The sequence below is a fragment of the Molothrus aeneus genome, chromosome 31 (genome assembly GCF_037042795.1).
Source record: "Molothrus aeneus isolate 106 chromosome 31, BPBGC_Maene_1.0, whole genome shotgun sequence".
NCBI lineage: Eukaryota > Metazoa > Chordata > Aves > Passeriformes > Icteridae > Molothrus > Molothrus aeneus.
This window is the reverse complement of record NC_089676.1, coordinates 575-138,075: the sequence shown is the minus strand read 5'-3', so window position 1 is coordinate 138,075 and position 137,501 is coordinate 575. Positions and strand designations below refer to the sequence as shown.

The 137,501-nt window shown below is 55.4% G+C and overlaps 8 protein-coding genes and 1 non-coding gene across 15 annotated transcripts; 7 read left to right on the top strand and 2 right to left on the bottom strand.

Moving 5' to 3' along the window:
- Nucleotides 1–2,463: 2,463 nt before the first annotated feature.
- Nucleotides 2,464–9,377, bottom strand: GLMP (glycosylated lysosomal membrane protein). The gene is made up of 6 exons (XM_066568143.1): nt 9,286–9,377; nt 7,577–7,834; nt 7,181–7,363; nt 6,023–6,241; nt 4,612–4,889; nt 2,464–3,455 (listed from the first exon to the last, which is right to left on the bottom strand). The coding sequence occupies exons 1-6, from the start codon at nt 9,352–9,354 to the stop codon at nt 3,287–3,289; spliced, it is 1,176 nt and encodes a 391-aa protein (XP_066424240.1). The 5' UTR covers nt 9,355–9,377; the 3' UTR covers nt 2,464–3,286.
- A 7,828-nt stretch (nt 9,378–17,205) lies between these two features.
- TRNAR-UCU (transfer RNA arginine (anticodon UCU)) lies at nt 17,206–17,279 on the bottom strand. The gene has a single exon. It is a non-coding gene; the product is annotated as a tRNA-Arg (tRNA).
- Nucleotides 17,280–64,902: 47,623 nt separating this feature from the next.
- On the top strand, nt 64,903–102,140 carry CADM3 (cell adhesion molecule 3). 2 transcript variants are annotated; one of them, XR_010785198.1, is made up of 10 exons: nt 64,903–65,065; nt 80,545–80,685; nt 85,315–85,467; nt 86,656–86,793; nt 87,679–87,849; nt 90,202–90,292; nt 93,785–93,954; nt 97,318–97,443; nt 98,603–101,161; nt 101,193–102,140. XR_010785198.1 is itself a non-coding variant. In XM_066568291.1 (9 exons), exons 1-9 carry the CDS (start codon nt 64,990–64,992, stop codon nt 98,719–98,721), a joined length of 1,185 nt encoding a protein of 394 aa, XP_066424388.1. In that variant the 5' UTR covers nt 64,903–64,989; the 3' UTR covers nt 98,722–102,140. The 2 variants fall into 2 exon arrangements, 1 of the variants encoding a protein (XP_066424388.1); XM_066568291.1 differs by having other exon boundaries at nt 98,603–102,140.
- Nucleotides 102,141–103,386: 1,246 nt separating this feature from the next.
- Nucleotides 103,387–106,087, top strand: ACKR1 (atypical chemokine receptor 1 (Duffy blood group)). Its single transcript, XM_066568292.1, has 2 exons — nt 103,387–103,407; nt 105,164–106,087. The coding sequence occupies exons 1-2, from the start codon at nt 103,387–103,389 to the stop codon at nt 106,085–106,087; spliced, it is 945 nt and encodes a 314-aa protein (XP_066424389.1).
- Nucleotides 106,088–108,261: 2,174 nt separating this feature from the next.
- LOC136568337 (serum amyloid P-component-like) lies at nt 108,262–109,176 on the top strand. Its single transcript, XM_066568293.1, has 2 exons — nt 108,262–108,325; nt 108,557–109,176. Exons 1-2 carry the CDS (start codon nt 108,262–108,264, stop codon nt 109,174–109,176), a joined length of 684 nt encoding a protein of 227 aa, XP_066424390.1.
- A 796-nt stretch (nt 109,177–109,972) lies between these two features.
- On the top strand, nt 109,973–110,748 carry LOC136568095 (serum amyloid P-component-like). Its single transcript, XM_066567951.1, has one exon. It carries the CDS (start codon nt 109,973–109,975, stop codon nt 110,708–110,710), a length of 738 nt encoding a protein of 245 aa, XP_066424048.1. The 3' UTR covers nt 110,711–110,748.
- Nucleotides 110,749–111,191: 443 nt separating this feature from the next.
- LOC136568094 (basic proline-rich protein-like) lies at nt 111,192–112,594 on the top strand. The gene is made up of 2 exons (XM_066567950.1): nt 111,192–111,199; nt 111,694–112,594. Exons 1-2 carry the CDS (start codon nt 111,192–111,194, stop codon nt 112,592–112,594), a joined length of 909 nt encoding a protein of 302 aa, XP_066424047.1.
- On the top strand, nt 112,242–115,064 carry DUSP23 (dual specificity phosphatase 23). Of its 4 annotated transcripts, none has more exons than XM_066568202.1 (4): nt 112,242–112,365; nt 113,667–113,939; nt 114,666–114,847; nt 114,953–115,064. In XM_066568202.1, exons 2-4 carry the CDS (start codon nt 113,670–113,672, stop codon nt 114,969–114,971), a joined length of 471 nt encoding a protein of 156 aa, XP_066424299.1. In that variant the 5' UTR covers nt 112,242–112,365; nt 113,667–113,669; the 3' UTR covers nt 114,972–115,064. The 4 variants fall into 4 exon arrangements, with proteins under 4 accessions (XP_066424299.1, XP_066424297.1, XP_066424298.1 ...); XM_066568200.1 differs by having other exon boundaries at nt 112,355–112,454; XM_066568199.1 differs by lacking the exon at nt 112,242–112,365 and having other exon boundaries at nt 113,536–113,939.
- Nucleotides 115,065–117,872: 2,808 nt separating this feature from the next.
- LOC136568313 (transgelin-2-like) lies at nt 117,873–135,906 on the top strand. 3 transcript variants are annotated; one of them, XM_066568256.1, is made up of 23 exons: nt 117,873–117,960; nt 118,340–118,531; nt 121,860–122,012; nt 122,140–122,291; nt 122,446–122,563; nt 122,697–122,838; nt 122,977–123,122; nt 123,228–123,370; nt 123,859–123,999; nt 124,077–124,193; nt 124,560–124,710; nt 124,802–124,925; nt 124,997–125,172; nt 125,246–125,496; nt 125,568–125,652; nt 126,096–126,266; nt 126,404–126,449; nt 127,142–128,368; nt 128,852–128,997; nt 134,773–134,981; nt 135,064–135,238; nt 135,321–135,423; nt 135,503–135,906. In XM_066568256.1, exons 1-23 carry the CDS (start codon nt 117,909–117,911, stop codon nt 135,642–135,644), a joined length of 4,362 nt encoding a protein of 1,453 aa, XP_066424353.1. In that variant the 5' UTR covers nt 117,873–117,908; the 3' UTR covers nt 135,645–135,906. The 3 variants fall into 3 exon arrangements, with proteins under 3 accessions (XP_066424353.1, XP_066424354.1, XP_066424355.1); XM_066568257.1 differs by lacking the exons at nt 134,773–134,981; nt 135,064–135,238; nt 135,321–135,423; nt 135,503–135,906 and adding an exon at nt 129,099–129,589; XM_066568258.1 differs by lacking the exons at nt 117,873–117,960; nt 118,340–118,531; nt 121,860–122,012; ... (14 more) ...; nt 127,142–128,368; nt 128,852–128,997 and adding an exon at nt 132,904–132,973.
- Nucleotides 135,907–137,501: the final 1,595 nt, after the last annotated feature.

The window sequence follows — 137,501 nt, the reverse complement described above, 5'->3', positions numbered from 1 at the left end:
GGGTTATGGGGGACATAGGGGGTGTTTGGGGGGGGATTTAGGTTTCTGGGGGTACAGAGGGTATTGAGTAATGCGGTTTGGGGAGATTTAGGGGTTATGGGGGACATAGGGGGTGTTTGGGGGGGATTTAGGTTTCTGGGGGTACGGAGGGTATTGAGTGATGCGGTTTGGGGGGATTTAGGGTTCTGGGGGCAAAGGGGGAGTTGAGTGGATGCGGTTTGGGGGTGTTTGGGGGGGTTTAGGGGCTGTGGGGGGCACAGGGGTGTGGGGCAGGGCCCGGGGCAGTGGGTGCGGGGCAGGGCCCGGGCAGTACCGGGCAGTACCGGGCAGTGGGTGCGGGGCAGTGCCGGGCAGAGGCAGCGGTGACTCAGGCAGGAATGTGCTGGCAGCACACGGCGTTCCTGTGCCGGTGCCACCGCCCGGGCACGGCCCCGCAGTCACTGACCCCGCACCCGCTGACCCGGTTCTGACCCGGTACTGCCGGGCCCTGCCCCGCACCCACTGCTCCGGTACTGACTCGGTACTGCCCCGCACCCACTGCTCCCAGGGAGCTCCCAGTGCACCAGAGGCGGTACTGGGGTCCCGGACCAGAGGCGGTACCAGAGGCGGTACCGGGGGGTCTCGGACCAAAGGCGGTACCAGAGGCGGTACCGGGGGGTCTCGGACCAAAGGCGGTACCGGGGGGTCCCGGGCCAAAGGCGGTACCGGGGTCCCGGACCAGAGGCGGTACCAGAGGCGGTACCGGGGGGTCTCGGACCAAAGGCGGTACCAGAGGCGGTACCGGGGGGTCCCGGAGCAGAGGCGGTACCAGAGGCGGTATCGGGGTCTTGGACCAGAGGCGGTACCAGAGGCGGTACCGGGGGGTCCCGGACCAAAGGCGGTACCAGAGGCGGTACCAGAGGTGGTATCGGGGTCTCGAACCAAAGGCGGTACCAGAGGCGGTACCGGGGGGTCCCGGACCAAAGGCGGTACCAGAGGCGGTACCGGGGGGTCCCGGACCAAAGGCGGTACCAGAGGCGGTTCCGGGGGGGGGTCTCGGACCGGGCCGGCCCCGCCCCGCACACGGACCGCCCGGAAGGCGCTGCCGCCGCCCGGTGGCCAAAGGCCGATACTGCACCTCGGGCTCCGCACATGCGCAGTGGCGCTGTCACCACTCGCCGGTACCGGCACCGTGGGGCTGAGGGGCCCCGGTACAGGCCCCGCGGGGTTGAGGGGCTCCGGGGGCTGCCGCCGGTACCGCCGGTGCCTCCCGGTGAGGAACGGCCGCAGGTGCTGCCCCGCCCGGGCCGCCCAGAGCCCAAAGCGCGGAGCGGCAGCACCGGTGCCGCCCTCGGGCCAGCGCCGCTGCTGCCGCCTCGTGGTGAGAGCGCGGTACTGCAGGGGCCGCACGGGGTGTGAGGAACGCGGCGGGGACCCCCGGGATGGGGAGGGGGCGCCCGCAGACCCCTCATCCTGCCCCAGACCCCTCACCCTGCCCCAAACCGCTCACCCTGTCCCAGACCCCTCATCCTGCCCCAGACCCCTCACCCTGCCCCAAACCGCTCATCCTGCCCCAGACCCCTCATCCTGCCCCAGACCGCTCATCCTGCTCCCGGGATGGGGAGAGCAGCTGCCCCAGACCCCTCATCCTGCCCCCGGGATGGGGAGAACCGCACCCCCAGACCGCTCATCCTGCCCCAGACCCCTCACCCTGCCCCAAACCGCTCACCCTGTCCCAAACCGCTCACCCTGCCCCCCGGGATGGGGAGAGCCGCACCCCCAGACCCCTCATTCTGCCCCCCCAGGGACAGCAGCGCCCCCAGACGCCTCAGTTCCCTGCTCAAAAACCACAACGAGGTTTCCCATGGAACCTCCCCCGCTTTCCCTTCCTGCCCTCCTGTGGCTTTGGCTGCAGTGGACCAGGGGGTTCCTGCTCTGGAGGGCTGAAAAGGAAGTTTGGAACTTTCTGCTGGGTTTTTGTTTTTGCTTGTTCCTCTTTCAGGATACAGACCTCAAACAGTTCCCTCAGCAGGGGCAGCTCCCTGTGAGCAGGGACAGCACCCCAGAGATCCTGGAGCTGTGTCAGGGAGGTTTAGGATGGATTATCAGGAAAAGGTTCTTCCCCCTGAGGCTCCCCAGGGAATGGGCAGAGCCCCAGGGCCGCCAGAGCTCCAGGAGGGTTTGGGAAATGCTCCCAGGGTGGGATTTTGGGGTGTCAGTGCAGGGCCAGGGGTTGGACTGGGTGATCCCTGTGGGTCCCTTCCAGCTGAGATTCCAGGATTCTGGGACTCTCCCAACTGACAGCCCAGCCCCTGGACCCTCAGTGACCCCACAGCTCAAGGGAACCCCCTCCCCAAATTCCACACCTCAGTTCTGGGCCAGAGGCTCCCTTGGCTCCTGCTGAGCTCCAGCACCCTGCTCACCCTGCCAGGAGCTGCCCTCCTCCTCCTCACTCCCAGGACAGCATTCCCACAGGAACCTGTGTCTAGAAATCCACTTTATTTGGTTGAAGACAAAGTCAGTGATGGAGAACTCGGAGCCAGCAGGGCCCCAGATCCCTGTGAGAGCCCCGAGGAGCCCCAGGCCATGGGCAGCAGCTGGGATCCAGCACCTGGGCTGCACCTGCCCTCCAGGGCCCCACAGGACACACCTGAGCTTGAGCAGTGCTGGGACTGGCACTGGGTGTCCCTTGCATCCCAGCAGGAAGGGGGAGCGGGGAGGAGCTGGGATGTGCTGGGAGCAGGAGAGGGGCTGGAGCCAGCCCTGGGTGTGGCACTGGAGCCAGGCCTTGGCCAGCAGTGGTTGTATCCCTTGGGAGAGGAGGAGGAAGAGGAGGAGAAGGAGAAAAGGAGGAGGAGGAAGGTAAGAAGAGGAGGAGGAAGAGAAGGAGAAAAGAAGGAGGAGGAGGAGAATAAGAAGAGGAAGAGAAGGAGAAAAGGAGGGGAGAAGAAGAGGAGAAAAGGAGGAGAAGAAGAAGAAGAGGAGGAGGAAGAGAAGGAGAAAAGGAGGAGGAAGAGGAAGAGGAGGAGAAGGATTTTCCTGACCAAACTCCCCCCCTCCATCGTTTCCCTTTGCTGCGTGGATCAGGAAAAATCCGGGCAGGGAGTGCAGGAGTGGCAGTGGGGAGGGGGACACAGGGGTGAGGTGGGCACCTGCAAGTGTCCCCTGGTCCCCTCGAGGGGCAGAGGGGACGCAGAGAGGGCGGCAGCAGCCACGGCCACTCCCGGGAAGGGAATCGGGGAATCCCGGGAATGGGAGGAGCCCGGAATGGGAGGGGAGGATCCCGGGGGTCTCTCGGCCCGGCCCCTCAGTTGATGGGCTCGTACTCCGAGTAGCGCCTCCTCTGTGCCAGCAGCACCAGGCAGCTGCCCAGCAGCAGCACGGCCAGCGGGGTGCCCAGCGCCACGGCCGCGATGGAGATCACCAGCGGCGAGAAGGTGTCCCTGGGGGGCTCCCCAAAGCCCAGCAGCACCGACCTGCGCGGGGGTGGCACGGATCAGGACAGGGGTGGGCTCTGTCCCATGGCTGGGAGCCCCAAAGCTTCCCCACCCCAGAGGGTCAGGCCAGGGAGAGGCTCCTCAAGGAACTGTGGAGCCTTTGCTGCAGGATTAGAGGGGAACTCTGACTTTGGAATGGAGATTGCTACTGAATAGAGAAACCCTGTGACCTGCCAGTCCCCAAACTGCACATCCTTAGTGACCAGCAGCATCCTTGCAGACCCCTCTGCACAAGCAGCATCCCCTCAGACCCCTCAGCACATCATTATTGACCAGCAGCATCCCCTCAGACCCCTCTGCCCATTGTTAGTGACCAGGAACATCCCCTCAGACCCCTCTGCACATCATTAGTGACCAGCAGCATCCTTTCAGACCCTTCAGACCCCTCTGCCCATCATTATTGACCAGGAACATCCTTTCTGACTCCTCTGCCCATCATTAGTGACCAGGAACATCCTTTCTGACTCCTCTGCACATTGTTAGTGACCAGGAACATCCTTTCTGACTCCTCTGCACATCATTAGTGACCAGGAGCACCTCCTCAGACCCCTCTGCACATTGTTAGTGATCAGGAACATCCCCTCAGAGCCCTCTGCACCAGCAGCACCTCCTCAGACCCCCCTCACTCACCAGCTGAGGCACCCCAGACCCCCCTCACTCACCAGCTGGGGTACCCAGACCCCCTCACTCACCAGCTGAGGTATCCAGACCCCCGAGACCCCCTCACTCACCAGCTGGGATACCCAGACCCCCTCACTCACCAGCTGGCGTACCCCAGACCCCTCAGACCCCCTGACTCACCAGCTGAGGCACCCCAGACCCCCCTCACTCACCAGCTGAGGTACCCAGACCCCCTCACTCACCAGCTGAGGTACCCAGATCCCCTCACTCACCAGCTGGGGTACCCCAGACCCCTCAGATCCCCCTCACTCACCAGCTGAGGTACCCAGACCCCCTCACTCACCAGCTGGGGTACCCCAGACCCCTCAGACCCCCCTCACTCACCAGCTGGGGTACCCAGATCCCCTCACTCACCAGCTGGGGTACCCCAGACCCCTCAGACCCCCTGACTCACCAGCTGAGGTACCCAGACCCCCTGACTCACCAGCTGAGGCACCCAGACCCCCTGACTCACCAGCTGAGGTACCTCCTCTCCTGGTACACGTGTCCCTCCTCTCCCCCAAAGGACACGTTGAGGACGCTGACGGTGCAGGTGCTGCCCAGGCTGTCCCCAAAGAAGGCCTGGAGCAGGCTGGCCCCGGGCAGGCTCCCGTTGGCCACCTGCAGCCCCCCTGCCCTGCACTGGATGCCGTCCTCGCGCCGAGGGCTGGGCGAGCCGTAGGCGGCCGCCTTCCACTGCAGGAAGGACAGGGGGCAGCTGCTGTTCGGGGCCTCGGCCACCAGCGACAGCTCCTGCGGGACAGACACACGGACAGGGGGTCACCCCGGGGCAGGAGCACAGGATTCCCGTCCATCCTGTTAATGGGTATTGAGCTAGCTAATGGACTGATAGTAGATTAATATCAATTCTATTAATGGATATTGATCTATCTAATAGATTGATAGTAGATAAATATAAATTCTATTGATGGATATTAATCCAATAGATTGATATTAGATTACTATAAATTCTATTAATTGATCTAATAGATTGATATTAGATTGATTAATATCCATTAATAGAATTGATATTAATCTATCTAATAGATTGATATTAGAACTATTAATATAAATTCTATTAATTGATATTAATAAAACTAATAGATTGATATTAGATATCAATTAATAGAATTTATATTAATCGATCTAATAGATTGATATTAGATTAATATAAATTCTATTAATGGATATTAATCTAACATATTAGATTAGACAGATTAATATATATATATTAATATTATATTAGACAGATTAATATAAATTCTATTAATGCATAATAATCTAATAGATTGGTATTAGATTAATATCCATTAATAGAATTTATAATCTATCTAATAGATTGATATTAGCTAGATTAATGTTAATTAATAGAATTTATATTAATCTATCTAATAGGTTGATAATAGATTAATATAAATTCTATTAATTTATATTCATCTACCTAATAGATTGATATTATATAGACGGATATTATATAGAGTAATATAAATTCGATTAATTGATATTAATCTATCTAATAGATTGATATTAGCTAGATTAATGTTAATTAATAGAATTTATAGTAATCTATCTAATAGGTTGATAATAGATTAATATAAATTCTATTAATGGATATTAATTTATCTAATAGATTGATATTATATAGACGGATATTATATAGAGTAATATAAATTCTATTAATTGATATTAATCTAATAGATTGATATTAGATTAATATCAATTAATAGGATTGATATTAACCTATCTAATAGATTGATATTAGCTAGATTCATATCAATTCTATTAATTTCTATCAATCTATCTAATATCAATCTATTGGATAGATGATATCAATGAACATATTGATGAATTGATCCGTCAGCTGCCCCAGGGCCCTCCCGGCTCACCTGGAAGACGCTGGGCGTGTACTCATCGTCGATGGAGCTCCGGGCCCGCAGGCGCCGCGCCGCCCCCGCGGGCTCCACCGCGGCCAGCTGGAGCAGGAACCGGGAGCCGTTCCCGCGGGGCAGCACCCCGGCCAGGATGAACTCCAGCTGCGAGCTGTCTGCCGTGTGCAGCAGGCTGGGCAGCGGCCTGGCACGGCCACCGGCCTCGTAGGCTGTCACCTGAGGGGACACGGGGACAGCCAGGGACAGGGGGCGACAGCCAGGGACGTGGGGCAAAGGGACAGCGAGGGACAGAGGGCAAAGGGACAGCGAGGGACAGAGAGACAGCGAAGGACAGAGGGACAGAGGGACAGCAAGGGACATGGGGCAAAGGGACAGCGAGGGACAGTGAGGGACAGAGAAACAGTGAGGGACAGGGGGACAGGGACAGCGAGGGACATGGGGCAGAGGGACAGTGAGGGACACAGAGCAGGAGGACAGGCAAGGGACAGAGGGACAGTGAGGGTCAGGGGGACAGCGAGGGACGGCAAGGGACAAAAGGACAGTGAGGGACACGGGGCATAGGGACAGTGAAGGACAGTGAGGGGCAGCAAGGGACAGTGAGGGACCAGGGGACAGTGAGGGACAGGGAGACAGTGAGGGACAGTGAGGGACAGCAGGGGTCAGAGGGACAGCAAGGGACACGGCGCAGAGGGACAGCGCCTGCCACCTGGGCAAGCTCTCTGCCCCCTGGACATGTCCTCTGCCCCCTGAACAAGTTCTCTGCCCCCTGGACCAATTCTCTTCCTCCTGGATGTGCCCTCTGCCTCCTGGACATGTCCCCTGCCTCCTGAACTGCCCTCTGCACAAGTTCTCTTCCCCTGGACGTGTCCCCTGCACCCTGAATGTGCCCCCTGCACCCTGGATGTGCCCCCTGCCCCCTGGAACTGTCCCCTGCCCCCTGCCCCCTGGATGTGTTCCCTGTCCCCTGGATGTGCCCCCTGGACGTGTCCCCGACCATGGACATGCCCCCTGCCCCCGGATGTGCCCCCTGTCCCCTGGATGTGTCCCCTGTCCCCTGGATGTGCCCCCTGCCCCTGGATGTGCCCCCTGTCCCCTGGATGTGCCCCCTGGATGTGTCCCCTGCCCCCTGCCCGTGTCCCCAGCCCCCGGCCATACCCGGAATGCCAGGCTGCCATTGGCGAAGGCGCCGCCGGGGTCGGTGGCCGGGACCCCCCTGAGCTCAGCCGTCAGGGCCGTGTGGTTCAGGGTGTGGTTGAGGCTGTCCCAGGAGAACTCGGACAGGTCGTAGGTGGGGTAGAAGAGCTCTCCCAAAGGTTTGGCCTCGCTGAACTCGAAGAGCTGCAGGGAAGGGAGGGGAGAGGGGCTGGGAGCACCGGCAGGATGGGAGATTGTGCTGTGATCCAGGGAACGGGGCACAGCTGCCTCAGCCAAGCAGCTCAGACACTTCCCTGGATGGGAATGGGAATGGAGGGGATTTCCCTGGAGCTGGGAAGCTGCCCAGGGACCCTCTGCACCCCCAGCTGTCCCAGAGCAGCCCCTTGCCAGCAGTACCTTGGTGAAGACCACAGCCGAGGAATAGACCACGCTGTCGGGAGGGTCGATCCAGACGGCCCCAGCAGGACTGGGTGACAGCAGCTGGGTCCAGTTGACCCTCAGGGCACTGCTGGGGCTCCGCGTGGCCACCAGGAGCACAGAAGGGGCCCCGATGCTGCTCCACACGTAGTGCAGGCTGTCCTCAGGCCCCACCGCCCGCACGTGCAGCAGGTTCACAGAGGAGCTGTTCCAGCCAGGGTTGTACTCCATGGACACCTGTGGGGCAGGGACAGGGCTGGAGGTGGCTCCTCCCAGCATGGAGGACAACCCCAGCATGCCGGGAGGTTGGGACATTGCAGCTGCCTCTGCTCCCGTGACTCTGCAGCCCTGGTGTTGCTCAACACGCTCGGTCAGCATTTCACAGCTTTGAGCTGCTTCCCATCCTAATGGCCCTTCCCTTCCACAGCCCCTTCCCATCCTAATGGCCCTTCAGTTCCACAGCCCCTTCCCATCCTAATGGCCCTTCAGTTCCACAGCCCCTTCCCTTCCACAGCCCCTTCCCATCCTAATGGCCCTTCTGTTCCACAGCCCCTTCCCATCCTAATGGCCCTTCAGTTCCACAGCCCCTTCCCTTCCACAGCCCCTTCCCTTCCACAGCCCCTTCCCATCCTAATGGCCCTTCCCTTCCACAGCCCCTTCCCATCCTAATGGCCCTTCCCTTCCACAGCCCCTTCCCATCCTAATGGCCCTTCCCTTCCACAGCCCCTTCCCATCCTAATGGCCCTTCTGTTCCACAGCCCCTTCCCATCCTAATGGCCCTTCCCTTCCACCGCCCCTTCCCATCCTAATGGCCCTTCTGTTCCAAAGCCCCTTCCCTTCCACGGCCCCTTCCCTTCCCACAGCCCCTCCCTTTCCCATCCCACAGCCCCTTCCCTGCCACAGCCCCTTCCTTTCCCACCCCATAGCCCCTTCCTATCCCACAGCCCCTTCCTTTCCCACCCCATAGCCCCTTCCTATCCCACAGCCCCTTCCCTTCCACAGCCCCTTCCCATCCCGTCCCACAGCCCCTTCCTTTCCCATCCCACAGCCCCATCCCTTCCCATCCCACAGCCCCTTCTTTTCCCATCCCAATCGCCTTTCCCACCCCACGGCCATGCTGGTCCCACTGGATTAGGACAAAGGGACAGAGATGGGTGGCCCTGGGACCTGTCGCTGCAGGACAGGGGTGGCAGGGCGGGGTCACCCAGGACAGAGGGAGGGCTGGGTCAGCTCCAGCCCCACGTGGGAGCCCCTTTTCCCCCCAACCCCCTCAAGGCTGGGGCCCAGAGGGTCCAGCCCAGCCCCTGCTCCGGACAGGATCCCCCGAGAACACAAACTATCCCAGAAGTTTCTATCCCACAAACTATCCCAAAACTTTCTATCCCACAAACTATCCCAGAAGGTTCCCTTCAGCACGAGCAAGAACTTCTTAACGCTGAGGGTGCCAGAGCTGCCCTGGGCGAGCACAGTGTCCCACCCGCAGCCACCTGGATGTCCCTGGGTGTGTGACCCCGGTGTCCCGGCACTCCGAGATCCCAGGAGGGGACACGGGGGGGGGTCTCATCCACCGCCGCAACGCGGGACGAGCTCTGCGCCCGGCCCCCCCAGCCCCGGTACCCCCGGTCCCTCCGGTACCCTCAGCCCCGGTCCCGGTAGCCTCGGTCCCGGTAGCCCCGAGCCCCGCTCACCTTCCGGCCCCGCTCGGCCCCGGCCGCCGCCAGCAGCGCCAGCAGCGCCAGCCCCGCAGCGGCGGCCATGGCGCCACCGGCCCCGGCCACGGCTCCGCCCCGGAACCGCCTCGGAACGGCCCGGGAACCGCCCAGGGACCGCCTGGGGAACGCTGGGAACCGCCCCGGTACCGCCCCAGGACCGCCCCGGTACCGCCCCAGGACCGCCCCGGTACTGCCCCAGGACCGCCCGGGAACCGCCCCAGGACCGCCCGGGAACCGCCCCGGTACCGCCTCAGGGCCGCCCCGGTACCGCCCCAGGACCCCCCGGTACCGCCTCAGGGCCGCCCCGGTACCGCCCCGCGCGGTAAAGGAGCCCTTGTGAGCGCCGCTGGGTGCGGGATGCGGATGGAGACAGGAACCGCTCGGGGTTTGCTGCTCTGCCTCTGCCCCGTGTGCGCTGAGCCCCTTCCGAGCCCGGGGCGGCAGAGACCCGCCATGTGCATCATGCTGGGGAATGGAGACCCCCCCTCCTCCGTCACCCCATCCAGCAGAGACCCCCCATGTCCACCATCCCGTAGAGACCCCCCCTTCAATGTCAGGGCAGTGGAGACCTCCCCTCCTTCATCATCCCATCCAGCAGAGACCCCCAGATCAATCCCGCAGGATAAGGCAGACCCCACTTCATTCACCTCGTGGAGCTTCTGGACCCTTGGGGTCTCTGAAGCCTCTGGAGCACCCCACACTCCCCTCACTGTCACCGTCCCATACTCTGGAGACCCTCAGAGACCCCCACCCTCAGCAGAGACCCCCATTTCCATCCCCCAGGAGGGCAGTGGAGACCCCGCGTCCTTCACAGTCCCATACAGGGGAAACTCCCTCCCTCCCATTCCCCAGGGCTCCAGGGACCCCCCATGACCACCCCAACATCCAGAGACCCCCAGCCTTCACTGCCCCATACTATGGAGACCCCCAAATTCCAGAGAGACCCCACCTCCATCCCCCAGGACACCAAAGACCCCCACCCTGCCCATGTTTTTGTTGCCCCCTGAAGTGCAGCCCCCGTCCTTGGGCTCCCCAAAGCTCCTGGTGTTGGCACAGACCCCTCAGAGCCCCCAAACCCGGGAGGTTTTGTACCCCCCACCATGAACAATCAGCCAGAAATGATAAATTTATTTAGGAATAAACCTGAACCCCAAACCCTTTAAAGATAAACCTGAACCCCAAACCCTGGGAGCTCCTGAGGGAACCCAACACCTCTTCCACCTTGATCCCTGCTGATCTGGGGTGCTCAGAGCCCCCAGCCCGGGGAGTTTTGTACCCCCCACCATGAACAATCAGCCAGAAATGATGAATTTATTTAGGGATAAACCTGAACCCCAAACCCTGGGAGCTCCTGGAGGAGCCTGACACCTTCTCCACCTGATCCCTGCTGGATCTGGGGTGTTCAGAACCCCCAAACCCGGGAGGTTTTGTCACCCCCACCATGAACAATCAGCCAGAAATGATGAATTTATTTAGGGATAAACCTGAACCCCAAACCCTGGGAGCTCCTGGAGGAGCCCAACACCTCCCTCCAACCTCATCCCTGCTGGATCTGGGGTGTTCAGAACCCCCAAACCTGGGAGGTTTTGTCACCCCCACCATGAACAATCAGCCAGAAATGATGAATTTATTTAGGGATAAACCTGAACCCCAAACCCTGGGAGCTCCTGCAGGAGCCCAACACCTCCCTCCAACCTCATCCCTGCTGGATCTGGGGTGCTCAGAACCCCCAGCCCGGGGGGTTTTGTACCCCCCACCATGAACAATCAGCCAGAAATCCCTAAATAAATTTATCATTTATTTAGGGCTAAACCTGAACCCCAAACCCTTTAGAGATAAAAATGAACCCCAAACCCTGGGAGCTCCTGAGGGAATCCAACACCTCCTCCATCCTGATCCCTGCTGGATCTGGGGTGCTCAGAGCCCCAAACCCAGGAGGTTTTGTCACCCCCACCATGAACAATCAGCCAGAAATCCCTAAATAAATTTATCATTTATTTAGGGATAAACCTGAACCCCAAACCCTGGGTGCTCCTGGAGGAGCCCAACACCTCCCTCCACCCTGATCCCTGCTGGATCTGGGGTGACTCTGGGAAGCCACAAGGGTGAAAAATTCGAGGATCAGGGGCACAAAGTGTCCCCTCATGTCACAGCCCCTGTTTGGGGTGGGTGGTGAACGAGGGGGGAGCAGAGGTGTCCAACCTGCAATAAATAAATAAAATAAACCCCAGGTTTTACTGCCTGTGGGGCAGGAGGAGCAGAGCTCCTGGGAAAGGAGGTTCCATGGGAGAATTCCACCATTTTGTCTTCATTTTAGGGATGGCAGGGGAACATTCCAGAGTTTTTCTTGGTTCTAGGGTGGTCAAACGAGCATCCCATTATTTTTGTTGGGTTTAGGATTGCCAGGGGAACGTTCCACCATTTTTGTCAATTCTAGGGTTGCCATGGGATCACTCCACTGTTTCTGTTGGCTCTGGGGGTCCCAGGGGAGCATTTCACCATTAAAAAAAAAAAAAAATCTAGGGTTGCTAAGGGGAGCATTTCATAATTTTTGTCAGTTCTAGGATTTCCAGAAGAGCATTCCACCATTTCTGTGGGTTCTAGGGTCACCACAGGATCATTCCACCATTTCTGTAGGTTCTAGAGTCACCACAGGATCATTCCACCATTTCTGTTGGCTCTATGGTTGCCTGAGGAACATTCCACCATTTTTGCCATTTCTAGGGTTGCCATGGGATCATTCCATTGTTCCTATTGGTTCTAGGGTTGCCAGGGGAACATTTCACCATTTTTGTCCATTCCAGGATTTCCAGAAGAGCATTCCACCATTTCTGTGGGTTCTAGGGTCACCACAGGATCATTCCACCATTTCTGTAGGTTCTAGGGTTACCTGAGGAACATTCCACCCTTTTTCCATTTCTAGGGTTGCCATGGGATCATTCCACTGTTTCTGTTGGTTCCAGGGTTCCCAGGGGAACATTTAATATATTTTTTTTTTAATTCTAGGGTTGCCAGGGGAGAATTCCACTGTTTCTCTTGGTTTTAGGGTTGCCATGGGATCATCCCACTGGTTTTATTTGTTTCTAGGGTTGCCATGGTAGAATTCCACCATTTTTTCCCAGTTCTGGAGTTGCCAAAGGGACATTCCACCATTTTGTTGGTTCTAGGATTTCCAGTGGAGCATTCCACTTTTTCTGTTGGTTCTAGAGATACCAGAAGAGAATTCACAATTTTTTGTCAGTTCTAGGATTTCCAGAAGAGCATTCCACCATTTCTGTGGGTTCTAGGGTCACCACAGGATCATTCCACCATTTCTGTGGGTTCTAGGGTTACCTGAGGAACATTCCACCATTTTTGCCATTTCTAGGGTTGCCATGGGATCATTCCATTGTTCCTATTGGTTCTAGGGTTGCCAGGGGAACATTTCACCATTTTTGTCCATTCTAGGATTTCCAGAAGAGCATTCCACCATTTCTGTGGGTTCTAGGGTCACCACAGGATCATTCCACCATTTCTGTTGGCTCTAGGGTTGCCTGAGGAACATTCCACCCTTTTTGCCAGTTCTGGAGTTGCCAGAGGGGCATTCCACTGTTTCTGTTGATTCTAGGGTTCCCAGGGGAACATTTAATATATATTTTTTTAATACTAGGGTTGCCATGGGATCATCCCACTGGTTTTATTTGTTTCTAGGGTTGCCATGGTAGAATCCCACCCTTTTTTCCCAGTTCTGGAGTTGCCAAAGGGACATTCCACCATTTTGTTGGTTCTAGGATTTCCAGTGGAGGATTCCACTTTTTTTGTTGGCTCTAGAGATATCAGAGAGAATTCCACCTTTTTTTACTCAGTTCTTTGGTTCCAGAGTAGCATTCCACCATTTCTGTTGGCTCTAGGGTTACCTGAGGAACATTCCACCATTTTGCCAGTTCTGGAGTTGCCAGAGGGGCATTCCACCCTTTTTGTTGGTTCCAGGATTTCCAGAGGAACATTCCACCATTTCTGTCAGTTCTAGGGTTGCCATGGGATCATTCCAGAGTTTTGGTTGGCCCCACAGGGTCGGGTTTGGGGATTTCAGAGACAAATTCCCTGCCCCTCCAGATGGGGATTCATTCCTGGAACATGATGCTACCTGAGGCCTGGAGGGATAAAGATGAGATTCCATGCAAGCTCCCTCTTCAGTGTAGGGCATCCCAAACATCTTTTTTGTTGGGAATCTGGAATGTTCTGGGGTGGAAAGCAAAATCTTCCTGATTCTGAGTGGGCATAATTAGCATGGAACTGCTTTTGAACTGTGTTTGCACACGTGGCCATTGCCAAAACCCCACGAGGAGCTCCCTCACTGGGAACAGCATCCTGCAGCAGTGACAGCACAGGTGGAACTCAGGTGTAGCTCAGAGTCTGTGTCCTAATTCCTCAATTTTCCTCATCTTCCTCAGCAGGTTTGGCTGATTCTTTTTCCTGTCCAAATGAGAATTTCTGTTCTTGCAGCGAGGACAGGAATCCTCACACCTCCTCACCTTGTGGGCAGCACACCTGAGGGGTGACCTGGTGAGACAAAAGGGGAGCTGAAGGTTTGGGAAGATTAAGGAACCCATGGAAGTTCTGGAAAAGCCAAAAAGGAGCTGCAAAAGAAGCCAAGGGAGACCAAAAGTGCAGCTGAGAGAGATTGGGAGCTCTGTGTCCTCCTCACACAGGTGAGGTGACGAATGGAACACAAGCAGCGTTCTGACCATCAGAACTGGTGAACATCACTTGGTGCCTGAATTTGGGGGGGTCACAGGGGTCTCCTGCCCTGGCACAAGGTGTCCCTGAACCCAAAGGGACACTCTGGGGTTCCCAGACACAGCAGGAGAACACAGCTGGTAACACCAAGGATCTGCTCCTGAGCTCTCCCACACTCATCCTCAGGGAAGAGGAGCCCCAGTCCCTCCCCAGGGGAACCACAGCTGAGCTGGAATCAGAGTTTTATTGCTGCCCCTGTCCCAAAATGCAAATGAAGAGATTTCATTCTCCATTTGCTGATGGCAGGAGTGATCTCTGCAGAATCTGCCCTTTCTCCCCCCATTCCTACCAAATTTTCCTTTGGGTGTGTCCCACTCACTGCCCACATATTTTTTTCTTTTTCAGGATAATCTGGCCTTTTCCCCCTGGATGTGTTGGAAATGACAATTTTGCCACGATGAACATGAGGGCAGAACTTCCAGCACCACCAGGACCTGGTTTTCCAATCAGGCTGAGCTCCAGCATTTGCACAGATACCACAAGGAGAAAAACAAACAAGCCAAGCCCAGAGATGGGGATGGACTGGTTTTCCACTGGAGACCAGAAATCCAGTCAATGGGAGAGCATCCTGGGATTGCAGAGAGCATGGAGTCATGGAATGCTTTGGGTTGGGAGGGACCTTAAAACTTGTCCAGTCCCACCCCTACCATGGCAGGGTCACCCTCCACCATCCCAGGGTGCTCCCAGCCCCATCCAGCCTGGCTGTGGACACTTCCAAGGATGGGGCATCCATGGAATCATCTGTGCCAGGGCCTCCTCACCCTCACAAGGAACAATTTCTTCCCAATATCCCATCTGACCCTGCCCTCTGGCAGTTTAAAACCATTTCAGAGTACAAAGGTCCAGGTGGGGAGCATTGAGTTACCCAAATTTACCAAGGTGGACCTTCAGATCAGAGACCTACATTTCTTTGGCCACACATGTGAAAAAATGACCCCATTTATCACAGGAAATGCCACCAGAAGGTTCTGACCTGCTTCCTTCCAGCTGGGCCCTACTGGAAAGCACAGAACAATCCCTTAGGAAGAGGTTATCAAAAAATGGGACATTACTGGGGGGACATGTGGGGTTAAAACACCTGCTTGGAGGAGAACCAAAGGGAATGGGGGAATGGGGAGATGATGGAGGAGAAATGCCTGGAGAAAGGAGCACAGGGATGTTACATCCATCAACTATCCCAGGAAAAGTGATTCCCTCCCCATGCAAACCCTCAGGGGTGTTATAAACGTGAGGGATCAGGACCTGGGAGGGAAATGGCCCTAAAAGAAAAGAGACACCTGCCTGGAGATCCTGGAGATCATCTCAGAGGGACATGGCACTAAAAGAAAAGAGACACATGCCTGGAGATCCTGGACGTCATGTCTGAGGGAAATGGCATCAAAAGAAAAGAGACACCTGCCTGGAGATCATGTCTGAGGGGAAATGGCCCTAAAAGAAAAGAGACACCTGCCTGGAGATGATCTCTGAGGGGAAATGGCCCTAAAATAAAGAGACACCTGCCTGGAGATCATGTCTGAGGGCAATGGCACTAAAAGAAAAGAGACACCTGCCTGGAGATGATCTCTGAGGGGAAATGGCCCTAAAATAAAGAGACACCTGCCTGGAGATCATCTGTGAGGGGAAATGGCACTAAAAAAGAAGACACACCTGCCTGGAGATCATGTCTGAGGGGAAATGGCCCTAAAATAAAGAGACACCTGCCTGGAGATCACGTCTGAGGGCAATGGCCCTAAAAGAAAAGAGACACCTGCCTGGAGATCATGTCTGAGGGGAAATGGCCCTAAAAGAAAAGAGACACCTGCCTGGAGATGATCTCTGAGGGGAAATGGCCCTAAAATAAAGAGACACCTGCCTGGAGATCATGTCTGAGGGCAATGGCCCTAAAAGAAAAGAGACACCTGCCTGGAGATCATCTGTGAGGGGAAATGGCACTAAAAAAGAAGACACACCTGCCTGGAGATCATGTCTGAGGGGAAATGGCCCTAAAATAAAGAGACACCTGCCTGGAGATCACGTCTGAGGGCAATGGCCCTAAAAGAAAAGAGACACCTGCCTGGAGATCATGTCTGAGGGGAAATGGCCCTAAAAGAAAAGAGACACCTGCCTGGAGATGATCTCTGAGGGGAAATGGCCCTAAAATAAAGAGACACCTGCCTGGAGATCATGTCTGAGGGCAATGGCACTAAAAGAAAAGAGACACCTGCCTGGAGATGATCTCTGAGGGGAAATGGCCCTAAAATAAAGAGACACCTGCCTGGAGATCATCTGTGAGGGGAAATGGCACTAAAAAAGAAGACACACCTGCCTGGAGATCATGTCTGAGGGGAAATGGCCCTAAAATAAAGAGACACCTGCCTGGAGATCACGTCTGAGGGCAATGGCCCTAAAAGAAAAGAGACACCTGCCTGGAGATCATGTCTGAGGGGAAATGGCCCTAAAAGAAAAGAGACACCTGCCTGGAGATGATCTCTGAGGGGAAATGGCCCTAAAATAAAGAGACACCTGCCTGGAGATCATGTCTGAGGGCAAAGGCCCTAAAAGAAAAGAGACACCTGCCTGGAGATCATCTGTGAGGGGAAATGGCACTAAAAAAGAAGACACACCTGCCTGGAGATCATGTCTGAGGGGAAATGGCCCTAAAATAAAGAGACACCTGCCTGGAGATCACGTCTGAGGGCAATGGCCCTAAAAGAAAAGAGACACCTGCCTGGAGATCATGTCTGAGGGGAAATGGCCCTAAAAGAAAAGAGACACCTGCCTGGAGATGATCTCTGAGGGGAAATGGCCCTAAAATAAAGAGACACCTGCCTGGAGATCATGTCTGAGGGCAATGGCACTAAAAGAAAAGAGACACCTGCCTGGAGATGATCTCTGAGGGGAAATGGCCCTAAAATAAAGAGACACCTGCCTGGAGATCATCTGTGAGGGGAAATGGCACTAAAAAAGAAGACACACCTGCCTGGAGATCATGTCTGAGGGGAAATGGCCCTAAAATAAAGAGACACCTGCCTGGAGATCACGTCTGAGGGCAATGGCCCTAAAAGAAAAGAGACACCTGCCTGGAGATCATGTCTGAGGGAAATGGCCCTAAAAGAAAAGGGACACCTGCCTGGAGATCATCTCTGCCGGGACTCGAACCCGGAACCTCTGGATTAGAAGTCCAGCGCGCTCGTCCATTGCGCCACAGAGACCTCACCGTGAGGGGAGCGTCGGCTCCAGAACTGAAAAATCCACAGCGCCCGCAGGGTCCAGTGCCCATCGACACCTCCCTGGCACAGCAGCACCTCCAGAGTGCCCTCCCTGCACAGGGACAGGCAGGAATAATCCCAGGAATGCTCCATATCTCGCTCGGCAGCAGGGATGCAGCAAAAAGCTGGATGCAGGCTGGTATCCGCCTCTCTGGCAACCTTTCCGCAGCATCCCCGGCACTCTGGGCAGAGCTAAATCCTGGAGCAGAGTTCCTCGCTGCATCTCAGCGGCATCACGGCATCCTCCTCGCTGCAGAAGCCGAGGGATAAAGATGAAAGAGGATTTAGCTCAATGGTGAGGGGAGCTCGGCTTGTCGGGGTGAAAAACCGGTGAGAACCTGAGGTTTGAGCAGAGGAATGAAAGGGAAAGCAGCCACCGTGGGTTTCCTTTCAGCAAGCTGTCAATCAGGGCTTTAATGAAGAAACATTTGTGCTTCTTCTGTAGGGGAAAAAATGAAGACAGATGTCAAAACAACAGGAAAGGTCCATTTACAGCCACTGACCTATTAACAATGGATCAAACTCTGGCACGGAGTCATCGCTGGGAATTCGGAATCCCCGAAAGGAACAAATTCCAGGCTGGGAACGGCACATTTGGAATGCTTGAATGGAACAAATTGCAGGCTGTTTTTCTCTCCCAAACACGCCCTGGATTCCTGTGAAAGGGGAGATTGTTAAGTGCAATCCCAGAAGAGGAATTCCCTGACACAAGGCACTTTTGCCTTGAGGTCAGTGTGGTCAGGCAGCTCTTCCTGGGGCAGAACAGCCCAGAGCAGGAATAAAGAGGAGATTCCCACCACACAGAATTGAGGATAAACCTTGGAACCTCAAAATTGAGGATAAATCCCCCCAATTCCTGTGAAAGGGGAGATGTTAAGTGCAATCCCAGAGGAGGAATTCCCTGACTCAGGGAACTTTTGCCTCGAGGTCAGTGTGGTCTGAACCTCAGGCAGCTGTTCCTGGTGAAGAACAGCCCAGAGCAGGAATAAAAAGGAGATTCAGCCCCCAGTGGAACCAGAACCTCAAACTGAGGATAAACCCCCCCAATTACCATTAAAAGGGGAGATGTTAAGTGCAATCCCAGAGGAGGAATTCCCTGACACAAGGCACTTTTGCCTTGAGGTCAGTGTGGTCAGGCAGCTCTTCCTGGGGCAGAACAGCCCAGAGCAGGAATAAAGAGGAGATTCCCACCACACAGAATTGAGGATAAACCTTGGAACCTCAAAATTGAGGATAAATCCCCCCAATTCCTGTGAAAGGGGAGATGTTAAGTGCAATCCCAGAGGAGGAATTCCCTGACTCAGGGAACTTTTGCCTCGAGGTCAGTGTGGTCTGAACCTCAGGCAGCTGTTCCTGGTGAAGAACAGCCCAGAGCAGGAATAAAAAGGAGATTCAGCCCCCAGTGGAACCAGAACCTCAAACTGAGGATAAACCCCTCCAATTCCCATTAAAAGGGGAGATGTTAAGTGCAATCCCAGAGGAGGAATTCCCTGACACAAGGCACTTTTGCCTTGAGGTCAGTGTGGTCAGGCAGCTCTTCTGGGGGAGAACAGCCCAGAGCAGGAATAAAGAGGAGATTCCCACCCCTCAGAACTAAGGATAAACCTTGGAACCTCAAAATTGAGGATAAATCCCCCCAATTCCCATGAAAGGGGAGATGTTAAGTGCAATCCCAGAAGAGGAATTCCCTGATACAGGGAGCTTTTGCCTGGAGGTCAGTGTGGTCTGAAGCTCAGGCAGCTGTTCCTGGTGAAGAACAGCCCAGAGCAGGAATAAAGAGGAGATTCACCCCCTCAGAACTGAGGATAAACCTTGGAACCTCAAAATTGAGGATAAATCCCCCCAATTCCTGTGAAAGGGGAGATGTTAAGTGCAATAAAAGAAGTGGAATTCCCTGACACAGGGAACTTTTGCCTCGAGGTCAGTGTGACCTGAAGCTCAGGCAGCTGTTCCTGGGGGAGAACAGCCCAGAGCAGGAATAAAAAGGAGATTCACCCCCTCAGAACTGAGGATAAACCCCTCCAATTCTCATGAAAGGGGAGATGTTAAGTGCAATTCAAGAAGAGGAATTCCCTGATACAGGGAGCTTTTGCCTGGAGGTCAGTGTGACCTGAACCTCAGGCAGCTGTTCCTGGGGGAGAACAGCCCAGAGCAGGAATAAAGAGGAGATTCACCCCCTCAGAACTGAGGATAAACCTTGGAACCTCAAAATTGAGGATAAATCCCCCCAATTCCCATGAAAGGGGAGATGTTAAGTGCAATCCCAGAAGAGGAATTCCCTGATACAGGGAGCTTTTGCCTGGAGGTCAGTGTGACCTGAACCTCAGGCAGCTGTTCCTGGGGGAGAACAGCCCAGAGCAGGAATAAAGAGGAGATTCCCACCCCTCAGAATTGAGGATAAATCTCGGAACCTCAAAATTGAGGATAAATCCCCCCAATTCCTGTGAAAGGGGAGATGTTAAGTGCAATCCAAGAAGTGGAATTCCCTGACACGGAGAGCTTTTGCCTTGAGGTCAGTGTGGTCTGAAGCTCAGGCAGCTGTTCCTGGTGAAGAACAGCCCAGAGCAGGAATAAAAAGGAGATTCAGCCCCCAGTGGAACCAGAACCTCAAACTGAGGATAAACCCCCCCAATTCCCATTAAAAGGGGAGATGTTAAGTGCAATCCCAGAGGAGGAATTCCCTGACATGGGCACTTTTGCCTCGAGGTCAGTGTGGTCAGGCAGCTCTTCCTGGGGGAGAACAGCCCAGAGCAGGAATAAAAAGGAGATTCAGCCCCCAGTGGAACCAGAACCTCAAACTGAGGATAAACCCCCCCCAATTTCCAAGAAAGGGGAGATGTTAAGTGCAATCCCAGAAGAGGAATTCCCTGACACAGGGAGCTTTTGCCTGGAGGTCAGTGTGGTCTGAAGCTCAGGCAGCTGTTCCTGGTGAAGAACAGCCCAGAGCAGGAATAAAGAGGAGATTCACCCCCTCAGAACTGAGGATAAACCTTGGAACCTCAAAATTGAGGATAAATCCTCCCAATTCCTGTGAAAGGGGAGATGTTAAGTGCAATAAAAGAAGTGGAATTCCCTGACACAGGGAGCTTTTGCCTCGAGGTCAGTGTGACCTGAACCTCAGGCAGCTCTTCCTGGGGGAGAACAGCCCAGAGCAGGAATAAAAAGGAGATTCACCCCCTCAGAACTGAGGATAAACCCCCACCAATTCTCATGAAAGGGGAGATGTTAAGTGCAATCCCAGAGGAGAATTCCCTGACACAGGGAGCTTTTGCCTCGAGGTCAGTGTGGTCTGAAGCTCAGGCAGCTGTTCCTGGTGAAGAACATCCCAGAGCAGGAATAAAGAGGAGATTCCCTCCCAGTGGAACCAGGACCTCAAAATTGAGGATAGCCCCCCCAAACACCCATGTTTAGATGGTGAAGATCACAGCAGGTGTGTTCCACCTGCACAGGACAAGCTCCTGCTGCATCCCTGCTTTCCTCAGTGCCTGTCCTTCCTGCCTCAGGCTGGGGCACCTCTGTGCTCATGGCTAAAATCCCATTCCGTGCCAAATCCCTGCCTCCCTCAAGAGCTGGAAAGGACCTGACTTCTGCCCAAAGTGAGCTGTGAATTTGTGTGGTGCTGAAGAGAAGAGGCACAGCACTGAAAACCTCAGCACACCTAATGCAAACCCAAAGGATTTGGTGATCCTTCTACTCATGGAAAGCTTTATGGTGGTCTTGACAAGTAAAATCCACCTTGGAGTGGTGGGAAAGAAGGCAGGGGTTGAACTTCTATCAGAAAAACCCTTCCTGCTGCAAAAGATAACCCAGTGAATTGATAATCCTTGAAATAAATCCCTCTGTGAACCAATTGTGATCACACTGGGACCTGGAGAAAACTCAAAGTCTAGAAAACACTCATCTGCAGGGTGACCAAAGACTGTGTTTAAAAACGTTATAGAAAAAAAAAATCTTAAAGGTAAAAAGCTCTAAAGGATGAGCAAAATCTCCCACAGCCTGTGACTGTCTGCTCCTCCTGGGGGATGAAGACAGCAGCTTTCAATATCATTTTGGGAGGCTGCACCTCAAGAGTGCACCTGCTTTGAAGTCAGCAGCAAGCAGAAAATCTGGAGATGGTGAATGAAATAGCAGAAACTCTCAGAAGAATGGCTGTGGCTCTCTGGGCAGCCACATCCCTGCAATCAGAGCTTTGAAGGAATTCCTCCTGCCTGGAGCTCCCCTCAGCCCTAAGTGCACCAAACTCAGGAAAGAAGCAGAGTTTGAGCTGATGAAAATGCCACATTTCTGTCAGGGGAAGAGTGGGGAGAGGCAGGGGCTGCAGAGGAGCAGCACCAGAGCCTCATCCTCATCTTCATCCCAACAGGCAGCCCTGGGGGCACCTGCCAGGTGTTTCAGTACCTTCAGCATCCCTTCAGTCTTCCCCGAGCTCCCAAGTGTCCCTCTGCTCCTGAAGATGTGACAAATTTGGGAAGCAGAGACTGGAGGGAGCAGCACAGGTGCCACCAGGTTGGTTTTGGTGCATCCCAGTCTGTGGGAAGAGCACGTCCTGAGGCAGGAGAACATCTCTGTGAAATGTGTCAGGAGTTAAAAAATGTGTCAGGACTTCAAAAGCTGTGAAATGTCCCCCAGCTGATGCTCCCAGCCTCAAATCATCTCCCACAGACAGCAGGAACATGAGCCACGAGCAAGGATGCAGCGGCCCAGGGTGAACCCAGAGAATTTAGCACCTCATAAACAGCTGGGAAAGGCCTTTGGCAAGACAAAACTCTGAGCAATTTGGTGACTGATGGAGCTTTCAGATCCACCACACCTAAAGCTGCTCCAGGGTAGCATCACCAGTGCTGGGAGATCCAGAAATTCTGTGTACACTGAAAGAAACAGCAACAGAAAATACCAACAGAAAGTCCCTCCAGAAATCCCAACAGAAAAACCCTACAAAAAGTCCCTACAGAAAGTCCTGACAGAAATTCCTACAGAAAACCCTACAGGAAGTCCCTACAGAAAAACCCTACATAGCTGGCACTGCTTTGTGCTTTCCAAAGAAAGGTTTTACAGTAAATATAAATATATAAATATAAGTATAGACAGTAAATATATATTTCTATATGATAAATATAATATATAATTATATATATTATATAATATATATAAAATATGATATAAACAATAAATGCAACCACCCAATTCCTCAATAAAACCTTCCCCAAGAGCCACCAAGCTGTGTGGCTTGAGGCCAAAAATCCACTTACACCTGTGTGATGGTGCAGGCTCTTTCAAAAATCCTTACAATAGTTATATTCTTTTTTTTTCCTAAATTTCTAATGCCTTTTTCTTCCTTTGCAAGCTATTTCAGCAGCTCCCAAAAGGCAGCCAGGTGTCTTGTTCTGGGTTTTATCACATTTATTTTCAAACCCTCCAGTGCCTGAGCCTTGCTTGGTCTGTGGGATTGGGCTCATCTAAAAAAAAAACAGTTATTAGGAAATCCTAAATTTTGCTCCCCTAAAATGATCACACAGACACAGTTTTGGGAGGTTTTGCCATGGGCTGGCACAGGTGGCTGTGCCAAAACTTGCTGGGTAAGGGGCTGATTTTCCTGATTTTTACTTTGCTGAGCTTTCAGTTAAAATACAGCGTGTAGTCTTTTGAAAAGCAGCTCAAGTACCACAGAAAAATGATTTTTTTGCTGGCCATCAATCCCCAGAGGGGATATTTTTGCATCCCAGGCTGAAGCAAAAACCATCAGGGAGAAAAGGAGTGGAGAGAGGCTGTGATGTTCCTGGGGAGAGCGCTGAATAAACTGGAAAATTATAAATGGGCACTGGCCTTGATTATAGAATTGAGGGATGGTTTGGGAAGGGATCCAGGATCATCCTTTGGGTGGGAAGGGATCCAGGATCATCCTTTGGGTCGGAAGGGATCCAGGATCATCCTTTGGGTGGGAAGGGATCCAGGGTGATCCTTTGGGTCGGAAGGGATACAGGGTGATCCTTTGGGTGGGAAGGGATCCAGGATGATCCTTTGGGTGGGAAGGGATCCAGGATGATCTTCGGTGTGGGGAAAGTTCCAGGATGATCCTTTGGGTCAGAAGGGATCCAGGATCATCCTCTGAGTGGGAAAAGATTCAGGGTGATCCTTTGGCTGGGAAGGGATCCAGGGTGATCCTTTGGCTGGGAAGGGATCCAGGATCATCCTTTGGCTGAGAAGGGATCCAGGATCACCCTTTGGCTGGGAAGGGATCCAGGGTGATCCTTTGGGTGGGAAGGGATCCAGGATCATCCTCTGGCTGAGAAGGGATCCAGGGTGATCCTTTGGCTGGGAAGGGATCCAGGGTGATCCTTTGGCTGGGAAGGGATCCAGGGTGATCCTTTGGCTGGGAAGGGATCCCCCATGCCAGGGACACTTTCCACCATCCCAGTTTGCTCCAAGCCCTGTCCAGGCTGCCCCTGGACCCTTCCAGAGATGAGGCACCCCTGGAATAACCCTTTCCAAGCCCTCTCCGCCCTCACAACGAGGAATTCTTAACCAAAACCTCCCCTCCAGTTTAAACCCATCCCCTTTGTCCCACACCCCACGCCTTTTCCAAACTCCCTCTCCAGCGCTCTTGGAGCCCCTTTAAGCGCTGGAAAAAATTCCCTTCCATCCTCCACCACCTCCTCCCCTCAGCATTTCAGCTTTGCAATGTTTTCCTCACAAAATTCCCCTCACTCGGGCGCTTTTCCCGTCCCCTCACGGCCCGTCCCGCGCAGGCCGCGCCTCACCCTCCGGGCTCGCTGCTGGGCCGGCGCCGCTCCGCCCGCTGCTCCCGGGGCTGCTTCTCGGTGTTCCCGGTGTTCCCCGGGCTTAGCTCACGGTGTCGCCGGTGTTCCCCCCCGCTGTTCCCCGGGGCTGCTTCTCGGTGTTCACGGTGTTCCCGGGGCTTCCCGGGGTTGGTTCACGGTGTTCCCGGTCTTGTTCTCGGGTCTCCCCCTGGGTTGTTTCCCGGTGTTGTTCCCCAGTGTCCCCATGGGTTGTTTCCCGGTGTTCCCGGTGCTTCCTGGAGTTGTTTCCCGGTGTTTCCCCATGTTCCCCTCGGTTGTTCCCGGTGCAGTTCCCCGGAGCAGTTCCCGGTGCAGTTCCCCGGAGTTGTTCCCCGGTGTTCCCTGGAGTTATTCCCCGGTGCAAGTTCCCGGAGCAGGACGCGGCCCACGGGCTCGCAGCAGCTCCAGGCCCGGCCGTGCCCCGTCCCCGTCCCGGTCCCGCCCCGCTCCTTTGTGCCTCCGTCCGGCCCTTTCCGCCGGGCCCGGCCGGGTTTCCATGGGGACGGGGCCGGCCCGGACAAAGGGCCGGGGGAGCGGGGCCGGCCCGGGGAACGCGGGCCCTGCCCCGGGGAGGAGCGGCGGGGACCCGCTGGGGGATACTGGGGGATACTGGGACCCGCTGGGGGATACTGGGATCCACTAGGGGATACTGGGATCCACTGGGGGATACTGGAATCTGAAAGGAGCTGTTAGATCTGCTGGGATCCGCTGGGATCTGCTGGGGGATACTGGGATCAACTGGGATCTGCGAGAGGAGCTTTTGGGATCTGTTGGGAACGACTGGGAGATACTGGGATCCACTGGGAGAATTGGTGATCCACCAGGGGATACTGGGATCCACTGGGGGATGCTGGGACCCACTGGGATGTGACAGGAGCTTTTGGGATCTGCTGAGACCCACTGGGACCTGAAAGGAGCTTTTGGGATCTGCTGGGATCCACTGGGGCCTGAAAGGAGCTTTTGGGATCTGCTGGGATCCACTGGGACCCGAAAGGAGCCTTTGGGATCTGCTGGGGGATCTTGGGATCCACTGGGGGACACTGGGATCCATTGGGATCTGATAGGAGCTGCTGGGATACGCTGGGATCCACTAGGATCTGTTGGGATCTGAGAGGAGCTCTTGGGACCTGCTGGCATCCACTGGGAGGGGGTTTTCTCCTCCAATTCCCATTAAAAAATGGAAGTTTGGGGTTTTTTCCCCTTTGTTTCCTGGAAAAACAGAAGATTCTCCAATTCCCAGGAAAAAAAACAGAGATTTGGGGGATTTATTCCAAGTCTAAAACTCCCACCTGGCTGAGTGTGGGGCACATCCAACCCCACTCAGGGATGAGCCAATAATATAAATTATATAATAATAGAAATTATATTAAAATATAAATTATATAATAAGGGAATACAATAATATAAGGGAATATATTATATAATATATATATAATGTAATATATTACATGTATTACATAAATGTAATATATAATATATAATATTATATAGACATATAATAATATATAATATTATCTGATATAATATTAAAATATAGAATATATATAATATACATGATATATCATATAAGGGAATATATTATATACAAAATAAGGCAATATATAATATAAATATATAATATATTAGGGAATGTACTATATATAATATAAGGGAATATGTTATATATAAGGGAATATAAACCAGGCTGGGACAAAACTGGTGCATTTAATAATGAGATTTCTGAATTTCTCACCTGCTGACCCCAGAGCTTTGTGCCAAGTCAATATTTACTCCTGCTCTGCAAACTCAGGCAGTTTGGGGTGCTCTGGATGTGATCATCAAGCTTTGCTGACAGCTCAATTTATCACTGAGCAGGTTTTGGATTTTGGACTGGGCAGAATTTCCCCCCTCGTCGTTGGTTGTGTTTTATTCCCGCTGAAAAATCTCCGTGGAAATTCCCAGCGACAGCAAAATTCCCTTTGCATTCCTGGTGCACACTCAGGCAGCCAAGCAAGGCTGTAAATAATTGAGAACCCATCATTTTCCCTTTGCAGTCCTCACCAGAACCAGCCTGCTTTGCTCTCAACAGCAAATATTTAGTGAGGTAATCAATCCAAGGGAAAAAAAAAAAATCTTAATTTGGATAAGAAAATTCAATGTTTTTTCCCCAGATCTTCTGTCTGATTATCTCTGGCATCCATCCTGCTGTTCTCAGGGTAGGTGCTGTAGCAGGAGATAATTATGAGGATCCCAATTAACTGCAGCTAATGCTTCTTATTAGCATTTTGCTGGGGCTTGTGGAGTTTTTCAGCTGAAACAGATAAACAAGCTCAAACATTCTCATAGGAAAGCTCAGACAAAAACAGAAACAAAGAGCCACCGAGGGAAAACCCAGAGCAGCTCAGGCTGGAAATCTCACAGCTCTCAGGGTGTGGATTTTGGAGCTTCACACCTGACCAGGAGCACCCATGGGTGCTCAGAGATGGGACAGGATGGGACATCCTCAGGGACATCCTCAGGGCCACTCACCCTCTGAATTCCAGCTCAGGAGCTCCTGTCCTTGGCCTCACCTGCCCCAGGTGTGCTCCCATGGAACCAGGCAGTTCACAGCTCCAATTTGTCCATATTTGGATTTTTTTGGTGGGTACTTGTGGACAAATTCCAGCTCAGGAGCTCCTGTCCTTGGCCTCACCTGCCCCAGGTGGGCTCCCACAGGAACCAGGCAGTTCACAGCTCCAAATTTGCATTTTTGCTCCATATTTGGGTGTTTCTTTGTGGGTATGTGGGGAGCTGCAGGGTGGGAAGATGCCAGAATTAATTAATTTAATTAGAGCAGAGCCTGGTGTGTGCTCCAAACAGGGATTGTGCGCAGCCAGAGCCATTCCAGAGCTGGGGATGGACTCCTGGAGCCCTTTCCTTCCTCACCTGCTCCCCTCTGAAGTCCCTTTGGGGTGGGATTTGCTCAGGGCAATCCCAGATCCTGAATTCTGGGGGTTCCCCAGCACATCCAGGCCCTGGGACATCCTCCCACCAAATCCTGGGCAGCTCCCAGGAACATCCAATCCAATCCTGGGCCCATCCCAGCTCCCAGGAGGCCAAAAACCTCTTCAGATGATGCCTTGAGAAGGCTGCCCTAGAACAGAGACCAGACAGAGTTAATTAACAAAGTAAGGATTTATTAGGATTTATTTGTGAATCCCTCTGTAAAACCCTACATCTGGTTTTGTGACCAAGCCACACCATTCTATTTTTGATACCTGTTGGCTCTGCAGGCCCCCAGCTCACCCCCAGTTCCTGAGGGCAGGGATTTGGGTTGTTTTCCTGCATTTGTTCACCTTCCCATGGAGTTTCTCAGATGCTTCAGGAGCAGCAGCATTTGTCAAAGCCTAGAAAAATGCAGGGTTTTTTCCCTAAAATATTATAAATATATCTAGTATCTAATCTATAATTTATAACGTAATATATAATATATAATATATAATATATAGTCGATTAGATTATATATTATATATTATATATTATATATTATATATTATATATTATATATTATATATTATATAATATTTAAAATAATTATATAAAATAAATAAATATACATAAAATAATTATATATAAAAATAAAAATAATTTTATATATATATATATATATATATATATATATATATATATATATATATATATATATATATATATATATATATAAAATATAATAAATTTCCAAAATATCTCCAAAATCTATTTTGGAGAGCATCACTCTCCCAGCCCAGCACTCCACAAATAAATATCCTTGGGATGGGTCAGAGCACATCCCTTACCCCTGGCGCTGCCAAAGCAATGGGAAGCCCCTTGAAGAGAGGTTTGATGTGGCAGCCTGGAGCTGATAAGCCATCGATTTCTTCTCCTTTTTGGGCTGGAGGAGATTGTCAGCCCAGAGACACAATAGCAAGGCAGGGCTGATAACAGCCCAGGCTGCTGGAGGATCCTGGCAGCCCAGGGTGGGATGTCCAGACAAAAACATCCCTCAATTTCTCTTCCCCAGACTGAGACATCCCAGATAAAGCCCTTATCTGGCCTTCTCTGCAATCAATGAGATGCTCCAGCCTGGCTCAGCAGGGCAGCAACAGCTTTATCACAGCAGCCACGCGCGGGGAATTTGTCTAAATTCCCAATATCCCAGCCCAGAGGGGCCTGGGTGTGTCCCTGGCACGGTGGCAGTGCCAGGCTGGGGCTCCAGGGAGCCTGAGGGTGCCAGCCCAGCCCAGCCTGGAGGTGCCTCCATGGGGAATTCATCAGAGCAAAGGTAAAACCACCCTGAGCTCACCTCAGATATTTCACTGTTGGATTTCCAACAGTGGAAACCCCTTTTTCCTTTTCCCTTTTCTCTCCCTTTTCCATTTTCTCCCCCTTTTTCCTTTTCTCTCCCTTTTCCTTTTTCTCCCCTTTTTCCCTTTTCTCCCCCTTTTTCCTTTTCTCTCCCTTTCCCATTTTCACCCTCTTTTTCCTTTTCCCTCCCTTTTCTGTTCCCCCCCCCCTTTTCCCTTTTTCACTTTCTCCCTCTTTTTCCTTTTTCCTTTTCCATTTTCTCCCCCTTTTTCCTTTTCTCTCCCTTTTCCATTTTCTCCCCCTTTTTCCCTTTTCTCTCCCTTTTTTCCTTTTCTCCCCCTTTTTCCTTTTCTCTCCCTTTTCCTTTTTCTCCCCCTTTTCCCTTTTCTCCCCCTTTTTCCTTTTCCCTCCCTTTTCTGTTCCCCCCCCTTTTCCCTTTTTCACTTTCTCCCTCTTTTTCCTTTTTCCTTTTCCATTTTCTCCCCCTTTTTTCCTTTTCTCTCCCTTTTCCATTTTCTCCCCCTTTTTCCCTTTTCTCTCCCTTTTTCCCTTTTCTCCCCCGATTCCAGCCCTTTCCCGGCTGCCTTCGAGCAGGAGAGGGCAGCAAATCGCTCCTCTGGAAGGAAGGGAAAGCACGAGGTCTCCATTTGGGGATGTTTTTGCTATTTGCTGTGGAAATCTTCACTCAGAATCGTTTTCTCTTCCTCCCGAGGGCTTCCTGCAACCAAAATGTTTGGATCTGTTCCCACCGGCTCCTCCCAAAATCGGGATTTTTAAAGGATGTGATCGGGGTGGTGCTCAAGTTTTGTGTCCCAGACACCAGCCCCTGACCTCAAGTGGTTTTTACAGCCTTGTGCTTGAATCTCCAGCAGTAAATTGGGATTGTCAGCTACTCTTGGCACAGGGACTGCATCATTTGGACAGTTTTTATCCCATTTTCAGCCGTGAATCCACCTCCCAAACCATCTCAAGGCAGAGAGAAGGGACCATCCCCAAGGGGCTCCTGCTGGGGACACCCTGCTCTGCAGGATCTGAGCCACCACAGCCCAAACTCCACTCCTGAGAGAACCCAGGGCTGTTTAAATATCAGATGTGGGATGTTTAAATATCAGATGTGGTGATCCCCCTGCATTCCTGCAGGATTCCCACAGGATTGAGACAATTCCAGAGCCTCCTGAGGTGCAAGAGCTCAGCTGAGCCCTCATCACTGGTGATGGGAGAGTCATCCTCCCAAATTAAACAACTGCAAAGTTGTCTCCAGTGAAATCATCAGGTTTTGGGGTTTTGGTGCTGTTAGAGACACTGGTGAGGAGTGGGAGTGGATCCCATACAGGGAGGTGTCTCTTGCTCTCCACAAGACTCTGAATTAAAAAAACCGAACTATTTTAAAAACAATAAACTAACTAAAAATTCTTAAATTTTATTTCTTTACATTATGAATAAAAATAATTTTAAAATTCTATAAAAATTAATTCCTACTACTTTTTTTTCTTTTAATCACTATTAATAAAATTTTCTTTATACCCTTTTAAAATTTTAAACCTACTTGACCTTTCTCCTAATCCTATCTTACAACAAAAAAATTAATAATTAACCAACACCAAGTTTGGATGCTGAAATTCACAGAATCAAAGAATCCCCGAATGGGTTGGGTTTGAAGGGACCTTAAAGATCACCCAGTGCCACCCTTCTTATTGCACATTTCCCCGAGACAGCTTGAAAAACTAAAAAGAGAAAATAGAAAAACCCTGAAAGTTCAACTGAAAGTACTACAGAAAACCTTGCAGGGTGGGAGCAGCTGAAAATAGAGCTGCCTGCACACACCCACCCCCCTGGCTCGTGCTTGCAGAGCCATCTCCAGCTCCTGGGTTTGTATTTATAGCCCAGCAAGCCAGGAGCTGGGGGATTGTGCTCAGCACGAGCAGGGAGAGGCATGAACCCAGCAGAGAGCTCGTTTGTCCCTGGAATTCCCCCTGGAATTCTTCTGGGAGCTCGGCCCTGAGCAGCAGCAGCAGCAGCAGGGCCTCCATCCATGCCACTGACCAGGATGCTGCTCCTTTGGGAGCCCAACCCAGATGGACCAACCCAAAATGGATCAGGATCCTGCTCCTTTGGGAGCCCAACCCAAAATGGACCAACCCAAAATCAGCAGGATGAGCCCAACCCAAAATGGACCAACCCCAAATGACCAGGAGGATGCTGCTCCTTTGGGAGCCCAACCCAAAAGGATTGACCCCAAAATGGCCAGGATTAGCCCAACCCAAAATGGACCAACCCCAAATGACCAGGAGGATGCTGCTCCTCTGGGAGCCCAACCCAAAAGGATTGACCCCAAAATGGGCAGGATGAGCCCAATACAAACGGATCAACCCAAAATGACCAAGATTCTGCTCCTTTGGAAGCCCAACCCAAAACGGACCAACACAAAATGACCAGGGTGAGCCCAACTCAGATGGACCAACCCAAAATGGATCAGGATCCTGCTCCTTTGGGAGCCCAACCCAAAAGGGACCAACCCAAAATGACCAAGATGAGCCCAACCCAAATGGACCAACTCAAAATGAGAAGGATCCTGTTCTTTTGGGAGCGCAACCCAAATGGACCAACCCCAAAATGAGCAGGATGGGCCCAACCCAGATGGACCAACCCAAAATGGATCAGGATCCTGCTCCTTTGGGAGCCCAACCCAAATGGACCAAGCCAAAATGAGGAGGATCCTGCTCCTTTGGGAGCCCAACTCAAAAGGATTCACCCCAAAATGAGCAGGATGAGCCCAACCCAAATGGACCAACTCAAAATGAGAAGGATCCTGTTCTTTTGAGAGCCCAACCCAAATGGACCAAGCAAAAATGACCAAGATTCTGCTCCTTTGGAAGCCCAACCCAAATGGACCAAGCAAAAATGACCAAGATTCTGCTCCTTTGGAAGCCCAACCCAAATGGACCAAGCCAAAAAGAGGAGGATCCTGCTCCTTTGGGAGCCCAGCCCGGATGGACCAAGCCAAAAAGATCAGGATGAGCCCAACCCAAATGGACCAACCCCAAATGACCAGGATCCTGCTCCTTTTGGATGCCCAAATCCATTTCCCTTCACAGGAGTGGGCTGAAACCACCAGAAATGTCTTGTCCTGGTCATTGGGGAATGGAAAAAACATTTGGGATCCCCCAGCCCTGAGCGACTGCTCACAGCAGGGAAATGCCCACAAATCCAGGGAAAAGCCAGCTCGAGGCACTCAGGTGGTTGGAAACTCATTCCCAGGCCAGGGCTCCTCTGGTTTATGCTGGAGCCAAGCTGAGGAGTGCAGCTGATCCCTGGATGCAGACCTGGCCCATCCTGCCAGCTCTGAGAGGGCAGATTTGCAGATCTGCAGAGCAAAGCTGAGCTTAGAGCCAAGCCCAGGCTCGGCAGTGCCCGGGGGTTTCTAGGTAAGCGCCAGCTCTGGCAGTGTCACTGCTGTTGTCACTTTATCAGCCTGCTGCAATCTGCTTTTCTGCTATATTTGCCTGTTTATAATTAGCCTGCTGGGTTTGCTGTTCTCCCGGTTTTCTTATCTGGCTCCTGACAGTTTTCGAGATGGCTCCATCTTCAATCTCTCCTGTGCTTTAAGAAAAGAAACTCTTCTCCAGCTCCCTTTGAAGCTCAGCACTCCGGGGAGAATGCCAGGAGACAGGCTTTGCACTCCCAGAGAAAGGGACAATTAGGTGGCAGCAAACATTTAATTATCAAATGGATTGGTGCTTCTCACGCTGCCTGCAGTTAAGCAGGTGCCTCACACGCAGGATCCTTCAAATATCAGATGTGAGGAGCCTTAGAGAGCTCACCCAAACGAGCTGATGAGCGCATTGAGGCTGTGAATGAGGCAGGAGTTTTCAGCACAAGGCTGGGAGAGGCTTCACACCTGCAGGGAGCAGCTTCCAGGTCACTGCACACCTGGCTTGGGGCACAGGGGACCTGCTCCTGCCTGGAAAAGTCTCCATCGATGCCAGGATCCTGCTCCTTTGGGGGACCAACCCAAAATTACCAACCCAAATGGACCAGGATGCTGCTCCTTTGGGAACCCAACCCAGATGGATCAACCCAAAATGAGCAGGGTGAGCCCAACCCAAATGGACCAAGCCAAAATGAGCAGGATCCTGCTCCTTTGGGAACCCAACCCAAAATTACCAACCCCCAAATGAGCAGGATCCTGCTCCTTTTGGGAGCCCAACCCAGATGGATCAATCCCAAATCAGCAGGATCCTGCTCCTTTGAGATCCCAACCCAAATGAACCAAACCAAAATGACCAGGATGAGCCCAACCCAAAATGGATCAGGATCCTGCTCCTTTGGGAGCCCAACACAAATGGACTAACCCCAAAAGAACCAGGATCCTGCTTTTTTGGGAGCCCAACCCCAAAATGACCAACCCAAATGGACCAGGATGCTGCTCCTTTGGGATGCCCAAACCCAAATGGATTGACCCAAAATGACCAGGATGAACCCAACCCAAATGGACCAAGCCAAAATGATCAGAATCCTTCTCCTTTGGGAGCCCAACCCAAAATTACCAACCCCAAATGAGCAGGATCCTGCTCCTTTTGGGAGCCCAGCCCAGATGGATCAATCCCAAATCAGCAGGATCCTGCTCCTTTGGGATCTCAACCCGAACAGATCAAGCCAAAATGACGAGGATGAGCCCAACCTAAATGGACCAACCCCAAATGACCAGGATCCTGTTCTTTTGGGAGCCCAACCCAAAATTACCAACCCAAAAGGACCAAGATCCTGCTCCTCGGGGAGACCAACCCAAATGGATTTACCCAAAATGAGCAGGATGAGCCCAACCCGAATGGAACAACCCCAAATGGACCAGGATCCTTCTCCTTTGGGAACCCAACCCCAAAATGACCAGGATGAGCCCAGCCCAAATGGACCAACCCCAAATGGACCAGGATCCTTCTCTTTTGGGAGCCCAATCCAAAATTACCAACCCAAATGGACCAAGATCCTGCTCCTTTGGGAGCCCAACCCCAAAATGACCAGGATGAGCCCAGCCCAAATGGACCAACCCCAAATGACCACGATCCTGCTCATTTTGGATGCCCAAACCCATTTCCCTTCACTGGAATGGGCTGAAACCACCAGAGGTGTCTTCTCCTGGTCATTGGGGAGTGGAAAAGGCATTTGGGACCCCTCATTCTGTGGTGTGCAGGGTGGATCAAAGCTGGGGGAGACGGTCTGAGCCATTCCCTGCCATCCACTGGGAGGTCAGGGATATTTCCCTGGATGCTGAGGGGAGAAACCCCAGCCCCAGGATGGAGAGGAGGGTGAGACAGATCCTCCCTGTGAGTTTTAGTGACAAGGCTGCCAGAGCTCCCAGGAAAGCTGTAAACAAACCCTGAGTTTTTCCAGGAAAACAGCAGCACAACCCAGGTGCAAGAGGAACCAGAGGCACAAAACTCCCTGCAGCTCTGTTTCATCCCAGGAATGATCTCAGAGGTCTTTTTCTGTAGAGTCTTTGCTTCTTTTTTGTCAAGGATTAAATGTGTGAGATGGTATTCCTCATTTGGACTCAGATGTTTTGATGTTTTGTTGTTCTTATTTATATTACAGTCTTACAAACCGTGAGTTCTACATCACTCTAACAAACTAAAAAACGGAGCTTTATCTCTCTCTCTACAAGGCCTTTTAAGGATAAACTCTTTAATTAAGAAATGACACCTAAATTATTTTTACTTTTGACCCAATTACTAACTACCTGTGGCCTGTAATGCCAGACTTTTTAATCTAATTACATAATACCACCTAAACACATGGAGGAGGAGGAGGAGGAGGAGGAGGAGAAAGAAGGAGAAGGAGGTGAAGAAGAAAGTGAAGAAGAAGAAGAAGGTGAAAAAGAAGGAGAAGAAGAAAGTGAAGAAGAAAAAGGAGAAGAAGGTGAAGAAGAAGGACCAGCCACCGCCCTAAAACCTCCATCTTGCTTTATTTATATTACTGGATTCTAAAACCCCAAACCCTAAGTTTCCCACCCTGTGATATTACACACTTCTAATCAAACTCCACACCTGTAATCCCAGTGCTGTCATTCAATTTTGGAAGATTTCTCAGGTCAATGCAGTGTTCTCTTGGGGGTCATTGCCTGTCAGCACAGAAAAATCGAAAAGTCTCAGCATCCAGGGTTCCAACATTTTTCTAACTAAAAAATTAAAAGTTCCACGTTTCTGTCTTGGACATGCCAGCACCAGGAAGAGGGGACACAGCACCACCTTGTTCCTGTCCAGGTAACACCCCCTGAGCCTGCAATTCCAGCAGGAATCATCCTGGGACCTTCACCAAGCACCAGGCAGGAATATTTGCCAACAAAAAAAGAGCTTTTCCCACTCTCCATCCTCAGTTCCCTCCTCAGCTCTGCCACTCCAGACTTCCCAGCCCTGACCATCTGCACCAGGGCCAGGCCAGCTCTGGGAAATGGGAAATTAAAAACAAAGATTGATTAAAGCAGGCTGTTAGAGCCACTTCCTAATGCAATTTCCCAAACATTTCGTGCTTCAGCTGGGAATTTCTGTTCTTGCATCTTGCAGGGAACAGCACATCCCCAAGACAGAGAGACAGACAGACAGACAGATCCCTGCTGGCTCATCCTTCAGGAACTCCATGTCCCTTCCTGCATCTCCTTTTCCCCAGCCTCAGGGTGGGGATGGATTTCTGGTGCTCCAGCCCAATCCTGTGGTCTCCAAAGCTGTCCCCATGCATGGAACGCCAGCTCTGCTGACCTGAACTCCTCCTGCATCATTCCAGGCTCCAATCCTGTCCTGAGCGTGGTGGTGCCACCTCCCTGGGGCCATCCTGCTGCTCTGCTCCAAAGCTGAGCTCTCCTCCCAGCCCTCCTGAGCATTGCAGGGCAGCAGGTTGGACCCCATCCAGATCTGGTGGCATTTGGAGCCACAGAGAGGGTTTGGGGTTTTTTTCCCCCTATTTAGTGTTAATTTGGGCTTTACAAATCCCACCAAACCCTCGCTTCCCTCCTGATGGAGCAGCAGGGCCACAAAAATGGGGAAGGGTCTGGAAAGGGAAGGTCTGGAGTGGCTGAGGGCACTGGGTTTGTTCAGCTGGAGAAGACACTGAGGGGAGACTCAGCTTCTCCTGAGGGTCAGCTCTGCTCTGTCACCAGGACAGGGCCCAGGGAGCAGCTGGAGCTGTGCCAAGGGGGGGTTAGGTTGGATTTTGGGAAAGATTCTTCCCCCAGAGGGTGACGGCACTGACCAGGGAATGGTCACAGCTCCAGAGCTGCCAGAGCTCCAGGAGAGCTTGGACAACGCTCCCAGCCCAGTTGGGGTTGTTGGGGTGTCTGTGCAGGGCTTGGGCTTGGATGATCCTTGTGGGTCCCTCCAGCTCAGAAAATTCTGTGATTTCAATGCTTGGTCTCCCCTTCAAATTTCCAAACCTTCCCAGGCTGTTCCTCTCCACCACTCCTAGGAAAGAACCCAAACACAAGCCCTGCCTTCCAGGTGCCCTTAAATCTGATTTTTTCAGCCCAAATCGAACTTGTCAGAGGCTTGAAGGCCAAAATGGGCTCCTGCTGCTGTGGTTCCTCCCCCGTTTGCTCCCTGCTGGTTGAGCCACACGCAGTTCCCAGAGAGCCAAATCCCTTGGAGACGCAGCACGGGGGCTTTGCTCATGGCTGGAGAGTGCAGCTGAAGCAAGGCATTAATTCCACTTTCAGGATGAAATTGGCAGCAGAGCAACTGAATTTTCCGTCCAGCTCTAAAGTGCTCTCAAAGTGATCTAATTTATCACTGCGGCAGCAGCAGCAGCCATTCAAAGGCTGTCCCAGCTCCCTGCCTCCGCCGTGGCGTGAGGAGATGACTTCAGCAGCAGATGGATCCAAATTCTTTGTCTGGCTCCAGCTCTGGGTCCTTACCAGACCTCGGCTCTGGCAGACTCGAGTCTGGGTTTTGTGCTTCAAAGCTCCCCAGGAGGAGAAACGGCCTCAGGTTGGACATCAGGAGGAATTTCACCGTGGAAAGGGTGGTCAGGGCTTGGAAGGGGGTGCCCAGGAGGGTTTGGGGTCACCAAGCTCCCCAAACCACCTGGAGGTGTCCGAGGAAGGCGTGGAGGTGGCACTCAGTGCTCGGGGCTGGTGACAATTAATCATTGCAGACCAGGATAATTAGGAGCCTCTGGCCACGGCAGAGCTGTTCTGAGGGATGCTCTGGAATCCTGGTGGAGGAGCCACAGCGCGGAGCTGAGGGGAGGAGCTCCTGAACCCCCCGTGACAGATTAACCTTGTGACAACGTCCAGGAGACCTCAACATTTGGGAGACCTCATCACAACGTCCAGGAGACCTCATCACAACGTCCAGGAGACCTCAACATCCAGAAGACCTCAACATCCAGGAGACCTCAACATTTGGGAGATCTCATCACAACGTCCAGGAGACCTCATCACAACGTCCAGGAGACCACAATGTCCAGGAGACCTTGTCACAACATCCAGAAGACCTTGTCACAATGTCCAGGAGACCTCAACATTTGGGAGATCTCATCACAACGTCCAGGAAACCACAACATCCAGGAGATCTCATCACAAAATCCAGAAGACCTCAACATCCAGGAGACCTTGTCACAACGTCCAGGAGACGACAATGTCCAGGAGACCTCATCACAACATCCAGGAGACTTCAACATCCAGGACACCACGTCACAGCATCCAGGAGACCTCATCACAACATGCAGGAGACCTCAACATCCAGGAAACTTCGTTACAACATCCAGGAGACCACAACATTTGGGAGACCTCAGCATTTGGGAGACCTCAACACAGCATCCAGGAGATCTCATCACAATATCCAGGAGACCACAACATCCAGGACACCTCGTCACAACATCCATTCCATATCTCAAAATTGACCTACAAGCACACACTAAATAAACCTCCTATCAAAATTTAAGAATTCTCTACAAATCCATTTCCCACTCTCACCCCTCCCCAGCCGCGGGTGCTCACTCCCAGACCCCTCTGACCACAGCAACACCACAGCAGGAGCCACTCCCTGCTTTTCCTGCGCCACAAAGGTGGGATTTGGATGTGTGGAGAGGGGGCTGGAGGGTGACAGTTCAGAGCTGGGGGTGTCACCAGGGTCCCCCAGCAGAAATGAGTTCATCTCCTGGCAGTTCCTGGTGTCTGAGTCCCCTGAGACCCAGCGAGGGTGTCCTGGATTGCAAGATAAGCCTGTGTTCTATTTCCATCTGTCAGAGGTGGGGCAGTTAGCTGCTCTTAATTGTTAAAATTAACACTGTTAAAACCAGGTGGGGCAGTTATCTGCTGTTTATTGTTAAAATTAACACTGTTTAACACTGCTAAAACCAGGTGGGGCCTTTAGTTCTCTTCTGTTCACTGGGCAGTTTTCTTTATCTCTTCCACAACCAATCTTCACTCCAGGAGGTATCTGCTGTTAATGAGCCATTAATTATTAATTCTCTTCTGTTCATGGCCACTGAGTGTCCCTGCAGGGCTGATCCAATCCCATCATCCCATGGGGAGATGCTCCGCCCAGGGGAGGAGCCAAGCATTCCTACCTGGATGCAATCTGAGCTTTGGGACAGCCCAGCAGCCTTGGCCCAGTGCATTGCCAGAGGAGCAGCTTCTGCTGCCCTGCAGGGCCAGAGGGAGCCCAGGCCCATCTGCAGCAGCCCTGGAGCTGCAGAGAAACCAGGTTTTCAGAGGAAAACTCCCCCTTTGTGCAGGATCACTGCTTCAATAAAACCACATTTGTAAAAAGAAACAAACCTCCAAAAAAAACTCCAGCCACCATTTAATCAAACTGCTGCCACCACCCTGACCCACAGGGTGTCAGGTCCTGTTCTGACTCTGTCAGTGTTGTTTTGTATTTATTTTATATTAAATTAATTTTTAAAATTTTATAATTATTTTATTTTATTTCCTAACAAAAAACTGTTATTCCTACTCCCATATCTTTGCCTGAGAGCCCCCCTTAATTTCAAAATTATAACAATTCAGAGGGAGGGGGTTTGCATATTCCATTTCTGCCTTCCTTAGCAGACACCTGTCTTGTCAAACCCAGCCAGGAGAGCTCAGACCTTTGTGGAAATTCATCAAAAATCCCACTAAAGCTTTTTGGCACTCCGGGGTGGCTGCTGAAGGACAGTGGCTCCATCACGGCCGATGAGCCGTGCAGCGTTCAGCCTTTGTGGCTTTTCCCACGTGCTGCTGGATTTATTGGGGACCTCTGCTGCCCTGAACCTCCTCCAATGGCCCCATCCATCCAGGAGAAATGAGGCAGCTGCAGCTGTCAGAACCCAGGAAATTCCTCTGGCTGCCCTGGTGGGCTCCAGCCCCCGCCCAGGGGGCTCAGAGACCCTGGCACAGAGCCCCAGACCCCTGTGCCTTTGATTTAGCCCTTGGAAAAAACAATTCCCAGCCTTGTATGAAGGATTACAAGCCATGACAGTTTAAGTAGAATAACAGTGAATTTATCACAGGGTGAAAAATCGATTTTTTGGGGTTTTTAGAATGGGGGTTCAGAGGGCAAGATGGAGGAATCTGGGTGTGTCCAGCCTTTCTCCATCTTCCTCTTGGCCTCCATCTTCTGCTGGGATGGTGGCACTTTTAGATTGGTTTGAGGTAGAAACTCACTGTCCAACATAGGTGATAGGGATTGGAAAGTAATTGTAAATATTGCATACATATAAAAAGATAACACCATCCTGAGGGTGGCCAGTGTGCCTCTGACTGTCTTGCTGAGTGGACCTTGGCTGGACAGGAGAAAAAATTTTATAGATAAGGAACAATGAACAACCTTGAGACCAAGAAATGAAGAGCTCTGACTCCTTCTTCAAGTGCCCGGTTGGGAAAAGAGATTTTCTGACACATCTTGGGGTCACTCTGAGCAGCAGAGATTCTGAGACCTGCTCTGCATCCACAGGATTCACAGAATTCCCAGAGGGGGGAAGAGAGGGGCCTGTCTTCCTCCTGGAAAAATAATAATGCCACCCAATTGCCAAAGCCTGGGACGGAGGCTGTGCCATGATTTACACACTGAACACCCCAGGGCTGCTGGGGAGGCCTTGCTGAGCTCTCTGACCCCTCCAGCAGCACCTCAGGTGTGCTCAGCTGGCTCAGAGGGCAATCACAGAGTGGCTGGGTGGGAGGAGACCTTAAATCCCATCCCAAGCCATGGCAGGGACAACTTCCACTGTCCCAGGTGCTCCAAGCCCTGTCCAGCCTGGCCTTGGGCCCTGCCAGGGATCCAGGGGCAGCCACAGCTGTGCCAGGGCCTGTCCACCCTCACAGGGAGGAATTTTTTATCAATATCTCATCTAAATCTCCCCTCCTTCAGCTTAAAGCCATTCCCCTTTGTCCCATCACTCCAGGCCTCGTCCAAAGTCCCTCCCCAGCTCTCTTGGAGCCCCTCTTGGTCTTTGAAAAAAATCCCTTCCAACCCCTGACCCCTTCTAATCTCAGCATTACCTAATCTCAGCCCACCTTCTAACTCAATATTTCCTTCTCCCTTTTTTCCCTCCTCCATCTCAGGAGTTTTTGCTCACCCAGCCTGGCCTTGGACACTTCCAGAAGAAATTCTGAGTCCCTTCTTGGTCTGCTTCATATTTCCAGGGTGGTCACACCTTTCTGCTTGGGATTTCTTGTGAGCAGCTCCTCAAACCCAACCCCAAATCTCCCAAAACTCCATGTTCCAAAGCCCTGTGAGGGAAGAAAAGCAGGATGGGCCTGCTGAAGCCTAATTACTTAATTACAAATGGATGAATTTGTATGTAGGATGAAACTGGGGACGATGTTCTGTGTGATGCCAGGATGGAGCATTCACACTCCATTTTACCCCTAAATTTCTCATTTTAAACCCCACCAATTTTCATCCCTGTCCTGGGACTGGCTCCACAATCCAGGCCTGGAGCAGCTTCCCAAATCCCTCTTAAATCAGACATTTATCAAGGCTCATCTGCAGCAGTTATTTTAGAGAGACACCCCAGGGAAGGATTGAATTGAGTGTTTAGAGAAGCTGCAAATGGCACCCAAAGCTGTCAGGGGAGGAAATGGGTGCAGGTGCCTTAAAAACCCCAAATCCAGGCATGGCTCCTCCCAGATCCCCAAATCCAGGCAGGGCTCCTCCCAAACTCAACCTGGCGCTTTTAAAACCTCCAAACCCAACTTGGTGCCTTTAAAACCACCAAAATCCTCCCAAGCCCAACTTGGTGCCTTAAAAAACCCCAGATCCTCCCAAGCCCAATGTGGTGCCTGTAAAACCTCCAAATCCTCCTTAACCCAACCTGGTGCCTTGAAAACTCCAAATCCAGGCAGGGCTCATCCCAAACCCAGCTTGGTGCCTTTCAAACGCCCCACATTTTCCCAAACCCAACTCGGTGCTTTTAAGATCTCCAAACCCAACCTGGTGCCTTTAAAACCCCCCAAATCCAACTTGGTGCCTTTAAAACCACCAAAATCCTCCCAAACCCAACTTGGTGCCATTATAACGCCCCAAATCCTCCCTAACCCAACTTGGTGCCTTTAAAACCCTCAAACTCAACTTGGTGCCGGTAAAACCCCCAAATCCAGGCACAGCTCTTCCCAAATCCCCTAATCCAGGCAGGGCTCCTCCCAAACCCAATTTGGTGCCTTCAAAACCCCCCACACCTTCCCAAATCCAACTTGGTGCTTTTAAAACCTCCAAACCCAAATTGGTGCCTTTAAAACCCCCAAATCCTCCCAAACTCAACTTGGTCCCTTTAAAACCCCCCAAATCCTCCCAGACTCAGCTTGGTCTTTCAAACCCTCAAACTCAACTTGATGCCTTCAAAACCCCCAAATTCCAGGCAGGGCTCCTCCTAAACCCCCAAACCCAGGCAGGGCTCCTCCCAAACCCAACTTGGTGCTTTTAAAACCTCCAAACCCAACTTGGTGCCATTATAACGCCCCAAATCCTCCCAAACCCAACTTGGTGCCTTTAAAACTCCCAAATCCAGGCAGGGCTCCTCCCAAACCCCCAAATTCAGGCAGGGCTCCTCCCAAACTCAACTTGGTCCCTTTAAAATCCCCAAATCCTCCCAAACCCAACTTGGTGCCATTATAACGCCCCAAATCCTCCCAAACCCAACTTGGTGCCTTTAAAACCCTCAAACTCAACTTGGTGCCTGTAAAACTCCCAAATCCAGGCAGGGCTCCTCCCAAACCCCCAAATCCAGGCAGGGCTCCTCCCAAACTCAACTTGGTCCCTTTAAAACCTCCCAAATCCTCCCAAACCCAACTTGGTGCCTTCAAAACCCCAAATCCTCCCAAACCCAACTTGGTGCCTTTAAAACCCCAAATTCCAGGCAGGGCTCCTCCCAAACCCCCAAATCCAGGCAGGGCTCCTCCCAAACAGAACTTGGTGCCTTTAAAACGCAGGGCTGGGAGCTGAGGAATGTGGAAAGGTTTGGAGGAGAGGCAGGAGATGCCAGCCCCTCGGAGGAGCCGGTTGCCATGGAGACGGGCTCATTTAACCCAATCAGGGTCAGGCAACCCTTTGTGTCGGAGCTAATTTAATTAAAGACGTGCGGGATGAGCGAAAAATAATTTGGCCCAGAGCTCACCTCGGGGTGGTGCCCTCAGGATTCTTGGTGCCAGGTTTGGGTGGGAAATTTTTGGGATGGGGCCATCCCAAACCCCACGGGCAGCCCCTGGAGAGGAAGGAATCGGTGAGGAAGGTCCAGGAAAAGAAAAAAGGAGAGCAGAGGGGAGGGGGAGATGCCCCAGTGCCTCTCACCCCTCAGCATCTCCTGGGGTGTGGGAGCTTCCAGCCTGGATGGGTTCCTTGCCTGAGCCACTGGGAACGCGGCTTTATCTCCCCCCCTCCCTGAATTTTGAAATGTGGATAAAGCAAAGCTGGCAAGGTAATTATTCCTCGCTGTCAAACATTGCTCTGGGTTTGCTGGCTGCAGACAGCCCGAGAGTGATGAATCCTTTTGTGTTTGCAGCAGCCTTGGATTGGCTCCAGGAACAGGTGCAAACAGGCCGGGGAGTTTGGCATTAACCTGCCCCAAATCTGCTCCCAAATCCAGGTGTGGAACCCCCATTTTTGGTTTATTTCTGTCATTCCCTTCCCTGGATTTTCCTCTCCCAAATCCAGGTGTGGAACCCCAAGTTTTGGGTAATTTCTGCCCTCTCCACTCTTGGATCATCCACTCCCAAATTCAGGTGTGCAATCCCCATCCCAGGGATTATTCCTTGATCATCCTGTCCCAAATCCAGGTGTGGAACCCCCATTTTTGGGTAATTTCTGCCATCCCCTGCATCATCCTGTCCCCAATCCAGGTCTGGAACCCCATTCCCGGGGTTATTCCTTGATCATCCTGTCCCAAATTCAGGTGTGGAATCTCCATTTTTGGTTTATTTCTGCCATTCCCTTCCCTGGATTTTCCTCTCCCAAATTCAGGTGTCGAACCCCCATTTTTGGGTTATTTCTGCCATTCTCTCTCCTGGATTTTCCTCAGCCAAATCCAGGTGTGGAACCCCCATTTTTGGGTAATTTCTGCCCTCTCCTCTCTTGGATCATCCACTCCCAAATTCAGGTGTGCAATCCCCATCCCAGGGATTATTCCTTGACCATCCTGTCCCAAATCCAGGTGTGGAACCCCCATCCTCTCTCAAATTCAGGTGTGTAATCCCCATCCCAGGGTTATTTCTCACCCACACATTTTTAGGCAGGAAAATCCCCTTTTCATCCCATTCCTCAAGAACAGGATCTGCTCTGTTGCTTAGCCCAGGCTCAGAACCCCTTTCTGTGGCTTTTTTTTCCTTCTTTTTCTTTTTCTTTTTTTTTTTTCCTCCCCCTGTTTAAACAATAAATAAATCTCTTTTCCTTTCCTAAGTCTTGTCCAAATTCATTCACTGGCCCTCTGCCTCTCTCCTGAATGACTCCATGGGAGTCCTTGAGTCTCAGCATTATTATATTTTATTTATACAGCACAATAAACGTACGTGGCACTTCCCAAACATACATCAACCAGCAAGGTCCATTTTCAGATGAGTGCACAATTTGATTCAGAAAAGCACTTTTTATAAAATGCAACAGCCCCCTGGCACGGAGAGGCTGAACTGTGCTGGTGGGGAGGATCTTCCTCAGCCCCTAAAATTGAACCAAGCAGAAGAAATCCCCACCTGGAGAGGAGAATTCGATTTGGAAATGAAATTCCTGGAGCTGCTCAGCCTGCTTCAGGTTTGGGAGCTGCAGGTGAATTCTGGCTTTGGGGAATTTTTATCCCCTGGGTTTGGGGAATCTTTATCTTCTGTGTTTGGGGAATTTTTATCCCCTGGGTTTGGGGAAACTTAATCCTCTGGTTTGTGGAACTGCAGGTGAATTCTAGATTTGGGGAATTTTTATCCTCTGGGATAAACATTTGGGGAGCTGCAGGTGAATTCTGGGTTTGGGGAATCTTTATCCCCTGGGTTTGTGGGAATTTTTATCTCTTGGGTTTGGGGGCTGCAGGTGAATTCTGGGTTCGAGGAGCTGCAGGTGAATCCTAGGTTTGGGGAATTTTTATCCTCTGGGTTTGGTGAATTTTATCCTCTGGGTTTGGGGAATTTTTATCCTCTAGGTTTGGGGAATCTTTATCCTCTAGGTTTGGGGGATATTTATCCTCTAGGTTTGGGGAATCTTTATCCTCTAGGTTTGGGGAATCTTTATTCTCTACGTTTGGGGAATTTTATCCTTTGGGTTTGGGGAATTTCATCCTCTGGGTTTGGGGAATCTTTATCCTCTGGGAGAGAGAATTTGAGAAGGGAAAGAAGGGACTGTGCAGAATCAGTTGTGGCCAGAGCAGTGAGAGAAGAGGCTGCAGGCACCAAGGGCAGAGGGGAGGGAGAGTGTGAGGAGCAGAATCAGGAACAAAGTCAAGCTGGGAAGGAGGAAGAGGTGGGGGAAAAGTGTTTTTAATCCTTGGGTTTACTTCTCATTACCTGCCTCTGCTCTCACTGGTAATAAATTCAATTAACACAATTAATTTCCCAACTCGAGCCGGTTTTGCCCGTGGTGGGAGTTGCTGAGTGAGCTCTCCCTGCCTCAGTCTGAGCTCAGGAGATTTTTTTTGTATTTCCCCTCCTCTGTCCAGGTGAGGGGAGAAGCGTTGGAGCAGCTTTGGGGGGCAGCTGCACCCTCAGGACGATGATCCTCACAATGGGATCCTTTTGGAAACACTCCAAGAGCATCTCTTGGCAAAGGTGTGGATCCTCAGGAGGGGAATGTGACTCCAAAGGGGCTCAAGGGTCTTCTCCAGCTCCCTGGAACTGCTGGGGTGGCTCCAGAGTTGCCCCAGGGTCACCCAGGGGAACCCAACAGGGCCACCAAGGTCCAGAAGGAGCCAAAAGAGCCCAGGGGTCCCTCCCAGTGATCCCAAATCCCATTTTCTGCCTCACCCAGGCAGGAACCAGCAGCTGTCCCTGGCAGGTGGTGACACAGGGTGACAGCTGATGGCAGTGACCACCCCGAGCTTCATCTGGGCTCCTGGACTGGTGCCACCACCCAGGAGGAGCCCAGTGGTGGGGGCTGAGGGCAGGGAGAGGTCCTGGTGTCACCTCGGGGGGGTGGCCCGGTGCCATCTGTGGTGCTGTGACCTCCCAGCGAGGATTTGAGCAATCTCTGCCAAACCAGTGACAGGAATGTGACCCCAGGGGCTGCTGCCACTAACGAGGGCCAGGGAGGCAGGGCTGGAGCTCTGCTGGAGCCAGATGGGCTGGGAGGGATCTGTGGAGCAGCTCAGCATCAGAGGCTGGGAAGATTCCCGGGGTGAGCATCCCCTGGAGCTGGCTTTGAGCTGAGGGAGGGTGGAAGATCCAGAAATTCACCCTCAGCAATCTCTGGTTTGGTTTTTGGGCAGGCTGTGTGCAGCTCTGGGACACTCACAGCAAGACCTGGAGGGGCTGGAACATACCCAGAGCTGGGAAGGGGCTGGAGAATCCCTGAGGGAGCTGGGAAAGGAGAAAAGGAGGCTCAGGGGGGCCCTCGTGGCTCTGCACAGCTCCTGACAGGAGGGGACAGCCAGGGAGGGTCGGGCTCTGCTCCCAGGGAACAGGACAGGAGGAGCAGGGGAGATTTAGATCAGATATTTGGAAAAATGTCTTTGTCTTCCTAGGAAGGGTTTTAAGGCCTTGGAACTGCCCTGGGAGGTTTGGGGTGCCCATCCCTGGAGGTGGCACTCAGAGCTCTGGGGACAAGGTGGGGATGGGGCATAGCTGGGACTGGATGCTCTGGGAGGGATTTTCCAACTTCAATCATTCCATGATTCTGTTCCATAATCTCCACTTCTCATCCTGATTCCTCACTGGAGCAGGAGAAAATATTCCATCTTCCATCCATCTTCCTGCTGCTTTTAAAATTCCAAGCAGGAATATCAGTTCCAGTGCCTGGCTTTCCTCTCTGAGGAAGCAGCTCCCATGTGGGAGTGAGGCTGTGCCAGGGCTGCCATTCCCATTATTCCTGGTAGAAACAAATAAATCCATAATCCCCTTTAATTCCTGCAGACAAAGAACTGCTGTCGAGCTGTCCCCCACCAGGGGATTCCCAAAAGGACATTTTGGGCTCCTGGGCCAGAAACTGAAAATTTCTCCATGGAATTCTTTTGTACTTTAAGCTCTGGGGTGGCAGGGTCAGAACAGGAATCCAAAAATGAATCAAGGATCCAAACATGAATTGAGGATCCAAGCACAAATCAAGGATCCAAACATGAATTGAGGATCCAAACACAAGTCAAGGATCTAAACATGAACTGAGGACCTGAACACCAACCAAGGATCCAAAAACAAACAAGGATCCAAATACAAATTGAGGATCCAAACACAAATCAAGGATCCAAACACAAATCAAGGATCCAAACACAAATTGAGGATCCAAACACAAACAAGGATCCAAACTCAAATCAAGGATCCAAACACCAAACAAGGATGCAAACATGAACCAAAGTATCCAAATCAAGGATCCAAACACAAACTGAGGATCCAAACATCAAACAGGGATGCAAACATGAGCCAAAGATTCAAACATGAATTGGGGATCCAAACACAATCAAGGATCCAAACATGAACCAAAGATCCAAACATGAATCAAGGATCCAAACCTGAACCAAGCTCCCAGACACAGGAATCTGTCCCTGCCCAGGGATTTCCCACTGCTGTATCAGCAAAGTCTCCTGGATTTCAATCCCTCACTCTGGCTGCCATGGTTGGACAGCAGCCTCAGCCCCAGCCAGGAGAAGGAGCAGAGTTCCACCCTGAGGGGGTTTAGCATCAGCTTTGCTGGGTTTTTATCCACTCGGTGGTTTTTACTGCACACCAGCTGGAGCAGCTCCCCCTGTCAGGTTTTTCCAGCCAGCCAGCAGCTCCCTGATGTGTCTGTAATGAGCCCCATGGATGTATAATTTAGGAGATGTTTAATCTCGCTGCCTCTGGAATAAAAAAATACAACATTTTTAGTCTGGGCCTTTCTCTTTCTTTCTTTTTTTTTTTAAGTGCCTTCAGTTTTGTTGTTTCCCAGGGAATCCCACGTGGGGAGGGGATGGGGAATACCTGATGGGGATGACAACCTGTGCTGTGGCTGCCTCTTTTCCCTGCTCCAAGTCCCTTCTCTGCGTGGTTTGTTTGCCTCCAGCCTCTGATGGATGGGGCACAGACTTAATGAGGTCGTGTTTTCCCACCAGTTCCATTTGGAGCCATTTAATGCTCAGCTCAGAGCAGGAATTTGAGTTAAAGGCTGGTTAAGAGTCTGTGATGCAGAGGAGAATTCTGCCCAATTTTCACTCCTTTCCATATTTGTTAACGAGCAGCACCGGGGGGAAGGTGAAGCCCAAAGCTCATTTTTTGGGGGTGAGGCTGATTTGGTGCCCCTGGATGAGGATGGGACATCCAGCAGAACAGGAGCTCATCCTGCACAAGGGGAAAAACCTCACCAGGACAGGGAGTGGTGTGGAATTGAATGCTGTGGAATTCCAGTGTGGGGACACTGAGGCTGAGAGGAGCAGCAAGAGTAGAGCTGGGCTTGGGCTCCATCCTGCTGGATCTGAGAGGGAAAAAAACCCTGTTTGGATTCCAGCTGGATGCAATTCAGACTGGATGAGGATGGGACATCCAGCAGAACAGGAGTTCATCGTTCTCAGGGGGAAAAACCTCACCAGGGCAGGGTGAATGCTGTGGAATTCCAGTGTGGGGACACTGAGGCTGAGAGGAGCAGCACGAGAGGAGCTGGGCTTGGGCTCCATCCTGCTGGATCTGAGAGCAAAAACCCTTCTTGGATTGCAGCTGGAGGCAATTCCCAGATGATGATGATGATGGGACATCCAGCAGAGCAGGAGCTGGTCCTTCACAAAGGGAAGAGCCTCACCAGGGCAGGGTCAATGCTGTGAAATTCCAGGGACACTGTGAGGACACTGAGGATGAGAGGAGCTGGGTTTAGGCTCCATCCTGCTGGATCTCAGAGGGAAAATCCCTCCTTGGATTGCAGCTGGATGAGGATGGGACATCCAGCAGAACAGGAGCTCATCCTGCACAAGGGGAAAAACCTCACCAGGACAGGGTGAATGCTGTGGAATTCCAGTGTGGGGACACTGAGGATGAGAGGAACAGCACGAGAGGAGCTGAGCTTGGGCTCCATCCTGCTGGATCTGAGAGGGAAAAAAACCCTGTTTGGATTCCAGCTGGATGCAATTCAGACTGGATGAGGATGGGACATCCAGCAGAACAGGAGTTCATCGTTCTCAGGGGGAAAAACCTCACCAGGGCAGGGTTGATGCTGTGGAATTCCAGTGTGGGGACACTGAGGATGAGAGGAGCAGCACGAGAGGAGCTGGGCTTGGGCTCCATCCTGCTGGATCTCAGAGGGAAAATCCCTTCTTGGATTGCAGCTGGATGAGGATGGGACATCCAGCAGAACAGGAGCTCATCCTGCACAGGGGGAAAACCTCACCAGGACAGGGTGAATGCTGTGGAATTCCAGTGTGGGGACACTGAGGAGGAGAGGAGGAGGAGCTGGGCTTGGGCTCCATCCTGCTGGATCTGAGAGGGAAAATCCCTTCTTGGATTGCAGCTGGTTGAGGATGGGACATCCAGCAGAGCAGGAGCTCATCCTGCACAGGGGGAAAACCTCACCAGGACAGGGTGAATGCTGTGAAATTCCAGTGTGGGGACACTGAGGATGAGAGGAGCAGCATGAGAGGAGCTGGGCTTGGGCTCCATCCTGCTGGATCTGAGAGCAAAATCCCTCCTTGGATTGCAGCTGGATGAGGATGGGACATCCAGCAGAGCAGGAGCTCATCCTGCACAAGGGGGAAAAACCTCACCAGGGCAGGGTGAATGTGTGAAATTCCAGTGTGAGGACACTGAGGATGAGAGGAGCTGGGCTTGGGCTCCATCCTGCTGGACCTCAGAGGGAAAATCCCTTCTTGGATTGCAGCTGGAGGCAATTCCCAGACGATGATGGGACATCCAGCAGAGCAGGAGCTGGTCCTGCACAGGGGGAAAACCTCACCAGGGCAGGGTCAGTGCTGTGAAATTCCAGGCAGCTGGAGCAGGGACACTGTGGGGACACTTGGAACATCTCAGCAGGGACAGCTCTGCTGCTCCGGGTGTGCAGAGGGATTTGTTCCCATCACTCCTGCAAAGCCTCACTCCAAACATCGTGTCCAAAATCCCCTTTTCCAGCAGGAATATCCCGGGATCTTGGCACCTGGAGGCCTCATTTCCAACCAGGGAGAGGCAAAAACTCCCTGGGCGCTCAGGGGTGGAGCAAATGTGGGGAACCTGCAGAGGTGTGAGGAACGTTCCAGAACCTGAAGCTGTGTGAGGAACAGCAAATTCCTGAATTTTCAGATGTGTGAGGAACATTCCTGAACCTGCAGTTGTGTGAGGAACATTCCTGAATTTTCAGATGTGTGAGGAACATTCCAGAACCTGCAGTTGTGTGAGGAACATTCCTGAATTTTCAGATGTGTGAGGAACATTCCAGAACCTGCAGTTGTGTGAGGACACCTCCCTCCCAGGTGTCCCTGTCCTGTCCCACAGCCCCAGGAAGGAGCCCCTTTTTTTAATTTGTGAGGGGTTTTTTTTTTCCATTCAAGAAAGGGGGAAATATGAGAAATAGATTAATAAACAATTCTCAAACCTGCCAGAAGGCTCACACAGTGTACATCTGTATGCAAACCTTGAGATAAGAAATACTGACTTAAAAATGCCATGGAATAGGACAGACATGGTTAAGAGAGAACTAGAACTAAAAACAAGTTTCAAAGGATGACCTTACAAATAAGAATAGATCCTTTAGAGAAACAGAATGATGAAAAATAGATTGTATTCAGACCCACAAAGAGTCATTTTAGATGATTGTGTAAAGCATTTACAACATGGTGTAGCTAAAGCTGATGAACCAAGAAACACTTGGTATAAACACCACTTTTAAAATAATAATAATAATAATAATAATAATAATAATAATAATAATAATAATAATAATAATAATAATAATAATAATAATAATAATAAAAATAAAAATAAAATTTAATTTAATAAATTTTAATTTTAACTTCTAATTATAATAACGTAAATTATAACATCACCCTTCTCACAAAACTGAAAATAGAACAACATTTTTAAAACACTTCTCAATTACCCCATCTCTAAGTCAAAAAAAGAGTTAAATCCAACAATCTCCCATGACTGATGAGCCAGAGCTGCTGACTTCCACCCTGTAATTCCTGCAAGGAATTACAAAAAGCATTTACAACATAGTGGAGCTAAAGCTGATAAAGAAACACTTACAGTGTATTATAATAAATAAATAAATAAATTTTTAATAGTTAACTTCTAATTATAATAATGTAAATTATAACATCTATAGTATAATTATAGAGTACATAGTATAGTATATAGTGTATATACATAGTATATATTATAAACTGTATATATAGTGTATATATATATAGTATAATTATAACATCTAGTGCATAGTGTATAAATAAATAAATTAAATAAATAAATTTTAAAATAGTTAACTTTTAATTATAATAACATAAATCTATATCATCTTCTCTTCTCACAAAACCAAAAATAGAATAAAATTTTAAAACACCTCTCAATTACCCTATCTCTAAGTAAAAAGAAAATGTTAAATCCCACAATCTTCCATCCCTGATGGGCCAGAGCTGCTGACTTCCACCCTGTAATTCCTGCAAGGAATTACAAAAAGCATTTACAACATAGTGGAGCCAAAGCTGATAAAGAAACACTTATAGTGTATTAGAATAAATAAGCAAACAAACAAATAAATAAATAAATTTTAGAATAGTTAACTTCTAATTATAATAACGTAAATTATAACATCTATAGTACAATAATATAGTACATAGTATAGTATATAGTGTATATATATATGGTATATATTATATAGTGTATATATATGCTATATATATAGTATAATTATAACATCTAGTGTATAGTGTATAAATAAATAAATAAATAAATTTTAAAATAGTTAACTTTTAATTATAATAACGTAAATTATAAAATCTAGATTGTTTCCCCCTTCTCATAAAATGAAAAATGGAATAAAATTTTAAACCACCTCTCGATTGCCCCATCTCTAAGCAAAAAGAAAGTATTAAATCCCACAATCTCCCATCCCTGATGAGGCACCCTGTAATTCCTGCAGGGAGTTCCCCGGAACAGCTCCCAGCTCCGTTTGCAATTCAATGTGAGAACGCTTCATTATCACCACTGATGGAGCATCAGATGCTCCTCGTTTGTGGAATCACTCCAGAAAGAAGCATCCTCCTCACTGAGGAAGCGAATCTGCTGCTCCAGCTCTTTGAGCAGGAGAAAGGAACACGCCAGCATAGCTGAGAGAACAGAACTGCACAATCCCTTTAATAATTTCCTTTAATAAATTCCTTTTTTCCCGACGGGCTGGGGAGCTTTGGGGGTGTCAGGGCGTAACCACGATCCCTGCCCTGTGTCTCAGGGAATTCCCCAGGCCAGGACGGAATCTTGCAGGTTTAATGGCCCTTGCTGCATTTCTCCTTCCACCAATGTGCCCAGCTGCTTTTTTGGCCTCCTCCCAGGCTGGCACAGCCTCGCTGTCCTCAGCTGACCCCCCTGCCAAGGCTGCTCTTCCTCCTGCTTGTTTTCAAACCCGGGAAAACTCAGGGAAACCAAAGCTCCATCTCTGCTCAGGTCTCAGCTTTCTGTGCTTGGGATGACCCCCGAGGTGTTAAAAAGTCTTTTTTTCCCCAGCTCCACGACCAAAGAAGTCGAGATTCCTCGGTTCTGCTTTTCAAGGTTGTTTATTTTCTCTTCTCCATTACATTCTTTCTCTGACCTGCTGAGATCTGTCCAGCAGTTCGGGTTGTGGCACAGTCCCTGCCCTTGGGGTGCTGTTACCTTTTTATACTATGAACAATGTGTACTTCATTTACAATAATTTTCCAATCCCTATCACCTATGTTAGGCAGTCTGTCTCTACTCTAAACCAATCCAAAAGTGTCACCACCATCCCAGCAGAAGATGGAGGACAAGAAGGAGAAGAAAGGACAGGACACGCCCAGATTCCTCCATCTTGCCCCCTGAACCCCCATTCTAAAAACCCCAAAATTCTATGTTTCACCCTGTGACAAATTCACTGTCATTCTACTTAAACTCTTTTGACTTGTAATCCTTCATATCAGGTTGGGAATTGTTTTTTCCAAGGGCTCAATCAAAGGCATGGGGGTCTGGGGCTCTGTGCCAAGGTCTCTGAGCCCTTTGCCAGGGTCTCGAGTCCTCCAGGGCAGCCCGAGGAATTTCCTGGGTTCTGACACCTGGATCCCTGCAAGGGGCCAGGACCAGGCTGGATGGGGGCTTGGGGCCACCTGGGGTCATGGAGGGTGTCCCCATGGATGGTCCTTAAGGTCCTTCCAGCCCAAACCATTCCGGGATTCTACGATTCCGTGACTCATTCCCAAATTGCTCAATTGAATGTTTTTGAGGCATTTCACTTCCCCTTGGCTCGGGATCTCACTCTGGTTTAACTCCTTCCATGTTCTCCCTGCCTCAGGCCATTCTCATTTCCTGGACTCTTCCCAGCCCAGTTTGGAGCAGGATACCCAGAGCAGGGTCCACAGTGTCCCTTGTCCCACCAATCCCAAAACAATCCCAAACCCCGGAGCTCCTGCTCTCTCCATTCCAACCATGTGTGTCAGTTATGGGGTCCAGCAGTGTCCCTTGTAAAACCAATCCCAAAATAATCCCAAATCCTGGAGCTCCTGTTCCACTGCAGGATCCACAGTGTCCCTTGTCCCACCAATCCCAAAACAATCCCAACCCCTGGAGCTCCTGCTCTCCCCATTCCAGCCATGTGTCAGTTATGGGGTCCAGCAGTGTCCCTTGTCCCACCAATCCCAAAACAATCCCAAACCCTGCAGCTCCTGCTCTCTCCATTCCAGCCATGTGTCAGTTATGGGGTCCAGCAGTGTCCCTTGTCCCACCAATCCCAGCATGATCCCAAATCCTGGAACTCCTGCTCTCCCCATTCCCGGTATCCCAGCCCAGTTTGGTGACTCCCATGGATGTGAAGACCCTTTACAACCCTCCCACCCCTGTTCTGCCCCTTCCCCGCCATCCCCACACACCAGAGCCCTGCTCCCTCCTTCTGGAACCTTCTCAGCCTCCCAGGGCTGGGCTCGTGCATCAGCTTGGCAGCATTCCTGGGAATGCTCCTGTCAGTTTCTGGGAACAAACCACAGCAGAGGCACCATCCTCTTCCCAGAAGTGAGGAGGAGCATCCGTGGGGACGTGGCCGAGTGTCCTGGAGCCTGGGATGTGTCCAGGGTGAGCCAGACCCTGCTCAGCTCCAGCAGCAGCTCCATGGAATGTTCCAGAGTGGAGCTGGGAGTGGGGCCCACCGAGGACACGGGACATTGCCCAAGGGACACTTGAAGCCACACACGGGACACGAGCTCTCGGTGCTTCTCCTGGCTGCCAGCTCCATCTGCAGGATCCCATGGAGCCACTGCTGTCCCAGGATGTCACCTTGCTCGGTGACACTGGCACTGTCCCCACGCCTGGCACTGTCCCCACGCCTGGCACTGTCCAGCTGGGATTCCCTGTGCTGGGAATTCAACGCATCCAGAGATGTTCTCCTGCTCAGTGTCACCGAGTGCCACCCAGTCACCCTTGTCCAGGGATGTTCTCCTGCTCAGTGTCACCTGGTGTCACCCAGCCCATGTCCAGGGATGTTCTCTTTGAGGTCACCTGGTGTCACCCAGCCCCTCTATGTTCTCCTGCTCAATGTCACCTGGTGTCACCCAGCCTATGGATGTCACCTGGTGTCACTCAGCCATATCCAGGGATGTTCTCCTGCTGGATGTCACCTGGTGTCACCCAGCCCGTGTCCAGGGATGTTCTCCAGCCTCCTGAGCAGGATCCTTGCCCAGCAACACCTGGAGCTCCTGCTCTCCCCATTCCAAACATGTGTAGATATAATATATAGAAACTAAATTATAATAAATTGTAATGAATATAAATTAAAAGAAATAGGAATCAAATATACTTTATATAAGTATAAAATATATTAAATTATAAATATATATAAAATATATTATATATTAAATTAAAATATTTGTATTTAATATATTATATTAAATAAAATATATATTTTATATATATATATATATATTTAAATAAAAATAGGAGCACAGGCTGGAAATTAATAGGATTTTAGCCACCAGAGAAGCTGGCTCTGAAAACCCCAAGCCAGGCAAGAAACCCTCCTGATTCCAGGATGGATTTGCACCATTCCTGGTTCATGGGAGGACAAGGACACGAGTGGACGAGGCTTTAATGGCCAGAAATCCGTGTGTACAAACATTAAAGTCAGAGCAAACAGGAGGAGCTCGAATTCTTCACACAAAGCAAAATTCTGATTTAATTGGCAGAACAGGCTCGTTGGGATAACTTCTGTCTGGAATATTAATATCCCAGTGGTTATTGTGAGGGAAGGGCAGGCAAGGAGAAAAAGGAGGATCTCAAAAGCAGAGGTGCACACTGAGCAGGGGACTGAGGGGGGAGGAGAGATTTAATGAGAATTAAAGAGGGAAGAAATGAGTGTTGCTACAGCAGAGGCACCAGGAATTGGCTGAGAAGAGCCATTTGAAGCATTTAATTTTTAAAAAACCCCAGGATTTGGTGGTAGCAAGGGATTTCTCTCCCTGGTGGGGCTTGGGATTTGTCCGGGAGCCTCTTTTCCTTCCCTTTCCCTCCTTTTCCTTTTCCTTTTCCTTTTCCTTTTCCTTTTCCTTTTCCTTTTCCTTTTCCTTTTCCTTTTCCTCTCTCCTCCTTCCTCTCTCATTCCTCCTCTCTCACCCTTCATCCTCCTCTCTTTTCTCTCATCCTCCTCTCTCACCCTTCGTCCTCCTCTTTCACTCTTCATCCTCTCTCATCCTTCATCCTCCTCTCTCATCCTTCATCCTCCTCTTTCACTCTTCATCCTCTCTCATCCTTCATCCTCCTCTCTCACCCTTCATCCTCCTCTTTCACTCTTCATCCTCTCTCATCCTTCATCCTCCTTTCTTTTCCCCCATCCTTCCCCTCTCCTCTCCTTCCTTTCCCTCTCTCTTTCTCCCCTCTCCTCCCTCCTCCCCACTCCCACTTTCCCAGGACTCAGCTCCAGCCACGGATAACTCCTGTGAAATCCCAATGCAAAGCTTTTTTTTGGGGGAGGAATTTGGGCTGTGAAATCGAGCTTAAAAATGAGCAAAACCAACCCCCTTAAGTGTGGAGTCCTAAGCTGGGTTTAAGAGGCTGCAAATGCCCGGGGGATGGCCCGGGAGGCTCGGACTGGTCCCACCCCAGCTGCCAGCCTGGAAATAATTTTGCTTTTTTGCAATTAATGACACCCGTGCCTCACCCAAAGTGTCAGATCTTCTCCTTCACATGGAAAATTCTCCCTGTCCATGCCCATTCTGGCTCTCTCTGGGAGCAGCAAAGGAGCCAAAAGGTCCCAAATTCCAGCTGGAAAATGAGGTGGGAACATGGGGGGGATGTGGCTGAGGTTTGTGATACCACGAAGGGGGGGAGCGGAGCTGCCCTTCCCCAAAAATTCCATAGAATTCCACAGATTTCCAGAGATTTCCACATATTTCTACAGAATTCCTCAGAATTCCACAGATTTACACAAAATTCCACTGATTCCCCCAAAATTCCACAGAATTCCACTGAATTCAACAGAATTCCACAGATTTCCAGAGATAACCACAGAATTCCCCAGAATTCCACAGATTTACACAAAATTCCACAGATTCCCCCAAAATTCCACAGATTTACACAAAATTCCACAGAATTCCACAGATTTACACAAAATTCCACAGATTTCCACCGATTCCCACAGATTCCCCCAAAATTCCACAGAATTCCACCAAAATTCCACAGAATTCCACCAAAATTCCACAGATTTCCACAGATTTCCACAGATTATCCCAAAATTCCACAGAATTCCACAGAATTCCACAGAATTCCTCAGAATTCCACAGATTTACACAAAATTCCACAGATTTCCACCGATCTCCACAGATTCATAAAGAATTCCACTGAATTCTAGAGAGTTCTACAGATTTCCACAGATTTCCACAGATTCCCACAGAATTCCACAGATTTCCACAGATTCCCCCAAAATTCCACAGAATTCCACCAAAATTCCACAGATTTCCACAGATTTCCACAGATTTCCATGGAATTCCACAGATTATCCCAAAATTCCACAGAATTCCACAGAATTCCACAGAATTCCTCAGAATTCCACAGATTTACACAAAATTCCACAGATCCCCCCAAAATTCCACAGAATTCCACAGATTTACACAAAATTCCACAGATTTCCACCAATTTCCACAGATTCATAAAGAATTCCACTGAATTCTAGAGAATTCTACAGAATTCCACAGATTTCCAGATTCCCACAGAATTCCACAGATTTCCAGAGATTCCCACAGAATCCCACAGAATTCTTTTAGAATTCCAAAGATTTCCACAGAATTCCCACAGGATCAGAACGGTGTGCACCCAAATCCAGGAGGAGAGGGATTTAAGGATGAGAAAATGAAGTGATGCTCACGCAGCAGGAAGTGAGAGCAGGGTTAGGTGGGATTTTGGGAAGAAATTCTTCCCTGTGATTGTGGTGAGGGGCTGGAAAGGATTTCCCAGGGAAGCAGGGATGGGAAGAAATTGTTCCTTGTAAGGGTGGGGAGGCCCTGGCACAGATGATTCCACGGATTCCCCATCCCTGGGAGTGTCCAAAGCCAGGCTGGGTGGGGTTTGGAGCACCCTGGGATGGTGGAAGATGTCCCTGCCATGGTAGGGGGGTGGGATGAGATGATCCTCAAGGTTCTTCCAACCCAAACCATTCTGGGATTCTGGGATTTCAAGGAACTTGCTGCTGGAGGAAGCAGAGGAAATCCAGGGTGAGAAAAGCACCAGAAAACTGCAGAAATCCTTCAGCAGAACCTGCTGGCAGCCCACAGAGACATCTCCAACATTCCAGATCCAACAACTTCCCAATATTCCCATCCTGGGCCCACTCAGCAAAGCCAGGAATGTTTGGGATCCTGGGCTTTGCCATGAGCTGTTCCCTGACCCCAAGCTGAGGACAAATGTTGTTTTCTTGTAGGAGCAACACAGCTGGAAGGCTGGAACCAAAATATTTATCAGAGATTCAAACTCTGGAGTCTCACTTTTTGGAAAGATGATTTTAAAACTGTGGTTTTAGGTGATAAACTCCTTTGGGAAAGTGATTCTTCAGGAGGGGCAGCTCCCTGTGAGCAGGACAGGAACAGGTGGGGATGCGTCAGGGAGGTTTAGGAGGATTTTAGGTTGGAGGTTTAGGAGGTTTAAGTTGGATTTTAGGGAAAGATTCTACCCTCAGAGGGTGCAGGGCACAGCCCCAAGGCTGCCAGAGCTCCCTCCCAGGCACAGGGTGGGAATTCTGGGGCTCTGCAGGGCCTGGGGGTGGATTCAGCCCTTGTGGGTCCCTTCCAGCTCAGGATATTTTATGAGGATAAAATTTTATGAGGATAAAATCCTTTGGGAGAGCCAGGCACGTTTCTATGCTGATTTTTGGGATGAGTTGCTCTGAGCATCCAAAATCTTCCTTTTCCCCCCAGCCCTGAGCGGGATCTGTGTCCTGCTCCTCCGGGACTCAGCACAGTGAGGATTTCCTCACTTCCCTCCTGGCCCACCCAGGATCTCCTGCAGCTCCACCGGGTCCATCCCTGGCTCCAACCCCTGGATCCCCCTGGGATCTCCACCAGGTCCATCCCTGGATCCCCCTGGGATCTCCTGCAGCTCCACCAGGTCCTTCCCTGGCTCCAACCCTGGATCCCCCTGGGATCTCCACCAGGTCCATCCCTGGATCCCCCTGGGATCTCCTGCAGCTCCACCGGGTCCTTCCCTGGCTCCAACCCTGGATCCCCCTGGGATCTCCACCAGGTCCATCCCTGGATCCCCCTGGGAGCTCCACCAGGTCCTTCCCTGGCTCCAACCCTGGATCCCCCTGGGATCTCCTGCAGCTCCACCAGGTCCTTCCCTGGCTCCAACCCTGGATCCCCCTGGGATCTCCACCAGGTCCATCCCTGGATCCCCCTGGGATCTCCACCAGGTCCATCCCTGGATCCCCCTGGGAGCTCCACCAGGTCCTTCCCTGGATCCCCCTGGGATCTTCTGTAGCTCCAGTAGATCCATCCCTGGCTCCAACCCTGGATCCCCCTGGGATCTCCACCAGGTCCTTCCCTGGATCCCCCTGGGATCTTCTGTAGCTCCAGTAGATCCATCCCTGGCTCCAACCCTGGATCCCCCTGGGATCTCCTGCTCCATTCCCACCCCTTCCTGCCCCACAGCCCCAGCAGCTGCTCCAGATGTTCCTCCAGAGCTCCTGCAGCACATCTGGGCCAGCAGAGGACACGGGATCCTGGCTCCAGAACCTTCCCTTTAACTTCTCTCCATGGCAGAGCTGAGGATTTCACTCATTTAATTTCCTTTTAACCAGCTTCCTCTTTTTATGTCATTTCAAGATGTTTTGCAAATTCCTGCAACTTTTCTTGGCTCCTTCCCCTCCCAAGGATGTCGGATTTGACTACATTAGACTCAGTGTATAAAAATATATATATATATATATATATAAAACCCATCTCTTTGATGGTGAAATATTGATCCAGGCCCTGTTTATTACCTGGAAGAAATCAAAAGTTACTTCTCCCTGTAAGGATTTTGCCTGGCTGCCTCACCAGTTGTCATTTGCAGTGTTTAAAACTCATTTTCTGTCCCCACAGAAGCTCCTCCAACCTCAAATTTCACCCAGTTGTTCAAGGCGTTTTCCCCAGAATAACAAAAATCTCATTTTCCGAGCTGAGGACGGCAAAGCTGGATCTATAAAATGTCAATGTTTCATGGATTAAAGCAGAATTTCACTTAGGACACACTCAGGGAATAACCAGGAGTTCCTCTAAACAAGGTTCTGAATTGTGCTCTGAAGTGTGAGAGTTACCAAGGAGAAAGTTCTGCTGCATTTATCTTTTTTTTCTTCCTGCTAATTTTCCTGCCAGCTTTTCAAAACCCATTTTCTTTTGGCCTGGGTTTTATTTCTCTCTTCTGTTTGTAGCTCTCTTTTGACATCAGATGTGCTCATATCAAATACACATATAATGTTACATAAATATAATATTATTAATAATATAATAATTAATAATATTAATTATTAATAATATTATTATTATAATTAAATACATATAATATTATTGGGGTTCTCTGCCACTGAATTTTGCTCATCCAGGCTCCAGAGCTGTTCCCAGAGTGGGATTTTTCCCCTTCCCAGAGTGGGAGTTTTCCCATTCACAGAGAGGGATTCTGCTCTGCAATCTGAGAAGAACTCTTTGCAAGAATTTGATTTAGGCAATTGGTGATGGAATGACGCCTTAGGATTTTAGATTTTATAATTTTCATCTATTTTTAATCCTGCAATTTTTTAGTGTAGAGCTATAATAATATAATAATTATAATATGATAATATATAATATATATTATATAAAAATATACGATATAATATACATTATATAATATACATTATATAATATATAAATGATATTATAATATAGAATATAAATTATATAACAATATAATATATAGAACTCTAATAATATAATATAATATAATATAATATAATATAATATAATATAATATAATATAATATAATATAATATAATATAATATAATATAATATAATATAATATAATATATATATAATGTATAATGTATAATATACAATATATAATATAAAATTTATAAATTATAATATATAATATAAAATTGAAATATATATAATATATAATATGCACAAGCATCAGGTTCTGGCTCCTGACTCACAGCAACGTGACTCAGGAGGAGCAACCAAACCTCAACAGAAGCAAATCAAGGACAAGATATTTCTGTGCACAATAATTCTGTAAAATCAGCTCAGCTGAGAGTTCAGGAGTTCCATGAGAGCCTGCACTGGTCAGGAACCAGCTCCAAAACCAGCCCGGCACGGCGCAAGGTGGGTTTGATAGAAAAGGAGGTGCAAGGGTGGAGTAAACACCAAAACACGTGGCTGGCAGCTCCAGAGAGCAGCCAAAAAGCCAGATGGAATCGTCATTCCTGGATGGAATCGTCATTCCTGGATGGAATCGTCATTCCTGGATGGAATTGTCACTCCTAAATGGAATTGTCATTCCTAGATGGAATTGTCATTCCCAGATGGAATCGTCATTCCTGGATGGAATTGTCACTCATAGATGGAATTGTCATTCCTGGATGGAATTGTCATTCCTAGATGGAATCGTCATTCCTGGATGGAATCGTCATTCCTAGATGGAATTGTCATTCCTACATGGAATTTTCATTCCTAGATGGAATTGTCATTCCTAGATGGAATCGTCATTCCTAGATGGAATTGCCATTCCTGGATGGAATTGTCATTCCTAGATGGAATCGTCATTCCTAGATGGAATTGCCATTCCTGGATGGAATTGTCACTCCTAGATGGAATCGTCATTCCCAGATGGAATTGCCATTCCTGGATGGAATTGTCACTCCTGGATGGAATTGCCATTCCTAGATGTAATTGTCATTCCTGGATGGAATTGCCATTCCTAGATGGAATCGTCATTCCTAGATGGAATTGTCATTCCTGGATGGAATTGTCACTCCTGGATGGAATTGCCATTCCCAGATGGAATTGTCATTCCCGGATGGAATTGCCATTCCCGGATGGAATCACACTCCCTGCCCCCCAGGGAACTCCTGGCTCCCTGCTCAGGTGAGAGTGTCAAAACGCCAGCAATGAGGTGACAAGGATGGGAATTAGGGACAGGAGCCGCCCCCAGGCCACCAGGGAGGGACACAGCTGATCCCACACAGCCCTCGGAGCAAGGAGAGGAGCAGGGAGGCTCCTCCTGCCTCGGTTTTTGGTGGAATTTGGGAATTTGGAGTGGCTGGATGCTGCTGAGGAGCAGCCCCTGCTCAGCTCAGCGTGGAGCAGGGAATCCAGGACTGAGGAGTGCCACCAGACAGGAGCAAGCACTCCAACCCAGCGTGGGGCTAATGAAGGGCTTTCTGAAGAGCAAAATCAGCCCAAGGTATAAAAACAAACAGGGCTGAGCGTGTCAGAGAGGCAGCAGGAGCACACGAGGCCCTGGGACTGACAGAGGTTAAAGGAAATTATTCTGGGCACCGAGGATCTCACAGGGATGCTGGAAGCATCTCCCACGGCTTCCCTGGAGATTTCTGTGCCTTTGCAGAGCCTCCAGGGAGATGCCATCCGTGCCTGGGGTGGCAGCAAACGTGGTTGTTTAAAGGGAAATGGGTTATGGAGCCTGTTTGATGATTTGGAAGGATTTATTCCACCTTTCAGCCTCAATCCCAGAGACAGCAGGGACTGCAAAGGGAAGGCAGGAGCTTCTGGCCTGATCCTAAAAGCCAGGAGATGGTTGGCAAGCCAAGAGATCATTAAATTCAGATGCTCAGAGAGGAAATTCTCCAGAGCTGTGAGGAAAGAACGGTCAAACAAACAGACAGACACTGAGACCTGGGGGAGCAGAGGGGAAGATCACACCTGGCATTGCCCAGGCATTTGGGGAAGTGTTTTAGCTCCACATTCCAGCTGGGCCTGGGTGGAAAATGAACCTCAGGGTGGTCCATCCTTCCCCTGAGGGGCTGGATGGTGTCACAGGTGCCCAGGGCTGGCAGCAGGAGGCCACTGAGACCTGCCCAGGGGTGCTCTGTGTGTGCCACCCACACCTGGCACAGCCCTTCCCACCTGGCTGAGGGACGCCCTGGAGGGCTGGGACAGCTCCCAGACAGCGAGGAGGTGACAAAGCTTGGACTCCTGTGACAGAACCAGAGACACCGAGAGCAGCTCGGGAAACGGGAGCCGAGGAGCTCCATCGTCCCCGGCCCCGTGCAGGGCAGCTCCCGTTACCGGGGGCTCCGGGACGCCTCGGCAGAGCTGCTGCGGCTCCCCCGGCTCGTTCCCAGATGCTCCGGGGCTGAATCACAGCCATTTGTTGTGGCGAGCGTCGCCTCGGTACCTGCTGCACGCTGAACACCTCCTCTCCCTCCTCTTCCTCCTCTGCCCTCTGCCCGAGTGATGGGGAGTGAGTGCTGCACCCACGCGATCGGGGGAAGCAGGAGGCAGGGAAAGGGTTAAAAGCCGTGCCTGGAGCCCCTGGGGGGGTGACAGCGACAAGGGACAGCCCGGGGGGAATCCTGGAGGGGCTCGGAGCTCTGGCACAGCCCGGGGGGAGCACGGACATCCAGGGATGCTCGGGGATCCCCCAAAAAAACCCCAGGAGAGCCAGTGCCACCCCCAACCCCCCTTTTCCAAGTAAAACTGCCCCCTCAGGGCTGAGTGCGGGGCCAGGAGCCCCCCGGACACCCCCAGAGCTGGCCCAGCTCGCCCCCATCCCACGGGACCCTCTCCCTGCTCCAGGAGCTGAGCTTGGTTGGGTCCCCTGTGCTGCTCTCACATCCCGGGACTCACCGAGCCCTTCTCCAAGCGAACAAGGAGTGAAAACCTGGGAAAAGCCTCCCGTGGCCTCAAATCTGACCCCAAATTTGCCCACCAGGCAATTTCAGTCGCCTCCAAGGCCACTCCGGGAGGAGGGAACAGCGCAGGATGGGCAGGGACCGTGCCCAAGCTGCTCCTGCCTCCCACGGGTGCTTCCCGAGCCCTTCTCCGACCCGACAAGGAGCAAAAACCTGGGAAAAACCTCCTGTGGCCTCCAATCCGCCCCCAAATTTGCAATTTTAGTCACCTCCAGGACCATGTCCGGGCACCCGGAGTGGAGCCGGAGGCAGCGAGGGGATGGGCAGGGAGCAGCACCAAGCTGTTCGTGCCTCCTATGGGGAGCCCTTCTCCAAGCTGACAAGGAGAGAAAACCCGGGGAAAGCCTCCTGCGGCCTCCCCTGGCCCCAAATTTGCAATTTTAGTCACCTCCGGGGCCATGTCCGGGAGGAGGGAGGCAGCGCGGGGATGGGCAGGGGCCGTGCCCAAGCTGCTCCTGCCTCCCACGGGCGCTTCCCGAGCCCTTCTCCGACCCGACAAGGAGCAAAAACCTGGGAAAAGCCTCCCGCGGTCTCACCTGACCCCAAATTTGCCCCCAGATTTGCAGTTTTAGTCACCTCCAGGGCCACGTCCCGACACCCGGCATGGAGCTGGAGGCAGCGCGGGCATGGGCAGGGACCGTGCCCAAGCTGTTGGTGCCTCCCACGGGCGCTTCCCACGGGGATTGTGACTAACAGAGCCATCCCTGGCACAGCTCCGCTGCAGGAGCCTCGGAGCAGCTCCTCCTGAGGGGTTCGAGCCTGCGGGAAAGGGATTTGCAGGGAGTTTTTAGGTTCGTTGGAATGAAAGTTTTTCAAACGCCATCTCTGGGTCAGGAAAGGGTTTTGTCCCACAGGTGCCGAGCTGGGGAGGGGCTGCACAGGAACGCTCCCACAAAGGGTTAATTCTTCTCGGGAAACGAGCTAGGGGTGTTTCCCCAGAGCCCTGAAATCCTCCAGAGCTGGAAATGCCTGGGCTGGCAAGAGGCAGAGCTCGGGGGATCAGATGATGGCTGAGACACGCTTGGGTGAGGGGGCATAAAGGAGTTGCCAGGGAGATGCCAGGGGACAGCCAGGACTGGGCACCGACATTTAGGGACTGGCACAGAGCAGGATCCACCCCAAACGGGGCCAGCTGCGAGGAGAGGTTGTGGGACTGGGTGGGACAAGGGACAGGGATGGGCTGGGACACACAGGTGACAGCCCAGAACAGGTGACACTGCAGAGGTGAGAGTGACACCCAGCAGAGGTGACACCCAGTGAGAGTGACATGCTACCAAGGGTGACATCCTAACATGGTGACATCCCAGGGAGAGTGACATCCCAGCACAGGTGACATGCTACCAAGGGTGACATCCTAACATGGTGACATCCCAGGGAGAGTGACATCCCAGCACAGGTGACATGCTACCAAGGGTGACATCCCAGCACAGGTGTCACCCCAGCATAGGTGACATTCCAGTGAGAGTGACATGCTACCAAGGTTGACATCCTAACATGGTGACATCCCAGGGAGAGTGACATCCCAGCACATGTGACATGCCAGCATGAGTGACATCCCAGCACGAGTGCCATCCTAACATGGGTGACATCCCAGCACAGGTGATTGCCCACTGAGACCAACACCCCGAGTGGCACCCTAGCACAGGTGACATCCCAGCACAGGTGACACCCCAGTGGGAGTGACACCCCAGCACAGGTGACAGCCCTCATCTCTGCTGAGCAGAGCATCTCTGCTCCGGCCCCTCTCCTGCCAAAGGGACCGTGCCCCATCCACCCAGCCGGGTGACAGTGACAGGGCCCATCGCGGGGACACCGCGAGCCGAGAGGGGACCCGACCCGGCGGCGCCCTGCCATGGGACCGGTCCCGTTTCCACCGCTACACCGGCGAGACCCTGTTCCATGGCGGGGATCCGGACTGGGGATGACACCCTGGGGCATGGGGGGCGGGATGGGGACCACGGGGACCGAGGGGATCACGGGACCGAGGGGATCACGGGCACTGAGGGGGATCACGGGCACAGAGGGGGATCACGGGCACTGAGGGGGATCACGGGCACTGAGGGCAGCCCCGTTCGCGCCGTTCCCGCCGTCCCCCCCCCGCCGGCGCCGCCGCCGCCGCCGCCCCGCGCGCACCTGCCTCCCGCGGGGAGCCGCGCATGCGGCGCGCACCACCGCGCCCCAGCCCGCGGGGGGGGCCGGCGGCCGGAGCGGGCGTGTTTACACGGGGGCCGAGGGGGGCGGCATCGGCGCGGCCCCCCCCGCTCCCCCCCCCCCGGCACGAATGGTCTCTTCCTCGCGCTCTATTTAATCGCCGCCGCTGCCGCACCGCCGGCTCCAGAGCTGAGGGAGCAGCGGAGAGAGCAGCGCCCGCCGCCCGCGCTGCGGCTCGGTCGCGCCGGCCCCGCGGGCTCCCGCCGCCGCCAGCATGCAGCCTCCCGCCCTCGGCATCCTCCTGCTCATCGCCTGCTTCGGCAGCTCTCGGGGAAACCTCTCCCGCGACGGTGAGTGGCGGCACCGCGAGCGGGCGAAGCTCCCTCCTCATCCCCGCCGCTCATGGCGGGGGATGCGGGGAAGCGAGCGACAGGTGCGGGGAGCGGCGGCGGCGGCGTCGCCGTTATGTGGGTCAGGCAGGTACCGCCCGCCCCGCCCCGCCCGGCCCTCGGGGCCCGCCCCGCCGCCGCCTGCGGGTGCGGCTCCCCGGGCGGCCGGCGGGGCTCAAGGTCACGGCGGCGCCGGTGCTGCCCGTCGTGTCCCCCCACGGCCGCGGCGGAAGGTTCCAGACAGGCCCCGGCGGGCGGCGGCGGCGGCGCTCGGCCCCTCCCGGCGCTGCCCGCGGAGAGGGGGGGGGCGGATGGAGAGTCCCCGGTGCGGCGGAGCCGCCCCGCCGTGAGGGTGCCCGGGGCTCGGCGCTGACACTCGGAGGGGCGGACGGAGCTCCCGGGGGAGCCCAGTGACATCCGCGCCGCGGCTGGGGCGGCTCCCCGGTGCCTCCGGTGGGAGCCGCCTCCCCGGGATGGGCGGGGGGCTCGGCGGCGGCGGCCGCTCCCCGTCCCGCCGGGATGAGCGGGGCTCGCCACACAAAGAGGGGTTCACCGGCGGCGACAGTCGCGACAGGCACGGAGCGGGTGTGATTTGTGTCGGGGCTCGCCGCTGGCAGCGCCGCGTCCCCCGTCTCTGCGGGTCCCTGCGGGGTGGCCCCGGTGGCTCGGACCCGCCATCCCTGTCTGGCTGCTGGCGGCTCCGTTTGCCGTGTCGGGAGTCGTCTGTCGTGACAGGAGCGATGCTGCTGCGCGTGTTTGGGTGGGGAGGTGCAGCCGCCGGCCGGGGGCTGGGCTGGACCCGCCGTGTTGTGGTCTGGGGGTGCTGGGGCTGGGTCTGGTCTCATCCACATCCCCGCGGCCCATCAGGGGCGGGGAGGGGTCTCTGGAGCAGCACCGAGGGTCCCGAGGGCTGTGCGGGTGGGAGGTGACACGGTGGGGACAAGGGCTGAGCCCGCCGCCCCCACGGCTCCCCCGCACCCATCTCTGTTGCTGTCACAGCCTCTGGGGGCTGGTGGCTGCGTTCCCATCCACGAATCCCGGGATTTGTTCTGGTTTTGGCCACGGTCCTCCCACGGGCACCCGAAAGAGTCACTTGGGTGTGGGTGATGCTCAGCCCCAGGGTGTGGGGACATCCTGGCAGCCCCAGCGTGGGGATGCTCAGCCTGTGGGGCTGGGGATGGCCGAGCATCCCGGGAGGGGAGGTGGCTGTGACCTGGAGCTGTCCTGGGACAGGACACAGCCCGGATGGTGACACTGCAAGATTTCCTCCCGGGCTGGCCTCTGCTGTGGCCCAGCCCTGGCCACCAGAGCCAGGGTCCAGCACAGCTGGACAAACAGACCCCCAAAAAAATCCTTTTAGGAGCAAAGGAGATGGGAGATGCTTGGAAAGAAGTTGTTGTGTTTTTATGGTTGGTGCCTCATCCTGGAGCCTCTGAGCCATCCCAGCGTGACATCCCCTCCCTGGCACCTGTCCTAGGGAGGGATAGAGGCTCCTCCTTGGAGAACATTCCTCCAGGGCTGTGGATGGCTCTGCTACAAGCATGGCAGGGTGTGGAGGAACCCCTGGAAGCCACCCAGGCCCTGCTCCCGCACAAGAGGGCCCTGTCTGAGCTCTTGGCTGCCGTTGTGCTGCTGTCGGCACATTCGGGTGTGTTTGGGCTGGTGCGTGGTTGTCCTTGTGTGTGAGGATCATTCTCTCTCTGCAGGGTTATTCCACTTGGGAGTTGTGTAACCCTTTTGTTTGGACAATGCCCTGGGAGGCCACCAAGGGGCCAAAACCCGTTGACTTTGGGGCTGGTTTTTTCCCTGGGGCACTGGAGGACATGAGGAGGTTTGCAGAGAGGCAGGTTCAGGGCTCTGTCCCTGTCCTGCAGGGTGGTTTTGTCTCTCTGGAGCTGCTGGAGCTCTCAGCTTGGCCAAGCCACCCAGAAAACCTCCCTCTATCCTGGGAAGATGCTCTGCAGCCTCCCAGCCTGCCCTGCCCCTGTGGGATGAGGTCCCACCGGGCTTTTGCCATCCCCAGCCTCTGAGCAGGTGACATCTGCAGGTCCAAACCCTTTTGTTTGGGCAGTGCCCTGGGAGGCCACCAAGGGGCCAAAACCAGATGATTTTGGGGCTGATCTTTCCTTGGGGTGCTGGAGGACATGGGGAGGTGTCCTCAGCCTGGTGAGATGAGGCAGGTTCAGAGGTTCAGGGCACTGGGTGTTTTTGTCTCTCTGGAGCTGCTGGAGCTCTCAGCTTGGCCAGGCCACCCAGAGAGCTCCGTGTGCCCTGGGGAGATGCCCTGGTGTCCTGGAGCAGCCTCCCAGCCTGCCCTGCCCCTGTGGGATGGGGTCCCACAGGGCTTTTGCCATCCCCAGCCTCGAGCCGGTGACATCTGCAGGTCCTGCTGGGATGTGGGAGAGCCCAGCACTGTCTGGAGCAGCAGAATTCTTTGCTTGCTGCTTTCCAGGGTGCTTTTCCCCAAGGAATGTGTGGAGAGCCCCGCTCCCAGTGCCATTAGGGCTTTGCCATATGCTCCCAGTGCCTGTGCCAGCAGCAGCCCTTGGCTCCAGAGCTGAGGAAGCAGTGACAGCCCTGGTGAGGCACGAAAGGGAGGGAGGGCGACCTCTCTGCATCACTCACTACCTGCTTGGCCTGATTTGGGATGACTTGGATCAGCTGCCTGGGGGAAAGGAGCTGTTCCAGGGCTGGGATCAGTGCTCAGCCCCAGGGGAGGAGCAGAGCATCCCTGTGCAGGCTGGAGAGCGCGGAATCCACCACTCAGCTGTCTGGCACAACGTGTTAGGCTCAACAGGCAAGGCTGGATTTTAGGACAAAGCCTGGGATCAGGCTCTGTGGAGGTGCCCAGACGGTGAGGGATGTGCTGGCACCGCTGCCAGGACAGGAATTCTGCCTCTAGCCTGCCAATGCCGTGGGGTTTGGCATGGCCAAACCTCTGCTTGTGCTGTTTGCTGGGAGGAGAAATCCCAAAGGATTGGGGTGATGCTGCTGGAACCTGAGCTGAGCATCCCGAGGTGTGGGTGCCCATCCTCCTCTGGAGGGAAAAACGCCCTGTTTGCCCAGGATTCCCTGCCTGGGAGGTCTCCTGCCTGCAGGATGCTGCCTCTTCCCCCTGTGCCTGACGTTCTCACCTCTCCAGGGGTGTTGGAGCCGCCGGAGGAGCCGGAGGCGGCGGCATCTGGGGAGTCACCCTGGCGCTGGCACGGCGGCCGTGCAGGCAGATGGAGGGAGCTGCAGCAGAGCTGTTCCTGTTTGTTTTCCCTGCCTTGGTTCCTAACCTCGTTTTGTGCCAATCCAGGGTGTCTCGTGCCCATCCGGGTTCCTGCGGGAGAGGAGCAGTGGGAGGGAGGGAGCGGGGCAGGGTCTGGATGCGTGTCCAGGGTGGTTTTGGTGGCGGTGCCAGCTGGGAGCTTGGTGGGCTCTGCTTGTGGTGTTGGGCTTGTTCTGCTGTGCCAGTGGCTGGCCTGGCACCCCCTGCCCAGCCTGGTCTCCACCTGAGCTGCTTTTCCAGCCCTGCTGATGCCTTGGCTGTGCAGGTCCCCCGGTGCTGGTTCTGCACAGATTGAGTGGAGTCCTCGTTGCTTTGGCTCTTCAGTGGGCCCTGGGAGGTGCTGCCAGCTCTGTGACACCCCCACAGTCAGATGGATCTGCTCCTCCTCCTCCTCTCAGTTACTGGGTCAGCTCAGCTTGAACCATCTGGTCCAGTTCTGGCCCCTCTGCTCTTGGCTGGGCACCATCAGCCGAAACCAGCAGAGCCTTCATCGGATGGTGATGGAGAGGGGTGGGAGTGACCTCTGTGCTGCCCCAGCTCCTCCACCCACCTGTGAGAGGCTGAGATTCTCCATCCCCCTCCCAGAGAGCTCTTCTTCCCCAGGATGAAGAGCAGAGGCAGGAACTCTCCGTGCTTTATTTGGGCAGCCCCGGTGCCAACAGCACCAAGCCAGACAGCCCCAAGGCAGCCGGTGCCAGCGGCGGGAGGCGGGGAAGCCGCGGCCGGGAGCGGGGATGTGTTTTTAACCATTCCGGTCACCCGCCCAGCCACGCTCCGCCTGCGCCGGGATGCGGCCGAGGGCGCAGGCACCGCGGGCAGGTGTTGGATGCTGCGGCTCCCCCGGAGCCTCTGCGGTGTCCGGACGTGCTGGAGGATGGCAGGGCTGGCAGCAGCAGCATTTCCCAGGAGATTGGCTGGGAAACAGCAGATCTGTGTCCCTGCAGCATCCCGGGAGCTGCTCCGTCCTCGGGTGATGCTCCAGGCGGTGCTTGAGCTGCAGATGTTTTTCTTCAGCCTCCGACACCTCAAACGGTGTTTGTTGGCAAGCTCAGCTTTTCCAGGCTGTTGCTTTCAGGCTGGGATTTTCCAGGGAAATGAGTTCTGACACTGCTGAGCTGAGTGGCCACTGGCAGGGAGAGCAGCAGGTCCCTGGACTTGCTGGGACCCCCCAAACCCTGGGGAGATGTTGCAGAGCTCCTCATTCTCCCTCCTGCTGCCATCAGGATCTTGGTCTGAAGGCACGAGGAGATGGATCAGGAGAGTTCCTGAGCTTCCCTGAGCATCTCATGGCACTCCTGGAGGAAATGCTGCTTTGGGGTGTCTGCACTGGTGGCCAGAGCTGGACCCCCACACACCCTGGTGTGGTGTTGTGAGGTCTCCAGGATGAGGTGAGAGATGAGAATTTGACTCCATGTTCTCAGAAGGCTGATTTATTGTTTTATGGTATTATATTAAAAGAAAATATATACTAAAACTATACTAAAGAAAGAGAAAGGAGACATCAGAAGGCTTGAAAAGAATGAAAGCTTGTGGCTGACTCCTCAGTCTGACACAGCTGATGGTGATTGGTCATTAATTAAAAACAATTCACATGTTTGGATAAACAATCTCCAGACCACATTCCAGAGCAGCAAAGCATGGAGAAACTGAGGCTTCTCATCTTGCCAGGGGAAGAAATCCTGGCCAAGGGATTTTTCAGAAAATATCACAGTGACACCCTGGGGAGGTGTTCCAGAGCTGGGATGTGCTTTGAGGTGTCTGCACTGGTGGCCAGAGCTGCAGCTCCTCATTCTCCCTCCTTCTGCTACCAGGATCCTGCTCTGCTACTCCTGCTCTGAAGCCATGAGGAGATGGATCCAGGAGAGCTCCTGAGCTGCTCCAGCCCCTGAATTTCCCTGCACACCTCATGGCACTCCTGGAGGCTCCATTTTGCCTCTCCAAGTCTCACCAACTTTGAGTTCTGGCCTTTTTTTTGGTCTCCCTGTGGTTCTGGGCACTCCAAAATGGACAGAACAGCAGCAGCAGAGGTGAGCTGCTGGGCCACAGCTGGTGTGGAGCATGTTCCTGGCCATCCTTTGGGGTGTGCTTTGGGGTGTCTGCAGTGGTGGCCAGAGCTGGACTCCCACAGTCCCTGGGGAGATGTTTCCAGAGCTTTGGGGTGTCTGCACTGGCGGCCAGAGCTGCAGCTCCTCATCCTCCTGCTGCCATCAGGATCCTGCTCTGCTACTCCTGCTCTGAAGCCATGCAGAGATGGATCCAGGAGAGCTCCTGAGCTGCTCCAGCCTCAGCTGCTGCTGCTCTGAGCTTCCCTGAGCACCTGCACCCTCCTGGAAGCTCCATTTTGCCTCTCCAAGTCTCACCAGCTTTGAATTCTGGGTGGTTTTTTTTTGTTTCCCTGTGGTTCTGGCTACTCCAAGAGGGACAGAACACTCAGCAGCCACAGCTGGTGTGGAGCACTTTCCTGGCCATCCTTTGGGATGTGGGGAGTCTCCAGGACCTCCTAGAATAGCTGGAGATGTCTTAGGGCAGGTTTAGGTTCAATATCAGGCAAATCTTCTACCCCCAGAGGGTGCTGGAGCACTGAGCAGGCTCCCCAGGGAATTCTGACATTCCTAAGGAGCTCCAGGAGAGTTTGGACAACGTTCCCAGGCACAGGCTGGGATTGTTGGGGTGTCTGTGGGCTCTTTGCCACTCTGGCCATTCCATGGTTCTGGTTCTGGCAGGTCAGGAGGAGGCATTGGCTGTGCTGTCCCCCAGGAGAGGAGCAGAGCAGCCAGGGCTTCCCCTCCCCTCAGCTCTGTTATTAAAATAAATAAATTATTGAAAATATTAGGATATGAAAATACAATATAAAATATAATAAAATAATAGAATATAAAATATAAGGATATTCAAACCAAATCTCCTCTTACACAGCCCTGTGTGGTTAATCCTGGGGCACTTGGGGTGACAATTGCTCAGGACACTGGCATTGAGGTGGCTTCAGGGCCACCAAACCTCGTGCCAGGGCATCCAACTGGGCTGAGCCACCTCGTTGGGCAGGGAGATCCTTAAAACAGAACTGTCAAAGCACCGAGCTGGTTCCCTTGGCAACAGTCATGTTGGAGATTGGCCTTAGGGTAGGAGCTAAAAACCCACTCAAAAATAGGAGTTCTCAGCTCTTGGCTGTCACACTGGGGGAGGGTGCTGGCACAGGGGTCACCCAGCCCTGTGCCCCGGGGTTTTGGGGGAATTCTCTCATTTTGGGGTCCCTCAGGCAGCTGTGACACTGGGAAATGCTGTCAGGGTGTTTGGGGCATTTGTGGTGGCCCAGAACTGGGAATTTTTCCTCTGCTCTGCCCTCTCTCAGCGTTCACTGGCACAGGGGTCACCCTGCCCTGTGCCCCGGGGTTTTGGGGGAATTTTCTCCTTTTGGGGTCCCTCAGGGAGCTGTAGCAGTGGGAAATGCTGTCAGGGTGTTTGGGGCATTTGTGGTGGCCCAGTCCCTCTGCTCTGCCCTCTCTCAACACTCACTGGCACAGGGGTCACCCTGCCCTGTGCCCCGAAGTTTTGGGGGAATTTTCTCCTTTTGGGGTCCCTCAGGGAGCTGTGACAGGGAGGAAGAGGAGAGGAGAAGCTGCAGTGAAGATGGAGCTGGAGTCACATTGGGAATGTCAGCTCTGAGAGCAGCCAGGCTGGAGGAGGAAGAGGAGGAGGAGGAGAGGAGCATCCTGTGGTCCCAAAGCACTTGGAGTCAGCCTCTCTGGAGCTAATTGCTGCTAATTGCTGCTAATTGCTGGGCAGGTGGCACCAGCAGCTCTTGGCTGTCCCCTGGGCAGTGTGGCAGGAGGTGACAGTGTCCCTTTGGTCACAGGGGGTTGTGGGGTCACATCAGTGCCCCTCAGAGCAGGACCCTGCCCTGGGGGCTGCTGGGGACCATCCCCGTGCCCTGGGACACCCCGGGTTCAGAGCAGGGGGGGATGAGAAGCTGGGGTGTCTCTTGCTATGCTCCTTCCAGGAATGCTCATTTATGGGGAAATCCTCTGGAATTTGGGGTTTGGGGTGAGGATATTTCATGTGAGAAGCATTCTCTTGCTGTGCCCCTTCCCAGGAATGCTCATTTATGGGGAAATCCTCTGGAATTTGGGGTTTGGGGATTTCATTTGGGATGTGAAGTCCCCTGGAGTCAGGGAATGCTCATTTACAGGGAAATCCTCTGGAGTTTGGGGTGAGGATATTTCATGTGAGAAGCATCTTCTTGCTGTGCCCCTTCCCAGGAATGCTCATTTATGGGGAAATCCTCTGGAATTTGGAGTTTGGGGTGAGGATATTTCATGTGGGAAGCATCTTCTTGCTGTGCCCCTTCCCAGGAATGCTCATTTACAGGGATATCCTCTGGAATTTGGAGTTTGGGGGTTTCATGTGGGGAAGTGTGAAGCCTCTGGAGTCAGGGAATGCTCATTTATGGTGAAATCCTCTGGAATTTGGGGGTTTCATATGAGAAGCTGCATCCTCTTGCTGTTCACCTCCTCAGAAATGCTCATTTACAGGGAAATCCTCTGGAATTTGGGGTTTGGGGGTTTCATGTTAGTGAAGCCCCTGGAGTCAGGGAATGCTCATTTACAGGGAAATCCTCTGGAATTTGGGGTTTGGGGGTTTCATGTGGGAAGATGTGAAGCCCCCAGGGTCACAAGGAATGAGATCCCATCCTGCTGGAACATCAGGATCCCCCTGAACCTCTGGATCTCACAGGTCCCAGCACCCCTGTCCATGGCAGAGCTGAGCTGGGAGCGCACCCAGGGCTGTGTTTGCCACTTTTAGGGAATATTTTCATTCCTGTGACATTCCTGGCACCCTGGCATCAATCCCTTCACCCTGTGGGAGGGAGGGAGTGGCTGTGGGGGCTGGAGGTGCAAAGGTGGGAGCTGCCAGAAGGAACTTGAGGCACCAGTGGAGTTTGTGGATGGATTTATCCCTGTGAGGAGAACAGGAACACCCTGAATTCTGCAGCTCCTGCATCCTGCCTGTACCCAGAGCCAGGTGACACCACACAGGGATGTCTGTTGGAGTCCTAAATGCTGAGAATTTCAACTTTCTGACCCCAAAGTGAACACTGCATTTTACCTAACCCCATGTGGAGCCCTGTCCTGGATCTGCCTGGATCCCTCCCACCTTCACCTTTGGCTCTGAGCCTGCTCCAGCATCTTCTCCCTGCCTGGGTCTGCATTTTGGGGACAGCCTGGATGGACTCTACAAGCCCAAAGGACATCTGGACTGGGGAAGGAACCAGCCCTGGAGTTGCAGGAGCAGATGCACCCAAACAGGAGCAGGTTTCCCTCTCCTGGGAAATCTGGAGCTGCTCAGCTGCCTGGAATTTGTGCTCTGGATATTCCAGACTGTGGATTCACACCCTGCAAAAATCAGCCTGCAAAGGGATGTGCACAGCAGATGTCTGAGGTTTGCTGATCTGTGAGTTCAAAATTCCCTCCCTGCCAGGGCTGATTCCTTCATGGATTTATGTGAGTTCAAAATTCCCTCCCTGCCAGGGCTGATTCCTTCATGGATTTATGTGAGTTCAAAATTCCCTCCCTGCCAGGGCTGATTCCTGCAAGGATTCACAGGAGTTCAAAATTCCCCCCCTGCCAGGGCTGATTCCTGCAAGGATCCACCAGAATTCAAAATTCCCTCCCTGCCAGGGCTGATTCCTGCAAGGATCCACCAGAATTCAAAATTCCCTCCCTGCCAGGGCTGATTCCTGCAAGGATCCACCAGAATTCAAAATTCCCTCCCTGCCAGGGCTGATTCCTTCATGGATTTATATGAGTTCAAAATTCCCTCCCTGCCAGGGCTGATTCCTTCATGGATTTATTTGAGTTCAAAATTCCCTCCCTGCCAGGGCCGATTCCTTCATGGATCCACCAGAATTCAAAATTCCCTCCTTGCCAGGGCTGATTCCTTCATGGATTTATATGAGTTCAAAATTCCCTCCCTGCCAGGGCTGATTCCTGCAAGGATCCACCAGAATTCAAAATTCCCTCCCTGCCAGGGCTGATTCCTGCAAGGATCCACCAGAATTCAAAATTCCCTCCCTGCCAGGGCTGATTCCTTCATGGATCCACCAGAATTCAAAATTCCCTCCCTGCCAGGGCTGATTCCTTCATGGATTTATGTGAGTTCAAAATTTCCACCCTGCCAGGGCTGATTCTGGATCCACCAGAATTCAAAATTCCCTCCCTGCCAGGGCTGATTCCTGCAAGGATCCACGCAGAGAAAGTGGGGATGGAGCTGAGGAGGGAATTCCTGGAACACAAAGTCCCTGGAGAGGAGAAAAAGGAGCCTTCGAAAACATCTGTGCCCAAGGGGATGAATTGGATCTTTGTGATGATAAACACAGAGTAAATGGGAAAGAAGGAGGGGGTTTTTTTGGGAAAGAAGGAGGGAAATTTTGGGAAATGAAGAAGGGTTTTTTGGGAAGGAAGGAAGGAGGGAAATTTTGGGAAATGAAGAGGGGTTTTTTGGGAAGGAAGGAGGGGAATTTTGGGAAAGAAGGAGGGAAATAAGAAATTGTTTTTTTGAGAATGAGGGAGGGAAATGAGAAACATTTTTGGGCCATGACTGTGAACCAGAGGCGTTGGAGGGCTTGGAGCAGTGGGTGGTTTTCCCTGGGGTTATTTCTGCTCCAGAGATGCTTTCCCAGCCTGGAAAAAAGCTGGGATGGGGAGGACATTCCTTGGAGAGGCTCCTGCAGCTCCAGTCTCGTCCCCCACGTCTGCTGGGCTCTTCCCAGCCTCTGTCCCTGCTTCCTGAGGGTGCTCCAGGTGAAATCAAACTTTTCATTATTGATCTCTAGCAGTGAAGCTGCTCCGGGCAGGCAGCACCGTGGCTGTGGTGCAGAATTCCTGGGATGCAGAAAATCAATTTTTCCTGGTTGGGAGCATCGTGGGGCTGGAGGCCCAGAGCTGCAGAGATTTGGGGACAGTCACTGCTGGATAAGGACTCTCATTTCTGGCTGGGGACAGTCCCTGTTGGATGGAGAAACTTATATTTGGATGGGGACAGTCACTGTGGGATGGGGACAGTCCTTGTAGGATGAGGACGGTCGCTCTTGGATGGGGACACTCATGTTTGGATGGGGACAGTCACTGCAGGATGGGGACACTCATGTTTGGATAGGGACACTCATGTTTGGATGGGGACAGTCACTGCAGGATGGGGACACTCATGTTTGGATAGGGACAGTCACTGTGGGATGGGCACAGTAATTTCTGGATGGGGACACATTTTTGGATGGGAACCGCCACTTCTGGATGGGGACAGTCTCTGCTGGATGGGGACACTTATTTTTGGATGGGGACAGTCACTGCAGGATTGGGACAGTCATTTCTGGATGGGGACAGTCCCTGCTGGATGGAGACCATGATATTTGGATGGGGACAGTCACTGTGGGATGGGGACAGTCCTTGTAGGATGGGGACAGTCGCTCTTGGATGGGGACACTCATGGCTGGATGGGGACAGTCACTATGGGATGGGGACAGTCACACTGGCCTCCAGGAGCAGCAGAGATGTTGACATCCTTTCCCTGAATCCTTCCCCTCCACCCTTTCCCTCCACCCTTCCCCTCCACCCTTTCCCTCCACCCTTCCCCTCCACCCTTTCCCTCCATCCCTTCCCTCCATCCATTCCCTCCATCCTTTCCCTCCATCCCTTCCCTCCATCCCTTCCCTCCACCCTTTCCCTCCATCCCTTCCCTCCATCCCTTCCCTCCACCCTTTCCCTCCACCCTTTCCCTCCATCTTTTCCCTCCACCCTTTCCCTCCACCCTTTCCTTACATCCTTTCCCTCCATCCTTTCCCTCCACTCTTTCCCTCCACCCTTTCCCTCCATCCCTTCCCTCCACCCTTTCCCTCCACCCTTTCCCTCCATCCCTTCCCTCCATCCCTTCCCTCCATCCCTTTCCCTCCATCCTTTCCCTCCATCCTTTCCCTCCACCTTTCCCTCCACCCTTTCCCTCCACCATTTTCCTCCCCCGTTCCCCCTCACGAGCGCAGCCCCTCTGCCAGCGTGCCCAGCCCTAATTAATGAAATATTGATTTTTCTGGAGCTCCAGGTTTTCCCTGGCTCTGCTGCACAAACAAACACGGGCAGCAGCTCTGGGCCCCACACAGAGAATTTTTGGGGTGGTTTTGGGGTTTTCTGTCTTGCTCTGGATCCTGGGCTGGATCTGAGCTCTCCTGTGCCAGGTGTGGTCCCTCTGATGGTGCCAGGGAGGGGTGGCAGTGTGCCCAGGCTGCCAGGAGGCCTCACCTGGAAAGAATGTCCCCCCTTATTAAAAAAAAAAGTATATAATATATAAAAAGATAGAAAAATATATATAAAATATATATTAAAATATGCATTGAAAATATATTTTAAAAATATAACATATATAAATATAAAAATATAAAATATATATTGATACATAAACACATATATATTTATATAGAAATATATATAAAATCTATAAAATATATTAAATATGTATATAAAATATCTATTAAAATCTATAAAATATAGAATATATAAAAATATCTAATAAAATATGTATTAAAATATATTTAGAATATAATAAACAAAAATATATATTAAAAGACTAAAAATATAAAATATATTAAAATATATTTTATATGCAGATAAAATGTATATTTTATATATATAAAATCTATATAAAATAGTATAATAGATATCTATTAAAATATATAGTATATATAATATCTATAATATATAGAAATATATATAATTATATATAATAAATTTATATAAAATATATATTTATATATAATAATAATATATATTAATAAATTTATATTTAAAAATATATAATATATATATAATATAGAATTATATAGAATATAGAATGTATATAAAATATCTATTAAAATATATAAAAATATATATGATATATATATTTTAAAAAGTAAAAATTAAAACCAAAATCATTTCCCCTGAAAATAACTGCTCCATTTCCCTGAGCAGGGGCTCGAGGGAGCCCTGAGGGGTCCCTGCAGCCCCCAGGCCGTGGCAGTGGCAGGAGGAGGCAGGGGCAGTGCCAGCCCTGGCAGGTGGCACAGCCCGGGCTGGCACGGGCAGGGCGGATGCTCCCGGTGTGTGCAGCACCTGGCACAGCTCGAGGTGCCAGCCCTGCCCAGCCTTGGCTGCACAGGGGTGGCACCAGGGGACAGTCCCTGCTCTGAGACCCCTGGGCTGGGGTCAGGCTGGTGCTGCTGGCTTGGATTGATTGATTTGGATTTATCCATTATTATTTTTATTGATTTATTGGAAATATATTATATTTCTATTTTGTTATTTATATTATTATTTTTATTTATGAAAAGATTTTTATTATTAATTTTAAAATTTTTGTATAGTGATATTTTATATTTTTATTTTTATTATTTATTTGTTTATACAAATATTGTTATTTATATTATATTATTTTATTTATATTATATTATTTTATTTTTATTATTAAATGTACTTTTATAATTATATTACTTATTTATTACATATATCTAATTTTTTAATATCTCTCTCTATATATATACACATATTTATTTATTTATTTAGCTATCTATTAAGGATTTATTTATTTATTTATTTATTTATTTATTTATTTATTTATTCATTCATTCCTTCCTTTGGTAAAGAATTCCCTCTTTCCCAGGGTGGGCAGGCCCTGGCCCAGGGTGCCCAGAGCAGCTGTGACTGCTCCACCCCTGGCAGTGCCCAAGGCCAGGCTGAGCAGGGCATGGCAAGGCTGGCACTGGATGATCCTGGCCATGAAGGGACCCTGGGAATGGTTTTAATCCCAGTTTGAGGCTTCTCTGGAAATCCTGGCCAGGGAGGGGCTCGGGGAATGCCACAATGGGTTGGGTTGGAGTGACCTAAATGTCACCCAGTGCCACCCCTGCCATGGCAGGGACGCTTCCCACTGTCCCAGGTGGCTCCAGCCTGGCCTTGGGCACTGCCAGGGATCCAGGGGCAGCCACAGCTGTGCCAGGGCCTGCCCACCGTTGGCAAAGAGGAATTCCTTTCCAAAGGAAGGAATAAATCATAAATAAATCAAAAATTAAGTCCTATATAAATGGGGATTTCCTTCCTAAAAATTCCGTCCTTGGCTGCTTCCAGCCCAGCCTTTCTGGGTTTTAACAGGCAAGGCCAACAACCTTGTGCTGCCCTCCTCCAAAACCTCCTTCCTGAGCTTTGAGGAGTTTGTGATGGCAGCACAAGGAGAAATTTCTTTTCACCTTGTGTGTGCAGAACGAGGAAATTCAGGTGTTTCCATTTGCTGGGCCGGGGGATTGTGCCACGTCCCCCCTGTCCCTGGCACGGCAGCTTCCCAAAAATAGCTGTCCTTGGGCTGGGGGGGTTATCTGATCCTGGAGCTGCTCTCCCTGCCCTTGGGCTGCTCCAAGGGAGGAAGGAGAGGAGGAGGAGCTGAAGGAACAGCCAGGGGAGGGACAGGAGCACGTCCTTGCCTGCTCCATCTGCAGGGACCCTCATGGCAGGGAGCAATGATGAACCTGACTCCATGTTCTCAGAAGGCTGATTTATTATTTTATAATAGTATATAATAGTATTATATACAGCACTGTGTAATAGTATTAGACTAATGTAACAGTATTGTGTGGTACTATATAATGCTATTGTATATAATATATAATTATAAATAATATATAATATATTGTATATTGTATATTATATATATTATAATATTGTATATTGTATATTGTATATATTATAATACTATATTGTATTTATGACTTTATAATACTATATAATATATTATTATATTATATATTATTATATTATATTATAGTATATTATATATCATATCATATTACATTACACTATATTATACTATATTAGATTATACTGTATTATATATTATATATTATATATTATATATTATATATTATATATTATATATTATATATTATCATTATACAATATATATGTCATATAGTATCATATTATATATGATTATATATGATATTATATATATTATATAATACTATTATATATATTATATAATACTATATAATAATCATTATATAATGCTATATTATATATATTACTTTTTAATACTATATTATATAATACTGTATATTAGGCATGCATATATATATATATATCTCCCTAATACTATATTATAGTTTAGAATACTAAACTATACCATATTAAAGAATACAGAAAGGATGCTTCCTGAATGCTAAAAAATAATAAGGAAATCTCGTGACTCTCTTCAGAGTCCTGGCACAGCTTGGCTGTGATTGGTCATTAAGTCAAAACAATTCACATGAAACCAATGAAACAATCACCTGTTGGTGAGCAATGTCCAAACACATTCCAAAGCAGCCAAACACAGGAGAAGCAAATCAGATAATTCTTGTTTTCCTTTTTCTCTGAGGCTTCTCAGCCTCCCAGGAGAAGAATCCTGGGCAAAGGGTTTTTTCCAGCAAATGTGAATGTGACACTTGCCCTTAGGGGTGGCACTGGGAGGGGGACAGTGGCACCCACAGGTGGCACTCCCTGGGCTGGGGGTGCCTGTGCAGGGATGGAGGTGGTGAATGGAGCATCCCAGGAGTGCCTGGCAGGGAGTGCCAGGGTCAGTCCCTCCCCAGATGCCACCAGGCAGTGCCAGCTTCTCCTGCTGCATCCCAGGCAGGGCCTGGAGCACCCTGGGACAGTGGAAAGTGTCCCTGCCATGGCAAGGGTGGCACTGGGTGACATTTAGGTCTCTTCAACCCAGCCCATTCCATGAGTCCCTCCCTGGCCGGGACTTCCAGAGAAGCCTCAAGCTGGGATTCACCCTTCATCCCCATCCCCAGTTCCATCCTCACTGCCCAATTTTGGGATGCTCTGCAGGGATCTGCTCGTGGCAGGATCCTCCAGCAGCTCTGGGGCCGTGCTCCTGTCCCTGGGAGCTGCCTTGGGGACAGCAGTGTCCCCTGTCCCCACGGGTGCTGCAGGTGGGGGGTGGCAGGACCCATCCCAGCTCAGGAATGAGGCAAAACCCCCCTGGTTTTTGGGACCATCCCTGCAGACGACACCACAGAGCTGTGCTCAGGCGGCTTTTGGGGACAGCGCTGTCCCCTGGGATGCTCTGGAGGGAGGTGACACCAGGAATTGTCCTTCTCCTCGTGCAGAGAGCCAGCCCACGACGTCGGACGAGACCGTGGTGGCCGGGGGCACGGTGGTGCTCAAGTGCCAGGTGGAGGATCCCGATGATTCCTCGCTGCAGTGGTCCAACCCTGCCCAGCAGACCCTGTACTTCGGGGAGAAACGAGGTAAAACCCTAAAGCTGGGGGGAAATGGGGTAAAACCCCACAGTCTGGGGAAAAATGGGGTAAAACCCCAAAGTTTGGGGAAAAATGGGGTAAAATCTCATAGTTTGGGGAAAAATGGGGTAAAATCCCACAGTTTGGGGGAAAATGGGGTAAAATGCCACAGTTTGGGGAAAAATTGGGTAAAATCTCATAGTTTGGGGAAAATGGGGTAAAATCCCACAGCTGGGGAAAATGAGGTAAAATCCCACAGTTTGGGGAAAATGGGGTAAAATCCCACAGTTGGGGAAAAATGAGGCAAAACCCCGGAGCTGGTGAAAAAGGAGGTAAAACCCCAAAGTTTGGGGAAAAATGGGGTAAAATCCCACGGCTGGGGAAAAATGGGGTAAAACCCCACAGTCTGGGGAAAAATGGGGTAAAATCTCATAGTTTGGGGAAAATGGGGTAAAATCCCACAGTTTGGGGAAAATGGGGTAAAATCCCACAGTTTGGGGAAAAATGGGGAAAAATCCCACAGTTGGGGATAAATGGGGTAAAACCCCAAAGTTTGGGGAAAAATTGGGTAAAATCTCATAGTTTGGGGGAAAATGGGGTAAAATGCCACAGTTTGGGGAAAAATTGGGTAAAATCTCATAGTTTGGGGAAAATGGGGTAAAATCCCACAGCTGGGGAAAATGAGGTAAAATCCCACAGTTTGGGGATAAATGGGGTAAAACCCCACAGTTTGGGGAAAAATGGGGTAAAATCTCATAGTTTGGGGAAAAATGGGGTAAAACCCCACAGTTTGGGGGGAAATGGGATAAAATCCCACAGCTGGGGAAAAATGAGGCAAAACCCCGGAGCTGGTGAAAAAGGAGGTAAAACCCCAAAGTTTGGGGAAAAATGGGGTAAAATCCCACGGCTGGGGAAAAATGGGGTAAAACCCCACAGTCTGGGGAAAAATGGGGTAAAACCCCAAAGTTTGGGGAAAAATGGGGTAAAATCTCATAGTTTGGGGAAAAATGGGGTAAAATCCCACAGTTTGGGGGAAAATGGGGTAAAATGCCACAGTTTGGGGAAAAATTGGGTAAAATCTCATAGTTTGGGGAAAATGGGGTAAAATCCCACAGCTGGGGAAAATGAGGTAAAATCCCACAGTTTGGGGAAAATGGGGTAAAATCCCACAGTTGGGGAAAAATGAGGCAAAACCCCGGAGCTGGTGAAAAAGGAGGTAAAACCCCAAAGTTTGGGGAAAAATGGGGTAAAATCCCACGGCTGGGGAAAAATGGGGTAAAACCCCACAGTCTGGGGAAAAATGGGGTAAAATCTCATAGTTTGGGGAAAATGGGGTAAAATCCCACAGTTTGGGGAAAATGGGGTAAAATCCCACAGTTTGGGGAAAAATGGGGAAAAATCCCACAGTTGGGGATAAATGGGGTAAAACCCCAAAGTTTGGGGAAAAATTGGGTAAAATCTCATAGTTTGGGGGAAAATGGGGTAAAATGCCACAGTTTGGGGAAAAATTGGGTAAAATCTCATAGTTTGGGGAAAATGGGGTAAAATCCCACAGCTGGGGAAAATGAGGTAAAATCCCACAGTTTGGGGATAAATGGGGTAAAACCCCACAGTTTGGGGAAAAATGGGGTAAAACCCCACAGTTTGGGGAAAAATGGGGTAAAACCCCACAGTTTGGGGGAAAATGGGGTAAAATCCCACAGTTGGGGATAAATGGGGTAAAACCCCACAGTTTGGGGAAAAATGGGGTAAAACCCCACAGTTTGGGGAAAAATGGGGTAAAACCCCACAGTTTGGGGGAAAATGGGGTAAAATCCCACAGTTTGGGGAAAAATGGGGTAAAATCTCATAGTTTGGGGAAAATGGGGTAAAATCCCACAGTTTGGGGAAAAATGGGGTAAAATCCCACAGTTTGGGGAAAAGGGAGGTAAAACCTGAAAGTTGGGAAAAAATGGGGTAAAACCCCACAGTTGGGGAAAAATGGGGTAAAATCCCACAGTTTGAGGGAAAATGGGGTAAAACCTGAAAGTTGGGAAAAAATGGGGTAAAACCCCACAGTTGGGGAAAAATTGGGTAAAATCCCACAGTTTGGGGATAAATGGGGTAAAATCCCACAGTTTGGGGAAAAATGGGGTAAAATCCCACAGTTTGGGGAAAATGGGGTAAAACCCCACAGTTTGGGGGAAAATGGGGTAAAACCCCACAGTTGGGGAAAATGGGGTAAAATCCCACAGTTTGGGGATAAATGGGGTAAAATCCCACAGTTTGGGGAAAAATGGGGTAAAATCCCACAGTTTGGGGAAAAGGGAGGTAAAACCTGAAAGTTGGGAAAAAATGGGGTAAAACCCCACAGTTGGGGAAAAATGGGGTAAAATCCCACAGTTTGAGGGAAAATGGGGTAAAACCTGAAAGTTGGGAAAAAATGGGGTAAAACCCCACAGTTGGGGAAAAATTGGGTAAAATCCCACAGTTTGGGGATAAATGGGGTAAAATCCCACAGTTTGGGGAAAAATGGGGTAAAATCCCACAGTTTGGGGAAAATGGGGTAAAACCCCACAGTTTGGGGGAAAATGGGGTAAAACCCCACAGTTGGGGAAAATGGGGTAAAATCCCACAGTTTGGGGATAAATGGGGTAAAATCCCACAGTTTGGGGGAAAATGGGGTAAAACCCCACAGTTGGGGAAAAATGAGGTAAAATCCCACAGTTGGGGATAAATGGGGTAAAATCCCACAGTTTGGGGAAAAATGAGGTAAAACCCCACAGTTTGGGGAAAAATGGGGTCAAATCCCACAGTTTGCGGGAAAATGGGGTAAAACCCCACAGTTTGGGAAAAATTGGGTAAAACCCCACAGTTGGGGAAAAATGGGGTAAAACCCCACAGTCTGGGGAAAAATGGGGTAAAACCCCACAGTTTGGGGAAAATGGGGTAAAATCCCACAGTCTGGGGAAAATGAGGTAAAATCCCAACTCGAGGTAAAACCCCACAGTTGGGAAAAAATGAAATAAAACCCCAAAGCTGGGAAAAATTATATAAAACCTCACATTTGGGGAAAGAGGTAAAACCCCAACTGAAGGTAAAACCCCACAGTTGGGGGAAAATGAGGTAAAACCCTAGAGTTGGGGAAAAATGAGGTAAAATCCCACAGTTTGGGGAAAATGGGGTAAAACCCCAACTGGAGGTAAAGCCCCAGAGCTGGCAAAAAAGGAGGTAAAACCTCAAAGTTGGGGAAAAATGGGGTAAAAATCCCACAGCTGGGGAAAAATTAGGTCAAATCCCAACTCGAGGTAAAATCCCACAGTTGGGGAAAATGAGGTAAAAATCCCAAAGTCAGGGAAAAATGAGGTCAAATCCCAACTCGAGGTAAAACCCCAGAGTTGGGGAAAAATGAGGTAAAATCTCACAGTTTGGGATAAATGGGGTAAAACCCCAACTGGAGGTAAAACCCTGGAGCTGGGGAAAAAGGAGGAAAACCTTCAAAATTGGGGAAAATGGGGTAAAACCCCAACTCCAGGTAAAACCTCACAGCTGGGGAGAAAGGAGGTAAAACTGCAAAGTTGAGGAAAAATGAGGTAAAATCCCAACTCCAGGTAAAATCCCACAGTTGGGGAAAATGAGGTAAAATCCTGACTAGAGGTAAAACCCCACAGTTGGGGAAAAATGAAATAAAACCCCACAGTTGGGGAAAAAGGAGGTAAAACCCAATGCTACCACCCTGGGAGCTGCTGCTGGCTGGGGTGGTGGCACTGAGCTTGGGGTGGTGGCACTGGGCTGAGGTGGTGATTGGGATGGTGACACTGGGCTGAGGTGGTGATTGGGGTGGTGGCACTGGGCTGGGGCGGTCGCACTGAGCTGGGGTGGTGGCACTGAGCTTGGGATGGTGGCACTGGGCTGGGATGGTGGCTCTGAGCTGAGGTGATGGCACTGGGCTGGGGTGGTGATTGGGGTGGTGGCACTGGGCTGGGGTGGTGGCACTGAGCTTGGGGTGGTGATTGGGGTGGTGGCACTGGGCTGGGGTGGTGGCACTGGGCTGGGATGGTGGCACTGGGCTGGGGCGGTCGCACTGAGCTTGGGGTGGTGGCACTGGGCTGGGATGGTGGCACTGGGCTGGGGTGGTGATTGGGGTGATGGCACTGGGCTGGGGTGGTGGCACTGGGCTGGGGTGGTGATTGGGGTGGTGGCACTGGGCTGGGATGGTGGCACTGGGCTGGGGTGGTGATTGGGGTGATGGCACTGGGCTGGGGTGATGGCACTGGGCTGGGGTGGTGATTGGGGTGATGGCACTGGGCTGGGGTGATGGCACTGGGCTGGGGTGATGGCACTGGGCTGGGATGGTGGCACTGGGCTGGGGTGGTGATTGGGGTGATGGCACTGGGCTGGGGTGATGGCACTGGGCTGGGATGGTGGCACTGAGCTGGGATGGTGATTGGGGTGGTGGCACTGAGCTGGGGTGGTGATTGGGATGGTGGCACTGGGCTGGGATGGTGGCACTTGGCTGGGGTGGTGGCACTGGGCTGGGGTGGTGATTGGGGTGGTGGCGCTGGGCTGGGGCGGTCGCACTGAGCTTGGGGTGGTGGCTGGGGTGGTGGCACTCAGCTGGGGTGGTGGCACTGAGCCCACTGTCCCTTTTGTCCCCAGCCCTGCGGGATAACAGGATCCAGCTGGAGAGATCCACCCCCAACGAGCTGACCATCAGCATCAGTGACGTGGTGCTGGCCGACGAGGGCGAGTACACCTGCTCCATCTTCACCATGCCCGTGAGGACAGCCAAGGCCCTGGTCACCGTGCTGGGTAGGACATGGGGACAGCCCTACATGTGCCACTCTTGATGAAAGATTGCCCACTGTGCCTAAAACCCCGACTGTGTCACCCTTGCTGAAAGATTTCTCACTGTCCCTAAAGTCCAGACTGTGCCACGTTGGCTGAAACATTTCCCTTTTTCCCTAAAGTCCAGACTGTGCCACCCTGGCTAAAAGATTGCCCACTGTGCCTGAAATATGGGCTGTGCCACCTTGGCTAAAAGATTTCCCTCTTTTCCTAAAGTCCAAACTGTCCCTGAAGTCCAGACTGTGCTCCCTGGCTAAAAGATTTCTCACTGTACCTGAAGTCCAGATTGTCCCTAAAGTCCAGACTTTGCCAATTTGCTGAAACATTTCCCTTTTTCCCTAAAGTCCAGACTGTGCCATCCTGGCTAAAAGATTTCCCTCTGTCCCTAAAGTCCAGGCTGTGCCTAAAGTTCAGACTGTGCCACCCTGGCTAAAAGATTTCCCAGTGCCAGGGGAAGGTTTTGGAGTACCAGGTGCAGGGTTTTGGGGTTCCAGGTGTAGGATTTGGAGTGCCAGGGGCAAGATTTGGCATGCCAGGGCAGGATTTGGGGTTGCAGGTGCAGGATTTGGGATACCAGGAGCAGGATTTGGGGTGCCAGAGCAGGATTTGAGATGCCAAGGGAAGGATTTGGGATGCCAGGAGAAGGTTTTGGAATACCAAGTGCAGGGTTTGGGGTTCCAGGGCAGGATTTGGGGTTCCAGGGACAGGATTTGGGATACCAGGTGCAGGGTTTGGGGTTCCAGGGGCAGGATTTGGGGTTCCAGGGCGGCAGGATTTGGGGTTCCAGGAGCAGGATTTGGGGTTCCAGGGGCAGGATTTGGGGTTCCAGGGACAGGATTTGGGATACCAGGTGCAGGGTTTGGGGTTCCAGGGCAGGATTTGGGGTTCCAGGGACAGGATTTGGGGTTCCAGGTGCAGGGTTTGGGGTTCCAGGTGCAGGGTTTGGGGTTCCAGGAGCAGGATTTGGGGTTCCAGGGCAGGATTTGGGGTTCCAGGGGCAGGATTTGGGATGCCAAGGGTAGGATTTCCCTAAGGAAAGGATTCCACAGCCCCCATCAGCAGCTCCCAGATCCCATCACCTGCGTGCGTGTCGCACCTCGCGGTGGCACTGCCAGCTCAGATTTGTGGGGTTTTTTTTGTCTCCTCCTCCAGGAATCCCCCAGAAGCCCCAGATCTTCGGCCACGAGCAGCCCATCGATGAGGAGAAGGTGGCGCGGCTCATCTGCCGCTCGTCCGGCAGCAAACCCGCGGCGCAGCTGCGCTGGAGGAAGGGCAACAGGGACATCAAGGGTGGGTGGCGCTGTCCGGGGCTGGGGACAGCTTGGGGACACCGCGGGGGGAGCGCGCGGGGGGACAGGGGGCGTTGGAGCTGTGGGAATGGAGCTGATTTCAGTGTGGGAGTGATTTGGGGATGGGTGAATGGCAGCGTTGGGGGGTTTTAGGGGGTGTTTGGTTATAGGGCGAGGGCAGTCACAGGTTTGTTTGTTAGGAGGTAATATATAATTATACTATTGTATATATATAATAGATAAAATATATTTTTATATATATAAAATATATATACATCATTATATATATAATATATAAGATAATATAAAATCATAAAGTATAATTATATAATATTGTTATATATAATATTATGTTCTATAATATTAATTGTATAATATATAACAATATATAGTTATATAATATAGAATATATAATAATTATATATTATATTATATTATATTATATTATATTATATTATATTATATTATATTATATTATATTATATATTACCTTCTGAACTAATACAACTTTCTAACTAATCTGTGATTTTTCTGCTTAATGTCAGTGTATTGTATTGTTACAATCATAATAATGCAGTTATAATACATTTATAACACATTTATAATACAGTTATAATGCAATTATAATACAGTTATAATACACTCGTAATACAGCTATAATCCAATTATAATACAGTGATGATGCAATTATAATACAGTTATAATACTATTATAATTTAATTATAATACAACCACAATAACATTTGTACAATATTTACATCAATCCAAGCTTCTCCTGTGGCTGCAGCTCAAACCCTTCCGTGGAAATTTCTATTTTTGCCCCTTCCCCCAGGCAGGGCTGTCCCCTGCTCAGTGTGCCATCTGTCACTGTCCCCTGTCCCCACAGACTCGGGCACCGAGGTGGTGGAGGACCCCAATGGCAAAACCTTCACGGTGACCAGCAGGGTGGAGTTCCGTGTCACCAAGGAGGACAACGAGGTCGAGGTCACCTGCACCGTGGACCACGAGTCCCTGCAGAACGCAGAGAGATCCACCACGCAGAAGCTGCAGGTCCACTGTACGTGGGGGGGACGTTTGGGCTGGGCTGGACGTTCAGGGGACACCACACAGGTGGCCTGGGGTGCTCAGGGACACGCGGACATCGCGGTCTTGTCACACACGGGGCACGGTGACGCTGCCCCTGCATGGTGACACGCACACCCTCAGCTTCCCACCCCTGTCCCAAATCCTGCTTGTCCCCATCTCCCAGGGGTTTGTCCCTCCTCCATTTCCCTCAATCCTGTCCCCAAATCCTTCTTGTCCCCATCTCCCAGGGGTTTGTCCCTCCTCCATTTCCCACTCCTGTCCCCAAATCCTGCTTGTCCCCATCTCCCAGGGGTTTTCCCTGCTCCACTTCCCACTCCTGTCCCCGTTCCCCTGTCCCTGTTCCCTGTGCTGCTGATGGGGTGGGGGACATGGGAGCACCCCCTGAGTGCTGCCCCTACCCCTGAGTGTTGTCACCCCTCAGCTCTGCACACCCAGAACTTGCCCAGGGGTGGGATTTGGGGTGCCAGGGGCGGGATTTGGGATGCCAGGGGCAGGATTTGGGATGCCAGGGGCAGGATTTGGGATGCCAGGGGCAGGATTTGGGGTATCAGGGCAGGATTTGGGCTTCCAGGGAAAGGATTTGGGGTTCCAGGGCAGAATTTGTGATGGCAGGTTCAGGATTTGGGGTGCCAGGGGCAGGATTTGGGGTTTCAGGGCAAGACTTGGGATGCCTGGGGCAGGATTTGGGATCCCTGCACAGGATTTGGGGTTCCAGGGCAGGATTTGGGGTGCTAGGGGAAGGTTTTGGAATCCCAGGTGCAGGATTTGGGGTGCCTGATGGAGGATTTGGGGTTCCAGGGCAGAATTTGATGTGTCAGGTGCAGTATTTGGGATCCCAGGTGCAGGAGTGGGGTGTCAGGACAGGATTTGGGATACTAGGGCAGGATTTGTGGTGCCATGAGCAGGATTTGGGGTTCCAGGTGCAGGATTTGGGGTTCCAGGACAGAATTTGAGATGGCAGGTGCAGGATGTGGGGTGCCAGGCGCAGGATTTAGGATCCCAGGTGCAGTATTTGGGGTGCCAGGGCAGGATTTGGGGTGCCAGGGCAGGATTTGGGTTGCCAGGGAAAGGATTTGGGGTGCCAGGTGCAGGATTTAGGATCCCAGGTGGAGGATTTGGGGTTCCAGGGGCAGGATTTGGGGTTCCAGGGCAAGATTTGGGGTTCCAGGGGCAGGATTTAGGATCCCAGGTGGAGGATTTGGGGTTCCAGGAGCAGGATTTGGGGTTCCAGGACAGAATTTGGGGTGCCAGGTGGAGGATTTGGGGTTCCAGGGCAGGATTTGGGGTGCCAGGGCAGGATTTGGGGTTCCAGGTGCAGGATTTGGGGTTCCAGGGCAGGATTTGGGGTTCCAGGGGCAGGATTTGGGGTGCCAGGGCAGGATTTGGGGTTCCAGGGCAGGATTTGGGGTGCCAGGGCAGGATTTGGGGTTCCAGGGGCAGGATTTGGGGTGCCAGGGCAGGATTTGGGGTGCCTGGTGGAGGATTTGGGGTTCCAGGGCAGGATTTGGGGTTCCAGGGCAGGATTTGGGGTGCCAGGGCAGGATTTGGGGTGCCTGGTGGAGGATTTGGGGTTCCAGGGCAGGATTTGGGGTGCCAGGGCAGGATTTGGGGTTCCAGGGCAGGATTTGGGGTGCCTGGTGGAGGATTTGGGGTTCCAGGGCAGGATTTGGGCTGCCAGGACAGAATTTGGGGTTCCAGGACAGAATTTGGGGTTCCAGGGCAGGATTTGGGGTGCCAGGAGCAGGATTTGGGGTTCCAGGGCAGGATTTGGGGTTCCAGGGCAGGATTTGGGGTGCCAGGGCAGGATTTGGGGTGCCAGGGCAGGATTTGGGGTTCCAGGAGCAAGATTTGGGGTGCCAGGGCAGGATTTGGGGTGCCTGGTGGAGGATTTGGGGTGCCAGGGCAGGATTTGGGGTGCCAGGGCAGGATTTGTGGTGCCAGGGCAGGATTTGGGGTGCCTGGTGGAGGATTTGGGGTTCCAGGGGCAGGATTTGGGGTGCCAGGGCAGGATTTGTGGTGCCAGGGCAGGATTTGGGGTTCCAGGAGCAAGATTTGGGGTGCCAGGGCAGGATTTGGGGTTCCAGGGGCAGGATTTGGGGTTCCAGGAGCAAGATTTGGGGTGCCAGGGCAGGATTTAGGATCCCAGGTGGAGGATTTGGGGTGCCAGGACAGGATTTGGGGTGCCAGGGCAGGATTTGGGGTGCCAAGAGCAGGATTTGGGGTGCCAGGGCAGGATTTGGGGTTCCAGGGCAGGATTTGGGGTGCCAGGGCAGGATTTGGGGTGCCAGGCCCTCACCCCTCTGTTCCTCTCCCCCTTTTCCAGACAAGCCCACGGCGAAGATCGAGCCTCACCCGCAGTACCCACGCGAGGGGGAGAAGCTGCAGCTGCAATGTGACGGGCAGGGCAACCCCATGTAAGGCCTTCCTCACCTCCCTCCTCCTCCTCAGGGCCTCCCCTCCCTCTCCAGGTGCCACATCCCACCCCAGGAGGTGCTGGCTGGGTTTGGGGTGTCCCTGTCCTGGGGGTTCCATGGGAGCTCCCTGTCCTCTCCTGGAGCAGCAGATCCATCCTGGCTCGTGCCTAAATTAAACATTTCCCCTTTTGTGTCCTGGGACAGCCTCAAGGAGCTGGAACTGGATGGATTTAAGAGGAATAAAGTGAATTTTTATTGAATTGTCATCAAAAGCCACACCCTGGCACTGTCCAGATGGCCCCAGGATGGAAGCAAAAGAGGGGCCTGGTCATGACATCTCACATTTTAATAAGTTTTAGTCTGGTTTATAAGTTTTAGTCTAGTTGATAAGTTTTGTTTTAGTTTATTTGCATATAGGAGTTAATTGTCCAGTTAATAGCTTCAAATGATGAAGTTTCATCCTCCTTGCTTGCCTCTTTTCACCTGGTTTATGATTTGGGCCTGAAATTTGAAGAGATTTGCCTTGAGTCTCCAGCTAGAATGGGATTGTTTTGTGAAAAGATCCTAGGAACACTTAATACAAAGCTGAACAGAAAAACTGAAACTCTAAGGAATCATCCCCATCCCATTCCTGTAGGATTCTTTCTTCCCCACCCTGTGAAAAGATCCCAGTACCATTAATATAAAACTAAACAGAAAAACAGAGCAGAAAAACACCAAGGAATCAGTTGACCCCATACCATTCCTATAGGATTTTGTCTTCCCTATCTGATAAAAAGATCCCAATACCATTAATACAAAGCTGAACAGAAAAACAGAGCAGAAAAACTTAATCCCAAGGAATCAATTTATGCCCATCCTGTTCCTATAGGATTCTTTTGTTTTAACCACCCTGTGAAAAGATCCCAGTAACATCAATATAAAACTAAACAAAAAAAACAGAACAGAAAAACTTAAACACAACAGAAAAACCCCAAGGTACCAGATCAGAAAAACCCCAAGGAATCAGTTCATCCCCATCCCATTCCTATAGGATTTACTCTTCCTCACCCTGTGAAAAGATCCCAGTAACATTAATATAAAGCTAAACAGAAAAACAGAACAGAAAAACCCCAAGGTATCAGTTTTTGCCCATCCTGTACCTATAGGATTGTTTTGTCTTAACCACCCTATAAAAAGATCCCAGTGACATGAATATAAAGTTAAACAGAAAAACTTAAACCTAAGGTATCAATTTATCCTCATCCCATTCTTATAAGATTTTATTTCTCCACCCTATAAAAAGATCTTAGTGACATTAATATAAAGCTATACAGAAAAATAGAAAAACTTAAAACCCAAGGAATCCGTTTATCCCCATCCCATTCCTATAGGATTGTTTTGTTTTAACCACCTTGTGAAAAGATCCCAGTGACATTAATATAAAGCTGAACAGAAAACCAGAACAGAAAAACCCCAAGATATCAGAACAGAAAAACCCCAAGGAATCAGTTCATCCCCATCCCATTCCTGTAGGATTTTATCTTCCCCACCCTATAAAAAGATCCCAGTGACATTAATATAAAACTAAGCAGAAAAATAGAAAAACTTACAACCCAGGGTATCAGTTTATCTCCATCCTATTCCTATAGGATTTTATCTTCCCCACCCTGTGAAAAGATCCCAGTAACATTAATATAAAACTAAGCAGAAAAACAGAACAGAAAAACCCCAAGGTATCAGTTTTTGCCCATCCTGTACCTATAGGATTGTTTTGTCTTAACCACCCTATAAAAAGATCCCAGTGACATTAATATAAAGTTAAACAGAAAAACTTAAACCTAAGGTATCAATTTTTCCTCATCCCATTCCTATAGGATTTTGTCTTCCCCATCCTATAAAAAGATCCCAGTGACATGAATATAAAGCTGTACAGAAAAACACAACAGAAAAACGCCAAGGAATCAGTTTATCCCCACCCTGTTTCTATAGGATTGTTTTATCTTCCCCACCCTGTGAAAAGATCCCAGTGACATTAATATAAAGCTGAACAGAAAACCAGAGCAGAAAAACCCCAAGGTATCAGAACAGAAAAACCCCAAGGAATCAGTTTATCCCCATCCCATTCCTGTAGGATTTTATCTTCCCCACCCTATAAAAAGATCCCAGTGACATGAATATAAAGTTAAACAGAAAAACTTAAACCTAAGGTATCAATTTATCCTCATCCCATTCCTATAGGATTTTATTTCCCCACCCTGTAAAAAGATCCAAGTGAATTAATATAAAGCTGTACAGAAAAATAGAAAAACTTAAACTCCAAGGTGTCAGTTTATCCCCATCCCATTCCTATAGGATTGTTTTGTTTTACCCACCCTGTGAAAAGATCCCAGTAACATTAATATAAAGATGAACAGAAAAACCCTAAGGAATCAGTTGACCCCATCCCATTCCTATAGGATTTTGTCTTCCCCACCCTGTGAAAAGATCCCAGTAACATTACTATGAAGCTGATCAGAAAAACCCCAAAGAATCAGTTTACCCCTTCCCATTCTATAGGATTTTGTCTTCCCCACCCTATGAAAAGATCCCAATAAAATTATTTTATAGCTAAACCAAAAAACTTAAACCCCAAGGAATCAGTTTACCCCATCCCGTTCCTGTAGGGTTTTGCCTCCTCACCCTGTAAAAAGATCCGATAACATTAATAGAAAGCTAAACAGAAAAACTTCAACACAACAGAATAACCCCAGGGTATCAAAACAGAAAAACCCCAAGGCATCTGTTTGTCCCCATCTCCCATTCCTATAGGATTTTATCTTCCCCATCCTGTGAAACAATCCTAGTAACATTAATATAAAGCTGGTCAGAAAAACTCTGAGGAATCAGTTGACCCCATCCCATTCCTATAGGATTTAGTCTTCCCCACCCTGTGAAAAGATCCCAGTGGAATTAATATAAAGCTAATCAGAAAACCAGAACAGAAAATCTTAAACCAAGGAATCTGTTTATGCCCATCCTGTTCCTATAGGATTTTATCTTCCCCACCCTATGAAAAGATCCCAGTAACATTAATATAAAGCTGAACAGAAAAACACAACAGAAAACCCCATGGAATCAGAACAGAAAAACCCCAAGGTATCAGTTTATCCCTATCCTATTCCTGTAGGATTTTATCTTCCCCACCCTGTAAAAGGATCCCAGTAACATTAATGTAAAGCTAAACAGAAAACCTGAAACCCCAAAGTATCAGTTTATCCCCATCCTGTTCCTATAGGATTTTGTCTTCCCCACCCTGTGAAAAATCCCAGTAACATTAATATAAAGCTGAACAGAAAAACACAACAGAAAACCCCAAGGAATCAGAACAGCAAAACCCCAAGGTATCAGTTGATCCCATCCCATTCCTATAGGATTTTACCTTCCCCACCCTATAAAAGACCCCATGGCATTAACCCAGAGCTGCCCAGGAGGGCAGGACAAGGAAGGCCCAAGGCCTGGTTTTGTGCCCAGCCCGCAGGAATTCCTCTGGGAGAAGGAGGGCAGCGACGCTCCGCTGCAGCTCAGCTCCGACAGCGTGCTCATCTTCCCCTTCCTCAACAAGAGCGACAGCGGCACCTACGTGTGCACGGCCACCAGCTCCATGGGCAGCGTGGTGGCCAAGTACAACCTGGATGTCAGCGGTGAGTGTGGCCCTGGTGGCACCGGGGCACTGCCCCCCGGGTGCCCGAAATGTGTCACCTGTGCATCCTGTGTGCCCGAAATGTGTCACTGTCACCTGTGCACAGGGGGGCACTGCCCCCTGGGTGCCCAAAATGTGTCACTGTGTCACCTACGGGTGAGGGCACTGCCCCCTGCGTGCCCAAAATGTGTCACTGTGTCACCTGTACATCCTGTGTGCCCGAAATGTGTCACTGTCACCTGTGCACAGGGGGGCACTGCCCCCTGGGTGCCCAAAATGTGTCACTGTGTCACCTACGGGTGAGGGCACTGCCCCCTGCGTGCCCAAAATGTGTCACTGTGTCACCTGTGCATCCTGTGTGCCCGAAATGTGTCACTGTGTCACCTATGGGTGAGAGCACAGCCTCCTGTGTGCCCGAAATGTGTCACTGTCACCTGTGCACAGGGGGGCACTGCGTCCTGTGTGCCCAAAAAGTGTCACTGTGTCACCTGTGGGTGAGGGCACTGCCCCCTGGGTGCCCAAAAAGTGTCACCCTGTCACCTGTGGGTGAGGGCACTGCCCCCTGGGTGCCCAAAAAGTGTCACTGTGTCACCTGTGGGTGAGGGTACAGGGGCCACTGCATCCTGTGTGCCCAGAAAGTGTCACTGTATTACCTGTGCATCCTGTGTGCCCAAAATGTGTCACTGTGTCACCTATGGGTGAGGGCACTGCCCCCTGTGTGCCCGAAATGTGTCACTGTGTCACCTGTGGGTGAGGGCACTGCCCCCTGGGTGCCCAAAAAGTGTCACTGTGTCACCTATGGGTGAGAGCACAGCCTCCTGTGTGCCCATAATGTGTCACTGTGTCACCTGTGCACAGGGGGCACTGCATCCTATGTGCCCAAAAAGTGTCACCCTGTCACCCTGACACCTGTCCTGGGATGGGAAGGGGCAGCTCCTGCTGCTCCCCACGTGGTGCTGTCCCCTGACTGTGCTCTGCTTGTCCCTATGTCCCCATGCCGTGTGTCACACGTGGTTCAGGGCTCTCTGTGTGTCCCCATGCCGTGTGTCACACGTGGTTCAGGGCTCTCTGTGTGTCCCCATGCCGTGTGTCACACGTGGTTCAGGGCTCTCTGTGTGTCCCCATGCCGTGTGTCACACGTGGTTCAGGGCTCTCTGTGTGTCCCCATGCCATGTGTCACACGTGGTTCAGGGCTCTCTCTGTGTGTCCCCATGTCCCCATGCCATGTGTCACACGTGGTTCAGGGCTCTCTCTGTGTGTCCCCATGTCCCCATGCCGTGTGTCACACGTGGTTCAGGGCTCTCTCTGTGTGTCCCCATGCCGTGTGTCACACGTGGTTCAGGGCTCTCTGTGTGTCCCCATGCCACGTGTCACACGTGGTTCAGGGCTCTCTCTGTGTGTCCCCATGTCCCCATGCCGTGTGTCACACGTGGTTCAGGGCTCTCTCTGTGTGTCCCCATGTCCCCATGCCGTGTGTCACACGTGGTTCAGGGCTCTCTCTGTGTGTCCCCATGCCGTGTGTCACACGTGGTTCAGGGCTCTCTGTGTGTCCCCATGCCACGTGTCACACGTGGTTCAGGGCTCTCTCTGTGTGTCCCCATGTCCCCATGCCATGTGTCACACGTGGTTCAGGGCTCTCTCTGTGTGTCCCCATGTCCCCATGCCGTGTGTCACACGTGGTTCAGGGCTCTCTGTGTGTCCCCATGCCGTGTGTCACACGTGGTTCAGGGCTGTGTGTGCTGTGTGCTGCTGCCAGTGCCCACCCCTGGCTGCCACCCCAGCTCCCCATGCCCATCCCAGCCCATGCCCACCCCACATGATCCCATTTCCCTGCCATTTTTCCTTGGATTTGGGAAATCCAGAGGAAATCCAAAGGTTCCTGCTCTCCTCCCTTGCTCGAGCTCTTCCCTTTCCTGGCTCCTTCCCCTGCATGTGGTGGCACCTCAGTGGCACTTTGTCCCCTGTGTCCCCTCCCTCAGCCTGCCCAGAATGAGCCCCCAAATGCCCAACCTTGTGCAGCCACTCCCGTGTCACCCCTTGTGTGTCCCCTGTGTGAGCACCCAGAGCTCTCTGCACCCATCCAGGAGCTCACCCCGGGTGCCTCGTGCTGTCCTTGAGAGGTGGCACCCGCTGTCCCTTGCCCACCTGGTGGCACCCACTGTCCCTTGCCCACCTGGTGGCCCTGCCCCTGTCACAGCAGACACAGCTCCACATCCAGCCTTGGTGGAATTGCCACTTTTGTCCCTAAAGCCACTCTTGTCTCAGGCACTGGGAGCCACCTCCAGCCTTGCCCACCTTGGTGCCACCCCTGCCCAGCAGAGTGCAGGTGACACCTCGTGATGGGTCGAGGGTCCCTCAGGGTCTGGCAGGACAGGAGATGGTGGAAGATGGTCACAGTGTCCCAAAGGTTGGTGGCAGAAGCAGAGGGGTCACAGACGGACCCGCTGAGGGTCCCCTCAGGGCTCTGTCACCTCGCTGGCCCTTCGTGGCATTGATTCATGTCCTGTGTTTTTGTTGTCCTCCCCAGATCTTCCCCAGCTCCCCACCCCACACGTTCACTCCACCCTGGGCCCTTCCCAGCCCATCTCTCATGCTTCCATGGCCTCGGCTCCATCCTTCACTCCAGCTCCCATCCAAGGTACCGTAAGCTCCTTTTCTGTCTCTTTGGCCTGGAGAAGCTCCACAGGAGGATGGTGGCCCTGCCCTGGCCTGGGGACAGCCCTGCCAGGTGGCTCCAGTCCCGTGGTGGGTGTGGATTTTGGTGTTTTCCAGGAGGAACCCTGAGCAGCAGCTCCCCGCGCTGTCCCTTGTCCTGTGTGTCCGTGTGCCGTGTTGTCCCTCTGTCCTGCTGCCATCCCTGTGTGTCCCCTGCCTTGTCCTTCCCAAATGTGGCTCTGTCCCCACCCTGAGCTGATGGGACATGGCTGGAGGAGGATTTGTCACCGTGCCACAGGGCTGGCACAGGATGCCAGCAGGGGATGGAACGGCCTTTCACTGGATTCCCCGTCCAGGACAGGATGTGGCTGACTCGGGGCCTGCTGTCCTTGGGGTGCCATCACCTCTCAGGTGGCCATGCCAGCCTGCATGTCCCCTCCCACCCAAACCTGCTCATCCTCCCTTTTTGGGGCCAAAACCCCATTGTGGAGGATGGGATTTCCATTTTGCTTTTTGCTTTTTTTTTATTTTTATTTTTGTGGAAGATGAGATTTCCCCTTTGCTTCCCCCCGTTCTCGCTGCCATGACCCTCAGCAGGACGGAGCTGCTGGCACAGGATGGAGCTCCTGGTGGGGGGAGCAGCAGCTTCTGCTGCCCTGCAGGGTCTCAGCTCCTTTTTGTCTCTTTTTTCCTCCCCCTGCCTGGGCAGATGCCAGCCCGGTGCCCTCGACCTCCAGCACCTACCACGCGATGATCGGCGGGGTGGTGGCTGTCATCGTCTTCCTCCTGCTCAGCCTCCTCATCGTGCTGGGACATTACCTGATCAGGCACAAAGGTACGGCCTGGGGGGCTGCAGGGGGGGCTGGAGGAGCCCTTGGGGGTCGTGGGGCAAGGGGGGGTGAAGGGAGGCAGCTCCTGGTCCTGCCCAGCGTGGCAATGTCAGGAATGTCCTGGTGAATGCAGGGGGAGGCAGCTCCCACCCCTGTTCTCCATCTCTGTCCTGCGATTGTCCCTGTCCCCATGTCCCCCTCAGCTCCTCCCTCTGCCTTCCTCCCCCTCCTTTCCCTCCACCTGCCCTTTTCATGCCCAGCAGGTTTGTGCCCAAGCCCTGGGGACACGGTGACACCCCCCACCCTGCTCTGGGGGGCAGCCAGGACCCCCTGCTTTTTCAGGAGGGGTGGGAGGGGGTCAGGAGCCTGACTGGCACTGGCCACTCCACAGGTGGATACTGCCCAAAAACCTGGAGCACCCCAGTGAGTCTGCATCCAATCCCATCCCACTGATCCCACCCCATGGATCCCATCTCATGCCATCCCGTTCATCCCATTGATCCCATCCCATCCCACCCAATCCCATTGATCCCATCCCATCCCATCCCATTCATCCCCACGATCGCTTCCCACCCCATCCCATTGATCCCATCCCATTGATCCCATCCCATCCCACGGGTCCCATCCCATCCCATCCCATCCCATTGATCCCATCCCACTGATCCCACCCCATCTCATGGAACCCATCCCATCACATGGATCCCATCCCATCCCATTCATCCCCTTGATCCCATCCCATTGATCCCATCCCATCCCATGGAACCCATCTCATCCCATCCCATCCTATCCCATGGATCCCATCCCATCCCATCCCATGGATCCCATCCCATGCCATCCCATTCATCCCCTTGATCCCATCCCACCTCATCCCATTGATCCCATCCCATCCCATGGATCCCATCCCATTAATTTCATCCCATCCCATCCCTTCCTATGGATCCCATCCCATGGATCCCATCCCATCCCATTGATCCCATCCCATGGATCCCATGCCATCCCATTCATCCTATGGATCCCATCCCATGCATCCCATCCCATCCCATCCCTTCCCAGTGCCTTTCCCATTACAGCCAGGTCCAGCAGACCCTCCAGGCCCTCTGGCTGTGTGGGAGGGGTCTCTGGCAGAGCCCCCCATGACCCCAACCCCTGTCCCCCCCTTTCCAGGCACGTACCTGACCCACGAGGCCAAAGGCTCGGACGATGCTCCGGACGCCGACACCGCCATCATCAACGCCGAGGGCGGCCAGGCCGGCGGCGACGACAAGAAGGAATATTTCATCTAAAAGGGTCAGAGAGAGAGAGAGAGAGAGAGAGAGAGAGAGAAATGGAGCCAAGAGAACCCCGATGGCAACGGCAACCAGACCACAAACCCCACAAAACCCAACAGATTTTCTCTGGCGCCCGGCACGGGCAGACGGACGGACGGACAGAGGGATGGCAGGACAGAGAGCAGGGAGAGCCACCGGCCTCGAGGCGCTGCTGACGCTTCTTGAACTTGTACAAATCCTTCACTCCAACAGCGAGAGCCCCGGCCCCGTTTGCTTGCTTGCACCTCCATCCCCACGCCCCGAACCCCACAGACCCAAAACCCGTGAGTGAGCGACTTCTTCCTTCTTCCTTTTGGACCTTTTTTTATTTTTTGGCTTTGGTTTCGTGGCTGCTCTTTGCTTCGGGCCCTTGGTTGGGGTGTTGGGCTGGGGTCGATGTAGCTCTTCCCTTTGTTTCTCTCCCTTTTGGTTTCTTTGATGTCCAAGGATAAAATCACAGCTCCGGGTTCCCGGGGTGAGGTTGGGATCCTGGGTGTCCCCGTTGTCCCCTCCCCGTGGTTGGGGGGTGACTCCAGGTGGGAGCAGAGCGAGCCCCTGCCCCGATTTTATCCTTGGTGGTTCTTGTGGAGCAGTGTCCATGCGGGAGCAGAGCTGTCCTCGTGCAGTCAGTGTGTGACAGGGGGTGAAAGGCCAGGGTGGGACCCCCAGAGAGACCAGGAGCCCCCACAGCTCCCTGGTCCCACCCAGCGGGAGGGGGGAGGGCTCAGGTTTATTTTAGGGGGGTGGGGGCAAATCTAGAGGAAAAGCCCCTGATTTTTTAATTTATTTTATTTTTCTTAAATTCTCTGATTGGAAATGCCAATTTTAACCATCTATTGAGATGTTCAGTGCAGGAAGCAGCACCCCTGGGGCTGGGGCTGCTTCCCCTGGGACCCCCAGAGCAGGGCTGGGGTCTCTCTGCCCCCCTTCCCTCCCCAGGGCAGGGATGAGCTTGGAAAGGGCTGATTTTCTTCTTGGCTCTGAGAACCCCGACCAAAACACCTGGATCTGGGGTCTGGGGAGTTTGGGGTCACCACAGAGGCTTTGGGGGGAGGTTCACCCTTCCTCCTTGCCCTTCCTCCTGCCTCTTTCACCTTCACTTCCAAGACAAAACCAAACCCCTTTCCTTTCCCCACCTCTCCAGCACAGCCCCAGCTCAGCCCCCCAAACTGGGCACCCTGGGATGGGGCTGCCCCCCCCGGCATCCTTAGGGCACCCCCGGCCCTGGCATGAGGTGCTCTGGGATCCACATCCCAGTCTGGGCACAAGGGGGTGGCAGGAGATGCCCTTGGGCCTGGAACCCCGTGGATTTGGGGTTTCCTGGAGGAGAGGAACCCTTTAGGAAATGGGTAACCTCACCCAGGAGGTCACCCCTTGGATTTGGGGTCGTCTGGAGGATGAGGGGGCCCTTGGAGAGGGAGTAACCTCACCTGGGAGGTCACCCCAAGGATTTGGGGAGGAGTAACCTCACCTGGGAGATCATCCCATGGATTTGGGGTTGTCTGGAAGAGAAGGAACCCTTTAAGAAATGGGTAACCTCACCTGGGAGATCACCCCTTGGATTTGGGGTCATCTGGAGGATGAGGGGGCCCTTGGAGAGGTGGCAACCTCACCTGGGACATCTCCCCATGGATTTGGGGTCATCTGGAGGAGCCCTTTGGGAGGTGTAACCTCACCTGGGAGGTCACCTCATGGATTTGGGGTCATCTGGAGAAGAGGAACCCTTTGGGATGGGGGTAACATCACCCTGGGAGGTCACCCCGTGGATTTGGGGTCATCTGGAGGATGAGGGGGCCCTTCAGGAAGGAGGAGGGGGGGGAAGCCTCACCTGGGAGCTGCAGGAAGAATTTCACCACCTCTTCCACAGGGCTGAAAGTGTCACCCCCCCACAAACCCCTGCCATCTGTGCCATCTGTGCCATCTGTGCCACCTTTGGGGGCACGAGAGGGGCTCAGGTGAGGCAGAGGAGCCACACACAGGTGGCAGCGAGGGATGTGACACTGGGGACACTGCAGAGGTGACCAGCATGGCTCAGCTGTGTCAGGAGCAGTGTTGGCACTGGGAAGGAGCAGGACACGGAGTTTTGAGTTGGTTTTGGGGTGTTTTTCCTCCTTCCCAGCCTCTGGGGGATGAATCCTGGGACTGCCAACACCCGAGGTCCCCAGGACTGAGCGATTCCTGCAAATAAAACCCACCCAGATGTGTTCTCCAGCAGAATTCCATCTCCTGGGGGGCTGGAGGGGTCCCAGGCAGAGCCAGGAGCAGGGATGGGAGTGGGGTGGGTGCTCCCTGGGGCAGGGAGGTGGGAGCTGCCAGGGACAAGGGAGGATTTTCCCTCTTGGAATTCAGTTCCTGGCTGGTTCTGCTGCTTCAGAGCTGCTCCAAAGGAGAACAGCCTGGTTTGGGTGGTTTTGAGGTGATTTTGAGGTGGTTTTGGTGGTTTTGAGGTAGTTTTGGTGGTTTTGGTGGCTTTGAGGTGTTTTTGGTGGCTTTGAGGTGTTTTTGGTGATTTTGAGGTGGTCTTGACATGGTTTTGAGGTGGTTTTGGTGGTTTTGAGGTGTTTTTTGAGGTGCCACGTGCTGTGGGGTGTGGCGGGGCAGCCCGAGGAGCAGGCAGGGACCTGTGGAGGTGTCACCTGGCCCGGTGTCACCTGGAGGGAGCTGCTGAGGGGCTGGGAGGGGTCAGAGATTCCATCTGAGGCCACTTCCTGGCAGCAGGAGCCAAAGGGCTTGGTGGGAGTGGGAGCAGCGGAGGAGATTTGTGTCACACCTGGGGGTGACACCAGCGTGGCCCTGGGGTGACAGGGACCCTCCCGAACTGGGAGGATTCCGGGTGGAAGCTGTGACAGGGCCACTCCACGTCACCATGGTGACAACGAGTCCCTGACCCTTTTGGGGTCACTGTGTGGAGTCCTTGGGGGTGACAGACACCCCCGTGTCACAGAGGAGCAGGGCCTGGGTGGCCTGGGGGTGACAGCGTGGGGTGTGGCCCCTGTCCTTGTCCCCTTGGGGGTTGGTGACACCGCACACGGGGGGAGGTGGCAGGGTCAGTGTCACCGTGTCTGGGAGAGCCCAGGCCACCACCCCGTCCTCAGGGGGTCCCGTTGGTGGCCCCACATCCACCCAGTCACGGGGTTGGGGCACGAGGAGGATTTGGGGACCCCCTTGGAGGCTTCCTGGCCGGCACTGAACTCTCAATAGACACGAAAGCCATATTTTGGGGAGCTCTGGAGAGGCCAGGGGGGCAGAGGCTGGGCTGTGTTGTTGTGCTGTGTTTTTTTGTCTGTACATAAAAAAGGGAGCCAACGACCGTTGATGTGACTTTATAACCTTTCTAATATCCTGTGCTAATCTCGGAAAATAATCCTATAAATATATCTGGATTACACACCTTACCTGCCTGCCTCTCCGTGTTTGGGGATGGGGGAGTTTGGGGGTGTGGTGGGACAGGGTGACAGAGATCAGCCCCCCTAAAAACTCCTCTGAGCCCCCAAACCTCTCACCCACCCCCAGACCCACCAGAGTCACCCTGATCCTCACCCTCAGCGCCTCCCCCCAAAGAGCAGAACCCCAATCCCAATCCCTGGGGATCCCCAGGCCTTTCACCCCCAAATCTGCTCCTCAACCCCCCCAAATTGCCAATTTCCCTAAACTCCTCCTCAGCCCTTTCACCCCCAAATCTGCTCCTCAACCCCCCCAAATTGCCAATTTCCCAGACTCCCCCCAACCTTTTTACTCCCAAATGCTCTCCCAGCCCTCCAGAGCCCCCCCAGCCCTGACCCTCAGCCCCTCTCAAATTCCCAGTTCCCCCCAAAGAACAATAAATCCCCAATCCCTGGAGGCTCCCAGCCCTTTCACCCCCAAATCTGCCCCTCAGAGAGCCCCAAATCCTGGCCCCCAGCCCTCCCCAAACAGCAGCGACCCCAATTCCCAACCCCTGGAGCTCCCCAGCCCTTTCACCCCTAAAATTGCTCCACAGCCCCTCCCAAACTGTCACTTCCCAGCACTTTCACCTCCAAATATCCTCCCAAATTACCACCAGAACCCCAATTCCCAACCCCTGAGCCCCCCAGCCCTGCTCCTCTCCAGGGACGTTCCTATAAGGATGTCCCTGAAGGCCACCAAGGCCACCAGCCCTGTCACCAAGCTGCTCCAATGCCACAGGGTGACCCCCGGGAGCCCTTCCTTCCTCCCAAGGAAAAAACCGGGAAATTCCAAATTCCAGCAGGAGAGGGGGGGTCCCTCAATGCCCACCCCCATCCTGCACCCCAAACCCCTCCCTGGAGCTGGCACACCCCACCGCCATCCCCGGAGCGCTTGGAAAGACAATTAATCCCTAATTAATTTCACTTGTCCTGCCAAGAACTGATGGTTTCCTGCTCGAGAAATTGTGGCGGCTCCGCGGCTTTCCCGGCAGCGCCATTCCCCGTTTTCCGCCGGCTGCCAGGGGCGGGAGAGGGCAGGGTCGGCCCTGGGGCACCTCTTATCTCCTGCCCGCAGTGCTCGGAGCGGAGAAGTCACCCCCAGACACCTCCTGGCACGTGGGTGCCCTGCCCGAGTGCCACCCCCGGTGCCACCCCCGGTGCCACCCCCGGTGCCACCCCCAGCACCCAGCAGAGCCCCCAGCCTCGGAGGAGCATCATGGGCAACTGTGTCCCCGTGGTGAGTGACCCAACCCGCCCCAAATTCCTGGCCCTGGTGGTGTCACATCCCCGAGGAGGGCAGGGCTGGGGGGGTCCTTGGTGTGAGGAGGAATATGGGGGTCCCCCTGTGCTGAGGAGGATCACGGGAATCTCCTCCTGTGGGGTTTAGGGGTGTTGAGTGGGGTTTGGGGGATCCCTGGTGATGAGTGGGGTCACAGGAGTCCTCAGTTCTGGGCATGATCGTGGGCGTTCCCGGTGCTCAGTGGGGTTTAGGGGATTTTAGGGGTTTAGGAGTCCCCCAGAACTGAACAGAGCTGTGAAAGTCCCCAGTTCTGAGCAGGAATCCCCAGTGCTCAGTGGGGTTTAGGGGATTTTAGGGGTTTAGGAGTCCCCAGAACTGAACAGAGCTGTGAAAGTCCCCAGTTCTGAGCAGGATCATGGGGGCATCCCCAGTTCTGAGCAGGAATCCCCAGTGCTCAGTGGGGTTTAGGGGATTTTAGGGGTTTAGGAGTCCCCCAGAACTGAGCAGAGCCATGGGGATTCCCCAGTTCTGGACAGGATCATGGGAATCCCCAGTGGGATTTAGGGGAATTGAGTGAGGTTTAGGGGATCCCTGCTGCTGAGTGGGGTCACAGGGGGTTCCCAGTTCTGAACAGAGCTCTGAGGGTCCCGAGTTCTGAGCAGGATCATGGGAATCTCCAGTGGGATTTAGGGGTGTTGAGTGGGGTTTAGGGGATCCCTGGGGATCCTAAGAGGGGTCACAGGGAGTTCCCAGTTCTGGGCAGAGCCGTGAGGGTCCCCAGCTCTGAGCAGGATCATGGGGGGGTCCCTGGTGCTGAGCAGGACCATGGGAATCCCCAGTGCTCAGTGGGGTTTAAGGGATTTTAGGGGTTTAGGAGTCCCCAGCACTGAGCAGAGCCGTGAGAGTCCCCAGTTCTGGACATGATCATGGGAATCCCCAGTGGGATTTAGGGGAGTTGAGTGAGGTTTAGGGGATCCCTGGGGACCCTAAGAGGGGTCACAGGGAGTCCCCAGTTCTGGGCAGGACCAGAGGAATCCCCAGTGCTCAGTGGGGTTTAGGGGATTTTAGGGGTTTAGGAGTCCCCAGCACTGAGCAGAGCCATGGGGGTCTCAGTTCTGAGCAGGACCATGGGAATCCCCAGTGGGATTTAGGGGAGTTGAGTGGGGTTTAGGGGATCGCTGGGGACCCTAAGAGGGATGACAGGGAGTCCCCCATTCTGAGCAGAATCATGGGGGTCCCTGGTGCTGAGCAGGACCCTGGGAATCCCCAGTGCCAAGTGGGGTTTAGGGGATTTTAGGGCTTTAAGAGTCCCCAGAACTGAGTAGATATGTGAGGGTCCCCAGTTCTGAGCAGGGTCATAGGGGTCCCCAGTGGGATTTAGGGGAGTTGAGTGGGGTTTAGGGGATCCCTGGTGCTGAGTAGGGTCACAGGAGTCCCCAGCACTGAGCAGAGCTGTGAGGGTCCCCAGTTCTGAGTAGGATCATGGGGGTCCGTGTTCCCACACCCCCACCGTGCAGGGTCTGTGTCCATCCTCGGGCTCTGCATCCTCCCCGTGTCCCTCCTGGCAGAAAACGGCCCCATCCCGGCCCCACCCCGCACCCTGGCTGTCCCCAGCCGTGTCCCCCGTGTGTCCCTCCCTGATAACCCGCCCTGCCCTGCCCAGCCCTGCCCTCGATCCCCGCACCAGGGGCAGCCTCACAGCCGGCACCAGGGCGATGTGGCACCTGCCCGATGCCCACCCCCTCACCCACAGACCCCCGGCATCCTGGAGACCCCGGGCTCCCTGGACATGGAGGAAATCATGGGCGACCTCTCCTACGACAACGACACTTACAGCAACGACACCCTCCTGGACTACGACGCCGCTCCCTGCCACAACAGCTTCTGTCCCCTCTTCCAGAGCGTGGCCCCCCCTTTCCTGGCCGCCACCAGCGTCGCGGCCGCGCTGGCCACCGGCGCCTTGCTGGTGGCCCTGGCCAAACGTCCCCAAGCGTGGCAGTGGCCGCAGAGCCGAGCGCTGGTGGCGCAGCTGGCGCTGGGCACGGCGCTGTTCGCGGCGCTGCTGCCGGCGCTGGCCGCGGGCGTGGCGCGGGGCTGGCACCTGGGCACGGGGCTGTGTCGCCTCACGCACCTCCTGTGGCACTGGAGCGTCTTCGCCCAGGCGCTGCTGGTGGCCAGCGGCTCCTGCGGCACCGCCTGGGCTCGCTGGGACCCCCGGAGCCGCCGCCTGGCCGTGGCCCTGTGGGCAGCGGCGCTGCTCTTGGCCACTCCGGCCGCGCTGGTCAGCGGTGTGGCGGCGGGCACCGCCTGTGTCCGGCGCAGCGTGGGCATCCTGGCACCGCTGTACCTGCTGCACCTGGCCCTGTGCCTGCTGCTGCTGCTGCTGCTGCCCGCGGGGCTGCTGCTGGCCGCGCTGGCCGTGCCGCGCCTCAGGGCGAGCGGAGCCGGGCTCGCCTGGCTCTTCCTGGGGCTCTGGGGGCCCTACGGAGCGGGGCTGGCCGGGGAGTTCCTGCTGCAGGCCGGGCTGCTGGAGCCCACCTGCGGCTCCTTCCAGCACTTCGACATCGCGCTGGGGCTGAGCGAGGGGCTGGGGGTGCTGCACTGCGGCCTCGGGCCCCTGGCGCTGCTGCTCGCCCGGAGCTGCCGCCGCGATGCCGGCGCTGCCGGGGGCTGCTGAGCGCCGGGGGCTACGGAGCTCCAGGGGATATTGAGCTCCCGGGAATGCTGAGCTCCCGGGAATGCCGAGCTCCGGGAATGCCGAGCTCCCGGGAATGCTGAGCTCTGGGAATGCCGAGCTCTGGGATTGCTGAGCTCCCGGGAATGCTGAGCTCCGGGAATGCTGAGTTCCGGGAATGCCGAGCTCTGGGATTGCTGAGCTCCCGGGAATGCTGAGCTCCGGGAATGCCGAGCTCCGGGAATGCTGAGCTCCCGGGAATGCTGAGCTCCCGGGAATGCCGAGCTCCCGGGAATGCCGAGCTCCGGGAATGCCGAGCTCCCGGGAATGCTGAGCTCTGGTATTGCTGAGCTCTGGGTAGTACGAAGCTCCGGGACTGCCGAGCTCCGGGACTGCCGAGCTCCCGGGACTGCCGAGCTCTGGGAATGCCGAGCTCCCGGGAATGCTGAGCTCCCGGGAATGCCGAGCTCCCGGGAATGCTGAGCTCTGGTATTGCTGAGCTCTGGGTAGTACGAAGCTCCGGGACTGCCGAGCTCCGGGACTGCCGAGCTCCCGGGAATGCCGAGCTCCGGGGCTACGGGAGCTCCAGGGACTGCCAGGCTCCGGGCGCTGCCGAGCTCCGGGGCTGCACCGCAGAGCCAAACGGACACCCGGCAGTCAGCCCTGGCCCCTTGGCGCTGGACTACGACCCCTGGTACCAGACTTGGCACCCTGGATCCTGGGCACCAGCCTGGACCACCCAGCACTGACCCCTGGCCCCCGCACCAGCCTCGGATGCCCCAGCACCAACTCCGGGCCCGGCCCATCCCGCACCAGCCTGGACCACCCAGCACTGACCCCTGGCCACCTGGCACGAGCCTTGGCACCCTGGCATCTGCCTCTGGGCGCTGGCCTCTGTCCCACAGTGCCCCCACAGCCTCTGTCCCACACCCAACACTCCCCCAGGACCCCCCATTCCGTGCCCTCTGTCCCTTCCCTTGGGGTCTCAGCCCCCTCTTTGGGGCCGGACCCCCCGACTGCCCAGCACAGAAAGCCTTGGGGTGCCTCAGGCTGCCCGGGGGGGTCACCCCACACTCCAGGGGGATCCCCGAGGCTGAGCCCCGGCCCCCTCTCCCCAGCTCCAGGGGGGAATCTCGGAAGTGATGGGATTTTTCCATCTCTCCTAACAAGCCAAGAGGATGCAGTGGGAATTAAACACAACAAACACAACTGCCAGAGGCACTCGTCCAGCCCAGTTAATGCCCTGGATGGGACTGGGACGGGATGGGGGGGACGGGAAATGGGGGGTGTGTGCTCCTCGTGGCTCCAAATTGGCGGGAGAAGTTCCTAAGGAAGCTGTGGAGCCTGCGAGGGGGAGTGGGGGCATTTTTGCCCAGAGCCCACGAGGGCAGGGCGCGTGCAGTCACGGGTGTGACACGGGCACAGCAGTGGGGACAATGGGGCTGCTCTGCCTGAGCCAAGCCCTGGAGGAGCTGGGGGCTCATCCCCGCTAAACTGGGGGACTGATCAGTGGGGAATGAGCCCACATCGTCCCCAAAACTGGGGATCCATCAAACCCCTGCAGGGACTCTACACCCCCAGCCCAGCACCATCATCTGGGGCAGGCAAAACCTTCCCCCTTCCCATCTGCCTGTCCCCTTGGGTCACCCCAGGACACCGGCCACCCGGTGTCACAGCTCCATCTCCATCCCCTCGGGCAGGACAGACAGAGCAGAGCCCGGGGTGTGGCCCCGAGCTGTGGCTCAGGGCAGGGGGGCCAGGGGAACCTTTCCTTGCACCCCTCGGATGACCCCAAATCAAACCACATCCCTCCAATGGGGGTTTGCCCTGAGCAGGCACACCTGGGGATGGAGTGTCCAGGGTGTCCCTGTCACACGGGTGGACACATGACTGGGGTGTCCCTGTCACCCGGGGGGACAACGCGCCCAGAGCCAAGCTCCGAGGGGAGCCCCGTGCAGGCGGGTGACCCCAGGTCTTGTGGCACGGCCGCGTGATGGCATGAAATCACCCATGCCGGGCATGAAATCACCCACCCTGGGCATGACATCGCCCCTCTCGGGCCCGCCAGGCTGCTGAGGATGGGATTGGGTGGGGACATCCCCCCCGACAGTCCCCTCCCCTCCTCGGCCACATAAACCCGGCGGCAGCGCCGCGCCCGCCCGGCTCCAGCACCGACCATGGGCCACCTGCAGCTCTGGCTGCCCGTCCTGGCTGTGTTCACGGGGATCGTGGCCCAGGAAGGTAGGGGGGACACCGGGGTGGGGGACAGGAGCCGGATCGTGGCCCAGGAAGGTAGGGGGGACACCGGGGTGGGGGGACAGGAGCCAGCACGGGGCAGGGTCCCAAGGGGACGTGGCAGCAGCTCTCGGATCACTCTTGGCCAGCCGGGCTGGAGGATGCTGGAACAGGGGACAGTCAGAGAGGGCTGTGGGACACGCCAGCCTCCCAGCAGGTCCCCTGTGTTGTCCCCAGACCTGTACCGAAAGGTGTTCGTGTTCCGGAAGGATCCCAGCGACGCCTTCGTGGTGCTGCAGGCGCAGCTGGAGCAGCCCCTGCGCAACTTCACCGTGTGCCTGCGCTCCTACACCGACCTCAGCCGGCCCCACAGCCTCTTCTCCTACGCCACCAAAGCCCAGGACAACGAGATCCTGCTCTTCAAGCCCAAACCCGAGGAGTACCGCTTCTACGTGGGGGGAAAGTTCGTCACCTTCCGTGTCCCTGAGGGCCGCAGGGACTGGGAGCACGTCTGTGCCAGCTGGGAATCCTCCACGGGCATCGCCGAGTTCTGGCTCAACGGGAAGCCTTGGCCGAGGAAGGGGCTGCAGAGGGGCTACACGGTGGGGGCCACGGCTGCCATCCTGCTGGGACAGGAGCAGGACAGCTTCGGGGGTGGCTTTGACCTCTACAACTCCTTCTCAGGGGAGCTGACCGATGTCTACCTGTGGGACACGGGGCTGTCCCCGGAGAAGATGCGCGCGGCTTTCCTGTCCCTGCGCCTGCCGCCCGCGCTGCTGGCCTGGAACAGCCTCAGCTACGAGGTCAAGGGAGATGTGGTGGTGAAACCCCGGCTCCGGGAGGTGCTGGGGGCCTGAGGGCTGTGGGCTGTGGGGCAGGGGTGGCCTCGGTCCCCGCTGTCCCCTCCTCACCCCTGTCAGTCACACCCATCTCCCCAGCAGCCAGCACCCCTTCACCTCTACAACCCACCACGAGGAAGGTTCCCCAGCTGGGGACAGGGTCCCCCTGAGTGCCACCAACACCCAGGGCACCCATTCCCCATCCCACACCCCCCAAGCTGCCCACGGCCGTCCCTGCACAGGCAGGACACGGATCCAGCGGCTCTGGCGCTGCCCAGCCCCACGCAGAGTCAGGAAGGGGAAGGCCCCTCCCCTGGGGACAGGGGGACTGTCCCCAAAGCCAGTCCCCACCACGCTCACACGCCATTTCCCAACAGTCCTGGGGCTTGGGGACGAAGGTCAGTGTCACCACCAGTCACTGTCACTCTTGGGTGTCCTCGGAGCAGCCTCTGAGCAGCTCCAGGTGGCTCCGAGCTCTCCCCTTTCCCACGGTGGTGACAGTGGCCGGGTTCGACGGTGCCATGGGGCCGCTGTGGCTCTGCCTCCTCATCCTCACTGCGCTCTTTGGTCCCACGGCCCCTCAAGGTAGTGGCACAGGGACACCCTGGGGGGCATGGGGACATGCAGGGGGGGTTATGGGGTCACTGGGGCACCCTGAGTGCTCCCAAAGGGTGAGGGGTGGGGGCAAAGGGGGCATGGGGGAACCCCCAAGGGGCACCCCGAGCTCTGCAAGGGGGGGCCGTGCAGGGCACAGGGGTCTTGGCAAGGGTGGCAGGAGGGGGCACGATGGCAAAGGGGCACCCTGAGGACCGAAATGGGGGGTGGGGGGGACAGTGGGGGGTGGCAGGGACTCGACACTCAACACCCTGTGCCACAGCTGGTGGTGTGGCACCCACCCTGGGTGCTGGAGGTCACCTCTGTGGCAAGAACAGCCACCTGTGAGTCACCTCCTGCAGACCTGGGCAGCTCGGTGTTCGTGTTCCCCCGAGAGTCCCAAAGCGCCCACGTGCAGGTGACAGCAAAGCTGGAGAAGCCCCTGAAAAACTTCACCGTGTGCCTCAAGTCCTACACCGACCTCACCCGGCCCTACAGCCTCTTCTCCTACGCCACCAGAAAACAGAGCAACGAGATCCTGCTCTTCAAGCCCAGACCTGGCCAGTATGACTTCAACGTGGGCAACCAGTTCTTGTCCTACACGGTGCCTGAAACTCTCGGAGGGGTCGAGCACGTCTGCGTCAGCTGGGAATCCTCCACAGGCATCGTGAGCTTCTGGTTCAACGGGAAGCCCTGGCCCAGGAAGGGGCTGCAGAAGGGCTACACAGTGGGAGTGCCAGCATCCATCCTGCTGGGGCAGGACCAGGACAGCTTTGGGGGTGGTTTTGATGCCAAGCAGTCCTTTGTGGGGGAGATTTCATCCGTGTACATGTGGGACATGGGGATCTCCAGCATGGAGGTCGTGTCAGTCATGTATGACACACCTGGCCAAACCCCCATTTTTGGCTGGAACAATTTCCCCTACAAGATCGTGGGTGAGGTGTACCTGAAGCCCTGAGGTTGTGGGGGGTGTCCCCAATCCCTGCTGTGTAACCCCTTCCCCTAAAGCCACCCAACATTGTATAAATGGAGAAATGTGCTTTTAGGGTTCTGGTGGTCTTTAGGGGCGGGGGAGTGGATTGAGGCCCACCAAGGCACGGCAGGTCTCAGGTGATGGATCCAGGCTCAGAATGAGAACCCTAGGGTGAGGATGGAATGGGGGAAAGAACTCCCAGCTCAGGGCCTTGCTCTGGTTTGGGGACATGGGGCTGAGCTGGGGACAGGGCAGTCCTGGGGGTATGTGCACCCCTGGCAGCCCCCAGGCATGGTGGGGCTGGGCTTGGGGCAGAACCCAGGGACCCAGGACTGTTGGGGGGCAGCCCTGGGACAGCCCAGTGTCCCCAAGCTTGGGGAGGTTCAGTCCCACGACCCAGAGCCCTGGGGGTGCAGTCCTGGAGCTCTTGGGGGGTTCAGTCCCATGTCCCTGGGGGTCTAGCCCCATGTCCAGGTGGGGCATAGTCCCACGTTCTGGTGGGGGACAGTCCCATGCCCAGGTGGGGCATAGTCCCATGTCCTGCGGGATTCAGACCCAGAGCCCTGGGGGTGCAGTTCTGGAGCCCTCGGGGGGTTCAGCCCCGTGTCCCCAGGGCTTCAGTCCCATGTCCTGGGGGTGCAGTTCTGGAGCCTTCGGGGGGGGGGTCAGCCCTGGAGCTCCAGGGTTTCATCTCTGTATCCTGGGGATTCAGCCCTACAGCCCCGTGTGCCACACAGATCCGGAGGGTCCAGCCTTGAGTCCCACTGGTGCAGTCCTGGAGTCCCGAGATGTTCAGTCCTGGATCCCCTGAGGGTCAGTCCCAGAGCCCCGGGCGGCAATCCCGTGTCCTGGGGGCCTCAGTCCCAGAGCCCTGGGGGGCTCAGCCCCGCTGTCCCGGGGGATTCAGCCTCCTGTCCTAGGGGATTCAGCCCCCCTGTCCTGGGGGATTCAGCCCCTCACTCCTGCAGCCCCCTGTCCCGGGGGTTCCAGCTCGCTGTCCCGGAGGTTCAGCCCCGTGTCCCAAAGCCCCGCGTCCCGGCGCGGCCCCGCAGCCGCGGGTCCACTCCTCGTCCCCCCGACACCCATCCGACCTCCCCCGTGTCCCCATTGTCCCCTGTGTCACCGCCGCGCCACTTCCGTCGCTCGCTGCGGCCTCTCCCGGCCCAGCTCCGCCTCAGCCCGGGCCCCGCTCCGCCTCAGCTCGGACCCAGCTCCGGCCCAGCTCCGCCTCAGCCCGGGCCCCGCTCCGCCTCAGCTCGGACCCAGCTCCGGCCCAGCTCCGCCTCAGCTCGGACCCCGCTCTGCATCAGCTCCGCCTCAGCCCGGGTCCCGCTCCGCCTCAGCTCGGACCCAACTCCGTCTCAGCTCCGCCTCAGCTCGGACCCCGCTCCGCCTCAGCTCCGCCTCAGCTCGGGCCCCGCTCCGCCTCAGCTCCGCCTCAGCCCGGGCCCCGCTCCGCCTCAGCTCGGAACCAACTCCGTCTCAGCTCCGCCTCAGCTCGGGTCCCGCTCCGCCTCAGCTCCGCCTCAGCTCGGACCCAGCTCCGGCCCAGCTCCGCCTCAGCTCGGGTCCCGCTCCGCATCAGCTCCGCCTCAGCTCGGGCCCGGCCCCTTCTCGCTCCGCCCCGCGCGGCCTCCCCGGTACGGCGGGGCCGGGGGGACACCGGGGCGGAGGGAACGGAGCGAGGCCGGGGCCCAGCGGGGCCCAGCGGGGCCCGGAGCTGCGGCCTGTGGGGACAGGGGGGCCCCGAGCTGGGCCCGGGGCGCTGAACGGGGGTCCCGGGGGGCTGATGGGGTGGGGGGCTCTGAATTGGGGCACCCGGTTAAACTCTGTGAGGGGGTGGGTCCTGACATGAGGGGTGTCGATTGAAGGGTCTGAATTTGGGGTTTGGGGTGCAGGGGAGTTTGGGGTACCCTGGTCATGTTCTCTAGGGCGTGGTTTTGGGGGACCCGGGGGTCCTGACATGGGGGTGTCAATTGAGGGGTCTGAATTTGGGGTTTATTTGAGAGTCCTGGCCAGGGGTACAGGAGAGTTTGGGGTACCCTGGCCACGTTCTCCAGGGTGTGGTTTTAGGGGGCCCGGGGGTCCTGACATGGGGGGTGTCAATTGAGGAGTCTGGGGGCTTTATTTGGTGGTCCCAGGAGTCTTGGCAAGGGGGTGCAGGGGACTTTGGGGTACCCTGGCCATGTTCTCCAGGGTGTGGTTTTGAGGGTCCTGACATAGGGGGTCTGAATTGGGGAGTATGGGGGTCTTGACCTGGGGGTCCTGGGGATCTGGCCGGGTTCTCCACGGGGTTGGTTTTGGGGGACCAGGAGTCCTGATGGGCAGGATCTGAGCTGGGGGTCTGGGGGCTTTATTTAGGGCTCCCAAGGGTCTTGGCCAGAGGGTTTTGGGGATGCTGCTGGGGCTTCTGGAGGTGTGGAGGGTTTTCCAGGGGGATGGTGTTGGGGGGCATTAATTTGGAGTCTCAGGGGTCCTGGCTGGGGGCCTGGGGAGGTGGTAATGGGGTCTGGGGCCCTGAGATGGGGGTCCCAGGGAGTCTGACTTTGTGGGTCTGTCAGGAGGTCCCAGGGGACTGAACTGGGGGTCCCAGGGGGCCTGGCCATGTTCTTGGGGGCAGAGGGAGTTGTATTGGGGTTCCTGAGATCCTGGAGGCTTGGCCACGTTTAATGTGTGTGGGGGGGGGGGTTCCTGGGGGTCTCTGGGGACCTGATTTGGGGGCCTGGCCACGTTCTCCTGAGGGTGATTTTGGGGGTCCTGGAGGTGCTGTCCTGGGGGTCCTGGCCAGGGGATCCCAGGGGATCTTTCCTGGGGTCCCAGCATCAGGAAATGGAGGTTCCAAACGTCCTCACCTGGGGGCTCTGACTTGGGGCTCCTGTGGGATCTCACCTGAGGGATCCGTGGGGTCCCCAGAGCAGCAGTGTCCCCTGTCCCCCCACAGGCGATGGGTGCATTGGAGCCCCCCAATTTCTCATGGGTGGTCGAGGGGCGGCTGGCGGGGCTGGCGATGCCGCGGGAACCGGGGCACTACCGGTACCTGCGGGAGCGCGGCGTGCGACACCTGGTGTCCCTGACCGAGCGGGCCCCGCCCCACCACGGCTGCTGTCCCCAAATCCAGCTGCACCGGCTCCGCATCGCCGACTTCACCCCCCCGAGCCCCGAGCAGATCCAGAGCTTCCTGCAGATCGTGGAGGAGGCCAATGGCCGCGGGGAGGTATGGCCGGGGACACCTGGGGGAGAGGACAGCGAGGGGACACCTGGGGGACAGCTGGGGGGTGATACCTGGGGGATACCTGGGGGACAACTGTGGGAAGACACTGGGGGGGGCAGCTGGAGGAGACTAGAGGGGACAATTGAGGTGGTGACACTGGAGGCGGGGAGATCTAGGGGGATACCTGGGGGAAGACACCAGGAGAGGCACCAGGGGAGGGGACACTAGAGAAGACATCTGGGGGAACAATTCAGGGACACCTCAAGGGTTGGGGGGAGACCTCAGCAGGGTGACACCTCAGGGGGGTGACACCTCAGGGGGGAGGAACACCTTGAGGAGGGAGTTTTGGAAAGATGGCACCTTGGTGGTGGGGGACACTTTGGAGGGGGTGACATCTTGGCAAGATGACACCTTGGGAGTGGGGGGAGATGACATCTCAGGGGAATAGCACCTAGTGGGGGTTGGACTCCCCTTGAGGAATGACACCTTGGGAGGGTTACACCTCAGGGGAACACACACCTGTGGTAGAGTTGTGACACCTGGTGGCTGTGACATCTCAGGGAGTTGTCACTTCAAGAAGGGACACCTAGGAAGATGAGGGGAGGGGGTGACAGAAGGTGACACCAGGCAGAAATCCCATGAAGGCAGCACCAAAATGGGCATCACCTGTCACTCAGAGGGGCACGTGGGCATCCAGCAGTGCCACCCACTGCTGTGTCCCTGTGCCAGGCCGTGGCAGTGCACTGCATGCTGGGCCATGGCCGGACTGGCACGCTGCTGGCCTGTTACCTGTGCAAGGAGCAGCACCTGGCAGCTGGTGACGCCATCCGCGAGATCCGACGCCTCCGGCCCGGCTCCATCGAGACTGCAGAGCAGGAACAGGCCGTGCTCCGCTTCTGCCAGTGCCTGAGGTAGGTGCCACCGTCCCCAGGGTGTCACCACGGGGGTTCCCTCCCCATCTGTGGCTCCCAAATGTCCCCAGTCCTTGCTCACTGGTGGCTTTTTCCCTTCCACAGCACTGGCAAGGAGAGCTGAGGACATGGATGGCATCCATGGAATTGGGCACCCTGAAGTGCCAGGCGTGCCCAGCCCTGTCTCCCCACTCCTGCATTAAAGGACTGGCCTGTGGCTTCTCTCCAGGTCTGGTTTTGGGGTACACACTGAGGGGATGCCTGGTCATGGCTCTGCTGGGCACCCCCAGACCCGGCTTCGTTGGCAGCTGCATCTTGGGATTTGGGGTCCTGGCTCTGGGGTCTTGGGTTTGGGGTTCCTCAGGGTTCTGGTTCTGGATCCTGGCTTTGAGCTCCCTCAGGGCCCTGAATTTGGGATCAGTCAGGGTCCCAATTCTGGGGTTTGGGATCCTGGCTCTGGGGTCCCTTGGGCTGATGGCCCTGGGGTCTTGGGTTTGGGGTTCCTCAGGGTTCTGGTTCTGGATCCCAGCTTTGAGCTCCCTCAGGGCCCTGAATTTGGGGTCAGTCAGGGTCCCAGTTCTGGGGTTGTTTGGGATTCTGGCTCTGGGGTCCCTTCGGTTCCCAGCTCTTGGCTCCTGGCTTTGGATCCTGGCTTTGGGGTCCCAGCTCTGCATCCTGACTCAGGGGTTCCTCAGAGTCCTGGTTCCAGGATCATGGGTCTGGGGTGTCCCATCCCTTGGTGTCCCAGCTCTGGGGTCTCTCTGGGTTCTGGCTTTGGGGTCCCAAGTCTGGGTTCTGGCTCTGGGATCCTTTATGATTCTCATTCTGGACTCTCTCAGGGTCCTGGTTCTGGGGTCATCTGGGGTCCCAGCTCTGGGTCCTGGCTCTGGGTTCTGGCTTTGGGGTTCTGCTTTGGAGTCCTGGCTTTGGGACCTTGGCTTTGGGGTCCCAGCTCTGGGTCCTGGCTCTGGGGGCCCTCAGGGTGCTGTTTGTGGGGTCCCATGGGATCCCAGCTCTGGGGTGGTTCTGTCTCTGGGGTCCTTCAGGGACCATGAGCAGCCCCCCCAGAGCTGTCACCTGCCAGTGCCCTGATGCCACGTGGAGGGTGACAACCGTGTCAGCGCCCGGGGGCCGACCCGGGACGTTGGTGCTTAAAGTGTAGCTTAGCCGGAATTGAGGCATCTCCATCCAAAAATCCAATCCTGGAAATCTCTTCTCAGCTGCTCCTAACCTTGGTGGCATTTAAATCCTGGTTGGAAGCAGTGTCACCGTCCCCGTTTCCGGGCGGGTGGCACATGGCTGGGAGCGCCCCGAGCACAGCTGGGGCCAGCGCCTCAACCAACAGCTCCACAGTCCCTAAAAGTTCCTTTGGAATGCCACAATGTCACCATCCTCCTTTGGGGACAAGGTGCCAGGGTGGTGACACCAGGGTGGTGACATTGGCATGGTGACACTGGGCACTGCTGACAAGCCAGCTGTGCCCTGCCCAGATGTGACCAGAATTGGGAAGGGGGCTCACCACAGGGTATGAGATCACTCCAAAACTCCAGGGCCACCCAGCTGGCCCTGGTGGCCCATGGTGGGGTTTTGGGGACACCAATGTCCCCCAGGTGATGCCACAGCAAGGCCACGCCAGCGCACGGAGCCGTGCGGGGGGCACATACCCAGGGCACAGCCAGTTTGGGGTGCCCAGCCCTGTGTGGGGGCCAGCACGGGGACAGTGGGGACACGGTGGGGACGATGTGGCTGCGGTGGGGACGCCGTGGCCGCGGTGGCAGTGCCGGACAGCGATGTCCAGCCTAAGCTCACATGGGCCGGAGCGGCCCAAAGCTGCTTACGACAGAATTATTGCCCTTAACCCCGCTGACTCCACGCTGTCCTCAGAGTCCCCTGGGCTCAGGGGGCCAGGCCAGGCCGGGGGGGCTCCATGGACCCCCCACCCCCTCCAAGGAGGGCTGAGCTGGGGGGCATCGCCCCAGAGCCGCTCCCGGGGCTCCCGTGTGGCCGGGCCGGTGTCACACGTGCGGGGTTTGCTCGTCCCTCAATCCTGGCTCTGAGCCAGGGACACATCCTGGATGTCCCCTCTGTGTCCCCTCCTGTCCCCCCAGGCTGGCGAGTGGCCCAGGTCCGGCTCAGCCCGCGGGATGGGGACATGGCACTGGTGGCTGTCCCCGTGTGGGGACACATTTAGGGTGGGATTAGAGAGCGGGAGCTGGGATGGGGAAGGGCGAGCGGGGAGCGCTGGCTCAGGCAGACACACAGAGGGGACAGAGGGGACATAGGGCTGAACTGCCCCCAGTGCCACCCACCTGTCCCTGTGTCCCACCCAAACCCCACCCACATGTCCTGTCCATGTCCCATCCATGTGTCCCATCCATGTCCCACCCGTGTGTCCCCTCTTTGACCCACCACAGTCCCACTCTTGTGTCCTATCTGTGTCCCCTCCATGGTCCCACCTGTGTGTCCCACTTGTGTGTCCCACCCATGTGTCCCACTCGTGTCCTCCCTCTAGGTGCCCCCCCTGTAGCCCTCCGTGCTTTTCCCGGTCCCACCCGTGATCCCCCATGTGTCCCCCCGTGTCCCCCTCGCTTTCCCCCCCATATCCCCCCTCCATGTCACCCACACGCCTCCCGGACCCCTGCCCCCCCTGCGGGTACTACATTTCCCAGCATCCCTCGCTCCCCGCTGCCTCGCTCCGCCATTGGCCGCCTCCAGAAGCGCTCAGCGGCGTCTCCTGATTGGCTGTCGCCGCGGCAACGGGCGGCGGGGGGCGTGGCCGGGGCGGCCCCTCCCGCCGTCGCGGGTTTGTTTGCGGCCGCCCGGCGGCGGCGGCCGGAGCCGAGCAGACCCGGACGGATCCGAACCGAGCCGGAAAGAGCCGAAAGCAGGCGGGAAGAGCCGAGCGCAGCCGAGCGCGGCCGGCCGGGCATGAGGAGCGGCGGGACGCGGAGCCTCCCGCGCCCCCCGCCCGGGGCCGGTGCCCCCGGGGCTGCCCGGCCGAGCCCGCCGGTCCGCGGGCCCCGGTGACGCCGCGGGAGCCGCCGCAGGGGGGACCTGGGCTATGCGGTGGTGGCTGCGCGCCGCCGTCCTCAGCCTGCTCGCCGGAGCCGGGGGTGAGGGGCCGCCCCGGGGAGCCGGGGGGGTGGCGGCGGGGCCGGTCTGGCCGGTGCCGGGCGGCGGGGCTCGGGGGCGGGAAAAGGGTCCCGGTGTGTTCCGGTATGTCCCGGTGTGTCCCGGCGGGACCGGTCCGTCTAGTGCCGGGTGCCGGGAAAGCGGGAGGAGGCGGGGGACAGCTGGGGACAGCGGGGGCGGGAGGAAGGTCCCGGTGTGTCCCGGTGGGATTGGTTTGGCCAGCACCGGGTCCCGGAGAGACGGGGGCGGGAGGTTCCGTGGGCAGGGGAAGGGTCCAGGTGTGTCCCGTGCCGTCCCGCCCCCATCCCGGTTCATCCCGGTTCGTCCCGTCTCACCCGTGTCCCGGTGCCGGTCCCGCAGGCAGCGGCCGGAGCGAGCCCCGGGCCGTGGTGGGGCGCGTCGGGGGCAGCGCGGTGCTGTCCTGCGGGCTCCTGGGCGCACACGAGGCGCGCCCGCCGCTCTACGTGATCGAGTGGGTCCGGTTCGGCTTCGTCCTCCCCATCTTCATCAAGTTCGGGCTCTACTCGCCGCGCGTGGACCCCGAGTACGCGGGTGAGTGGCGGGGAAGGGGCGGGCGGGGGTTCCTGGGACTCCCGTGGGCTGTCCCGTGTCTCCACTCGCTGTGGTTGGGTCAAACCGGGTGCTGCTGCTGTTGGACCACCTTAATCCCACTCCCGGGGAAGTGGGGGGCTCTTGCGGGGGTCTCGGGGGGCCAGGGAGGTCCCTGCAGCAGGTGAGTGCCAATCTCCGTCCCCAGGGATAGCAGGAGGGATTGGGGTGCCCAGCCTGGCAGAGGGGATGAGGATCCCTGCCCAGCCTGGCAGCGGGAGGGATCCCCACAGGGTGAGAGATCTGGGAGAAACCCCCCAAACCCACCCCCGTGGCTGCTGGGGCATCTCCTGCAGGCTGGCACGGCCGAGCCCCGCCGGTGCCACCGGGGTGCCCCGGGGGCTGCGGGCGCTGCCTCGGCCCGTGCGGGTCGCCTGAAGGTTGAGGCTGGGGAGGGGATTTCGGGGGAGCTGCTAATTGGAGCAAAGCTGGGCCGGGGACGGGCTGGGCGTGGGAGGGGGATATTCGCTGCTTTAGCGGGTATTTAAAGTGAGCGGTGGCAGAGCCAGAGGAATCCCAGCGAGAGGATCCCTGAGAGCACAAGGGGAAAGCCACAAGAGTGTCCCCTGGGCATGGGAAGAGCTGGCAGCCCGTGGGTGATTTGGGCTGAGCCCAATCCCGACGTTCTGTGCCAAAATCTGTGTTCCGACCCTTCCTCGGGGGGCCAGATCATGCTCAGATCACAACCCCAACCCTGCTGCCAAAATTGTCCCCTGCCTAAAAATCCCCTCGGCTGGGACACCCCACTCTCCTGCTGCCCTTTCCCACGAGGGTGCAGATTTTGGGGGATGCTTTCAGCAGCTCCGCCTTGGCTCTGAGGGACCGGCGGTGACAACGAACGCCCAGGGCAGGACAAGGCACCTGCTCTGCCGGGAGGCCGGGGCTGGGCTCCTGTTACCTGAGCGCCGAGGGGCCCCGGGGCTGCCGCGGCTCCGGTTACCCAGGAAGGGGCTGGCAGTGCCCTCCCCCGTGTCCCCTCGCCGCCGAGGGCTGCGGGAGCAGATTGGGATCAGCGCTGGGGGAAGGGGCTGCTGGCTGGAATGAGGGCGAGCTGGGTGGGTGGGCAGGGGGGGCTGGCGGCCGTCGCCATGGCAGCGGGGCGGCTTGTTCTTGTTTTCCATCGGCCGGGAAGGGCAGGGGAGGTGGGTGCAGGGCGATGCCAGCCCCCTCTCTCCGCCGCTTCTCAGGTGGATCAGATCAGGTGTCACCGCTGCTGTCACCAGTGTCACTCCTGGGGAGATCGGGGGGGGGGGGTCCTGGGGACAGGGTGGGCTGCAGCTCCTTCTGTGACAGCGCGTGGTGGGATGGGGTCGGCTCTCCCCTGGGTGCCACCGCCACCCACGGTGACACGAACCCCTGTCCCCTGCCCTAGAAGAGGGTCGGTGGTCTCCGGGCTGGCTCAGGCCCCCCCTCCCCGGCTCCGGCCGCGTGGCGGGGGCTGCAGCCCCCTTTGTGTCCCCTCCCCTCCTTTGTGTCCCGCTGAATGTCGGTTGCCAGGCGCGGGGGGATGCTGGGCCACAGGGTTTTGTTTTTGCAGGGCGGTGGAGGAGGAGGAGGGAGCTGGGGCCGGCACAGGGGGATTAGGGGGAGGCTGAGGGGCGTCCCCAGACCGCTCTGATCCCTTCCAAAGGGACCTTTGTTCGGGAGCCGGCTGCTCCCGCCGTGCCTGGGGCTGGGGGCTGGCAGCTGCTGGGGCTTCCCAGAGCTTCCCAAAGCTTCCCAGAGCTGTCCCAATTCCCAGGGCTCGGCGTGGGAGCCAGATCTGGGGTGAAGGCTGGCGGACCCCTCATCCCACAGCTGTGGAGTGAAGGCAGAGGGGTGGGAGACAGCTCTGGGCGCTGCGGGAAAGGTTTGCACGTGTTTGTGTGCGGGGTTCGCACGGCTCAGGGCGAATCTCGGTGCCCAAACCCGCCTGCCCGGCTCCTGCCACTCCTCCTCCTCCTCATCATCCTTGCCGGGCTCGTCTGGCGGGACACGGAATCCGGCGGGACACGGAATCCCAATCCCGCTGCCAGCCGGGGCTCCGGTGCCTCGGGCACTGCGTGGGGACCGTCTGTGACACCGGCTGGGGCTGGCAGCGGGGTTCCCCAAAACTTCCCGTGTCGGGAACCCCTCGGGAAGCTGCAGGTCCTGGGATGCTGATGGAGCATCATGGGCTGCTCCGGTGCTGCCCGTGCCGTGTCCCTGCCGTGGTGTCCCGGGAGCAGGGTCACCTGGAATGGCCCAGGGGTGCCCGGGGTGGCAGTGCCGGGCAGGGGGTGCCGGGGTGGCAGGGAAAGATGGATGCCCACTGAAGGGGGTGCTCCAGACAGTGGGTGCCCAGGGAAGGGGATGCTCAGGACGGTGGGTGCCCCAGACAGGGGGTGCCCGGGACAGGGGGTGCCCCAGACAGGGGGTGCCGGTGCGTTCCTTGGGGGCCGCTGGCCGCGCACCCCAGCCTGGGCTGAGCCAATTGCCCACTGCACCCTGAGCCGATTATGGCTCTGATAATAGCCCGGGGGATTAGCGGGCTGCGGTCGCTCTCGCTGCGGCCCTTATCCTTCTCCTCATCAAAGAGGCCGCGGGGCGTGGGGCTCGATCGGGGCGAGGACCCCACGGCCTGAGCGAGCCCCGGTCACCGTGTCCCCCCGGGAAGCTGCAGCGAGGCGGGCGAGGGTTCACCGTGACCGGGGCTTAGCAGGGCTCCCAAGGGTGAGAGCGCCGGGGGAGCTCCCAGGGGGAGGACGAGTCCTCGGGAAGGGGGAAAAGGGGCCGGGGCAGGGGTGCTGGGACCAGCGATGCTCCAAGTGCGTGGACCCGCCGTGCTGGGGGACCCCGCCAAGGCCACCCTGCGCGAGGGCGGGTGACAGAGCCACTGTCGCCTCCTCTGCGTTGTCACCCATGTGTGTAGAGTGCTGAACGTCGCTGGGACCAACCTCTGGCACCGCCGTTCCCAGCCCCCCGCGGGGCCAGCGTGGGCGGGCGCCCTGGGGAGGGGGTGGCCCCAGGGAGGGGGTGACCCAGGAGAGGGGTGGCCCCAGGGAAGGGGTGACCCGGGAGAGGGGTGGCCCCAGGGAAGGGGTGACCCGGGAGAGGGGTGGCCCCAGGGAGGGGGTGACCCGGGAGAGGGGTGGCCCCAGGGAGGGGGTGACCCGGGAGAGGGGTGGCCCCAGAGGGGGTGGCCCCAGAGGGGGTGGCCCGAGGAGGGCGTGACCCGGGGATAGGGTGGCCCCAGGGAGGGGATGGCCCGGGGACGTGGCTGTCCCTGAGCCGCTGCCGGTGGCACACACAGGTCGTGTGCGGCTGGAGGAAGGTGCCTCGCTGCGCCTGGACCTGCTGCGTGCCGAGGACCAGGGCTGGTACGAGTGCCGGGTGCTCTTCCTCGACCGGCACAGCACCGACGCCGACTTCCAGAACGGCACCTGGATCCACCTCACCGTCAACGGTACCGGCCCGTCCCACCCTCAGCTGCTCTGCCCGCATCTCCCAGGGCTGGCACTGGAAACGCTGGGCTTCCACACTGAGTTGAGCCAATCTAAGGGTGAGGGTTTGGATCGGGATTTGCCTTTCAGCACCTCCCACCTTCCTGGAGACCCCCCCTGCGTTCGTGGAGGTGCGGGACCAGGCTGCACTGAGCCTCACCTGCAGGGCTGTCGGCAACCCCCAGCCTGTTGTCACCTGGAAGAGGAGTGACCTGCCTGTGCAGAGCGGGGACACGGTGCAGGTGAGGGTGACAACCCCCTGGTCACCCCTCTGTGGGGTGTGGCCAGGCTCTGCTGCCCATCTCCAGTGTGGTGGCACCTCCCTGCTGCCACCACCCGGTTCACGGGGCACGTTGCCGTCCCTCGGTGGCCGTGCCACAGCTGGTGCCATTGCAGGTGAGCAACGGGACGCTGAGCATTGCCACCGTGGAGCGTGCCAGCGCGGGCACCTACACGTGCCACGCCTCCAGCAAGGAGGGCACCGTCACCCACACCACCCGTGTGCTCGTGCAGGGTAAGGACAGGTGGTGCCCAGCCCTGCCCCGTGGGCTGGGCACACACAGGGAGCCATGGCATGGTCGGTTTTGGGAGCAGCTGGGGCTGTCCCCTGTGCCCAGCGCTCAGTGCCACTCTGCCCCGCACCCCAGGGCCACCCATCATCGTGGTGCCACCCCAGAATGTCACTGTCAACATCTCCCAAGATGCCTTTTTGGCGTGCCAGGCTGAGGCATACCCAGGGAACCTCACCTACACCTGGTTCCAGGGCAGCAGCAACGTCTTCCACCTCAGGTATGGGCTGGCACCGGGGCTGCTGTGCCCCCAAACCTGCCCCCGAGTGCCAGGGACATGCTGGGGGCAAATCCATCACCCCAGGGCAGCAGGGACAGTCCCAGCTGTGCCACTCCCTGCTGTGCCATCCCTTCCCAGCCACCTCCAGGCTCGGGTCCGTGTCCTGGTGGACGGGAGCCTCCTGCTGCAGCGAACGACCCCAGACGACGCTGGGAAATACACGTGCACCCCCAGCAACGGGCTCTGGAAGCCACCTTCCGCCTCAGCCTTCGTCACAGTGCTCTGTAAGACCCCCTCCTGCACCCCCAGGCCGTAGGGAGCCCTGCCGTGGGGGCTGTGGTAGGAACAGGGGTGCCCCATGGGGACCCCAGCCCCGTGTGTCCCCGCAGACCCGGCGCAGGTGACCACCATGCTCCCGGAGACTCACCTGCCCAAGGGCATGAGGGGCGTGATCCGCTGCCCCTCCAGGGCCAACCCCCCGCTGCTCTCTGTCACATGGACGAGGGACGGGCGCCCGCTGGAGCTGGACAAGGTAGGGCCACTCCCACCAGCCTTCCCAAATCCCTCCTGCTCACCCATTCCCCTCTCCCAGCTCCTTCCCAAATCCCTCCTGCTCACCCATTCCCCTCTCCCAGCTCCTTCCCAAATCCCTCCTGCTCACCCATTCCCCTCTCCCAGCTCCTTCCCAAATCCCTCCTGCTCACCCATTCCCCTCTCCCAGCTCCTTCCCAAATCCCTCCTGCTCACCCATTCCCCTCTCCCAGCTCCTTCCCAAATCCCTCCTGCTCACCCATTCCCCTCTCCCATCTCCTTCCTAAACCCCTCCTCCTCACCTATTCCTCACTCCCAGCTCCTTCCCACCTCCCCAAATCCCTCCTGCTCACCCATTCCGCTCTCCCAGCTCCTTCCTGCTCACCCATTCCCCTCTCTCACCTCCTTCCAACCTTCCCAAATCCCTCCTACGGCCACTCCCACTCCCACCACCCTTCCCACCTTCCCAAATCCCTCCTCCTTTCCCAGCTCCCCGGCTGGTCCGTTCGTCCGGACGGCTCCATCGTCATCGCCACGGGCAACGACGACGCGCTGGGGCTGTACCGCTGCACGCCCTACAACAGCTACGGCACCGCCGGCGAGTCCCGGCCCACGCGGGTCCTGCTGAAGGTGAGGAGCCCCTCGGGGTCCCCTCCTGGCTCTGCACCCCCTGCCAAGCCCCTCCAAACTGCCCCTCTGCCTTGCAGGACCCTCCTGCCTTCACGGTGCGGCCCAAGGAGGAATATTTCCAGGAGGTGGGCCGGGAGCTGGTGATCCCCTGCGTGGCTCAAGGGGATCCCCCACCCACCATCACCTGGGTGAAGGTAGGGGCTGCTGCTTTGGGGGGTCAGCTGAGCCCCCCCACCCGGGACAGAGATTGTTTTTGGCCTCCAGGGTATCATTTCTGTGGGGGCAGTGTCCTTGTCCCCACATCACTCCTGGGGCTGTGTCCCTATCCCCACTGGGTTCCGTCCCATCACATGATTCCTGAAGGGCCTCAGGTCACTTTGCTTGGCTGTTCTCTAAAACACTGACAGAACCCTGCCCCTTGGTGTCCAAACCAGCCCTAGGGTGGTGGGCCATGTCCCCCTTTTCAAGTCCCCTTGTCCCCCGTGTGGCAGTGTCACAGTCCCAGCCCTGCAGGGGCCAGGTTGGTGGTGGCCCTCCATTAGCATGTCCATGCCCCACAGGTGGGTAGCATGGGGAAGAGCAGTGCCCAGGTGGATGGGAACAGCAGCCTTGTCCTCCACCCCCTCATCAAGGAGCAGCACGGAGTCTGGGAATGCACGGCCACCAACCAGGTGGCCAGTGTCACCACTGCCACCTCTGTCCACGTACTGGGTGAGCTGCCTGTCACTGGGACAGTCCTGGGGTGGGCAACGTGCTGGCAAGGGTGGCCCAAGCCCCCCAGTGTGACACTGCTGCCCACCAGGTACCAGTCCCCACGCTGTCACCAACGTCTCCGTGCTCCCACTGCTGCTGGCAGCCAACATCTCCTGGGAGCCAGGCTTTGATGGAGGCTACTTCCAGAGGTTCAGCGTCTGGTACACCCCTCTGTGAGTGCCCACCCCTGCTGTGTCCCCCCCCAGGGCCTCAGCTCCCTCTCATGGGTCCCTCCTGTCCCCAGGGTGAGGTACCCACCGCGGGCACACCATGACTGGGTGTCACTGTCGGTGCCAGCGGGGGCTCAGCACCTTCTGGTGGAGAACCTGCAGCCAGACACCAGTTACCAGTTCAGCGTCCTGGCCCAGAACAAGCTGGGCAGTGGCCCCTTCAGCCAGATTGTCACCTCCGTGCCCAGGGGTAAGGGCAGCTCCCCAGAACACCCCCGGTGCCCCCGTGCCCACCTCGTGCCAACCTCTGCTTTCTCCCCAAGGCTTCCCAGTGACCACAGTGCCTCCGGAGCCACCGGCCATGACCGTGCACGTCTTCCTGTCCCCACCCCGGGCTCTGACTGCCAACGAGACCGTGAGGGGGGTCCTGCTGCGCTGGGACCCCCCTGCCCGTGCCTCAGTGGCCCTGAGCGGGTACGCGCTGGAGCTGCGGCAGGACAAGGGCGGCTGGGAGGTGCTGGAGCGCTCCATCCCCGGCACTGACACCCAGGTGCTGGTGCCAGGGCTCATCAAGGTGAGGTCTGGCTGGCTTAGGGCTCGGTGGTTGCTGTGGCAGCGTGGCTCATGGCTCTGTGTCCTCCCCAGGACGCCTTCTATGAGTTCCGACTGGTGGCCTTTGCTGGCAGCTACATCAGCGACCCCAGCAACACAGTGAACGTGTCCACGGCAGGTGAGGCTGGGCTGCCACGTGGGGACAGAAACCAGAGGTGGGAAACGTCCAGATTCCCAAAGGAGAATCCCCTTCATGCTGCTCCCACCCCCCTGTCCCTGCTGCTAAACTGGGTGCATGGCAGAGCAGGACCCCCAAGGCTAAACCTGGGGCAACAGCCAGAGTGGCTTCAGCCTCAGGAACCAGAGCATCTCCTCTCCTGGTGCCCATGGCAGTGGGCAGAGCAGCCCTGGTGGGGCAAGAGCTGAGCCCTTGCTGTGTCCCCATGATGTGGTGACACCAGGGGAGGGCTGTGCCTGCCTGATGGGGTGCCCTGTGTGTGGCAGGGGGCACAGGTCCCACCAAGGGCAGAGCAGCCCTGGTGGGTCAGGAGCTGAGCCCCCCCTGATCCTGGTGACACCAGGAGGTTGTGCCTGCCTGATGGGGTGCCCTGTGTGTGGCAGGGATGGAGGTGTACCCGTCCCGCACGCAGCTGCCGGAGCTGCTGCCACAGCCGGTGCTGGCAGGGGTCATTGGTGGGATCTGCTTCCTCAGCGTGGCCGTCATCTTCAGCACCATGGCCGCCTGCATCATGAACCGGCGCCGCGCCGCGCGCGTCCGCAAGCGCCGCCAAGGTACCCGGGGACAGGGGACAGGGGACAGGGGACAGGCCAGCCTGGGTGGGGACCGAGTGGGTGCCGCCGTCTCCTCCTCCTCATCACGTTTTGAGTTGCTCGCCATGTGATCCCCCTGTGTTCTCATGGCCTTCCAGATCCACCACTCGTCTTCTCCCCCAGCAAGAAGCTTCCACCTCCACAGTAAGTCACATCATTGCCACGCTCCCTGCTTGTCCTGCTGTGTCATTGCCATGGGCCCTCCATCCCACTCCCTTCCTGTCCTGCTCCCTCCATCCCACCCCTTTCCTGTCCTGCTCCCACCATGCCACACTCCCTCCCTATCCTACTTCCACCATGCCACATTCCTGCCATGCCATGCCATGCCATGCCATGCCATGCCATGCCATGCCATGCCATGCCACACTCCCTCCCTGTCCCTCTCTTGCCATGCCATGTTCCTCCACATCCCATTCCCCCCCAATCCCACTCCTGCCATGTCACACCTCTGGCTTCCACTCCCCCAAATCCTGCTGCCTCTCATCCCACTCCTGGCCATGCCACACTCCCCTCCCTCTCCTACTCTCTCCATGTCATGCTCCCCTCCATCCCTCTCCCTCCCTGTCCCACTCCTGGCCATGCCATGTTCCCATCCCTGTCCCTCTCCCTGTCCCATCCCACGGCGCTCTTCACCATCCCTCTGCCACCATCTGGGAGCACAGGGACAGGCTGGGGACAGCCACGCCCTGCTGCCACTGCCCAAGGGCGTTAGGAGCGGGGTGCTGGCACCGGGCTCTCCCCTAGTGCTCCCTCCGGGCAGTTTTGGCTGGAGAAAGCTCAGGAAATGCAGGAGCAGCACGGCTGGGGGTGCTGCAGCTGCTGCCTCTCCCCTGCAGCAATGCTCGTGGCCCTGGTAGCCCCGCCAGCACGGTGAAGCTGAAGCTGCAGCCGTCGCCGTGCCGGAGCCTGCACCGGAGCCTGCTGTGGGGTGAAAAGGCCGGCACCAGCCTGGGGCTGAGCATCGCCGGCTCCTGTTACCCCGCCTACGAGAGCCACGGCCGGGAGCACCGGGAGCACCGGGAGCACGTCCCGCTGGAGCGCATCTGCCGCGGCCCCGACGGCCGCTTCGTGCTGGAGACCGAGCCGGAGACGGAGCCGGAGCCGGAGCCTCCGCGGGACCCGCTGCAGCCCTACCGCCAGCTGCCCGCCGAGGAGGAGGAGGACGAGGACGAGGAGGAAGAAGAGGAAGACGACGAGCCCGTGTGGCACAGGGGGGTCTCGCTGCGCCCCCAGCCCGCGGGGCAGCCCCGCCGGGGCGCCCGGGCCTCCGGGCACCGCCACGGCCGCTACTTCGGCTACGGCAGCAGCAGCCCCGTGGACGAGGCCGTGGCGTTGAGCATCACCGACGTCAGCCCCGTGGCCTCTGCCGCCGCCACCCTGCCTTACAGCGCCGTCCAGGAGCCCCCCCGGCCCCGCCACGGCCCCCCCCGGGACTCCCCGCCCCGCCAGGGCTCCCCCCGGCCGGCCAGCAGCCCCCCGGTGACCCCCGGCCCCCCGGCCATCAGCGGCATCCTGCAGTACCTCAGCCTGCCCTTCTTCAAGGAGATGTGTGTGGACGGCGACTGGCCCCCCCCGGAGGAGACGGGGGAGCCCCCCAGTGCCGGCGCCCGGCCGGAGCCCCCCGCCAGCCCCCCGCGCCCGGAGCGGACGCTGTGCCCGGACTGCATCGACACAAGTGCCAACGCCACCTCCCCCCCCGCCACCGCCGCGTTCCTTGAGCCCCCCCGGCTGCCCGTGGGCCCCGCCAAGGCCTCGCTGCCCGGCTCCCCCTCCTGGCCCCGCTCCCCCAGCCCCGGGCCGCCCCCCCAGCCGGCCCCACATCTCCGGACTGAGGCCCCGGGGTGGCCGCCGGACGCTGCAGCCCCGGAGAAGCTCCCTCGGGGCAGCCTGACCAGCCAGAGCAGCGGCCGGGGCAGCGGCTCCTTCCTGCGGCCCCCCTCGCTGGCACCGTCCCTGGGGGGCACCTTCCTGGGCACCCCGGTCGGGGACGGGGGCAGCTGGCACAGCGGGGGCTCGGCAGCCGAGGAGGGACGGGGCAGGATGGATGCTGGCGCCGGGAAGAGGTGAGCCATGGGCAGGGCACTGGGATGAGCTCCTACAGCGTGCTGGGGCAGCTCCGGGCCTGTCCCACCCAGCTGGCATGGGGTGGCCTGGCACGGAGCCACCTGGCTGCCTCCCGGCCCTGCAGTGCCCTGGGGACACCCCCCTGTGTCCCTATTCCGAGAGACCCCTTCCAGTTCTCCCCAAGCATCCCTGCCGTGTCCCCACATCCCTCGGGCTGGTGCCCCTGATGCTCATCCCTGAGATCTGAACTTGGCATCTGCCCCTGACACCCATCCCGGGGCACCTGTGGTTTGGGGGTCTCTCCTGGCATTTATCTTGGGGTCTCATGCCCATCCCTGGCATCTGACACCTCATGCTCTGCCCTGGCCTCCATCCCTGGCCTCTCCTACCCATCCCCCGGGGTTTCACTTTTGGGGTCTCCCATGGAGCCCACCCCAGGGGTCTCACACCCTCGGGCCGTGCCCCTCGCCCCCTCCCCGCAGGAGAAACACCTCGGTGGACGAGAACTACGAGTGGGACGCGGAGTTCGCGCTGGAATCGGAGCTCCTGGAGGCGCTGCAGCTTTACCGGGGCGCGGCCCCGGCCCGGCCCGGCTCCTCCATCGCGCTGCGGGACCTGCAGCGGCACCGTGAGTGCGGCCCCCCCGCGCCCCCCACCCCCGTGCCCAGGGCCCCGTGGCCGCCCCGCCGGGTGCCGCGGCGGGGCCGGACGCTGCTTATCTCCCCGCAGAGCCCGGCTCGGCCCCGGTGAGCTCGGTGTCGGCGGAGGCGTTGGGGACGGGGGGTCCCCCGGAGCGCGGCCAGACCCCCCGGCCCGAGGGGTTGGGGGCGCGGCGCCGCAGGGAGGGGGCCCAGCAGCGGCGGCAGCGGGTGGGAGCCCGCGGGTGCTGCTCCGAGCGCTTCGAGGTGGCCACGCTGCTCTAGGGACCCCCTGGGACCCCTGGGTGAAAGGATGGGCGGGGGGGGAATAAAGAGGCGTGAGAGCAGCTCTGGCTCTTGTTGGCGGGGGGATCCCCAGGGCATCCCGGGTTCTGCCACGTCCGCCCTCCTTCTAAACCCCCTCTGTCCCATGTCTTCCACTCCATCCTACCCCCCCTCCATCTTCTCGGTGTCCCCCTCCCACCTCGTCCCACTCTCCGTGCCTTGTGCAGGCTCGCCCATTCTCCTGTGGCCCCATCTTCCTCATCCTCTGGCCACAGTTTCCCTTTTCCCATTCGCACCTTCCCGGCCCTTCCCTATCAATCCCACCCCCCCATCTTCCTGGTACCCCCCCCCCATCTTCTCGTGTCCCCCCACAAATTGCTCTGTCCCCCCGTTTTCCTCATAGTCCCTCCTCAAGTCTCTGCTCATCTTCCTGCCTTGGGGTGTCCCCCCATCTTCTCGCTGTCCCTCCCCATTTTCTTCGTGTCCCCCCCCTCCCAATGGGATTTTCCCGCCATCTCAGCGCTGTCCTCCCCATCCTATCCGGGTGCCCGCCATTCCTGTCCCCTCTCCAATGTCCCTGTCCCCTCCCGCTTTCCTCACCCCCCCCCTCCCCTCCCCCTCCCGTTCCGGTGTCCCTCCCTCGGTTCTCCCCGTCCCTGGGGAGGGGGCGGGGCCTGGCGGCGGCCCCGAGCGCGCGGGAGGGGCGTGGCCTGCACGCTCATGCCCTAATATGGCCACGGCGCGGGAGCGCGTCACCGAGGGGGCGGGGACAAAGGGATGACATCACCGGGGGGTCGCGCGTGGGCTCCGGCGCGGGTCGCGTCGGGTCACGGACGTTGGTCACCCCCCCCCCCCGTCCTCACATCAGGTCCCCCTTTGTACCCCTGCCACACCCACCCCATGTCCCCTTGTGTCCCCCTGCCACACCCACCCCATGTCCCCTCATGTCCCCTCATGTCCCCCTGCCACACCTACCCCATGTCCCCTTGTGTCCCCCTGCCACACCCACCCCATGTCCCCTTGTGTCCCCCTGCCACACCCACCCCATGCCCCCCCATTAGTTCCTCCTGTGTCCCCTTGCCCCGCCCACTTCATGTCCCCCCGTATTGCCATCGTGTCCCCCTGTCACATCCGCCCCTGTCCCTTGGTGTCCCCTCCATCATGTCTCCTTGCCATGTCCACCCTATGTCCCCCTGCCTGCTGCCCATTGTCCCCTGGCCCTGCCCCCTGCTCTGCCTGTGTGTGCCCCTCATCCTGTCCTCTGTCCCTGAGTTTGTCCCCAAGGTCCCCTCCCCGCTGTGTCTGCTGTATCGACCCCCACTGTGCCCTCTGGGGCTCCTGTCCCCAAATCACCCCCTCTGTCCCCTGGCTGAGCCCTTCCAGGATCCTGTCCCAGTGTCACTGTTCCTGTCACCCTTGGGACCTTCCTGCTGCTGCTCTGTGTCACCCTGGGCCACCCCCCTGTGGGTCCTGCCCCTGTGTCAGCCCTAAATCTCCTGCTTTGTCACCTCTGGGTCCTGTCCCCGTGTCACCCCTAACCCCACCCCTGTTCCTGCACCTCTGTGTCACCCCCTGACCTTGTTCCCCCCCATGTCACCCCAGTCCCATGGGTCACCCATGTGTCACTCCCTGCCCTGCTCCCCTCCTCCACGTGTCCCCCACCCATGTCCCCAAAGCCACAGGAAACACCACCCAAAATCCCCAGGGGACACCCACAACCCTTAGAGGGGTAAAGCCACCCCACCCTGTGGCACCCAAGGGTGTGGGAGTGACCCAGGGAGGGCAGGGGGACACTTCTGGGCTGGTCCACAGAGTGACAATGCCATCCCAGCCAAGCTCTGGTGACACCACAGTGTGACCATGCCATCCCAGCTGAGCTCTGGTGGCACCACAGTGTGACCGTGCCATCCCAGCTGAGCTCTGGTGACACCAGAGAGTGACAGTGCCATCCCAGCTGAGCTCTGGTGGCACCACAGTGTGACAGTGCCATCCCAGCTGAGCTCTGGTGACACCAGAGAGTGACAGTGCCATCCCAGCTGAGCTCTGGTGGCAGAACAGAGTGACAGTGCCATCCCAGCTGAGCTCTGGTGACACCAGAGAGTGACAGTGCCATCCCAGCTGAGCTCTGGTGGCAGAACAGAGTGACAGTGCCATGCCTGCCGAGCTCTGGTGACACCAGAGGGTGACAGTGCCGTCCTAGCTGAGCTCTGGTGACACCAGCGAGTGACAGTGCCATCCCAGTGGTGGCACCCCAGCCGAGCTGGGCACAGTGGGTGCTGAGCTGGGTGCTGAGGGGGGGGGGGTGATGGGGACACTGCAGCAGTGGCCCTGTCACCGGTTCTGGAGGCGGCCGGTGGCCTCGAGCCCGGGGTTTGTTTGTTGTTTTGGTGGCGCTTGCCATGGAGACGGGAGCGGTGCCAACGCCACCGGCTGTGCTGGCGCCACCAGGGACACTGCGGGTGCTGCGGAGGCCACGTCCTCCCCCCGAGCCTCAGCTGTCCCCCTGCCACCAGAGCCAGGCCCTGCTTGTCCCCATCATCGTCACAGCAGGGTCCTGGCACCCACAAGTGCCACTGTGGGGATTGTCCCCATCACAGCCTCGTTCCTTACTGCCACCATGGGAGGTTTTGTCACCACAGCACAGCCCCCACCAAAATCTTCAGGGGGGTTATGCCCAGCCTGTCCCCATCATGGGCACTGTCCCTGCTACTGCAGCCACACTGTCCCCACTGTCCCTGTGTCCCCTGTGTCCCCCCTGTCCCCACTGCAGCCATTCAGGCCCCACCCCATCCTCATGTCAGCCACCACAGCCACACTGTCCCCACACAGCCCTGTGTCTGCCTGTCACCACTGTGTCACTACAACAGCCACCACATTGTCACCTCAGCCACCACATTGTCACCTCAGCCACCACAGTCACCCTGTGTGGCACTGTCACCACAGTCACGTTGTCCTCACCTCAGCCACTGCCGTGTGTGACACTGATCACTGCAATTACCCCCATCCCGACCTCTGCCACCACAGCCACTCTGTCCTTGTCACAATCCCTGCCACCATGGTCACCCTGTTCCCAGCACAGCCACTGTCCCCACCACAGCCACCCTGTCCCTCCCACAATGCCTGTATCCCCTCTGTGGCCACCCTGTCCCCAGCATGACCACCACAGCCACTCTGTCCCCACACAGCCACTGTATCCCCCTGCCAGCAGGGCCACCCTGTCCCCACTAGGGCCACCCTGTCCCCTCCCCACCATGACCACCCCATCTTCACCTCGGCCACCACAGCCACACTGTCCCCACACAACCCCTCTGTCCACTTGCCACCACGGCCACCCTGTCCTCATCTTGGCCACCATGATCACCCTGTCCCCACCATGATCACTCTGTCCCCACCATGATCACCCTGTCCCCACCATGACCACTCTGTCCCCACCATGATCACCCTGTCCCCACAATGACCACTCTGTCCCCAGCACGGCCACCCTGTCCCCGTGCCCCCCCGTGTCCCCATGGCGGGGCGGGGCTGCCCCGGGGCGCGGTGCGGGCTCGGTCCCAGCCCTGGCCGCGGATCCCGCCCCGGGGGCGGGCGGTGCCGGGCGGTGCCGGTGACATCAGCCGTGAAAAGGGCGCGGGCGGCGGCATCCGGCACTGCCGCCCCGGGAGCGCGGGACCGGCGCCGCAGGTAGGGAGGGGCTGGCACCGGGCACCGGGCGCAGGTGGGCACGTGATGGATGGGAATGGCACCGGGAACGGCGCGGGCACCGGGAAGGAGATGCGGACCGGGACAGCGACGAGGCGGAGATGGGGACCGGCTCGGGACCGGCCGCCAGTTCCCGGGGCGCGCCCGGTGTCCCCCGGGGTGTCCCCCCGCCCGCCCCGGTAGCGGTTGCGGCCGGACCGCGCCCGCGGAGCCGCCGGGACACGCGGCCGCGCCCGGGAAACGGGACCGGGGTGCGGCTTCCGGCCCCGCCGTGCGGGGAGCCCCGGGGCGCGCCCGCGGGGCTGGCTCCGGTCCCCTCCCCGCCGCCGCCGGGGTGGCCGTGTCCCCCCGCTGTCCCCTCCCCGCTGCTCCCGGGGGGCTCTGGGCACCCCAGGGTGGTCGAGCCCTGGGTACAGCCTGGCCCTGCTGTCCCCGGAGTGTGTCGGGGTCCCCAGGGTGGCCTCGTGCGGGTTGGGGTCCCCTCCCTGTTGGCACTGCAGGGTCTCGGGGGTCCCCAGGGTGGCTCGGTCCCAGCGGGGCTGGGTACAGCGCTTTCCCTGCCAGTCCTTGGGGAGAGCTCGGGGTGCCCAGGCTGTCCCCGGAGACCCCCGGGTGGCTGCCCCATTACTGGGACCTTCGCTGCCCCCACGATGGCCGGAGGGTCCCCAGCCCAGCCGGGCTGGGCGCAGCCCCCCCCTCGCGGAGTCCGGAGGTCGCCGGGGCAGCGGGGCTGGGTCCGGGTGTGTCCCCATCCCGCCTGGGCAAGCTCCGGCTGGGTCGGGAAATGATCCCAGTTCCAGCTCCTCTTTGTTTCCCAACGCCTTGGCCCCCGGCCGGCCGCTCCCCACGCCACTCCCCGCGGGGTCCCCGTGCCCCAGGCCTGGCCCTGGAGACCCCCGCGGTGGCCCAAGGCTTCGGCTCTGGGGGCACACCCGGCTGGGCTCGGTTTTCCTCCTGTCCTTGAGGGCAGCACGTCCTGGGGCTGCTCCTGGTGACGGGACCCCCGAGCTGGGTGTGTGACAGGGGTGAGCTCAGCCTGGCACCCCGGGGTCCCCGGGTGTGGGCGGGACACCCCCTGGGCAGCAACTGCCACATGTGCCCGGATGGGACAGGGACACCGGGGCACGCAGGGCTGCCTGCACGTGTTCTGGCTTCTCGGTGCCCCCAAATGCCAGCGGGGAAGGACAGGGCATGGGGGCAATGAACGGGGGGGCAGCCTCATGTGCCCACCACGGCACTGCTGGGCAGAGGGCACAGAGAGAGCCCAGGGGCTCGGGACACCCTGGCTGTACGGGCAGGGCCACTCTGCTCACATCCCCTGTGGGCATTATCTCCAGCATGGGTGGCACCGCTCCAGTGGCACCTTGGCACAGCACCTGGCCAGGGGTGGGGTCTGGCTGCCCCGCCAGGGTGCGGACACCGCCGCCATCAGCCCTGGCCCACACTCCTGTGCCAGTCCCGGATCTGGCTCTGGGCCCGAGCAAACGGGCGAGATCTGCAAACAAGCTCCGACCGGCCCCCGGTGGCTGCCAAGCCCGTGCGGGGCCGGGCCACGGGATGGGGATGCTCAGGCTGGCACAGAGGATGCTGCCCACCCTGCTGCCCCTTGGGTGGGCACAGAGCCAGCGCCTGCTCCCGGCCAGCTGGGCAGGAAGAGGGCAGAGCCTGGGCAGTGCCTGGCATGGGTGATAAGGCTCCACGCCGGACGTCCAGGCAGGATGGGGCTCACGGGGTGGGTGCCCCAGTGCCAGCAGAGCCACTGACGGGTGCCATCCCCGCAGACCCCCCTGCCGTCAGCATGGCAAACCGGGGCCCCTCGTACGGGCTGAGCCGGGAGGTGCAGCAGAAGATTGACCGGCAGTACGACCCCGAACTGGAGCAGGTGCTGGTGCGCTGGATCCTGGCGCAGTGCGGCGGTGACGGCGGCAGCGCGGTGGCACAGCCGGCGCCCGGCAGGGATGGCTTCCAGCAGTGGCTGAAGGATGGCACAGTGAGTAGCCCCGGGGCCAGCGGGGCAGGGGGTGACCGTGCCACACACCTGAGCCTAACCCTGTCCCTGTCCCTGCCTGCAGGTGCTGTGCAGGCTCATCAACAGCCTCCACCCACGGGGACAGGCGCCCGTGGCCAAAATCCAGGCGTCGGCCATGGCCTTCAAGCAGATGGAGCAGATCTCGCAGTTCCTGCAGGCGGCCGAGCGCTACGGCATCGCCGCCACCGACATCTTCCAGACCGTGGATCTCTGGGAGGGTGAGTGACCCAGAGGCTGTGGGGTGGGACGGGGATGGGGATGGAGATGGAGATGGAGCTGAGCCTGCTGTGGGTTCTCCAGGGAAGAACATGGCGTGTGTGCAGAGGACCCTGATGAACCTGGGCAGCCTGGCCGTAGCCAAGGGTGATGGGCTCTTCGTGGGAGACCCCAACTGGTTCCCCAAGTAGGTGCTGGGGTGCTGGAAGGGCAAGAGGCCGGGCTGTGGGGTCCCTCGGGGATGCTGACACCCGCTGTGCCCGCAGGAAGTCACAGGAGAACCGGCGTGTCTTCTCCGAGGACAAGCTGAAGGAGGGGCAGAGCGTCATCGGGCTGCAGATGGGCACCAACCGGGGCGCCTCGCAGGCTGGCATGACGGGCTATGGGATGCCCCGCCAGATCCTCTGAGCCCCTCCGGACCCCCCAGGCCTCTGCCTGCCAGGGGCCCCCCCCAAACTGCCTTAACCCCTGCCGTGGACCAGCCGGGTGCCCCCCGGCCCCAGTTTTGTCAGGACCAAAGGAATTTTTTATTAATATTATTTGGCTGGGTGGGTGTGGTGCCGCTGCGCCCACCCCACCGCCCTGCAGTGCCTTGGGGGCTGCTGGAGGGCCCCCCCAGCGTGTTGGGGAGCAACCCCTGTGCCCCAATAAACGGATCCTCTTCTTTCCAGGCCTGGATGGTTGTGATTTGGGGCTGGGGGAGGGCAGGGGGGTCCTGCTGGGTTACAAGGGGGGACCCCGGTCTGGGGGTGCAGGGACCCCATGGCTGCGTGGAGGGGCGGGGCCACGACCAAGGGGGCGGGTCAGGAGGGAATGGGCGGGGCAAGAGTAAAGGGGGCGGGGCAATGAGGGGCGGGGCTGAGTTGTCGCTGTATCGCAGCGCTCCCTGCTGGCCGGCATTGATCCCCGCAGCGCCCCCTGCTGGCCGCGGTTATAACTGCACCAAATATGAAAAACCAGATTTTTTCCCCCTGGGCAGGTGGGAAAGTTCTGGTTTTGTGTTGTTTGTTCTGTTCCGTTTATTTTCTGCTAAAGAGCTGTTATTCCCTTTTCTACATTTTTCCCTGAAAGCTTCGTATATTTGAAGTTATAATAATTTGGAGGGAGGGGACTTCTTTTCCATTTCTGCCCTCCTTGGCAGATATTTGTCTTTCAAAACAAGATGCACAGGAAGGAAAGAATTCCTCCCAAGAATTCCCAGTTCTTGAGGCAGCTGAGACGTGGCCTCCGAGAATCCAAGGGTAGCCAAAACCTTTTGGTCTGGGAGCAATCCTCGGATGTTTGTTATTGATAAAGAGGGACTGGGCAAATGAGCAACACTTGCCAGCTGTGGCTTGATTAAAATGACCTAAAACCTTCAGAAAACTAAATCAATATAAAAGATGGAATATTCCTGGGTCTCATCTCCAGTGCCAGGACAAGGAATGGACAAAATCAGCACAGGAGGATTGTGCAGGAGATAAAACCTGAAAGTGTGAAGGTTCGACCAAAGGATGAAACAGAGTTTGGGTGTTGACCTCAAACCAATAAAATGACAAATAAAGGGGTTCTCCTAACCAATTTAATCCCCTAAAATATGGGGAAAAGAGGCAATTCCCTTAATTTAAATCTCTCAAATGATGGGGAAAGGGGGATTTTCTCAGTTTAAACCCTTAATAAGGGAAGGCAACAGGGTTTCCCCCTCACTTTAAACCTTAACATGATGATAAGAGGGGTTACCCTAAATTCAACCCCAAAGAATGCCGTCGCCAAAGGATGTGATAATGACAATGATAGAACCGTACAAAATCTAGGTAAAACACCCAAAATAAGCGCCGTAGTTCAGAATATCGAACAGCAGGTGGCAATCCTATCCACGGAAAATATAAAGGACCAAAAAATCCAAGAAATTCTGAGTGACTCTGAAAAACAGAGATCACTACTTAGAAGTTTTAAAAGTTTAATAAGAGGAGAAAAAAAGGACAATATTTCCAGCGCTGGGGTGCTTTTAAGAAACAGTCAAAGAGCAACCAAAAAGCTTAAATAATTTTCTCTATATAGATCAATATTGCTGGGATTACATGCCATCTAGTGGATGGCCTTAGATGTTTTTTTTTTAGTTACACAAAAGTCTTTTCACATCTTATGTTTTTCTAAGGTCTATAGTAAAATATGTTCATCACAGGATTATTTCTATAAGTGATACATAGATATTATATTGATTACACTACTGTTTCTACGAGCAGAACAGTGCATACTTACAGCGATATATTAATAATATAATAT

What these genes read in the sequence shown, in the direction of transcription:
- CADM3 (XM_066568291.1), top strand. Translation starts at nt 64,990, where the DNA reads ATGCAGCCTCCCGCCCTCGGCATCCTCCTGCTCATCGCCTGCTTCGGC. An exon ending in GGGAAACCTCTCCCGCGACG is followed by an intron (nt 65,066 to 80,544) that starts GTGAGTGGCGGC and finishes CTCCTCGTGCAG; the next exon opens with AGAGCCAGCCCACGACGTCG. An exon ending in GTACAACCTGGATGTCAGCG is followed by an intron (nt 93,955 to 97,317) that starts GTGAGTGTGGCC and finishes CTGCCTGGGCAG; the next exon opens with ATGCCAGCCCGGTGCCCTCG.
- GLMP (XM_066568143.1), bottom strand. Translation starts at nt 9,354, where the DNA reads ATGGCCGCCGCTGCGGGGCTGGCGCTGCTGGCGCTGCTGGCGGCGGCC. An exon ending in GGGCCGAGCGGGGCCGGAAG is followed by an intron (nt 7,835 to 9,285) that starts GTGAGCGGGGCT and finishes CCTGCCCCACAG; the next exon opens with GTGTCCATGGAGTACAACCC. An exon ending in CGGCTGTGGTCTTCACCAAG is followed by an intron (nt 7,364 to 7,576) that starts GTACTGCTGGCA and finishes CCTTCCCTGCAG; the next exon opens with CTCTTCGAGTTCAGCGAGGC.
- LOC136568337 (XM_066568293.1), top strand. Translation starts at nt 108,262, where the DNA reads ATGGGCCACCTGCAGCTCTGGCTGCCCGTCCTGGCTGTGTTCACGGGG. An exon ending in GGGGATCGTGGCCCAGGAAG is followed by an intron (nt 108,326 to 108,556) that starts GTAGGGGGGACA and finishes TGTTGTCCCCAG; the next exon opens with ACCTGTACCGAAAGGTGTTC.
- DUSP23 (XM_066568202.1), top strand. Translation starts at nt 113,670, where the DNA reads ATGGGTGCATTGGAGCCCCCCAATTTCTCATGGGTGGTCGAGGGGCGG. An exon ending in AGGCCAATGGCCGCGGGGAG is followed by an intron (nt 113,940 to 114,665) that starts GTATGGCCGGGG and finishes TCCCTGTGCCAG; the next exon opens with GCCGTGGCAGTGCACTGCAT.
- LOC136568313 (XM_066568256.1), top strand. Translation starts at nt 117,909, where the DNA reads ATGCGGTGGTGGCTGCGCGCCGCCGTCCTCAGCCTGCTCGCCGGAGCC. An exon ending in CGTGGACCCCGAGTACGCGG is followed by an intron (nt 118,532 to 121,859) that starts GTGAGTGGCGGG and finishes TGGCACACACAG; the next exon opens with GTCGTGTGCGGCTGGAGGAA. An exon ending in AGAGCGGGGACACGGTGCAG is followed by an intron (nt 122,292 to 122,445) that starts GTGAGGGTGACA and finishes GTGCCATTGCAG; the next exon opens with GTGAGCAACGGGACGCTGAG.
- ACKR1 (XM_066568292.1), top strand. Translation starts at nt 103,387, where the DNA reads ATGGGCAACTGTGTCCCCGTG. An exon ending in TGGGCAACTGTGTCCCCGTG is followed by an intron (nt 103,408 to 105,163) that starts GTGAGTGACCCA and finishes CCTCACCCACAG; the next exon opens with ACCCCCGGCATCCTGGAGAC.
- LOC136568095 (XM_066567951.1), top strand. Translation starts at nt 109,973, where the DNA reads ATGGGGGGTGGGGGGGACAGTGGGGGGTGGCAGGGACTCGACACTCAA.